This window comes from Mercenaria mercenaria, chromosome 17, assembly GCF_021730395.1.
Source record: "Mercenaria mercenaria strain notata chromosome 17, MADL_Memer_1, whole genome shotgun sequence".
Classification (NCBI taxonomy): Eukaryota; Metazoa; Mollusca; class Bivalvia; order Venerida; family Veneridae; genus Mercenaria; species Mercenaria mercenaria.
In genome coordinates, this window is record NC_069377.1 from 69,277,411 (window position 1) to 69,402,928 (window position 125,518).

Sequence of the window (125,518 nt, forward strand, 5' to 3'; positions counted from 1 at the left end):
AACCACACAGGCCGAAATGTTCATGCTGAGAAACTAAACAGTACCAGTAACACGACATAAAAGTCGTGCTGAACGATCTGAGAAGATCGAAATATAACAGCCCTCATTTTGTTGGCTTCTATAGAACATGAGTGTTGACAGCTTTTATTGTTGAAAATTTGGGTTTAACGTCTTTTTCAACAATTTTTCAGTCATATAAACGAGCGTGTTGAAAAAGTCCTTGTGCAGTTGTCCTACAGACACTAGCATACTTTTGTTGATAACTCTGCAACTGCTCCTGAAAATCAAATAAAATTACATATAATTTATAAAAGGGAAACAATAGGTTTCCTAATTCCATTACATATACCACTTGAAGTTAATTTATCACAATAGTTTCGGAGGACATAGTATTACGCGGAATGTATCAATTATAACACAGGGCTAGGGTGCCTTATCAAAGGTGATCCTGGAAGTACTGGCCTGAGAGCTTTAGCCTAGAGCAATTATCTATTGGTCTAGTATGCCAATATCGCCTTAAAATGCTTAAGGTACACCAGCGCCATTTTATAACCTTTTTATTGCATATGTTACACTCTAATGTATGAAATAATTTTATTGTGTTCATCAGTCTTTTGAAGGTTTATGTAATACACAAGAACATTTGGTATAAATGTATGCATTCTAGGGCCACAGTTTCTTGTGTTGACCTTATTTAACCACACTTACAGGTGAGTTTGTCAAACTATGTTAATTTTCCAAGTTACCTTTTAGACATCCACATAAACTTCAGCATTAACTACTAGAAGATGCTTTCGTAGAAAAGCACAAGTCTTCCCCCATGCATAGTCATATAGGCAAGAAGTCAATAAGGGACAGGAGCGTTAGTCAACAGACACTGATGGTTGGCTGCAAAAGGGATCATCTGCTTGGCATGTCAAGTCATCCCACCAAGTTTCAACATTCTGGGCTAAGTGGTTTCTCAAGTTATGAATTGGAAATGGTTTTCCATGTTCAGGCCCCTATGACCTTGTCCTTTGATCAATTAAACCAAAAATCAACAGGGGTCATCTACTTCGCATGTCCAGTCATCCTATTAAATTTAAACATTCTGGGTCAAGTGGTTCTCAAGTTGTTAACTAGGTGAACAATTTTTCTGTGGCAGAATGCAGACAAGTAAGACTTTTGATAATGCTTTTTTCAAAATTACCTCTTGGGTTTCCTTTACCCGGAACTGGATGTATGTCATTTGTCTGACCTACTGATGTATGCTCACTTGACACAATGGTTGATGACTGAAAAATAATTTTTGAAATATATATTTCAAAACTCTGACAGATGATGCAACAACAATCAAATAGAACAAGAGGGCCATGATGACGGCCCTATTTCGCTAACGTGAGTAGAGTTGTTTGCTTTAAGAAATTTCTTAGCTTAAGCTTTAAAACCAAGAAAATCAGACGGGCGGGTCATGCCATGCCTTTTTGTTTCCATTACGTGTGTTAGAGATTCACCTGGAGGGGATTACTTTTATTTACACTGTCCCATGTCTTTGATACATGGTGGGGGTAAGAGTGAGGTTGGGTGCGCATCATAAACCGGTTTAATCTTCCCAGTGGTGTTTTTGCCACTGACCGTTCCAAGGCGGTGCCCCACTGTGTTCCTTTGTTTGTTCGTTTTGTCCTTGTGTGTTGACTTTGTGTGCGCGCGTGTGTGTATGCTTATTGTTCGTCTTGTCCTTATGTGTTGGCTTTGAGTGTGTGTGTTTGTGTTGTTCGTTTTGTCCTGATGTGTAAGCTTTGAGTGTGTGTGTGTGGTGCACGCGTTTGCGTGCTGGGGGTTCGTTTTGAGGAGGCTGCGCTTTTGGTGCGTGGCATTCCCTGTTTGATATTTTTCTTTGTTTCAAGGTAAAAGTTATGCAAAATTACTTTTTAAATCTGTAAAAAAAATATTACAGGTGGTCCAAATCCTTTTGCTGCATCTTAGAAAACAAGAAAGTAGGTCAGTGGGTCACATTGATGGTCACTGAAAATCTGTTTAAAGATCTGCATGCAAAACTGTACATATCCAAATTTAAAAGATGTATCTTAATTAACATTCAAGGTCACTGAAAATTAGTTTTAAGATCGGTGTGCAAAACTGAACATCGTCATCAAAATTTCAACACTGTGTCTTAAAAAAACAAAAAAGTAGGTCAGTAGGTCAAGATTACAGTCAGGTGACCCCTAATTACTTGGGGTCATAAGGTAATTTTAATTTAACAGTCTAGGAAATATAATCAGATAATTTTTGAAGTACTTTTTCCTCTATAACTCATAAAACACTAAGCGACCCTTGGAGCGGGGCCTCTTCACTCAAGGGGAATAATTTGAACAATCTTGTTAGAGAGCAATGCCAGTGAAGTTTCATCAAATTTGGCTTGATGGTTTGGGAGGAGATGTTGTTTAAAGAAAAGTGTGGATGGACGGACAACGGACGGACGGATGCCGGATGGTGAGCGATCACAAAAGCTCATCCGAGCTAACAAGAACTGGTAAAAGGCAGTGCTTTCAACTGTTATCAATCCTTCCACACAATATCTGCTTTCATTGTGTAAGTTTAAAAATGGGCAAACTTTGGTAAACGGTAAGTCAGAGATGTGAAATCTAGTTCTAAATGGTCAATTCAAGGTGGCAAAAACTTATAAATGAAGAGTATGAATGCGTTAAGTACATCAGTTCCTGAGAAACCTGCTTACATGGAAAACTTTCCACAATATTTATACTAATTGAAACCCGGGCGTTGACAAAATGTCAGCTTAAATTATAAAACATGCTCTGCGAGTCATCAGAAGATAACATATTGTAACGATGACCCTTAAAGCAGACTTGATCAAACAGTTTCTTAGAAAACTGGTAACATGAAATTTCTGCAGAATTTTATGTTAAAACTGAACACTGAAAGGGGCATAATAGAATACTAAGGTACAATAAACAAAATGATATGGTGTTTGGGATAATGATAAAGACAAAATTAAAGCCATGAAATTGTTGTTACACATGAGCATATACTAGTATTGTATATAAATTTACCTTCCAATATACCCGGTACTGTAGTCTGTCATATGCAGAATCTCTATCAAAATTCTCCTATGGTTCGGGGAAATGCCTGGAAAAAAATGTTTTAAAGTTACTGTCATTGATGTATGTCATGTGTTTTATTAACATCATCATATCTTGGACACAGATTTCTGTCATTTGAGATGTATACTTCTGTGCATGCACATCAAGTCATATAACACAGTAACACAGGAAATCTATAACTTACAGTATTGACTAATACCAGTAGACATGCGAGTAATTTAGCATACTGCGAATGTGAGTACACAGTGAAATACCGGTACTTTATTTTTTAAATGATTATGATCATGAAAATATTGTAGTAAACCTTCAGTAACTTAACTAGAGCTGCGTGAGAAAAATGCATGTCTCCCACATCTGCCTAATCATCTGAATAGTAGAATATGAGTCAAATATTTGCCAAGACCTCAACTCTGTCTCATGATTGTTTAACAAATGTGCATGAAGAAGATATGATCCAGACAAAGTCTCTAGACGCCATCCGCACGGACACCCACCGGACAGCCCGCAAGCGCGACCTTGACATTAACCCTACATACCTGGTTTTTGTGCGTGTCACTCTGTCTCATGATGGTGACGCCCCTTGCCGGCGGGGGGGGGGGGGGGTAGAAAATGCTGGCTGTATCTCCATGCAGAGGGGTACGACTCCCCCGAAAATGGAGCCACCTGTTTGCCGTGGGTTGCGGCCCGTAAGCCAGAGAGGAGGGTCCTGGATGTTGAGGTGCCCCATGGCATCCCGGGGAGATGATGCGTACTTGTTTGCATGTGCGCATCTTCTTCCCGGGATGTGGGTGCCAATACACATCTTTGGCCTCTTATTCGGTGTAGACGTTCTGGCGGTCGTATTGGCCCGATACGATCAATCGGCTAGTCATGCCAAGCCCTAGGAAATCTCACCTTTACGTTTACATTTTCTATTGCTTATTTCAAACTGCATCTTTATGTGATAATTTTTATATTTTCACAAACACAACTTTGGAACAAAATACGTTACAGAAAACCTGTCTTTACTCTGCTGTATTGTCACATTTTACTGTGCTCAATAAACTTCATATTACGTTCACATAAATGTATTTAACATATAATTTTCATATGTACTTCAATCTATGTTTCCTAGAAGGCGGGTTTGGGCTTAGGGGCCCAATGGGTTTTGGGGAAAGGTAAAAATCCCTTAAAACCCCGTTTTTTGTTTTTCCCTGCATTACAACTGGTGATATAAAACAAGATTGAAAAATCCTGGCCGATTATACCCATTTCAGTATCCCTAAACATGTATGACTGGATTTTCCGGGCTCTGTTTTCATGTTCCCTTTTTGGGAAATCCACGGGCGTGGGGGTTTTGCGAGGGGAACGAATTTTTTAAAAACTTTTAAAAATAGGGGAAAAACCCAAAATTAAAAAACGCCCGGCATACCAAAAACAGATTCTGACGGCAGGGGAAGGTGAAAAAATCCTAAACCGACCATACACTTCCCCCATGGTTTTTCCCATTCCCCCTTTTTTATTCCAGTCAACAGCCCGAAATTTTTAAAAAAGTCAACCCTTTTCGCCATTTTTTTTGAAAAAAAAAACCAAAAGGATTGGGGTTGGTTAACCGAAAAATTAAAAAAAAACTGCAAACGGTTAAATTCGTTTGGGTTGAAGTTTGGGGGGAAAACCCTCACATTCCAAATTTTTCCCTTTCCTTAACTTCTTTTTTTAAACCGGCCATTTTAAGTGGAAATTCACACCGTACTTTGAACCCCTTTAAGGGGGGTCATTCTTTGTCCTGACCTTTGGGGGGGGTTTGGGGGAACGGGGGAATTGTCCCAAAGGCCCAACGTGTCACTGTGCTGGGGACGTATAAAAAATAACCCGATTAGGAAAAAAGAAAATTCAACCCCAAAATTCAAAATTATTTTTAAACATTTGGCACCCCTTTTTTTCCCTTTTTTGGGCCCGAAAAAAAAGTTGGGATACCTATTCCCAAAAGTTAAAAACTTAAATTCCTAATCCTTTCAATCTTTTATTGTTTTTAAGTTTGGGCACAATGAAAAAAAAAAACTGAAAAGGCGTTTTTCCCCTTGCCCAAAATGGGGGGAAACAGGAATGGAAATTCTCAGGGCCACGAAACATTTTGTGTCGCCCAAATTTGCGTTGTGTAAAATGCAAGACCCACATTCAAAAAAAGCCCGTTTTGCAAGACAGGGAAAAAAAAAAAAAAGGGAGGTTCTTCATGTAAAAATTCACACAGAAATTGGTTTACCAGGGGCAAGAAAAATTTTGCCAATGCCAAATTTACATCTCCCCAAAAAAACTCGCACAAACTTATTCACCCAAAAAACCTTAAACGGTCTCAAGCAAATCAAAAAAAGTGCTTTGATGCCTGAAATAAACAGTTTTTCATTAAATTTGCCCCCAACTAAAACTTCTGTACCAAATAAAAAAGCCAAAAAGTACCAGCAAAACCTTCAGGGGGCTTTAAAAATTAAAGGGCAGCCAAAAAAAAACCCCCTGCCCCCCAAAAACCCAAAAATTTTCCCTAAGTATTAGGTTACGCCGTGTCAAAAATAAATGGTTTCATAAACCCACTAATCAACGAAGGGGGGGAGGTAAAACCCAACAAAAAAAAACTTGATTTGGGAGAACTGAGGGGTTTTGGAAAAGGGGATCAAATGATCCCTTTAAAAACCCCCTTTGGGTTTTCCCTAAATTTTTTGGGAACCCGGTTTAACAGGGGGGGATGATAAAACTATGACATGAAACAATCAAAGTAACATGCTGAGACTTTTTCTAGACTTTGTTAAGATATAGTTCCAGACAACATTTTCAGCTACAGAATCATCTTATCCTATCTGCTGCAGGAACTGTCCAGGAATACTGAATTTTTGATGATATACAGTGAATCACTATGATATGGAACTTTACTACAATGCACCTTTAACGTTACATGTAATACAATGTGTTAGTATTATAGGTTTTAATGGGATAGCCCTGTACTCCAGTCTTACCCTTGCTCCAGTCATGCCAAGCTTCAATATAAGAATACGTTCATAAAATTTCACACAAATACTCTACATTGATCCCTGATTGTTTCAACTTCTTTAACAAGTGCTGTCCGAGGACAGCAACACTCAACTATTCAACAACCTTGTCATTAAAAAGGCTACCTGAATGAACAATTAAGCCAAAACAGGGGCATAATCTTTAAAACATGCAAAATAGAGTTATGGAACCTGACCAATGTGTGTCAGATCATCACAGTGGACAAGTGTGTGAAGTTTCAATCCGTTTCCATTAGTGAGTAGTATCTTAGATATAAAAAACTTAACCAAAATTTGCTAAGTCGATAAAGGGGCATAATCTTGTGAAAAAGCGAAATGGGACATGTGCAGTACATGTCATATCATCACAATGGACAAGTTTGTAAATTTCCAATCAATTCTAACTTATGGGTACTAATATATAAGCTTAACTAATAAAACTTAACCAAATCTGGATGCTGATGCAAACAGTTTTAACGGGCAATTAAGTGCAACAGCTCTATCTATCCTTCACATAGTCAAGCTAAAGAATGGTAGCTGCTCTCTAATGGATATGGTGAAGCCATGCAACCAGTTGCAGGTCACATTACTGTTGGGGTCAAAACTGCACCACCTCACATAACTTCAGACTCTACGGTTACAAAACTGAATTTGAAGATCAGTCTCAGAATCCTGTCCTGGCTTGCCATTGGCCAGTTTAAACTGTAAGCTCATAAATAACCAATCAAATGCAGGAGAACAAAATGGTCACCAAACTAAGTTTTGTATCCTTGGACTAAATAAGGATTTATCCAACCAGCTAACTTGGAGGTGAATTAAGTAAGTTTACAGATTTCTTCACAATGGAGCTAAATAATTATCAAACAGAGCATGGCATTCAGTTCCATGTGAAACTTAACAGACTGAGAATTCTAAGTAGAAATATTACATGGACTGAAGTGCAGCTGAAGTCCATATTGTTTTTGTTTAATGTAATTTCTATATATCATACACGTATTTCACAGCACTTTCACCAAATTGTTATCACAGACAACATTAAAATGTAATTTGAAGTATCACTGAAAATCTTTTTCTTGAAGTTAAGATGCTTCAATTTCATTTCTGATATGATATAACTGGGATCATACACTGTAGTCATTAAATATAATCAAACTTTTCCAGGCAAAAGGTGTACCAGACGTCACTGACTAGATACTCTTCAGCTATGGAGGAAAAAAAGATAATAATAAGTCATTGTATAAAAATCAAATACTTCTAGAAAAAACCCATCATCCACATTTAAGCCATTATATCCACGTAAATAAATAAATTATAGAGGCCCTACCAGGTGTAATTGGGTCCTCAAATTCCTCCACATCCTCTACTTTTTCTTCTTCCTCCTCCTTGGCCTCCTCCTCTGGTGGGGCCTCACCCTTCATCTGACGCAACATTGCCATCAGATCCTGAAGTCAGATAGTATTTTGTTTACACTTCATCTACCTTATTCTGAGTACCTGATTTTCTTAAAACTTGACACTTATATTAGAAATTAATCAAGATATTTTTAACTTGATACCAGCAATGTTATCAATTTTCTATTTTTTTTCAAAAGTTGTAACAAAATGCTTCAAGTAAGAACATTTTTATAAAATTTAGTCTGTTTCTAAATTTTGCAAAATAGGAATATGCTTATGGTATCACTTTATAGTTCCTATCATTTCTTACTTTGCTTCAGTAAAACAAAGCCAACTCAATGATATATCAAAGTATTTTTAACTGAGGCAACAAATCATTGTAACAGGACACCACTGATATTACAGTAACTCACGGATTGTTACACACAGCAAATATCATTATCTTAGTACAGCAAATCAGCTGGGCCTGTGTTTGTCTGGAATTTAGACTAGACTGCCAAAATGTTAAATTTTCAATTTTCAACATTCTATGAATAATTTTTCAATATGTAATACTTAAAATTATGAAAAGACTTCAGCTTTTTTCACAAAACTTGGCAAAGATATATAATAACAGAAAGACCTTCAAAGTTTCAGTGGAATGTAAACTGTGGAAGCATAAAAAAACTGGAGTTCTTACACATTGGTTGTTTGAGTCTAAATTTTAGACTGTAACACTCAACTGAATTTGTGACATTACGTTTTGGAGGTTTACATTGTGACTTTAAGGAGAAGATTCAGAACAAAGCATCTGAACACTTAGCTTTATCTTTTACTGAATTATTCATAGAAAAAAAATCTTATTCAAAATTAATGAACTGTCTTGTTTTCACACACAATATATACAGCAAATTCTATAGTCATAGAACTGACTACCCTAAGACAATGCTGTTTAATCAACATGGTTTTATTTATTTCATTTTTCTTCAAATGCAAAAATTAAAGCTAAATCAGTCAATAGAATCAAACAATATCACAGATGCAGACTCACTGGACATTTCAAATGAACAAGCCGATACAAAAGATCATGCATAAAGTTTGTAGCAGGACTTCTTGAAAATTGTTCCATGTGTTATAATGATATTCTGTTTCTCTTCTAAACATGTCAAAATTATCACACTCCTTCACATATTCATACCAGTAAACATTTGAAATGCAGTTCATTTTATTAAAGACAGCTAAATCCCCCGCCACTGTTATGGATAGTGAAAGGGTAAACCTCTGACCTTGACCTTGAACTTACATGACTGACTCATGAATTCTGTACATCATCTTGAAGAGGTGATCATTTGACCAAAGTTTCATGAAAATCCTTCAAGGGGTTTAGGAGATACAGAGCTCAAACCTTTGACCTTGAGTTGTGACCTTGACCTTGTGTTGATATAGCTGAATCATCAGTTCTTGACGAGGTGATCATTTGACCCAAGTTAAAAGAAAATCCTTCAAGGGGTTTAGGAGATACAGAGTGGACACAAAATGGAAGGCTCAAACTTTTGTGACCTTGACCTTGACCTTGAGCTGGCATGGCTGACTCAAGAGTTCTGCACATCATCTTGATGAGGTGATCATTTGATCTAGGTTTCATATGAATCCTTCAAGGGGATTAGGAGATACAGAGCAGACACAAAATGGAAGGCTCAAACCTTTGACCCTGAGTTTTGACCTTGACCTTGAGCCGAAATGGGTGACTCATGAGTTCTGCACATAGTCTTGACGAGGTGATCATTTGACACAAGTTTCATGAAAATCCTTCAAGGGGTTTAGGAGATACAGAGTGGACACAAAATGGAAGGCTCAAACTTTTGTGACCTTGACCTTGACCTTGAGCTGGCATGGCTGACTCAAGAGTTCTGCACATCATCTTGATGAGGTGATCATTTGACCTAGGTTTCATATGAATCCTTCAAGGGGATTAGGAGATACAGCGCAGACACAAAATGGAAGGCTCAAACCTTTAACCCTAAGTTGTGACCTTGACCTTGAGCCAGCATGGCTGACTCATAAGTTCTGCACATAATCTTGATGAGGTGATCATTTGACTAAAGTTTTATAAAATTCCTTCAAGGGGTTTAGGAGATACAGAGCGGACACGAAATGGAAGGCTAAAACCTTTGACCTTGAGTTGTGACCATGACCTTGAGCTGACATGGCTGACTCATGAATTCAGCAAATAGTCTTGACCAGGTGATCATTTGACCCAAGTTTCATGAAAATCCTTCAAGGGGTTTAGGAGATATGAAGCGGACACTACAGTGTTACAGAAGGACAGAAGGACGGACAGAGACCATTCCTATAACCCCCCACTACTCGTGGTGGGGGATTAAAAAAGGAGTCAATCCTGAACACCTACCAATTTCTTAGTTAAATGTGAAGGCAGTTAACTGAGTTGGACTTTCAAAAAATAGGAAATAGCAGAACAATATAAAAATATTGCAAATCTGTTTAAAAAAAAAATTATATGGTCAAACTTTGTGCATTAACTTTAGTATCACCCTATATAATATTACCTAGTCTAGTACATAATTTGCAACATTTATTTTCAAGGCAAATGTCTGTTTTTATGCAGATTACAGCATGCATGTGCATTCATGCAGTATATAAATGCAGCAGTACAAGAGTTTCAAAACTTGTCAGTTTCAAAAATGCTGCAGTACAAAAACAGCATGATCAGTGTTTCAAATGTGAAAAAAAAATTGCACAAAAGAATATTTCCTATGAAAAAAAATATTGCTGTGGTTTGCATCACACTAAAAATCTGTATCAGCAAAATTTATTCATCATCTAATGGAAGTAATTATTCGATCTTTCTATTTAGCCTCAGCTTATTGTCAAACATGCAATATTATTAGTGCCTGTTTGTCATGTTAGACATCAGCAAAACAGCAAACATTATTTGTGTAACTAAAATTATCAATATATACAAAAGAAAACAAGTGATAACAAATCTTTTAATGAAAGCATCAAACATTTTATAATACACATTATATTAGGTAAAACAGCACATTCCAAAACACTGGAATATATTAGATTATAAAAAGAACATATTTTAACTAAAACTAGCATTTTGTATACCATACCCCTTTGTCTTCCTGTAAGAAAACACATGGTAATATCATTACAAAGTTAAGACGAAAGTATATTTATCTGAAAGTTTATTAAAATGTGAGAATATCTCCTGTTTTTAAAGGATCAATGTCTGACATGTGTTAGGGGCAAATCCGATTCTTGTTTTGATCTTAGAACTTCAAAATCTTTTAAATTCTACTTCTAGAAAAGATTTACTGGAGCCTCATAGATACAATGTATATCTGGCCATTTGAACTGTTCATCACTGGTATGTATTCAAGAGTATTATTTGTTATTGTATGACTTATGTAAATCACAAGTCCGTAGTTTGTACTTTTGACCGATCTATAGATAATCTCTAAACTTTACTGAGCTAAAATAAAAACTTTAAGAAAAAAAGAAAAGAAAGTTTATATCTAATGTCATGTTATAATGATCTTACTGCATGTCTTGCCAATCAATAATCAAAACATTGGACCTTGAGCAATGGTTCTGACCACTGACCAGCAAGGCATCCAATAAGGATTTATATGCAATCCAATCATACTCTATTGCCATTTTAGTATGAAATAACTTGTTGACTTATCCTTATTTCGTTTAGACATTCCTGAATTTTGTAAATATAACCAGTAATCATAACATGTGCCATAGCTGATTATTCTCATACCCAATAATCATCTTATCTTTGCAAGAAAGGCCAATTAACACCATGTCTAATGGTTTTTAACCTTTGCAAGAAAGGCCAATTACCACTGTATCAACTGTTTCGTATACTTTGCAAGAAAGGCCAATTACCACTGTAGCAAATGGTTTGTAACCTTTGCCAGAAAGGCCAATTACCACTTTACCAATGCCAGAAAGGTCAATTACCACTGTAGCAAATGATTTGTAATCTTTGCCAGAAAGGCCAATTATAACTGTAGCAAATGGTTTGTAACCTTTGCCAGAAAGGTCAGTTACTACAAAAGCCAATTATCACTGTATCGAATGGTTTGTAACCTTTGCCAGAAAGGCCAATTACCAGAAAGGCTAATTACCACTGTATCAAATGGTCTGTAACCTATGCCAGAACCTTTGCCAAAAAGGCCAGTTACCACTGTATCAAATGGTTTGTAACCTTTGCCAGAAAGGCCACTTACCACTTTACCAACTGGTTTGTAACCTTTGCCAGAAAGGCCAATTACCATTGTATCAAATGGTTTGTAACCTTTGCCAGAAAGGCCAGTTACCACTGTATCAACTGGTTTGCAACCTTTGCCAGAAAGGCCAATTACCACTGTATCAACTAATTTTGAAACATACCATAAAACCTTTGTCTAAAATGTCTCCAGGTTTATACTGAACTGTGGCACCCATTTCTAAATTTTAGGTTTAGAAACCTTGAACCTGTAATTTTTTAATTTGAGTTTTTATCATATCTGATACAGTATGATAAGGCTATGAAAATCATATGCAAAGGATAACTGAACCCAACTGAAAAATGAAAAGTGACATATACAATCTAGCACAGATGGCATACACACCAACTTTCATGTGAATCACAACAGATGTAGGAAGGGTGAAAGAAAGACAGGTGGCAGAAACAGAAAGATTCTGACCTTATCATACTAAAAATCACCTTCAATATCAAACAATGCCAAAAACCACACCTAAACTAGAATGTGTCTGTAGGACACAGAGTGTGCCCCCACTGGTACATTAGTCACAAATAAGGGGAAATAATTCAACTGTTTGCAGTCTTAATGGGGTATAGCCTCAAAAAAAAATTATGAAAAGGATTCATTATTCCATACCATATACTTTTTGAGCTATGAGCATCACAAACAAAAAATCCACTATTTTGGCTATTTCAAGGGCCATAACTGTAATAAATACTAAGATTCACAAGAAGAATGCCAAGTCACATTATGATAAAGACTCAAGCAAGGTTTCATGAATTTACATTAAATACTTTTTGAGTTAGGCACATAATTAGGTGAAAATGTGCTTTTTTTTACTTTTCATGGGCCATAACTTTAAAAATAGGGGGAGGAACACAAAAACTAGACTTACATATACATGTTATCTCTTTCCCGTCAAACTTAGAATTTGTCATAAAATCTTGCCATGGCAGGCATTTATGAAATGTGAGAGGACCATAATGTCTTGAAAAAAAATCTTTTATTAGGTTTTGAAATTTTGATGACCAGAAAAGAAATTTGAATGCCAAAGGAAAATTACTGGTCACTTAATCAAATAATTATATATGACTTATATTCATTTTTTTACTAAGAACTGGTTAAAATTCAAAAGTCTATATCAGTGAACAGTAATTTGAAAGAGAAATCATCCAATGCTAATTTTTAAAATATGAATCTGAATATGCAAAATATAACCCTTAGAGAAATAAAAGATTTTGATGAGAGACTTTGTTAAATTCAAAATACCTTAATCTAAAGTCAACAACTTTTCTACAAGGTATGGAGTTACCAACATTCCTTTTTTCCTTTGCAAATTGTAAGTGTTATGTCTTGAGAAAGTATACCATATTTACTGGACCATAAGATAGACCACTTACAAGACAGTCAAATTTTGCTAATTAGCAATAATACTAATACAATGAGAATAGAAATTGTCAAGTTGGTAAACTGAGAGTGGTCAACACAATAAACTAGAAAGGTCAAGCTGGTAATGGTGAGGCAAGTGAACTAAACAACACCTTCATTCTATATCAATTCCTACTTTATATTCTTTATCCTGCAAAAATAAATTTAAACATAAAACTAATCATATGTTGAGTAGAAAGCATCAAATCCTACACACTGAAAATCATCTCCACATTTTAATGACATATACTTCAGCTGAGAAAAAAAGGAATTCAGTAACAGAAGCCTCCCCTGCTCACTTCCAAGCCCTCTGTTATTCCTTCTGGACCCTCTTCCAACTTTACCCATTGCTATACCCTCTGTTACCATCTTTCAGGAATTCTGCTACTCCCTTGCAGACCCTCTGCTACCCACTTCTATACCCTCTGCTGTCCTGCCAGACCTGTAACCACTCCCATACCCTCTACTATCCTTTTCCAGACCCTCTACTCCCCTCTTTCAGGCCTCTGCTAACTCCCTTGCAGACCCTCTGCTACCTCCTTCTATACCCCTTGCTGTCCTGCCAGACCTGCACCCGCTCCCATACTCGCTACTACCCTTTTCCAGACCCTCTACTCCCCTCTTTTAGACCTCTGCTAACTCCCTTGCAGACCCTCAGCTACCTCCTTCTATACCCCCTGCTGTCCTGCCAGACCTGCACCCACTCCCATACTCTCTACTATCCTTTTCCAGACCCTCTACTCCCCTCTTTCAGACCTCTGCTAACTCCCTTGCAGACCCTCTGCTACCTCCTTCTATACCCCCTGCTGTCCTGCCAGACCTGCACCTGCTCCCATACTCTCTACTACCCTTTTCCAGACCCTCTACTCCCCTCTTTTAGACCTCTGCTAACTCCCTTGCAGACCCTCTGCTACCTCCTTCTATACCCCCTGCTGTCCTGCCAGACCTGCACCCATTCCCATACTCTCTACTACGCTTTTCCAGGCCCTTTACTCCCCTCTTTCAGACCTCTGCTAACTCCCTTGCAGACCCTCTGCTACCTCCTTCTATACCCTCTGCTGTCCTGCCAGACCTGCATCCACTCCCATACCCTCTGCTACCCCACACTTTTTGCTACTCATTTCCAGACCCTATGCTACCCCCTCCAGAACCTCTGAAAAGCCCTTCAGATCATCTGCTACCAGTTTCAAGACCTCTGCTTCACCATTCAGTCTTTAAAGTTGGGTGGAAAAAAAAACACACAAAAACAAATGAAGAAAGGCTGAGGGTATTTTGAAGGTCTCTTTATACTAGCAGTTCATGAGAAGCAGTTGTTTAAAGGTACTGGTATTTCTGTATTTAAGTGGCCCCTAAAAGGTGGCCGAGAGCTCCCAGTTGAACAAATTTGGGAGAGAACCTTACAATAATGCTACAGACTAAGTCTGGTGAACATCTATCAAGCAGTTCATGAGAAGGTGTTTAAAGTTTTTCCATTTTTAGCTCAAGCAGCCCATAAAAGGAGTTGGGTGCCACCGACTGAATAAATCTGGGAGGGGAATTTACAATGATGCTACAAACCAAGTTTGATTAAGATCCATCAAGCAGCTTGCAAGAAGGAGCCCTCCACATAAATTAAAATGTTTTAAGTAGTATTCAAAGAGAAACTGATATATTGTCCAGAAAAGAAAAACAAGCAAGAAAGACACCAGTGAATATAATACAAATGTATCTACTGTGTACAGTAAATTATGATTATTGTATTCTTTTTCACATCAACCAACGTAACTATACCTCTTCCTGTGTCAAAAATAAAATAAAATTACTTTTTAAGCAATTAAATTTGTACATGCAAAAGATTTTTCAGAAAACCTGTTAGAAATATGCATAGATTCAATATCACAGAACGACAGATCTAAACAATGTCATTCTCTTTTTTTGATTATGTTTATAACAAATGTTTGAGTTTCCTAATCAGAACTAAATGTCATTAAAATTGTCAAAAAGTTGCATGTTTTTCAGTGCAATCTATTTTAAAGGTAGTCTAGAGCATTTAAGCAACATTGTATGACATTTATATAACATTCTGTATATTCGTTAAGAGATTTATTTAAGGAAGAAGACCATTTACTTAGATTCCTATTAGAAATTGTATGTTTATCAATTTTTGTACAATTTTTGTAATTACACCCCTATAAAATGAAAGTATTAAAAAATCGGCATATTCTAAAGTGTTTAAACTGCATGTAGCTTCTGAAATCATTTATTTTCAATCCATCTTGCCAAGATAGATAAAAGGAGATAACTATAATTTCAGCCTATTTGTTTCATATGAGAATAAACCCTATCTTACCAGAAATCTCAGGGGAGAATAAATATGGGTGACTATCTAAACATAAATCTATACTGTAAACTAATCATTGTTAACTAGGAAGTGAGTTCCCAGAGTTCCCAGCCTCCCAACTACTGGGTCTGAGCTCTACCTGCAGAGCTAACTGGGTGTGTTGTGCTTTAAAGTTATGCTTATGGAAAAAGTAATACCCAAAAGACCAGCAACCAGAGTTCCAGAAAGCTGGGTCTGTATTCATCAATATTTTGAGTGCCTGAAGTCTAGACTTAAGACTTGAAAATGCTTACTTTTTTGTTTTCATCTGTAATAATTATTTACACAAATTGTGATGAAACTTTTCATGAATGAGCCATATATAGCTAAAGACGATTACTATGAGTAAATAAATATTTCATGTTCCAAAGTCTAGTCTTAATTTCTAACTGCAAATATTGATGAATACTGAGTCAGAGATCTCTGTCACCCAGTATGTGGTCCCAGCAATGTCTGCACAACTTTACCTCAGTATCCTCCTTGTTGTCACCCTCCTCCCCTTCTTCCTCTCCCTCTTTTTCTTTCTCTCCCTCTTCATCCTTCTTTTCTTCTTCCTCCTTTGGTTCCTCCTCTATGGCAATTGGCTCTAAAACACAACAGGGTACCAGTCAGCAATTATCATATTATTGCAACAAGAATCACTAACAATTTTGGTGGTATGAGCATTCCTAAAGGATGCTTATTGAAAAATGTACATGACTGCATGAAGAAAAACATCAAGTATAAGATGTTTTATGAGGTTCAGTTGTTATAGCACTGCAAGACTTGAGGAAAGGAGAGAGAGCAGTTCTGTCACCCACCAGAGAACCACCCTTTTAGATAGTTACTTTTAAATGTCTGTAAGCTTGGAGATGATCTTATATTTAAAGGGAGAGAGTTCCAAATTGTTGATCCTAAGTATGCCAAAGACTTTCTGCAAAGTTCAAGTCTTGGTTTTGGAACTGAACATAGTCCTTGTTTGTACGATCTTAATGATCTATTTCTGGTATTCATGAAATTTTTCCATATAATTTGGGAGAAGATTGTTGAGGGATTTATATATGAAAATTGCTTTTTTTATAATCAATCCTATCAGAAAATTTCATTCAATTCAGCAGTAAGAATAAGAAATCACTGGGGGTGTCAAAGTCTTTATCTAGTATTATTCTAGCTGTATGTTTCTGAAATTTCATGTCATTCAGAAGCTCTTTACTGCAATTCCCCAAATGTACAACAGTAGTGAGGAAGAATATATGCATTAAAAATCATTTTTTAACGTGAAGAGAAAGAGAATATTTTAATCTCATAAGTAAGTAAAGCAAGGCATTGCATTTATTCAATGTAGCATGTACGTGTTTTCCAACTAAGTGTATGATCACCATGGGCACCTAAAAGCTTTTTCTTTGTAGCATGTACGTGTTTTCCAACTAAGTGTATGATCACCATGGGCACCTAAAAGCTTTTTCTTTGTAGCATGTACGTGTTTTCCAACTAAGTGTATGATCACCATGGGCACCTAAAAGCTTTTCTGTTTTTGATAACTGTATAGTATTATCTTGCAGAGAAAAGTTAACAGCGTATGAAATACGAATTTTGTTACAAATTATGTTTTAGGGTGAAATGAACACAGCTTTTAAATCTTCATCAACATCATTAATAATGAATGACAATACCAGCTAAATATATCTACTCTTCCATTTGATAATATTAGTTTTAGTTTATACTAATTTGTTTTAGCTCGATTTTGGTGAAAGTTTCAAGCTTATTGGAATCACTCTCGAGTCCGCTTCCTGGAAACACCAGAACTGGTGTCATATGAGAAGTCATGGTCATGACCCCAGTAGGGCTAAAACCCTTGACCATTGGATAATATTAAACATAATTATAGGCAATAATAAAAACTGACAAGACAGGTAACAGTAAAGATTAAACTTCCTTAAGGGCAAGATCCACAAAAAGTTTGATAAAACCCTGAACTTTTAGTAATACATAAACTACAAAGAAGTTTATACCTTCCTTTTTCTTCCTCCTTGGGTAGAAAGATTTACAGGTACTAGAGTAATGGTCATACTTTGTGAAGAGAATTCTGATAGCACAGTCTGACAATGTCAATATACGTGGAATCTCAAACTGGAAGCCTTTCTCTGCGAATTCAAAGGACTTAATTCTGAAAAACGTATAAATATAATATTAATTTTATAATCAAACCTGTGTATAAAAAGACCAAAAACTTCAGACAGTCAGCAAGTGGTCTGCCAACAAGCGGACTGCATTTGCAGGCAATTTTTATTCATTGGATGGAAATACACATCCAGTTTAGAAACTGGACATTATACTTGTACTTGTGGTAGTAAGGTGCGGTCTCTAGCAGTGGTAACAGGGTGGGTATGATTTATGCAAACTTCACTAAGATTCAAAGCTGACAAACCATCCATACACTGTAAATAAATGAATGTCACATTCACAATATAAAACTAAAGGTTAAACACTCAAGCAGTGTTTCTCAGGTTTATGGAGTTTCATATTTAAGACATTATAAACTTATTCTTGCAGACATTATAATGAAAAATATTCTACCTTTTTCTTTCTTTTAAATAAGCATACTTGAGTTTATTGTTTTATATGGAATTCCCAGTTACACCTTATTAAAACAGTATTTCAGTTACATGATTACAGTCACTTAACCTAATCTGTTCTTGGATTTTGTACCTGAACTGACTTCAACTGATGATGTTGTTCCCATGCTCTGGATTTAACATTTTGATGAAGGAATTCCGTACTCAGAGCAAACATTTACCTAGTGTAATTTTCGGCAGTGTCTTACTGCCTTCTTCAGCACTGACTGACCGGTTATGGTAGGTCACGTGCCGTAGGAAGTGCCTCCGATCACGTGACCTTCCTACGTCACGTGACCTACCATAACCGGTCAGTCAGTGCTGAAGAAGGCAGTAAGACACTGCCAAAAATTACACTAGGTAAATGTTTGCTCTGAGTATGGAATTTCTTCATCAAAACTGAACTGACTTGTCATCTGCCAGAAACTGATAACTTGTGCACATGAATGCGAGGTAGTCAAATTACCCAGAGACATACTATTTTAAGTTGTGAAGACAATCAAGCATCATGGAGAAAACATGCTGCCTGACTTGAAGTGACTTCAGGGATTGTGACTTACACTCTCCTGACTGGCAGTCTTGAACTCTGCAAATGTAGCTAAGCTGGTGGGCTGTACCCTTTCTAACAAAATTATGAAAAGCTGTCTTTCCAAGCATAAAACTAACATAAATCTTGTGCCCTCTTGCAGTATCTGAAAGGGCAGTATCTGTAAGGGCAATATCTGTACAGGCATTATCTGTAAGGGCAATATCTGTACAGGCATTATCTGTAAGGGCAATATCTGTACAGGCATAATCTGTAAGGGCAGTATCTGTACAGGCATTATCTGTAAGGGCAGTATCTGTACAGGCAGTATATGTAAGGGCATTATCTGTAAGGGCATAATCTGTAAGGGCAGTATCTGTACAGGCATTATCTGTAAGGGCAGTATCTGTAAGGGCAATATCTGTACAGGCATTATCTGTAAGGGCAGTATCTGTACAGGCACTATCTGTAAGGGCATTATCTGTACAGGCAGTATCTTTAAGGGCAATATCTGTAAGGGCAGTATCAGTAAGGCAGTATCTGTTCAGGCAGTATCTGTAATGGCAGTATCTGTACAGGCATTATCTGTAAGGGCAGTACCTGTACAGGCAGTATCTGTAAGGGCAGTATCTGTACAGGCATTATCTGTAAGGGCAGTATCTGTAAGGGCCATATCTGTACAGGCAGTATCTGTAAGGGCAGTATCTGTACAGGCATTATCTGTAAGGGCAGTATCTGTAAGGGCCATATCTGTACAGGCAGTATCTGTAATGGCAGTATCTGTACAGGCATTATCTGTAAGGGCAGTATCTGTACAGGCAGTATCTGTAAGGGCCATATCTGTACAGGCAGTATCTGTAAGGGCATTATCTGTACAGGCAGTATCTGTACAGGCAGTATCTGTAAGGGACGTATCTGTACAGGCAGTATCTGTAAGGGTTGTGTCTGTAAGGGCAGTACCTGTAAGGGCAATATCTGTAAGGGCAGTATCTGTACAGGCAGTATCGTTAAGGGCAGTATCTGTACAGGCAGTATCTGTAAGGGCAGTACCTGTAAGGGCAATATCTGTAAGGGCAGTATCTGTACAGGCAGTATCTGTAAGGGCAGTACCTGTAAGGGCAATATCTGTAAGGGCAGTATCTGTACAGGCAGTATCCTTAAGGGCAGTATCTGTACAGGCAGTATCCTTAAGGGCAGTATCTGTACAGGCAGTATCTGTAAGGGCAGTATCTGTACAGGCAGTGTATCCTTAAGGGCAGTATCTACAGGCAGTATCTGAGGACATACCTTGGGTTTTTACTAAGATTTCCCCAGATGCAAAGACATATGTCTTGATTCCGTTTCGTGTAGTGCAAGTTGAAAGTTTCTGTATCACAGAGATCTGTGGCTTGTTGCAGGAGTTTTACTGTGGCAGCATCCAGCTTGGACTGCATCAAAGTCTGCAGATCCTCACGGGTCTATAGATACAGACAAAGAAAACTAAACAAATAAATTGGCACTTCAATTGCTTATTTACAAACAATATTCCACAATAATGTAATTATTTCTGTTTTATATCAAATACTGTTACATCAGTACAAAAATATGGTCCTGTTATGGTCATTCCTGTAAAGTGTAAATTCTTAACAATAGAAATTTTGCATTCTCTATGAAACTGCAAATAAGAAGGACAAAACAAAACCAAACATATAGTGATAATATTGAAGATAGTTAATGAAAGGAATTAAAAGTAACTTGTCATATAGAAAAAAACTCAGAAAAAAACCAATTTACAGGCATTTTTAATCAGCCAAATTAAAATTGTCAGAGAAAACCGTCACACATTTTTTTCTCTCTTTTTTTAGAAGTAAATAAAATTTCTATTGCAACTTCAGGTAAAATCATACAGCTTCTGATATCTAAAATCTCAGCAAAAACTGTTAGCACACAAAAACTTCTAATAGGCTTAAAACTTGTATGATGATTTGTTCCACATATATAGAAAGAGTAAACAAGAGGGTCATGATGGCCCTAGATTGCTCACTTGAGTTGCACAGCTGTACTGAACAAATTAGCAGAGTGTCACTTGGACAACACTGTTGTGAAATTATTTGCAAATCAGGCCAGCTATTTCTGAGGAGAATATTTTGAAAGTTTTCCATATAGCCATATAGAGAAGCTCCACCCCCTGGCGACCATGTTTTTAAGGGGAAAAAATTTGAAATGAGTTTGGTGGAGGGTGACCTAAGGAACATTGTGGTGAAAGTTTTTTGAAATTTGGCCGGTGGTTCCGCAGGAGGAAATTTCTAAGTTTTCCACAAAACCATAATTGTGAAAACTAGCACCACCCTCTGGCTGCCATGTTTTTAAAAGAAAAATAAATTATCTAAAGGGTTTTCATAGCATGTCATCTAAACAATATTGCTTTGAAGTTATTTTAAAACAGGGCCAGCAGTTTCTGAAAATATTTTTTTTAAAGTTTTTCTTTTGGTTGCCATGGCAACCAGATTTCTGCATAGATGACCTACATTAAAAGGACTCTAAAGATAGATCATCAAAGGAACATTTCTATGAAGTTTGGATGAAATTCACTGGTATGCTAGTTTAGGAGCAGATGTTCTTTAAAGAAAGTGCGGACAATGGATATTCAATGATTCTAAAAGCTCAACATGACTACTACTCACGTCATGCTCATATCCATGTAGACTAGCATTACAGTGTACATCTTTTAATAGGGGAAAGACAAAAAATGAAAATTTAACCCTTTTATCTTTCCAAAACAAGTTCCAATCTTTGAAAATGACTGCATAAAGTCCCTTGCCAGTACATAATTTTATAATTTTCCATATATGTGAAGAACAAATCATACACTATTAAAGCCGTAATGAGCATCAAAGCATATTATAATAAAAGCTGTCAACTCAAAATTCAATCATCATCTTACACTCCTTGCATGCTGGATCATTTTCTTTTTTCCTTTCTATATCATGATAAAACTTTGAATTCTATAACAGTGTTTACTCTGAGTTCAGTATTTTAATAACTAAGATTTTAAATGACTTTTGATGCATAAATTAGCATCTGCACCTTATACTATAGTTATGTTTTGTAAAAATAGTATATTAATCTGTTATATTCCATTTCATAAAATATCATGTGTTACAGTCTTCTAAGGCTAATTGTTACAATTGTAAACCTATGGAGGTAGTTAAAATACAAAGTCTTAATTTTCATTCCTTTTCTTGTCCATCAACAGCATAAAGTTTTCTTTTACTTTACTACATACTTAACGCATATGCTAGATAAAAATGGCGGCTTAAGAACATTGTCTTTGAAAGAATTTAATTAAGTGAGTTGTATTTAATGAAGCATAACTTCCTTACATTAAAGCTAACACACCTTTTTCTTTATTAGCTCACCTGTCACATAGTGACAAGATGAGCTTTTGTGATCACCCTTCGTCCGTCGTCAGTCCGTGCGTCCGTCAACAATTTCTTGTCTGCATGATAGTGGTTTCATTTATGATTTGATTTTAACCAAACTTGCACACAACTTGTATCACCATAAGATCTCGGTTCTTTTCTTGCACTGGCCAGATCCCATTATGGGTTCCAGGGTTATGGCCCCAGAAAGGGCCAAAATTAGCTATTTTGAGCTTGTCTGCACAATAGCAGCTTTATTTATGATTTGATTTTTACCAAACTTGCACACAACTTGTATCACCATAAAATCTTGGTTCCTTTCCGGAACTGGCCAGATTCCATTATGGGTTACAGAGTAATGGCCCCTGAAAGGGAGAAGTTGAGAAATTTAAGGAGAAGAATCGGCATAGCATTCAGTTTCTTGCCTATATATATCCACTTTCTGTGGGTCTAGCTGTAACTTATAAACAGTAATTATTTATGGAAATTGATTCTTGCATTATCATTTTCATGAATTTCTAAATAAAGTATAAACTTAGCTATGAAAAAGTCGCCTTTAAATTTTTATCCGAAATTTACATGTCCGAAATTCGTAAATTTAACAGGTGCACGATGAAAACAGCGTGAAAATTTTCATTAATGTTTCGATTCTCGTACTTTTATAATGCCCGATTTTTGCACCAACTTGTTTAGATTTATACATTTAATTTATTTATTATTTTTTTTTTCGAAAATAATACCAAACTCGTAGTTACCCTTACAGAAGCAAGCCTCTGTGGCGTACATGCTGCGTATTTGCTGTGTATATGCCGCGAACACAGTAGTACGCCAGAGGAGTACATTTTACATACACCGCATGCCGCGTACATGCCATGTACTATTTCGACGAGTACACAGCATGTATGCAGGAGGTCACTAGTACGCAGCACAGACTCTGAAAATTTAAGGAGTACACTGCATGTACGCAGGAGGGACTTGTACAAGAAAATAGTACACTGCATGTACACCGCAGATACTTTGAAATTTGTGTAGTACACTTCATATACGCGGGAAAGACTTGTACAATTTCTTTTGGCATTTATACTTAGTTATTCTTTTTTATAAGTTAAAGTCTGAAGTAAACTTCATATATGCGGGAGGGACTTGTTCATTTTCTTTTGGTGTTTATACTTTGAATTTTTTTAGGTAAAGTCTGAAGTACACTTCATGCAGGAAGGATTTGTACATTTTTTTTTTTTTGGAAGCAAGAACTTGATTTCCGAGTAACTTTTATCTTAAAGGTCCAATACTAAGGAAAGTGAACATTTTAATTTCTTTTAAAAAGCACAGAAACTATTTCATTTTATTGGAAAATGAAAGTTGGTATGTAGAAATTCGAAATAAATCGCAGTATATGTACAATTATTTTTCTGTGAAGTATGAAGAAAGTTAAAAAGACCTGGGGGGTCATTCTGTCGATTCATTGAAATTTCAACATAATACACATACATTTCTTTGAGTTCCAAAGACCTTCTGTAAATTTTGACCTGCCAATCTTCATTATTTAGTGTCTTGCAGAAGTCTATGCACTGGCTATGAAAAAAATTGCCAACTCACTTTCCCTTAGTAATGGACCTTTAATAGCATAGAATAGTTCAGATTACCGGTATTCTGAACAATGAAAATTTGCCAAACTATTTGCAATGTTCATTTGTGAAGCTTACATCTTAGTGATTTCTGAGCTGCACCTTGCATGCAGTGTAAAAATATATTCTTTTTCATTCTGAATTAATCCTGGAGCTTTCTAACTTGGATAATTGAAAAGCCTTATTTGAACTTCATTGCATTACATTTTGTAATACATGAAATAATTACCAAGATAATGCCTCAACAGCGCCCGAATGAGAAGAATTAATAGCTCTCACTGTTATTTGAATACTCTTAAGCAAAACACCATTCTATCATGTTTTATAAAGGCTTTAATGCTCATTATGTTAACTCATTAAGGCCCCACCAAATTAAAAAGATGTTCATCGGATTTGCCGCTCGTATATTTTCAGAACGTTTTTGGCTAATTGCGCTCGCCCCATTGGAAAAAACAATCCAAAATTTTTTGGTTCGCTACTTTTTACAGACGTAAAAGTGTATAAATGCTTATATAATTCCAGTCCTAGAATGTTCTCAGACGGATTTTAATCAAAATAAATACATACTACACACACATCGTCTATAATAAATCATAACACTTATATTTAGTTGCATTAAAGTTGTTTCCCCTTGATGCAGTTACGCCATTTTCTTCTAATGTTTACCAAGTAACATGCTACAAAAATTGATTTATTTCACTGAAAAGTGGATGAAGAAAAGCATAAGGGTAAATACTTATTGATGCATGTCACTTATCTTTTTTCTGTTTTTTTTTTCTGTCAAAATGATCAGCATTTGCTTACGAAAGTTGGTGGGGTAAGGAATTTACATTATCACAGCAGTTTCGCCACAAGAGTACACAGCATGTATGCAGCAGGAGTACACAGCATGTACGCCACAGGACTCGGGCCAGGAGTACACAGCATGTACGCCGCAGGGGTAGTACACCGCAGGCTCATTTGCATGTGAAAAGTGTATGTGCCGCGTACATGCTGCGTACTATTTCCCGCATACTAAATTCCTCCAGCGTACATCCTGTGTACTATGTAGTCCACAGCATGTACGCAGCAGAGCTCATTTGCATGTCAAAAGTGTACTACAAACGTACTATCGGTGTATGTGCGGTGTATATCCTGCGTACTATTTAAAGCCCTTGATTTCAGTACACATCATGTATGCATCATATATGCTGTATGTACACAGCAAGAGTACGCAGCAGGCCTTTTTCTTCTGTACGGGTAATGGCGATCTTTTTACAATATTTTGTACGGCAGTTCTGACGTCCGCGAAATCATTTTTTATCCATAGTACCCGAGCCGTTCATTTACAGAAATTGACCGTAATTATGGTAATTGAAATAATTTTTGAAGTAATCTTTAATAAAATGAAAGAATAATATACAATTGTTGCATAAAATCATGCTTTCGTTAAGTTTATCGGCTTTTTACACGCCGATTGAAAATTTTCAAAATGGCGGCGGCTTACAATATTATTGATTGACACTGTTAGATATTAACGCTACGATTGGCTGAAGTTTGACAGGCGAGTAGGCGGGGTTGACTATGGATTTATCGATAATTTTATCTAGAATATGCATCAAGTTTTGCAACTTTAAGTAAACAGATAATAACTCGCTGAAAAACTCGGCGATTTGGATTTCGCCCGGAGGCGATAATTAGGCGAAGTGGCCGACTTTAAAGCGACGATATCACTCAAATCGCCTTGTAGGATGATCCCTGACCATAAGATCTTTGTTCCTTTCTTGAACCGGCCAGATCCCATAATGGGTTCCAGAGTTTTGGCCCCTGATAGGGCCGGAATTAGCTATTTTGACCTTGTCTGCATAATAGCAGCTTCATTTATGATTTGAATTTAATCAAACTTGCATAAAACTTGTGTCACCATAAGATCTTGGTTCCTTTCTTGAACCGGCCAGATCCAATAATGGGTTCCAGAGTTATGGCCCCTGAAAGGGCCAAAATTGGCTATTTTGACCTTGTCTGCACAATAGCAGCTTCATTTATGATTTGATTTTAACCAAACTTGCACACAACTTGTATCACCAAAAGATCTTGGTTCCTTTGTTGAACTGGCCAGATTCCTTCATGGGTTCCAGAGTTATGGCCCCTTAAAGGTCCAAAATTGGCTATTTTGGCTTTTGCAGCCATATAGAGACTTCATTTTTTTTCAGTTTTATTTGATACAAACTTCCAAAATATCTTCAGCAACAATAAATTTTGGATTCCATGATAAATCAGATCCGATCGTAGGTTCCAGAGTTATTTTGTATCTGATTACCTCCTCTGATTGTAATAAATATGGATTTATATCAGTAAATACTTACAGGACTTATTTGAAATTACATTATTGTTATTAGTTGGACTGAGACATCAGGGTAGATAACTATGTACTGATTTTATGTCAAATTACCTCCCTTTATTTCAAATTAAAATGGGTATATCTCTGTAACTAATGAAGATACTGATCTGAAATTTCATTTATGTCAACAGATTTATTTGGCAGATCCTTCTTTTGTTCACTTACAATAATTTTTTTTTAATTACTTCCCTTTTATGTTACTATAAATAGCTTATTTTTAGTAACTTTTTTATTATTGGCCGTAGGGAAAAACCGAGACCACTTTTCTGTGGTACAACATAGATGGTACCTCCAATTTTTAGGTATATTTTGACATATCTATACCTTGTAAGAATTTTTTTTCTTTTTGGTTAAATTTCTTCCCTTTGTTGTTCCTGTCCTTTGGACTTAGATATTTTTTTCTGAGGACCTTCTTGTCCTCAAGTGCAATGATAACAGGTGAGCGATATAGGGCCATCATGGCCCTCTTGTTTAAAAGAAGGGACATAGTTTTAACAGGACTATAAGTCAGCAAAAACCAGATATTCTAGAAATTGGAGTTTATATGAAATAATGAATATGCTGATTAAGTGGTGTTCAACCTAGCTATAATTCAAATAAGACTTGAATGCCATCTCAATGAATAGAAACAAGACCTGTTTGTAAAACATGAATGCCTCCCATATATGGCTTGTCAGAAATAAATGGGTGTGTAACTTTCAGTCTGAAGTATACTTTGGCCTTGACCCCTGACCTAATGACCCTAAAAATAGGGGTCATCTACTGACTGCAGACAACTATCCTATCAAGTCTGATGGTCACCGGCCAACAATTTCTCAAGTTTTATATCCAAAACATTATTTCAGTAGGTAACTGACACCTTGACCTCTTGACTAGAACAATAGGAGTCATAACCTGACTATAGATAATCATGCAATTAAGTTTTTAGGTATGTTTTAAATATAAGCCAAAGCATTTTCCTGCTATTCAAAAAGACACCATTTTAGTCTCAATGTTGCTGTGACTTTGTTCTCGTGAGACAATGACCCTTTAGAGAGTAGGTGTCATCTACTGGCCAAAGGCAATCAATATTTAGTCAAAGTATTCATTTGTTATTGACTGTATATTGTTCTCAGTTTTGAGATGATTGTGACCTTGATCTTTGACTTACTGACCCTAAAAAGTAGGGGTCGTCTAGCATTGACAGGCAATCTTCATATAAAGTTTGACTGCAATATGCCCAAGCATTCTCCAGTTACTGATTTGAACCATTATCAGTCCCCAGCTCAAAAAAATAATCCCTTTACCAAAGACAACCAATTTGTGAAGTTAGACCAATACAGGCTTAAGCATTTTCAAGATGTTGATCATAAATCAAATTGTCTACTGACAGACTAAATAACTGGAAGGCAGACAGACATAAGCAAAGCAATACATGTATACCCACTCTTCTTTAAATGGGGAGGGGTAGGGATTGATACCCCCAAGAATTGTCTAGGCAGTTCATAGAGATAAAATTGGATATGCATCTTTCATTTTACCCTGATTTGACATGAATATCATAATCAGGTTAATCTTTGGTGCAATTATTAGGTAGCCTAAAATACAAATAATCAACTTCAACAGAAAATCATAACAAGAGGACCATGATAGCCCTTAATTTCTCACCCGAGTTTCACAGCTCAAACAAGTAAGAATTTTGATAAAGAGTCATATAAAAACATTGAACATTCTAACAAATCAGTTTTGAAAACAGACCTGCAGATTCCGAGGAGATGTTTTCTATACAGCCATACTGGGCAAAACTATCCTCACCCCTTGCAGCCATGCACAGTTTTTCTTTCAGATAAATCAAGATGAATTCCACAATTTTAATAGAAGTTCACCCAAGGAATATTTCTGTGAAATTATTTCAAAACAAGACCAGTGGTTAAGGAGAAAATAGTTTTGAAGGTTTTACTATTTTTAGATCGGTCATCCAAGTAGTATTTCTGTGAAATTATTTCAGTTTGGGAGAAGTTATATTCTAAGCTCTTGCAGCCATTTCATTGTCAAATCAGAATAAAAGGAGCATCTTGGTAGTTTGGTTACCAAAAGAACATATGTGTTATTTCAAAATCAGGCCAGCAGCTTCTGAAAAAAAGAGTTCCTAACATTTACAAGTACTTATAAGTATTATTAATACATATAACTGATATTCTAGTTTTTTTACCAATTTGGGCAATGATTTTTTTTTTTAATCAGACCAGAAATTCCTGGTGAGAAAACTTTTATAGTTTTTACAACATACAGAAAGTTTAGAATGCCTTCTAATAAACATGTTTTTGACATATCAAAATAATCTGAACACATTTGGAAGCATGTCATATTTTTTACAGGCCATTATTTTAGATGTTGTTTGAACATCTTTCAAATTTTCAGCTCTGACCATTACATTTTTTGACAAATTGCTATAATTTAAACAGTCACAGTCAAGGGTTACAGAAGGAACATTTCTTTGATATTATTTTGAAGTCTTGCAAGTAACACAACATACATATATTTCATTGACAGATGGTGAGCAATCCACCACAGCTCATCCCAAGCACTTTGTGCTCAGGTGAACTAATAAAAGCTGAAAACAACTCAAAACTCCACAGCTTACATTTCTTGCATCTTGGATCATTTTCCTTTTTCCTTTCTGTATCATAAAAAAACTTAATAAATTATAATGTGTTCACATAAAGATGAAGAAGAATGCTGAAAACTCAAAGATATTCATGTTTAGAAACTAGATAGTAGAAGACTGTTCTCACAGGTAAGGTAATATTAAAGCACTAAAACTGAAATAAACAAGTATAGAAAGAAGTGATTTGCCTTTACTAACACACATATTTTATGCTCTCCTACTAATTTACACAAGTTCAATTTTTCAAAACCCCTCATGAAAATGCTTCTCACTGCTCATGTGACTGGCATATGCTTGATCCCATACAACTTGATGCATATAGAGAAAGATTCTAAAGACAGACCAAAAGCCAAAATTTCTGTTCTCATTTCTGAAGCAAAACATTAAAATAATGACTTACAATTCTGTATCTGCTTAGCTCCTCTGCAGTCAACTCAGCTTCAGGTGTGTCTTCCAAAAGGAAGTCAAGCTCATTGATTAACTGTAAATATAGCATTTATTATAAAAATACATACCTGTACATACACATTTTAAAGAAATATTGGTTGTCTGTTCAGTGGAATATTGTGTTTTTTATTTCTGAGCCCCATATTGTAAGTTGAAATCATGAAACTATGATGATGGAAGTCGAAATTACGATGGTGGAAATTACAATGGTGAAAATGTGATGTACCAGTAATTTTGTGTTTCAACATGATGGTTTCATGTTTTCATCATTGTGATTTTGTTCCAACTTTCATCATCATCATGGTTTTGACTTTCATCATAGTAGTTCTGGTTTTCACCATCATAGTTTCAATTTGCATCATTTGGTTTGGACTTTCACCATTGCTCTTTCAACTTTCTACTTCCTATTGTGCATGAATACCCATTGATACATTAACCATCAGCATAATTTCTGTGTAGGGGTATCCCCTGTCAAAAAATCTTAAGATACAGTCTTCCATGGTTGTATTTAGACTGCACTGCACATGCACAACAGGAAGTCAAAACTATGTTTAGGAAAGTCAAAACTAAGATGGTGAAAGTTAAAACCACTAGGCTCTAAGTCCTAATCACAACGGTGTAAGTTGAAACTACAATGACGAAAGTCGAATTCAGGATGGTGAAAGTGGAAATCATTATGGTGAAAGTAAAAACTACACTGGTGAAAGTTGAAACAATGATGATGAAAGTATAAACCATAACGATGAAAACAGAAATCACAATGGTGAAAGTCAAAACTACGATGATGAAAATTGACATCAGAATGGTGGAAGTCCAAACTGGGATGATGAAAATTTAAATTATGATGGCAAAAGTCAAAATTATGATGATGAAAGTTGAAAATAATATGATGAAAGTTGAAATTAGATGGTGAAAGTCGAAACCATGATGATGAAAGTCTAAACCATAATGATGAAAGTCGTAACCATGATGATGAAAGTCGAAACCATAATGATGAAAGTTGAAATCACAAAGATTAAAGTCGAAACTATGATCACGAAAATTAAAATAACAATGGGGAAAGTCAAAAATATGATGATTGTAGTTAAAAGTATGATGATGAAATCACAATGGTGAAAGTTGAGACCATGATGAGAAAAGATGAAATCACAATGGTGAAAGTTGAAACCATGATGATGAAAGTCTAAACTAAGATGGTGAAAAAATGCATGTTGAAACTATGACAATGAAAGTTGAAATCATGATTTCAGATGAAAGTTGAAACCATGATGTTGAAAATGTGAAATTATATGATGTTTTCATCATTGTAGATTCTTGCTTTGAGGTTTCGTATTTTCACCATTCTGATTTCAACTTTCACCCTCATGGTTTTGACTTCCGACTTTCATGATGATCACAGAACCAACTTTTGTTATCAGGAGCATCTTGGTTTGGGGAGGAAAATAAAGATGCCATGGTCCATATGAGACACTGTTGTTCAGTTACTTAATAGATAAATATGGTCTCAGGGTAATCAAAATTAAATTCACAAAAAATTTGGTACATACAAACTGTGAAATCATTCATTTTCATTGGGGACCTATCATTATGGATTTCATGGTTGTGCCAATCCATGAAATTAAGCCTCAACAAGATGAGAAATCAGAACAGATTTATCTGTTTTCTCCAGTACTTTGCAATCCACAAAATTAAGCCTCATACTAAAATAAGTTTTTTAGGACTAAAATTTGGTTCTGTCTCCCATTAAATCTGAGCTCCCCCATCCAGCTATCATAGAAAAAGTTAATGTCATTCTTAAATGAAGATTAGGATTTCAGGGTTAGAGTAAAGGGTCATATTCAAAGGGTAGCTCCCCATGATGTGTTTACAGACAAACTCTGGCTGAGAACATGGTCTATGTCACCCTTTTACTAAGAAAATAGCTGTGACAAACTCTAGTTGAGAACAAGGTCAATGGCACACAATAAGACTTAACTCTCCCTGATCTGTTTACGAACAAACTCTGACTGAGCACAAGGTCTATGTCACACTTAAACTAGGACTTAGTTCTCCCTGATCTGTTTAAATGCACAAAGTCAATGTCATACTTGAATCTTTCCCTGGTTAAGAATGGAGTCAATATCCTATACTTACATTAAGATCTAGCTCTCCCTGTTTGAGGACTGTTTCAATGTCATTATGATCCATGTCTTCCAGTTTCAGGTTGATGTACGTGTTTATCTCCCCTGGTATTGTTGGATTTGGTGATCCATCACATCTCATGTATCGTGCCCACTTAAAATATACATACAGTATACAGATGCTGACAATTACATTCCACTTTTACCAAAAATATATTTTCATCAGTTGTTACACAGAGAATGCTAAATCAGAAAATGGTGAGAGATTAATTTATCTCATATCGCAAGAAATTTTTCTGTCTTCTAGTTTGAATGCATTTTCATGCCTTATTTATTTGCTAATTTTCATTAAATCTATCATAAACAATTGCCAAGGTATTTACAAAAAAAAAATCAACCAGTAAAACTTTGAATACTAGATATAAACAGAGATTTTTCACCTTAGCTTTTTTCCTCCTGTCATCATGCAGCTGTTCTAGTCTAGACTTGTTTTTCTCCTGTATCTCGAGAAGTTCCAACATCTCCTGCCTCCGGTTCTCCTTTTCCTTGATACAATAAAAATAGCTTTGGTTTAAAGACCCACTGTAACCTACTTTTTATATACTTAAACTTGATCTATTTGTACTGATATAATACAGCTATATCACAAAATGACAGCTGGACAATTTCAGGCCCTCCCTGAGATATATTTAAAAACTTTATGTACAAATTATTTTTAGTTCAGGGAATCTTATTCCAGTTTAAAAATAGTTGGATAAATCTCTTTTTTATAATGAACAAAATATGATCTTCAAATAAAGTAATACACATGTTGCTATATACTGAAATACAGACAGAATCCCTCCCCGGACAAATCCCTCAGTTCGATTTGACCAAGGTGGACAATTACCCCTTTTTTCAACTATATCATAATTTTCACTTTGTTCGTCATGGTCAAACTGAGCAAGGGGAGGGGTGGGGTGGGGTTGATGAGTAGAAGGATCTCATTCAACTTTTATATTTATTTGATAAAACTGTCAAATTTTAATAAAAGATACTTAAACTCTTGATTAAAGGTATATCAAGAATATATAGACAGGCAAACCAACATCAGTTATATGAAATGTGAAATTTAGATTTATATCTGCTTTCTTTGAATCTTGTGGTTATAATATTTTGTCCTAGTTTTAAAGTTGTTTGTATCACTAACTTTTGAATCTTATTGGATTATTATGCAATTTCACCTTTAAAGTATCCAAGATGTCAATCACCAGGAAAAGTCACCATTAATTTTTGATAATTGAAAAATATGTATATAACATACTGCATTTTCAAGTTTCCTTTTCTCTAAACCTTCAAGTTTCTCTCTTTCCTTTCTCTGTTTTTCTTCTTCTTCTTGCTTCAACCGCAATTCCTCTGTAACCATAGTAACAGAACTTTTATTTCAAACAATGAATCAAAATAAATTATGTAGTAAATAAATTTAACTAGATTATCTCCTGCAGTTTCAAATACTCAATATCTCTTTCAATCAAGTGTATTTTCCAAGATAAATGGGTATTAAACGGCATTCCTTAGGGAGGATGTAAAATTGTATAAAATTACAAGGCTATATGCAAGAATAACAGATCCAAACAAACACAGCCATACCATATAACAAGTATTTTTTATCTGCTGATATTTTTTACGACTAAATCAGATTCGTAAATATTGGCCTCATATAATTTGCCACATAAAGTCAAGTAAACTGGTAGACCTTGTGATTTCGCAAATTTTTAAATCGTATTTATAAAATGAAATCATGTGCTATTTACCCCAAATTTTACAGCAGTAAAAATAACCCTTTATATGGTAATCTATACATTACGAAACAAAACACTGGGTTCTCCTTCCAAGTTCCAATTCAGAAACAAGAGTTTCAACAGACTTCAAGAGCCATAGATTTGAAAAAAAGAGAAAAAGCACAAATCTCATAAAGTCAGTCTGATGGGGTTAGTATTGTATTGATTATAATATCAGAAAGTGTGTGTGTGTGTGTGTGTGTGTTCGGGTTTAACGTCTTTTTCAACAATTTTTCAGTCATATAAACGACGCTGTCTACTTGTAGCACAATGCCCAACTTTATAGTGCTGCCTCACTGGAATATCACGCCATAGACACGTGGCATGATACCCCACCCAGTCACATTATACTGACACCAGGCTGACAAGTCCTAGCACTATCCTCTTAATGCTGAGCGCCAAGCAAGGAAGCTGCTAGTACCATTTTTTACGTCTTTGGTATGACGCGGCCGGGGATCGAACCCACGACCTCCCGCACTTGAAGCGGATGCTCTACCACTAGGCTACCGAGGCGGTTAATATCAGAAAGAGTGACTAACAAAGTTGCACATATGTATAGAACATCGGCTATCAATAAATCCCTTTTATCAACAACTTTAATTTTAATCATTTGTATATGCTTGGTAAATGTAATGAATACAACATTAAGCGACATTTTGACCTTGCATCACCATTTTTCTTAATTAAGCATATACTGTTATGATTCTTATCATTTTACACTTTAATATAATTATATAACTAGAGATGCTTTTGAGAAAAGCGCATGTCTCCCACAACTGCCCCTATAAAAAATGTTATTTCTCTAGATGTTTTAGACGAGTGGATCCAATTAGATGGTCTGGATGAGTGGATCCAATCAGTAATTCAAGGGCCATAACTCTAAAATGCCTGGACCGTTTTGGCTAGTTATCGAACTTGGCCGAGGTCTCATGGTCAAACACATTTTGTTCAAGTTTGGTGAAGATCGGATGAGAAATGTTTGACTTACAGTGCGGACAAGAGTAAAAAGGCCGATTTTTCGATAATTCAAGGGCCGTAACTCCAAAATGCCTGGACTGATTTGGCTAGTTATCAAACTTGGCCAAGGTCACATGGTCAAACACATTTTGTTCAAGTTTGGTGAAAATCGGATGAGAAATGTTTGATTAAGAGTGCGGACATGAGTAAAAAGGCCAATTTTTCGATAATTCAAGGGCCGTAACTCCAAAATGCCTGGACCGATTTGGCAAATTATCGTACTTGGCGGAGGTCTCATGGTCAAACACATTTTGTTAAAGTTTGGTGAAGATTGGATGAGAAATATTCGAATTAGAGTGCGGACAAGAGTAAAAAGACCGATTTATGGTAATTCAAGGGCCAGAACTCCAAGACGCCTGGACCGATTTGGCTAGTTATCAAACCTGGCCGAGGTCTTATGGTCAAACACATTTTGTTCAAGTTTGGTGAAAATCGGATGAGAAATACATGTTCGACTTAGAGTGCGGACAAGCTTTGTGACAGACACACACACAGACACATACACACACACAGACTGGAGTAAATCAATATGTCTCCCACACCACTGTGCGGTGGGAGACATAATAAGTATCTTAAAAAAAGTTGTAAATAATATACACAATAAAACTTCTACCTTCTTCTTGCGCTCTTCTTTCCTCCTCCTCTGCCTTCAGCTTCTCTTTCTCTGCCTTTGACAACTTCTTCTTTCCTGCCGACCCCTGCTTTGGTGGCTGAAATGTTAATCAATATGTTCAAATGTATGTCTATGTCTTTGTTTATCTGCTATGAAATAATTGTTTGGCATGTGTAATGTATATGTTAGGCATGTATAATGTATATATGTTTGGCACATGTTATGTATATGTTAGGCATGTATAATGTATATATGTTTGGCACATATAATGTATATGTTAGGCATGTGTAATGTATATGTTAGGCATGTGTAAGGCATATGTTAGGCATGTGTAATGCATTAACTCATGTGTCTTCCTCTGATAATTATAAAACGTTAAACCATATATATTCATGATTGTTGGACCACTATTTGTGAAGATGAATGCTTGGCCATTACCAGTACAGAATCACCTGAATTTTAATGGTAAACAGTTTACATGAGAAAACCGAAGGTTTTTCATCTACAGTTAATGTATATGTATGTGTATATCAAAGTAAACATATATATTGTGTACTGTTGGACTTGAAAATATTTCATACTTAGGCACCATTTTGTTGATGATCTTTTCCAGAACTGCATGCTGCTTTGCAATAAAGATCTCGAACTTTCAGGACATTGATGATGATTTGATATGATAAAATTGCTTAAAGGCCTAGATTTTGGCAGTGGGCCAAGGGATTTTTGTCTTCACCAGCACAGTTGGGGGTTAATGACCATCACAGTATGGCTCCAATAAACAAGGGTAATTGTTTATTGGAGAGTCAGTCTACCTTACAAGTGTATCTATTAGTGAGAAGGGGAAACAATGTAATTTATTTTAAATTAAAGAATAATTGATAACTTTTAAAGTTATACCAGTTTTTCCTTTGGCATTTCTATGTAAAGAAAAATATTTCTTGATCAAACACACTAATAAGAAATCAGAAACTTATTTTCTCAATATTGAAATAATGAGAAACTTACTTAAAGAAACATGCAAGTTTTTATTTTTTCAAATTCTGTCTGGAGAATTGTGATATTTCTGAAAAATGTGACTTTCACTCATCTAAAGCTTGCAGAATACTGTAAATAACATTTGTCTAAATTAAAAACAGAATGTGCATTTCAAAGTTACAAAGCAAATCATGAAAAATGTCCCTTTTGGCGGCATACTGAAAATGAAAATTGAGTATAGATGGAACACAATAATTCTATATTCAAATAATGTTGATTACATGAATAAATGAAAATCAATTTCCAAATAAAAAATATTGTTTTTCAGCACAAAGAACTCAGGAAGTTTTACTATACTTGTGTTTTATTATCATTAGTTTCATTATTACTGTATCTATTATTATCCTATATGTAATATAATCATAATTATTATTATTATATTACCATTATTATTATTATTATTATATTACCATTATTATTATTATATCATAATTATTAATATTATTATTATATTACATATAGGATGATAATAGATACAGTAATAATGAAACTAATGACAGGTTATCCTGTGTTTTTATATATGTCATAATTGTGCACTATAGTCACCAATAATATCTGTACGTGATATCAAAGCTGTGTTAATATATTATGTGCTGTTTAAATTCTGGACTTCAGATGAACACTTACAAGTGGGACATACACTTTGATCTTTGGCTTCAGTCATAGCTTGATTTCTAGGCTCCAGTTTAAGTTTAACAAATTCTTCTACGGCTTCCTTTCCTGCCTTGAGGGCCTTTACTTTATCCGTTGGATTTTCTTCTCTGAATCCTTCTGCTGGGAATAGCTTTTCCATGGTAATTACATTTTGTGAGAGAGGGTAAATTCCAGTTTTCCTGAAGCCAGCTTGGATATTTAGTGGTGACATTGACTTTAGATATGCTTTACATGCAAGTCTGGCCATTTCAAATCTGGTTATGGTCTTACCAACGTTCTCCTGCATGAATGATGCGCACTCTGAGTAATAAAATGACTTGAAGGGCCCAAAAAGCGAGACGTCTAATGGTTGGAGTATATGTGATGTATGTGCTGGCAAAACGAAAAGTATGATGTTCTGTGACCTTGCCCATTTGATTAAAGATGGTGAAATGTGTGATGAATGACCATCAAAGATAATCAGTATTGGCTGTGAGGTGTCTGCTTCTGCTCTTGCATATGGTAGAAAGTGTTCTGTGAGATATTTCTTAAAAATGTCACCATTTGTCCAGCCAGACTCTGACATTTCTCCCCTTGCTCCGGATGATGTACCCTCCATTAAGTCTGGATTAAATCGTTTTCCCTTGAAAACAAAGAAAGGTGGGACATAATTCCCAATAGCATTCACACAACCAATTAGTGTAGTTGTCGTTGAGCGTGGAGATGTTATTGCCTGAGGTTTGCTGTTAAGTTTTGCTATGATGTTAAGGTGGTCTATGGTCAGGCTGTAATCCTGTTTCATCCAGGTTATAAATATTCTGTGGCTTATCTAGGAGATCGTATCTTTTTAAAGTGTCCGGAAGATTACGGAAGTAGGACGACACTGCTTCTGGTGTTGAACATTTTGCCCTGTAGCTGTCCAAACTTCTTGGGGACAATGAAACCAACCTTTTCTGCCATCTATTCATGAAACCATACCACCAGTTATTGCTCATTGCTTTGTTCGTTTTCTTCTTTCCCATTTCATATGCCAACTCTCCTGCGTTCTGCTGTAACTTTGTGTTTGTGTAACCATATCCCAGCTGTCCCATAACTTCTACATGTTCCACTAAAACCTCCTCTTCTTCTCTGCTAAGAGTAGTTACTCCCCCGATACAGAAATTCTTTGCATCAATCCGACCCTTAACACAATCTCTTAAGGTATTTTCAGGAACAACAAACTGTCTAGCAGCTCTCTTTACAGGCACTTTCTTCTGTTTCACAGCTTCAAAAGCCTTTAGCAGTGATTCAGGGGAATGTCTTCGATAGTGTCCCTCAACTTTAGTTGGTTTCAGTGTTCCTTTGTTTGTTCGTTTTGTCCTTGTGTGTTGACTTTGTGTGCGCGCGTGTGTGTGTATGCTTATTGTTCGTCTTGTCCTTATGTGTTGGCTTTGAGTGTGTGTGTGTGTGTGTTGTTCATTTTGTCCTGATGTGTAAGCTTTGAGTGTGTGTGGTGCACGCGTTTGCGTGCTGGGGGGTTCGTTTTTAAGGAGGCTGCGCTTTTGGTGCGTGGCATTCCCTGTTTGATATTTCTCTTTGTTTTTTTTTTCACCTGGGTTAATACAAAAAGGACGTGAAAAGCATGGGTCAATACTATTTTTTGCAACCATTTTAATTGGATTTTAATTGGACATGCTAAAAACTGAAATGGAAATGAATTTTTGGACATACACTTTACCAATACTGCTTTAGTGACTCGGATCGAAGGGGGACAACTTCCGCACTACTGAGCATCCAGACAGCAGAACACTGGTAATTTTTGGTAAAAAAAAACAATTTTTTATGAGTAATTTACTACAATTTTTTGGGGAAAAAAGATATTTAAGTTTGCCAAGGTTCTATTTTTACCTTTCTTTTAGGCATGGTTGTTGCTCATGTGGTATAAAAATGTCCGGTGTTAAAATTTATATTTCGGACAAGAACAGTAGTCGCACGAGCGCTAATTCGGCAGCGATTATTACGTCACGAATCGATGAGAAGGCTCGAATCGATGAGAAAAGGGCATTATGTGATAATTGTGTCAATGTGATGTATATATTTACACGAATAAATCTATTTATCTATCTTGAATATTGGATACTTATATACTGGCCTCTTTTAAGGTAGAACTGGAAAATGATTAAATACTACTGGTACTGATGATAAACCCGGACAGACGATAAAGTCGACCACCTTGGAAATATTCGATTGCAATCGGTTATTTATAAAATGGAACACACCGTCTAATAGTTTCCACTTACAACACCAACTGGTGTAAACAACAACAAAACTGGTAAATATTCTGTATAAATAAATGACTTACATTTATTTGTGTAAAAAAATATTTATCCAAAATTGGGGAAGAGGGTGTTTTTTTGCGCATGCTCACTATCGACACATGAAGGCCTGACATTTGATCACTTCTCAATACTGGATCAGGAATGACTGGTGCAGCTTTTTGGGGAGTTTCAATATAATACTACAAAGAAAATTTTGTAAATGACAAAGTGGTTGAATTTATCATCAGTCAACGTTCATAATTATAGTCCCCATCTTACAAACCCCTTTCAGGGCCTTACTTTGTTTTAGTTTGCTTACTAAATATAAATTTGAATTATGTAAAGTTTTCAGCAAATGTTAAGCTTTATTTTGATACCGACCATTGATTACAATTTGTAGAAATTAAAAACTTACAGGTAAAAAACCTCATTTTCTGTTCGGGTTTATCATCAGTACCAGTATTTCTTTAATTGCATATTGATAAAATATAAATTTCAAATAATTTGCATCATTCGTATGATGTTGATAAAACAAATTTAAGCTCATGATCTGGCAAGAAAATAAAGGGGAGCAGTAAAATATAAATGTTCCATTTGAACTATTTACACACTGAGGTTTTATGATATTTATACTTTTGTGTACTAATTGTTCATTGACATTTATTCGATTATTGACTGCATCTTTAATCTGTGTTTACTTCGTCGTTTCCTGTTAAATACCGCCATATTTTTGTTTCACCAGGAATAAAGTTAATTTATGCTCCGACTCCGAATTCTTCAGCGACTTTATACGCTGGTTTTCCATAATCGAGCAATTCCAGTGCCTTAACACGCTGTTCTAATGTCAAAACAGTTCTTTTTTATGTTTTTCATCAGTCATTTTTTTGTAAACAAATAAGTTCTCGTCTCAAACAACTTCACGCGAGATAAAGAACGGTAACTCTATCGTGTAAAATCTTGCGAGGGAGCGTCTCAAAGTCGCTGAAAAAGGTCTAAATATCGATTCAGGAGCCTGATTTCAGTCGCTTGTCGCGTAAGGCAGGGGTTTGCTTAATTCAGACTCTTTTAATAGTAAATTGCGTCCGGAGCATAAAATAGGGTCGCTAAATTCAGGGGGTCGTTAAGGCAGTCTCAACTGTAGCTGGCTTCAGCCCCTTTTTTTGTAGAAAAATGTCTGACTTCAGGCTATTAGCATCACTTTTGAATTAAATCATAAAAATGCTTTTGCAGGTTTATAGGAAACTCCAAAGTGTCTTAGTGATTTGAAGCTTCTGGTTGACCAGAAGCCTAGTTAGCTCAGTTGGCAGAACACTTGACTTGCAAGTAGGGGGTCATAGGTTCGAGTCCTACATTGGGTAAATGTTTTTTCACACACCATACTGACAAAGTAAAAGTGTAGGCTTCAGCGGCCAGGTTATGTAGATCATGTGGTTTGCAGGGGCTATACTCTGCTGGAAGCTGAACAGTTGATGCCTCACTGTGATAAAGGAGTTATATAGAGCATGCAGTATTTGCAGAGGCTATAAGAGATATAAGCTAACACTAAGTAGCTATCAGCTTGGTGGGCTCGTAATTCTAAAGTTTAAAGGCCCAGCCTGAAATTAAGAGGCCAAACTATATATGACAAACAACATTACACTATTCCTAAAACGTACTTTATGTTTGAATAAAGCATAAAATTTTTGTACTGTAATCAATAAAAGCATACTAAAATCTATAAGTCTTTTTAATGACGCTTTTATATCATCAAACAGATTATTTTCATCAGGTGCCATTGCTTGTCTGTATGTGCTGGACAATATACAAGAAGAGTCATAGTTCTTTCTTGGCCTTCTTTTTCATCCTTGTTGATGAAAAAAAGTGAACTTAAACAAATCAAAGCCTTGAGATGTCTGGTGGTTGTGGGTTTTGCTAGAATTATTTTCAATTAAAATGCAAATCTATAAATATACAAGTATAAGAAACAAATACTAATATGCCTCATATCTAAGACAAACTCTGCCTGACCTTATATGAACAGCTGGAAGTCAGTGATGTAACCATGGACTGGAATTCCTAATCATTGGCAGATCTTATATAATCTAAATAGCCAGTGTGAATGGATTGAGGATGAATAAGAACTACTTGATTATTGATAATTCATCCGCATTGTTTTTGAATGGGACTACGTTGTGTAGCACAGGAACGTCCTTCCTTTGGATGTGATTTGGAATCAAATAAAGATACTACATGATTGTCAGAAATACACTTAACTTTGGCAGCGGGATAAACCCGCAACTAAAAACATCCAAAAAATACTGATTTTCTAAGTAAAAAGGCCCATAATTCTAACAACATGCAACAAAGTTATGGTCCTTAGCCTACTTACTAATCAAATGTACAAAGTTTCAAAGTTGTAGCACTTACAGAATTCAAGACTAATACATAAAGGGCCATAATTCAGACAAAATGCACATCAGACTCATCTCATAATGATTTTTAACAAGTCTGCAATATTTCAATGCTAGTATCAAGTAAAATGGACCTAAGCAAAAATTTGAACCAACAAAGTCAAATTTCCTAAGTACATAAAGGGCCATAATTTTGACAAAATGCTTTTCAGCAGGGTTCAAATTTAGACAAGCATACAAGCTAAATGCTAGTGGAATTTTAAAATAGCTAGTGGGTTTGAAATGTACTAGCTAATTTCAGCTAGTCAATAATATAACAAGCAAATGTCTTCTGTTCAGAGCTTTAATATTTACTTTAATTGTTTTGAAGGTACACATTTTTATGCCCCCGAAGGGAGGCATATAGTTTTTGAACCGTCTGTTAGTCTGTCAGTCTGTCCGCAATTTTCGTGTCCGGTACGTATCTTTGTCATCGATGGATGGATTTTCAAATAACTTGGCACGAATGTGTACCACAGTAAGACGACGTGTCGCACGCAAGACCCAGGTTCGTAGCTCAAAGGTCAAGGTCACACTTAGACGTTAAAGGTCATTTTTCATATAGTGCATTCGTGTCCGGTCCATATCTTTGTCATCCATGGATGGATTTTCAAATAACTTGGCATGAATGTGTACCACAGTAAGACGACGTGTCGCACACAAGACCCAGGTCCGTAGCTCAAAGGTCAAGGTCACACTTAGACGTTAAAGGTCATTTTTCATGATAGTGCATTCGTGTCTGGTCCATATCTTTGTCATCCATGGATGGATTTTCAAATAACTTGGCATGAATGTGTACCACAGTAAGACGACGTGTCGCACGCAAGACCCAGGTCCGTAGCTCAAAGGTTAAGGACACACTTAGACGTTAAAGGTCATATTTCATGATAGTGCATTGATGGGCGTGTCCGGTCCATATCTTTGTCATTCATGCATGGATTTTAAAATTACCGGGCATGAATGTGTACCACAGTAAGACGACGTGTCGCGCGCAAGACCCAGGTCCGTAGGTTAAAGGTCCTAAACTCTAACATCGGCCATAACTATTCATTCAAAGTGCCATCGGGGGCATGTGTCATCCTATGGAGACAGCTCTTGTTCTTCATGAAACGAATGTTATAATTTATGTTTATGATATTTTATTGTTCAACAAAAATAGCACAAGCTAAGCTTAAGTTTTGGCCAGTAAAATACTAATAGAGTAATTAAATATTATTAACTTTAGCCGGTAGCTTTTCATTTTAGCTAGTGATCAAAAAGGGCAGTTATCCCCGGTGATTTCATTCTGGATAGCGGACGTGTTCCTGGTTTTTATCACTTCGTTTGGCAGCTGAAATCGCCGGGGATATTTGAAATATTTCGCTCCTAGAAACTTGTACTGTGTATTTCAAAGCAATTTATGGGGTCAGTTTAGTATTTATGGATGGACGGATAGCTCAGTGGTTTGCACACTGGCCTTCCAATCCTGAGGTCGGGGGTTCGATCCCCGGCAGCTACTCGGGAATTTTCAGAAACGCTTTTCAGTGTTTCCCACTCAACTAGAGGTGTACTGGTCAGGAACCCAGGCAATCCTTGCGTGTATCAGTGCTATACACTGGGCACATTAAAGAACCAGGCTGTCTATTCGCAACGAGCTAGGCTAAGTTAGCCGGACAAGCCTGTATCTGATCTCTCTGTCATGGGGGCTTTGTCTCACTCTGTCCCTCTGGTCAGATCGCTCTGTGTCTGTACTTGTAGAGGATGAATTATGCGCCCTGTGTGGCTGCATCCGAACTATGTAAAGCGCCTTTGAACGTGAAATTGATCATGAAAAGGGCGCTATATAAATCTGGTATAATAATAATAATAATGGAAGGCTTACAATGTTTCGAAGGTGCAATCATGCTGGTAGCGGCTGCATGTGTATAAACTCTGATTTTGAAATGTTCTACAAGTTTGCCAAGTAGCCAGTGTACGAAATTCAGATTTGAATCCAATAGCCTGTTCGGGCTACCAGATTAAAAATTTTCCAAGCCTGACATCAATTTCACTAGCCCGAACTTTAACACCTTAAAATACATAATTTTTGCACCATATAACATTTTGTTTTACAGACATCTCTATGCATGTTTGAAGTAATAAAAAAGACATACAGTACATGTTTGCCATGTTTTTGAAAAATTTTAACTCGAAATACTCCAGTCCAGATCAGCATCGTCAGAGTGCAAAAGCATCGGACATGACACTCCTTGCCAAAACGAAATCTAAACTGTTATGCCCGATTTTTTAGGATCCGCACTCGCCAATTACTGCAACTCGGACTGTTGACAATTTGTAAGATGTAATACCGAGTGCTGAATACACATTACACACACGCTGATAGCATAATTTAAGCTCCACCTACTGCAGGTACTTGTGAGATTTTCGCGAGAAGTGTGAAAGCTAATCAAATTATCCGTTACGCTAGAGGTGATTGTATTCAGCCAATTAGAGCTGCGGTTACGTCTTGGCACTGTGTTTGATTGTCAACAAGTAGGAGTGCAAATAAGCGTTTCTCAGTCTGGAAAATCACGATGCAGTACTCGTTTAATTAGCATGTTTTTTTTAAACAAATGAGGAAAATTCGGTAGCCCAGTCGGGCTTGTACCTGTGGAAAATCGGTAGCCCGAGCTGAAATTTGGTAGCCACGGGCTGTCGGACTACCGTGAATTTCGAACACTGAGTAGCTTCCCATAGCGTTATGCTCGCATAGTTCATCTTTTCCATGTATGTGATACTGTGACCGGATTTTTTGTCATCGATTTTTTTTTCATTTGACTAACATATATAAAGTATATTTGTGTGGAAAAAAAAGAAGAAAAAAAAACCCAGATTTTTTTATATTAAACAAAAAAATATACACTGGACCCGTGCCTGTGAGCCATCTGGGCAATTGTCATGGAAGATTGCCCTGTCCAGCTTCAGCTGTCGTGGGCAACTGGGTAAGTGTTAATTTATATCCCTAGCCATGCCACATTAAGATTTAAGCCTTTAAAATTGAAGTGTTGAGAAGTATAGTGATTCAAGGCTTCTGAATAACCAGAAGCCTGGTTAGCTCTTAAGGATGTATGTAGCACAAAAGTCCTGCAAGCACAAGGTTGTAGGTTTGAGTCCTACACTGGGTAGTTGTTTTTCTCATCAAATATACCAAAATGTCTGCCTAAGAATGAAGAGATCCAGAGTTTAATCCTTGGTAGGGATCTTCTTTCTTCTCCTCAGGTTTACTTTACTTTCAAAGAATGCCAGCCGCCAGGTGCCCTCCAACGATTCCGTGGAACATTTTTCTCATTTTATTTATTATGATATCATAGATCTACGTGACCACGCAAATTTGAAAATTCAAAAGATAATATCAGGAACAAAAGCTGCATTACCATTTTTGTTAAATTGTGCCCCTGATCGTCGTTAAAAACTTGTTTGAAACAATTTTCAGTAATTTATTGTGTATTAGCAACCAAAATGGCGGACTACCGTACGGCGGATGGTATGGTGTTTATGTTTACGACAAAATTATTTTTTTAAACATATGAATTTGTGGAAAAAAGAATGTTAAAACAAAAAGGTTAATGACTGTATTTTAGAAAAATGAAGAAATGTGTATTTTCGTATTGTAGTAAACATTTTACGACGACCGTGTGACGTCTGCTAACCAACTTGTAAAAGAATTTTACTGTTTTAAGTTATTTAGAATTATCCATGTAACTTTACATGCTTAAAATTGTAGGTTTCATACATCTGTAATATATAAAATTACTTACAAATACTGTCAATTATTTATTTTTTCTACATATTACAATTAGCACTAAGTCGCGAAAACTGATGACAGGATGCTGTGATTTTTTTTGTTTATAGGCAGTAGCTGAGTGTCAGGTCTAGAGTCCTGGGTACCAGATCTGTAGACAACCCTGATACGAGTGTCAACCAGTTATCATAGTCTCCCCACTCGCCTCTAAAATAGTTTAAGCAACTTCCGATGAAATATTCATTGCTGCCGACGCTTTAAATGCTATGTCGATTATTTCACGAATTGACCATATATATAAATTCAAATATAACTAACATGTATCGAAATGGGAATTCAATTCCTCATTAATCTACATCTACATCTACATGATACTTCCAACAATCATTAACGATTATGACTGGAAGGCGCTTGTCTGGGCAGTGTTAAAAATGAGAAAACTCATTAGGTGCAAAGAATAAAAATTGCTACAGGTGCTAAGTTAAAAAACATAGTGAAGGAAGTTACTGCAGATGTACAGTGGCCAGCCGCTCAGCAAATATGTTGAGGCTGGGGCTGGACTGTACATATTGGGGAAGGCCATTCCATAGTCTGATTGTACGGGGGAAGAAGGAATTCATGCGGTATTGAGTACGGGACTGTGGAATTAGGTAGTTCAGGTTTCTGGTCGGAGTTAGATGGTTATGGTCGACGCATACATGATTTGTTCGGATTTTGTAAAAATAGATGAGAGAAGATTGTATGCGCCGATGTTCTAAAGTTTGCCAGTTTAGGGTGTTAATCATCTGGGTTACACTGCTTGTATAGTTATAGTCGTTAAAGATAAACCGTGCAGCTGATCTTTGCACTTTTTCGACTTTGTATGAGAGGGACTTTTGCCAGGGGTGCCAGATGGATGAGCAATACTCGAGTTGTGGACGGACATAGGTGTTATAGGCTTTCTCTTTGACCTTTTTGTTTGTTGTCTGAACATTTCTTTTGATGAATTTAAGAGAGTTGTTTGCTTTAGAGGAAATAGTATTAATATGTTCAGACCAGTTTAAGTCTTTAGTTAGTGTAACACCTAAGTATTTAGCGGTATCGGTAGATTTCAGTTCCTTGTCATGCAGGGTGTAAGGAAACATGACAGGGTTTCGTTTGCGAGTAATTCTCAGCACCTCACACTTGTCTGGATTGAATTCCATTGACCAGTCCTGTTCCCACTTTTCAAGGGCGTACAAATCTTTTTGTAGTGTTTGGGCATCAGATGAGGACTTGACTGTAAGGTATACTATGGTATCGTCTGCAAACAGTCTTGCCTATGTGAAAGTTATCAAATAATATCCAAAATTACGAATTTTCTGGAGATTTAAACCTTTGTATGTACTGTACATGATCAACGAGTACCGTGTGTTTACACACCATATAAAACCAATAACTTTACATGAATGTGTACTGTGATTTAACTTCCTTTATTTTGATCCTTCAAAATTTTGACGTTTAGATTGCCTGTCACAAATATAAAACAATCTGAACGTCGCATTATTTTGACTACCAGTTATCAATATGATAGTCAAAATAATACAACATTCAGATTGTTTTGTATTTGATGGGCAATCCAAACGTTAAAACTTTGAAGGACCAAAATTGTAATGGCAATGTACGGATTTTAGCGTCACAATACCTTAAGAATTTGTGCGTAATGCGTAATTACTCCCCTTTGAGAATGTGCCGGCATTAATTTGTATTGCATTAGGCGGAAAGAGAAAATCTCCATATTGAAATTCTTTTTTATCGAGTTAAATAGGCCCAAAGAGGTATAATATTGTTTCAATATTATGAGTCTTAATATGTATTTGTAATTTTTTAGTGTAAGATTGTCCATAAACAAAACGTTTTTGAGAATTATAGCTAGAAACCTGAAATTTATCATGCGGATACCCTTTGACTTTTACTACTTCGTAACATAGGAGTAAATGAATGTACTTTACTATTTTCAGTTCGACGTGAACTCGGGAATAAAGAATTATATAAGAATATTCTTGGTTCTCTGTGCGGCCTTTTGGTTATATACTCGTTTAATTACGGCATGCGTGTGCGGCTGTCACAAAAATAATGGAGGATAAATCACAGTACATAGTCATGTATATATATAAAGCTATTGGTTTTATCGCTTGTGCATATTTGCATGTAGACACAGTAAATGTTAATTGTGTAAAGTACATACATATAGGTTAAGATCACCAGAAAATTGATAATTAAGGATATTTTAAGAAATAATGATTACAGGGTTTAATATTAGCTTTGTATCGGGAAATATGCACAAGTTCGTCAGCGGAAATATTGCGCAACTTTAGGAGCGCAGTATTCTTCCGCTGAAGAACGAGTGCATATTTTCCAATGCAAAGATAATAACCTTTTTATTACATACGCATCTACACATATAAATATCATAAATATGTTCAATAGCCTGAATAGGATTGACAATACTGAACTAATTAGAAAAAAATAGTGCAACAACACACACTGAATTACGTCACGCACCCGATATGAAATTCAGGCGTCAGTGTATGGAATTATATTAACGTTTCCGGTACCAGTATAACTGAACGGGGAATAGAAACGAGTATGTAATAAGTTCTCAAAGGTGGTTTATCGTAGAATAACCCGTGTTTTGAGTTCTTATGCATAAGAATATATCACGAAGGCTGTAGGCCTGAGTAATATATTGTTTCGCATAAGAACAAAAAACTCAGTACATCACACTTGGTAACTTGTTATTTCGATTCTTACACAACATACTAGTATCAACAGTGTTAGAAAAAATGGTAACTACTTTTTACAACCGTGCTACGCACCTGGATCGGATAGTGCTAGGCACCTGGATTGGATGACGTCATTGTACGCGAGTGGTTTATTGCAGAATAACCCAAGATAGATTTTGCTCTACGTGTATTTTTATACGCCCGTTTGAAAAACGGGACGTATTATGGGAACGCCCCTGGCGGGCGGGCGGGTGGGTGGGTGGGCGGGTTGGCGGGCGGGCGGGCGGCGTCCACAGACCTTGTCCGGAGCATATCTTCTACATGCATGAAGGGATTTTGATGAAACTTGGCACAGTTGTTCACCATCATGAGACGGAGTGTCATGCGCAAGAACCAGGTCCCTAGGTCTAAGGTCAAGGTCACACTTAGAGGTCAAAGGTCAAATTCAAGAATGACTTTGTCCGGAGCATATCTTCTTCATGCATAGAGGGATTTTGATGAAAGTTGGCACAATTGTTCATCATCATGAGAAGGAGTGTCATGCGCAAGAACCAGGTCCCTAGGTCTAAGGTCAAGGTCACACTTAGAGGTCAAAGGATACAAGAATGAAAACTTTGTCCGGAGCATTTCTTCTTCATGCATAGAGGGATTTTGATATAACTTGGCACAAATGTTCACCACCATGAGGCGGAGTGTCATGCGCAAGAACCAGTCTCTAGGTCTAAGGTCAAGGTCACACTTAGAGGTCAAAGGATACAAGAATGAAAACCTTGTCCGGAGCATTTCTTCTTCATGCATAGAGGGATTTTGATATAACTTGGCACAAATGTTCACCACCACGAGACGTAGTGTCATGCGCAAGAACCAGGTCCCTAGGTCTAAGGTCAAGGTCACATTTAGAGGCCAAAGGTCAGATACAAGAATGACTTTGTCCGAAGCATTTCTTCTTCATGCATGGAGGGATTTTGATGTAACTTGACACAATTATACATCATCATGAGACGAAGTGTCATGTGCAGTTTCCTTCTTTAGAATTACTTCCCTTTGTTGTTACTATAAATAGCTTATATTGTAAGTTTTTCATTACTAGTCGTAGGGAAAAATGGAGACCACTTTTCTGTAGTACAACATGCATGCTACATCCAATTTTGAGGTGTATTTTGACCAGTCTCTACCTGGTAAAGATTTTTGTGAGGACTTACATTTTTTTTTTTTTTTTTTTTAAGATTAACTTCCCTTAGTTACTACTATAAATAACTTATATTGTAACTTTTTTATAACTGAGCGTAGGGAAAAACCAAGACCACTTTTCTGTGGTACAACATAGATGTTACTTTCAAATTTTAGGTGTATTTTAAGGTATCTCTACCTGGTAAGGAGATTTTTTGTGGACTAAGAAAAACAAAACACTTAGTTATTACAAAAATTACCACAAAATTAAAATTCCATTTGCAAATACAGGTGCTAGAGTAAAGAAATTTGCTGTGAGGGGCGTATATTGTGACATTCTTGCACTCTTGTTGTTATTTGCTGGTCATGTTAGACTATTTGATAATTTTTAAAATCAATGAGAAATTGAATCGCCTTTCGATTTATGTAAGTTTTATTTGAATTTATGGCCAATTCGTGCAGTAATCTGCATTTAAACCTATAGCAAGTAAAGCTTCAGCAGTGATGAAAATTTCATTGGAAATGGCTTCAACTATTTTGGTCTTTCGAGTGTTTGACGCAGTTGGGGATATAGGAGAGATAGTGTTTGTATACAAGTCCATTGTATATTTTCTAATTTTAGAACTGAGACAGTAATCAGGTGGGCAGACGACGAATACGAACAATACAAATCACAATTGACCTATAATAAATTATTACAAACAAATGTCGGTAATAAGATGACACGTCATTTGATATTTTAGATATTCTTTAAACACAAATATAGCTGAGCTATTGTGTTTTAAAAAATGGTTGTATAGGGATTTTATCTTTTATTCATAAAATAAAATATTTCACATTGTAAATGACATATCAGTGACATTAATTGACTCCACATACTCTTATTTATTAAACTTCATACGAGTATTATAAAATTGATCAGAAAATACTGAGTTGTTGACTTACTATTTTTCATGTCAGAAAAAAAAGAAGTATAAAAACACATGTTTATAACTTTATCACAGACATATAGTAAAAGAGTAATTGACTAATTATAGAAATAACGCTGTTAGATTTAAATTGTTTAAAATATTTGAACTTGCGGCTAAAAATATAAAATCTAAATATGGTTTGCAACTCACCATTGAAGATGTTTATGATCAAAATAGTACTTTCTGTCGTTATTGACAGAAAAAAGTTCTACGGGATTTGTTGGGGATCGATCTCGCATACTACTGACACCAGGCATAAAATTTCATTTCAGTCATCGTGCATACCGATTGCATCACAGAGACTTACACAAACTACGTCATAATTTTTACATAAATGAACTATCTACATGTGTCTACTAGTTGCAGTGCGCTTGAGTTATTTCTCTTGTCTCTAGACTCTATAACATTTATGTAAACAATTTAACAGTAACTGTTGTCTTTTTCAAAAGCTTTAATTACACTTTATTCTTTCTTTAAAAATGCCGCTTAAACAAAATCAACTTGAATATTATTCCGAAATACAGTTCATGTAAAACATGTTTAACTGATCATCAAAATATATAGAGCTAGATCTACTTTCAGTTAAACTTGGTTCTAAACATTTAATTTTCTTATAAAACAACTTTTGGTTATCAGTTTCATTTATTAATAAGAACAAAACTCCCGCGTATCTGTCTGATGCTCAGTTGCTTAGAGATGAGCTCGTTATCCTGTTTCTTTCAAAGAAAAGTGAGGCTAAAAATTGCAAAAATGTGGAAATCTAATATGAGCCAGACCGAGTGTCAAGCTGATTTTTTCTGAACATGTATATTTTAGTAACCTTATTTTCTCAGCAAAACTTCAACTTGACACCAGGTCCAGCTCACAATGAAAATCGTGCATGTATTGTGTAAATCACATGTAAAAACGGTAAAAGTCACGGACCTCGAGTATTTTAAAGGTCTGAGTTGTAAAAATAACTTGGTTTTGAAGTTTTTTAAAGTCATAGTTTTAATGATTATGATCTTCTTTCTTGTTTTAGACAGTTAAAATTTCAATTATGGAGTTTTCATATTCTACTTATTTAGGGGGCCATTTCGCATATCTTATCATATCTTGGCTTTGGAAAGTTATTATTAGCTCACCTGAGCAATGCTCAGGTGAGTTTTTGTGATCGCTCAATGTCCGGCGTCTGTCTGTTGTCTGTCTGTCTTCTGTCAACATTTAGCTTGTGTATGCGATAGAGGTTGTATTTTTCAACTGATCTTAATGAAATTTGGTCAGAATGATTACCTTGATGAAATCTAGGCCGAGTTCGAAAATGGGTCATCTGGGGTCAAAAACTAGGTCATTAGGTCATATCAAAGAAAAACCTTGTGTATGCGATAGAGGCTGTATTTTTCAATTAATCTTCATGAATTTTGGTCAGAATGATAACCTTGATGAAATCTAGGCCAAGTTCGAAAATGGGTCATCTGGGTTCAAAAACTAGGTCACTAGGTCAAATCAAAGAAAAACCTTGTGTATGCAATAGAGGCTGTATTTTTTAATTAAGCTTCATGAATTTTGGTCAGAATGATTATCTTGATGAAATCTAGGCCAAGTTTAAATATGGGTCATCTGTGGTCAAAAACTAGGTCACTAGGTCAAATAAAAGAAAAACCTTGTGTATGCGATAGAGGCTGTATTTTTCAATTAATCTTCATGAATTTTGGTCAGAATGATAACCTTGATGAAATCTAGGCCAAGTTCGAAAATGGGTCATCTGGGTTCAAAAACTAGGTCACTAGGTCAAATCAAAGAAAAACCTTGTGTATGCAATAGAGGCTGTATTTTTCAATTAAGCTTCATGAATTTTGGTCAGAATGATTATCTTGATGAAATCTAGGCCAAGTTTAAATATGGGTCATCTGTGGTCAAAAACTAGGTCGCTAGGTCAAATAAAAGAAAAACCTTGTGTATGCGATAGAGGCTGTATTTTTCAATTAATCTTCATGAATTTTGGTCAGAATGATTACCTTGATGAAATCAAGGCCGAGTTTGAAAATGGGTCATCTTGGGTCAAAAACTAGGTCACTAGGTCAAATCAAAGAAAAACATTGTGTATGCGATAGAGGCTGTATTTTTCAATTAATCTTAATGAATTTTGGTCAGAATGATTGCCTTGATGAAATCTAGGTCAAGTTTGAATATGGGTCATCTGGGGTCAAAAACTAGGTCACTAGGTAAAATCAAAGAAAATACTTACTTATACTCTAGATTTTTGCTCCAATTTTAATGATAATTGGTCAGAATATTTTTTTCCATGAAATCACTAGGTCAAACATGTTTACTCTGTTTAATATGTTGTGTTTCTCAGGTGAGCGACCTAGGGCCATCTTGGCCCTCTTGTTTTGTACATGTAACAGGAAGAGTTTGGTATGTTGGGTTAAAAGTTAAGCCTATTATTTCCTCCACCCGTTTTAGCTCGACTATCTGAAGAATAGGGGAGCTATCCTACTCGCCCCGGCGTCGGCGTTAGCGTGAGCGAGAGCGTCACACAAATGTTAAAGTTTGCGTACCACCCCAAATATTATCAAAGTCCATTGAGATATTGCTTTGATATTTTGCATACTTGTTTACCATCATGATCCCAGTCTGTAAAAAGAAGGAGGCAACTCTATCAAGCATTTTGACTGAATTATGGCCCCTTTTCGACTTAGAATAAATGTTAAAGTTTGCTTATGACCCCAAATATTTTCAAAGTCCATCGAGATATTGCTTTGATATTTTGCAAACTTGTTTACCATCATGACCCCAGTCTGTAAAAAGGAGGAGGCAACTCTATCAAGCATTTTGACTGAATTATGGCCCCTTTTCGACTTAGAATATGCTTATTGTAATGTTAAAGTTTTACTCATTGCCTATATTATACTATCAAGCACTGAGAATAGTGGAGCGCGCTGTCCACTGACAGCTCTTGTTATACACATCTATTTCAGCTAGATTTTTACTGGGAAAATGTGCATAATTCGTGACTTTAAACATTGTTTAGTGATTATAAAGATGGCATATACAGCAATTTTTCTTTACTTTCAAACTTTACTTGGAATCTTTACAATAGAGTACACATGTAGCAGTCTGTATTAAATATGTCTTTGATTAGCGAACACATAAAGTAGCATGCATTAAATAAGTCTTTGATTATTGGACATATATAAATTTAGAAGTTTGTACCAAATATGTCTTCGATTATTGAACACAAATATACAGTTATGTATCAAATATGCCTTCGATTATTGGACATATAAATATAGTTAAAAAAAAGTCTGTGTGATAATCAAATGCATTAAATTTTTATATGCCTGTCTCTGAAAGACCGGGGCGTATTATGTGAACACCTGTGGCGGGCGGCAGTGGCCAGGGGTGGGCTGTCAGTGTCCAAAAGAATGTCCGCGCTCTACGTCAAACAGTTTTCATCCAATTTTCACCAAACTTGGTGACAATGTTTGTGGGCATAATATCTCGGCCAAGTTCGCTAACCAGCAAAATCCCCTCAGGCACTTTTGAGTTATGGCCCTTGAATTACTCAAAATCTGAAAATTTAGCCTTGTCTGCCCTCTAAGTCAAATTGTTTTCATCCAATTTTCACCAAACTTGCTGACAATTTTTGTGGGCATAATATCTAGGCCAAGTTTGATAACCAGCAAAATCCATGCAGCCACTCTTGAATTATGGCCCTTGAGTTACTCGAAAATCTGCAAATTTAGCCTTGTGCGCATTTTAAGTTCGAACAGTTTTCATCTGATCTTCATCAAATTTGGTGACAGTGCTGTGGACATAATATCTTGGCCATGCAGCAAAATCGCCACAGGCAGTCTTAGATTATTGCCCTTGAATTACTTAAAATATTGCGAAGTTAGTCTTGCCCGCTCTCTAATTCAAACAATTTCCATCTGATCTTCCACAAACTTGCAGATAATGTTTGACGGCATAATATCTCAGCCAAGTTTGATAACCAGCCAAATCGCCTCAGGCACTCTTAGATTATTATGTCTACCACCACACAGTGGTTTGGGAGACATATTAATTTACTCCAGTCTGTGTGTCTGTCTGTGTGAGTGTGTGTCTGTCACAAAGCTTGTCTGCACTCTAAGTCAAACATTTCTCTCCGATCTTCACCAAACTTGAACAAAATGTGTTTGACCATAAGACCTCGGCCAAGTTAAATAACTAGCCAAATTGGTCCAGGCAAATTGGAGTTACGGCCCTTGAATTACCAAAAATCAGCCTTTTTACTCTTGTCCGCACGTCGAACATTTCTCATCCGATCTTCACCAAATTTGAACAAAATGTGTTTGACCATAAGACCTCGGACAAGTTTGATAATGAGCCAAATGGGTCCAGGCATTTTGGAGTTCTGGCCCTTGAATTGTAGTGAGTTAACAGTATATAAAGACTGACATGCTATTTAGATGATTAGGCAGTTGTGGGAGACATTCGCTTATCTCAAAAGCAGCTCTAGTTGCCCTTGAATTAAGCCAGATTCGATGACGAGTGTATTTTGTGACAGTCTGCCACTCTTGTTGTTTTTACCATCAAACAAACGTATGCGATAATTAAACAGAAATATAAACAACTAAACGCATTATGTGTCCGATTATTGAACATAATATAAAAGTCGAACATAAACATAAATCTACTGCCATATTTTGCACCAACTATAGAGTATAGTAATTTTAAAATGTAATAATAAATCAGTATTTAAATAATTAAATTTCCTTTAAAGTTGAAAAAAGGTGCTATACATTCCTTCAGAATGTACCAGTTTTAGGTACTATTTTTCTTTCTCTTAAAGATACCAGTTCTCTTTCAAAAATTAGTAGAAGTTACCAAGGATACTAAATATGTTTTTGAAAAAAGTCAGCTGTAAATGCAAATAATTAATAATAGAGCTAGAGGGCATGGACGGTAGCATGCATTTCCACTACAGTCCATGAACAGGCTCGGTCAAACTGAGCATGCAACGTTTTTGTTTATGTTATGCTGGGCGCCCTGTGGTTTTCCACTTTTTAGCTCACCGGAGCAATGCTCAGGTGAGTTTTTGTGATTGCTCGATGTCCGGCGTCCGGCTTCTGTCTGTCGTTTGTCAACATTTAGCTTGTGTATGCAATAGAGGCTGTATTTTTCAACTGATCTTCATGAAATTTCGTCAGAATGATTACCTTGATGAAATCTAGGCCAACTTTGAAAATGGGTCATCTGGGGTCAAAAACTAGGTCACTAGGTCAAATCAGAGAAAAACCTTGTGTATGCGATAGAGGCTGTATTTTTTCAATTGATCTTCATGAATGATTGCCTTGATGAATTCTAGGTCAGATTAAAATATGGGTCATCTGGGATCAAAAACTAGGTAAATAGGTCAAATCAAAGAAAAACTTGTGTATGCAATCAGGGCTACATTTTATACCGGATCTTCATGAAATTGGATCAGAATGTTTGTCAGGATGAAATCTAGGTCGAATCTGAATGTGGGTCATCTAGGGTAAAAAACTAGGTCAGCCGGTCAAATTAAAGAAAAACCTTGTGTATGCAATAGGGGCTGCATTTTACACTGGATATTCATAAAATTTAGTCAGAATGATAGCCTTGATGAATTCTAGGTCAAATTAGAATATGAGTGATCTGTAGTAAAAAACTAGGTCGCTAGGACAAATCAATTTAAAACGTTTTGTATGTGATAGAGGTTGTATTTTTAGCTCGACTATTCGAAGAATAGTCTAGCTATTCTACTCACCCTGGCGTCGGCGTCGGCGTCACACCTTGGTTAAGTTTTTGCATGCAAGTACATACAGCCATCAATGAAAGGCATATAGCTTTGAAACTTATTTCTTCTTTTTCTAGGTCAATTACCAACCTCTCTGGGTCAAGTCCCATAACTCTGACATGTATTTTGAGCAAATTATGCCCCCTTTTGGACTTAGAAAATTTTGGTTAAAGTTTTACATGCAAGTTACTATCTCCAAAACTAATGCAGATATTGGTTTGAAACTTCACATGTGTCTTCGGGGTTATAAAACTAGTTGATAGCAGCAAGTCCCATAACTCTTACTTTCATTTTGGCCAAATTATGCCCCCTTTTGGACTTACAAAATTCTGGTTAAAGTTTTGCGTGCAAGTACATACAGCTATTACTAAAAGGCATATAGATTTGAAACTTATTTTTTCTTTTTCTAGATCAATTACCAACCTCTCTGGGTCAAGACCCATAACTCTGACATGTATTTTGACTATTTTGAGCAAATTATGCCCCCTTTTAGACTTAGAAAGTTTTGGTTAAAGTTTTACATGCAAGTTACTAACTCCAAAACTAATGCAGATATTGATTTGAAACTTCACATTTGTTTTCGGGGTTATAAAACTAGTTGATAGCAGCAAGTCCCATAACTCTTACTTTCATTTTGGCCAAATTATGCCCCCTTTTGGACTTACAAAATTCTGGTTAAAGTTTTGCGTGCAAGTACATACAACTATTTCTAAAAGGCATATAGATTTGAAACTTATTTTTTCTTTTCCTAGATCAATTACCAACCTCACTGGGTCAAGTCCCATAACTCTGACATGTTTTTTGGGCAAATTATGCCCCCTTTTAGACTAAGAAAATTTTGGTTAAAGTTTTACATGCAAGTTATTATCTCCAAAACTAATGCAGATATTGATTTGAAACTTCACATGTGTCTTCGGGGTTATAAAACTAGTTGATAGGATCAAATCCCATAACTCTGACCTTCATTTTGGCCAAATTATGCCCCCTTTTGGACTTAGCAAATTCTGGTTAGTTTTACGTGCAAGTACATACAGCTATTACTAAAAGGCATATAGATTTGAAACTTATTTTTTCTTTTTCTAGATCAATTACTAACCTCACTGGATCAAGTCCCATAACTCTGGCATGTATTTTTGGCAAATTATGCCCCCTTTTGGACTTTGAAAAGTCTGGTTAAAGTTTTACATGCAAGTTTCTATCTCCAAAACTAATGCAGATATTGAATTGAAACTTCTCATGTGCCTTCGGGGTTATAAAACTAGTTGATAACAGCAAGTCCCATAACTGATATGCATTTTGGTCAAATTATTCCCCCTTTTGTACTTAAAACTCTTTTGATATTTAACTTTTTTGGGTAATATTTTCCTGCTTCTGGGTCAATATTTCGAATAGTCGAGCTTGGCTGTCTTACGGACAGGTCTTGTTCAATTGAGGTTCATATAATTCAGGCCTCTTAGTGAAATCTTTAAAAACCTTTAATTTCAGAGCAAACCTTTAAAACCTTTAAATCTGAAAAAACCTTTAAAACGGCCAAATAGCCTGTAATTTTCACTCAAAACCTATATTTTTGTTCAGACTGCTTGCCGTGCCAGTTTAAAGCAAGTAATGGTTATACTACTGTATTTCTTCCCCACTTTTAAATGTTGTTATTAGGATACTGCTTGTGTATCTTTCATCTTGAGTTTTTCAGAATGCTGTTGTGTTCACCAGACCACATACATGTAGATGTTTGCAGTAGTGTTTACCAGACCATGGGTGTTCCATGTATTCAGCACATGGTACCATGGAGCTGAATGCTTGAAATGGTCTGGTGACATGATGTTTACACTATGGTAACAGTGGACAAGGTCTGGTGAAGATACAGCATTCTGAGCAAAGTTGATGTAGACACTACAATGTATAAAACAGGAACCATATACAAAAATAGGTGATATAAATGTGCAGTGAAAGTAGGTATGCCCATTAAGTTAGGTATTTATATCAATCATAATGTATAATTCAAACAGTATGAGATAATATCAAACATGCCTATTTGATATCTGTTGTTTTAGAGTGTGGGTTTCCATATAAATTTTATTATAAATTAACTTTTTTTTAGTAAATACCTATATATATTATGTGTTTTCAACGAGAATTCCGACAAAAATAGCCTTTATTTACTCTTTAAGATTCCCTTGTGTTTTTAATGTCGTAATTGTCCTCAGAAACTAAGACGAAGTTATACTGACTCAAAACATAAAAAAATATCTCTGTGGGATAGAAATGTCCTTTTAATATTTTACACTAAAAGGCCTTTATTTCCATAGATTGGAGCCTTTATAAAAACCTTTGTTTTTGTTCAGGCCTGCTAGGAGGCCTGTATAATTTGATCAGAATGATTGCCTTGATCAAATCTAGGTCAAGTTCAAATGTAGGTCATCTTGGCTGAAAAATTAGGTCACTAGGTCAAATTGAAGAAAATACTTGTTTACACTTAAGAAACCACATTTTTGGTCCATTATCTTAATGAAAATTGGTCAGAATATTTGTTTCCATGAAATCACTAGGTCAAACGTGTTTACACTGTTATGCTGTGTTTCTCAGGTGAGCGACCTAGGGCCATCTTGGCCCTCTTGTTTATATGCCCGTCTCTAAAAGAGCTGGGCATATGCGAACACCCATGGTGGGCGGCGGCAGGCAGTTGGCATCCAAAAGCATGTCCGCTCTCTAAGTAAAACAGTTTTCATCCACTCTTCACCAAACTTGCTGATAATGTATGTGGGCATAATATCTTGGCCAAGTTATATAACCAGCCAAATCGCCCCAGGTCCTCTTGGATTATGGCCCTTGAATTACTCGAAATCTGCAAATTTAGCCTTGTCAGCTGTCTAAGTCAAACAGTTTTTATCTGATCTTCACCAAACTTGATGAAAACGTTTTGGGCATAATATCTGGGCCAAGGTAGATAATCAGACAAATGGCCTCAAGCACACTTGGGTTATGGCCTTTGAATTACTTGAAAAACTGCAAAATTAGCCTTTTGCGCTCTCTAAATCAAACAGTTTTCATCTGATCTTCACCAAACTGGCTGACAATGTTTGTGGGCATAATATTTTGGCCAAGTTCCATAACTAGCCAAATCGCCCCAGGCACTCTTGGATTATAGCTCTTGAATTACTAGAAATCTACTACCATATATTTTCACTTATAAGACGCACTCGCTTATAAGATGTCATACATACAATCTGGGGTTTCTTTTTTTTTTTTAATTTCCCTGTACATAGTACACTTTTATGAGATGCTCCCCACTTTCTGACCTGGAAATATGACTCAAAACAATGCGTCTTATAAGCGAAAATATACGGTAATTTAACTTTGTCAGCCCTCTAAGTCAAACAGTTTTCATCCAATCTTCACCAAACATTGTAATAAAGTTTATGGGCATAATATATCAGCAAAGTTCGAAAACCACCCAAATCACCACAGGCACTGTTAGACCCTTGAACTACTCAAAATCTTTTTATGATACATAACTGAATATTATTTAGACGGGCATATTTTATGACAGTATGGCACTCTTTGTCTATGTTTTTCAGAAATGCAAAGGAAGCCATGGCAAGTAATCCACTGAGACCAAAGGTCATTGAACTGTACAAAACAGTAAGTACTTGTAAATCAACTTAGACCAAAGGTCATTGAACTGTACAAAACAATAAGTACTTGTAAATCAACTTAGACCAAAATTCATTGAACTGTATAAAACAATAAGTACTTGTAAATCAACTTAGACCAAAGGTCATTGAACTGTACAAAACAATAAGTACTTGTAAATCAACTTAGACCAAAATTCATTGAACTGTACAAAACAATAAGTACTTGTAAATCAACTTAGACCAAAGGTCATTGAACTACATAACAGTAAGTACTTGTTATCCGCTCAGACCAAAGGTCATTGAACTACATAACAGTAAGTACTTGTTATCCGCTCAGACCAAAGGTCATTGAACTACAAAACAGTAAGTACTTGTTATCCGCTTAGACCAAAGGTCATTGAACTACAAAACAGTAAGTACTTGTAATCTGCTCAGACCAAAGGTCGTTGAACTGCACAATACAGTAAGTGCTTGTAATCCGCTCAGACCAAAGGTCATTGAGCTGTACAAAATAGTAAACACTAAGTCTTGTAAATCAACTTAGACCAAAATTCATTGAACTACAAAACAGTAAGTACTTGTAATCTGCTCAGACCAAAGGTCGTTGAACTACAAAACAGTAAGTACTTGTTATCCGCTCAGACCAAAGGTCGTTGAACTGCACAATACAGTAAGTACTTGTAATCCGCTCAGACCAAAGGTCGTTAAACTACAAAACAGTAAGTACTTGTTATCCGCTCAGACCAAAGGTCGTTGAACTGCACAATACAGTAAGTACTTGTAATCCGCTCAGACCAAAGGTCATTGAACTACAAAACAGTAAGTACTTGTTATCTGCTCAGACCAAAGGACGTTGAACTGCACAATACAGTAAGTGCTTGTAATCTGCTCAGACCAAAGGTCGTTGAACTGCACAATACAGTAAGTGCTTGTAATCCGCTCAGACCAAAGGTCGTTGAACTGCACAATACAGTAAGTACTTGTAATCTGCTCAGACCAAAGGTCGTTGAACTGCACAATACAGTAAGTACTTGTAATCCGCTAAGACCAAAGGTCGTTGAATTGTTCAAAATAGTAAACAGTAAGTACTTGTAATCCGCTCAGACCAGAGGTCGTTGAACTAGAAAACAGTAAGTACTTGTTATCCGCTCAGACCAAAGGTCGTTGAACTGCACAATTCAGTAAGTCCTTGTAATCTGCTCAGACCAAAGGACGTTGAACTGCACAATACAGTAAGTGCTTGTAATCCGCTCAGACCAAAGGTCGTTGAACTGCACAATACAGTAAGTGCTTGTAATCCGCTCAGACCAAAGGTCGTTGAACTGCACAATACAGTAAGTGCTTGTAATCCGCTCAGACCAAAGGTCGTTGAACTGCACAATACAGTAAGTGCTTGTAATCCGCTCAGACCAAAGGTCGTTGCACTGCACAATACAGTAAGTACTTGTAATCCGCTCAGACCAAAGGTCGTTGAACTGCACAATACAGTAAGTGCTTGTAATCTGCTCTTGAACTTTACAATACAGTAAGTACTTGTAATCCGCTCAGACCAAAGGTCGCTGAACTGCAAAGTACAGTAAGTGCTTGTAATCCGCTCAGACCAAAGGTCGTTGAACTGCACAATACAGTAAGTGCTTGTAATCCGCTCTTGAACTGCACAATACAGTAAGTACTTGTAATCCGCTCAGACCAAAGGTCGTTGAACTGCACAATACAGTAAGTGCTTGTAATCCGCTCTTGAACTGCACAATACAGTAAGTACTTGTAATCCGCTCAGACCAAAGGTCGTTGAACTGCACAAAACAGTAAGTACTTGTAATCCGCTCTTGAACTGCACAATACAGTAAGTACTTGTAATCTGCTCAGACCAAAGGTCTTTGAACTGCACAATACAGTTAGTGCTTGTAATCCGCTCAGACCAAAGGTCGTTGAACTGCACAATACAGTAAGTGCATGTAATCCGCTCAGACCAAAGGTCGTTGAACTGCACAATACAGTAAGTGCTTGTAATCCGCTCAGACCAAAGGTCGTTGAACTGCACAATACAGTAAGTGCTTGTAATCCGCTCAGACCAAAGGTCGTTGAACTGCACAATACAGTAAGTGCTTGTAATCCGCTCAGACCAAAGGTCGTTGAACTGCACAATACAGTAAGTGCTTGTAATCCGCTCAGACCAAAGGTCGTTGAACTGTACAATACAGTAAGTGCTTGTAATCTGCTCTTGAACTGCACAATACAGTAAGTACTTGTAATCCGCTCAGACCAAAGGTCGTTGAACTGCACAGTACAGTAAGTGCTTGTAATCCGCTCAGACCAAAGGTCGTTGAACTGCACAAAACAGTAAGTGCTTGTAATCCGCTCTTGAACTGCTCAATACAGTAAGTACTTGTAATCCGCTCTTGAACTGCACAATACAGTAAGTACTTGTAATCCGCTCAGACCAAAGGTCGTTGAACTGCACAAAACAGTAAGTACTTGTAATCCGTTCTTGAACTGCACAATACATTAAGTACTTGTAATCTGCTCAGACCAAAGGTCTTTGGACTGCACAATACAGTAAGTGCTTGTAATCCGCTCAGACCAAAGGTCGTTGAACTGCACAATACAGTAAGTGCTTGTAATCCGCTCAGACCAAAGGTCGTTGAACTGCACAATACAGTAAGTGCTTGTAATCCGCTCAGACCAAAGGTCGTTGAACTGCACAATACAGTAAGTGCTTGTAATCCGCTCAGACCAAAGGTCGTTGAACTGCACAATACAGTAAGTGCTTGTAATCCGCTCAGACCAAAGGTTATTTAACTGTACAAAACAGTAAGTGCTTGTAATCCGCTCAGACCAAAGGTTATTTAACTGTACAAAACAGTAAGTGCTTGTAATCCGCTCAGACCAAAGGTTATTTAACTGTACAAAACAGTAAGTGCTTGTAATCCGCTCAGACCAAAGGTTATTTAACTGCACAATACAGTAAGTGCTTGTAATCCGCTCAGACCAAAGGTTATAAAACTGTATAAAACATTGAGTACTTGTAATCCACTCAGACCAAAGGTTATTTAACTACAAAACAGTAAGTGCTTGTAATCCGCTGAGACCAAAGGTTGTTTAACTGCACAATACAGTAAGTACTTGTAATCCACTCAGACCAAAGCTTATAAAACTGTACAAAACAGTAAGTGCTTGTAATCCGCTCAGACCAAAGGTTATAAAACTGTACAAAACAGTAAGTGCTTGTAATCCGCTCAGACCAAAGGTTATAAAACTGTACAAAACAGTAAGCAAAGTTTCGGTGTGAGCTATCAGTGTATGAGGATTCTGTCTTGTGTTGATTGTTCTTCACAATTATTTAGCTTACCTGAGCACAAAGTGCTCATTGTGAGCTATTATGGTCATGCTGTGTCCATTGTGCATTAATGTCCTTCACTGAGTCCTTCTGTCAGTAGTCAACACTTTATATAAACAACAGCTCCAAAAGCACTGAATGTACATGTATTTTGATGAAACTTGGCTTGGATGTATTAATTGGGTGGTTCTCTACCAAAGTTGTTTTAATTGTTTTGCTTAGTTGCACATATGGGCAGCCAGAGCTAAAAATAGAAAAATCCCCTCCTAAAGCACTGGTCCTATTTTAAAATATTTTACACAAATAGTCCTCATAAGATTGTTCAGATTATTCAGATTCATAAAAATATATGGCCACCAAGGAGCGTGGTCCCTTTACCTATAAATTGACCTTACGCCAGTGTTGATTGACAGGTTCCAACTGACCAATCAGATAACAGAACTGATAAGCCTTGTTGTTAACCGCCATTTTGTCCGTCAAACTTAGTGCCGGACTCGCCAGTCAAAGAATATAAATACCACCGAAAAATCGTCCAAAATGGTAAAAAGGTGACGTTACGACATCAGACACAGGGAAGAGAGTGTAATACTAGAGCGCTTCCCTTTTCCAAATCCACTCTCAGACCTCGAATATTGTCAACGATGTATCAGGCTCTGTGGACGTCCTCAAGAATAGTTGATCTTAAAAATCTTATAAGAGTGTTTAAAAGCAAAGCAGTTCGACTTAGCACTCATTGTGTTATAACGTTTTAATTATTTCATTTAAATCAGTGTAAAATTCTATGAAAATTAACTTTCTTATTTAACAAAAGTGCCTAGTATTCTTTATTCAATAGTAAAAATATTCCATCAGTTACCAGAGTAACTGGTATGTACTGATGAAACACAAGTATTTGATGTTCTATATTATTTGAATGGTAACGTGTAAATATTATGCCTTAATGTACCGGAAACATGATTTATGCATTTTTTAAGGTTTACATCAATCTCCCACTGGTGTATGTTAAGTCATACCTGGGTGATAATACAACAAATAATAAACATGATAAAAAACTATGATTAATATAAGATTATTTTTAATGAGTCTAATCAACAATTTTCCAGGCGCTCAAAGTTTTGACTTAGCACTCGGTGAGTGCTTTCGTTCTAAATTTCATTTTAATAGACAGCGTAAACTTCGTCTAAAATTCCAGAAAAAATAGCATATTTCGTATAAAGAAGATATGTTCTTAAACAAAAAATTATACATTCATTCTGTATACTTTATAAAGAAATTTGGTAGGCTCAAACATTGTTTTAAGCTGCGATGCGCCGGTATATGTCTTGAATATATGAGTATGGACTATATCATCACCTTGGACTATCTCTTATTTATTTATCATTTACACGTTTTAATTCTAATAAGAGAACTTTCTTTACTTATACTTAAAACACATCATGTCTAAGTATTAGACATTAAATGCTATGTATCTGAATAATGTTGAACAATGATATGAGCATCTTAAATGAGTTCCGGTATTTCGAAATCAGACGTTTCTTAAATGACACAAGTGACAATTTTTACATGTAAATTACCTTATTTAATTTATCTAATTATTTTGAAATAGGATTCAGAATCCACAGTCTGATTTCAACCTTAATTAATAAAAATCAATGTTCTAGTTTGCTTAATATAGTCATACCCTACATGATTTCCGGAGATCGAAATTTGACGTTTCTATAATGAAATAGAAACGGACAATTAAAAAATCCCCACAAAATCAGCTATAATGGTTTCAGAGATTTCCGTCTTTTTTACGTGTTTTCCGCTCGGCCCCCTGCCTTGTTTAGTTTTCCTCATACTCGGGTGCAGTTCCCGGCTTTTAACAACAACGTATCGTTGTTTTTTTTTTGTAGAATTTATGTTTCGCTACAGAACATCCACTTATTAACAATTGTGTTTTGCCTTTTCACTTTAGAATACGTGTGAATTGAGGTAGCGTACGCCGAAATCAACTAGAATGTCCGGCAAAACATTTCTGCCGTCGCCATTTGATTCTTTTGTTTGTCGGGCCTAGCATGAATTGTTCCCCCTGAAAACTGGTAGGCGTGGCTACAGGCTATCTGGCGTAAGGTCAATTATGTAGGTAATGGAAACTTATAAAATCTTTTTCAAGTTCTTGTGTTAAATTAGCCCAATTTTAAAATAGTTTTATGCAAATGGTCCTTGTATGACCCTCTACATGTATGACCCTCTACAAAATTCAGTTTATTCCAATTCATTTAAAAACATGGCCACCAGAGGGCATGGTCACCTTCCCTATATGTATATAGTGGAAACTTTAAAATCTTCTTATGTGAAACTGCTGGCCCAATTCTAAAATAATTTCACACAAATGGTCCCTGTGTCTTTGATTTGTCAAAAAACATGGCCGCCAGAGGGCATGGTCACTTTTTCCTATATGTATATAATAAACATTTAAAAAATCCTGTGTGAAACTGCTGATAATTTCACACAAATTAGATATATATATATATTGGAAAAATGTTCTTGTTAGAAACAGCAGGCCAAATTTTAAAACTAATATAACACAAATGTTTTTTGGGTGACTAAGATTGTACAAATTATTCTGTTCATGGCAGAAACCTCCACTGGGTTGTATGGTCTCTTTTCCCTATATGTATGAAGTGAAAAGGTCATCTTGTTTGATATATAGTGGGAAGGTCAATTGTTTGATATGTAGTGGAATGGTCATCTTGTTAATCCCTCGCCACAAGTGGTGGGGGCGGGGTTATAGGAATGGTCGCCATCTGTCTTTCTGTCCATCCTTCTGTCCGTCTGTCATTCCGTCAGTCTGTCCGTAACACTTTCGTGTCCACTTCATATCTCCTAAACCCCTTGAAGGATTTTCATGAAACTTGTGCCTCATCAAGACGATGTGCAGAACTCATGAGTCACCCATGTTGGCTTAAGGTCAAGGTCATAACTCAAGGTCAAAGGTTTGAGCCTTCCATTTTGTGTCCGCTCTGTATCTCCTAAACCCCTTGAAGGAATTTTATAAAACTTTGGTCAAATGATCATCTCATCAAGACGATGTGCAGAACTCATGAGGCAGCCATACTGACTCAAGGTCAAGGTCACAACTTAGGGTCAAAGATTTGAGCCTTCCATTTTGTGTCCGCTCTGTATCTCCTAAAGCCCTTGAAAGATTTTCATGAAACTTACGTCAAATGATCACCTCATCGAGACAATGTGCAGAACTCATGAGTTAGCCATACTGACTCAAGGTCAAGGTCACAACTTAGGGTCAAAGGTTTAAGCCTTTTATTTTGTGTCTGCTCTGTATCTCCTAAACCCCTTGAAAAGAATTTTATAAAACTTGGGGTCAAGTGATCACCTCATCAAGATGATGTGCAGAACTCATGAGTAAGCCGTGCCCAATCAATGTCAAGGTCACAACTCCGGGTCAAAGTTTTGAGCCTTCCATTTTGTGTCCGCTTTGTATCTCCTAAACCCCTTGAAAGATTTTCATGAAACTTGGGTCAAATAATCACCTCATCAAGAGTATGTGCAGAACTTATGAGTCAGCTATGTTGGGTCAAGGTCAAGGTCACAACTCTAGGTCAAAGGTTTGAGTCTTCCATTTTGTGTCCACTCTGTATCTCCTAATCCCCTTGAAGGATTCATATGAAACCTGGGTCAAGTGATCACCTCATCAAGATGATGTGCAGAACTCATGAGTCAGCCATGCAGGCTTAAGGTCAAGGTCACACCTTAGTGTCTAAGGTTTGAGCCTTCAGTTTTGTGTCCACTCTGTATCCCCTAAAACTCTTCAAGGATTTTCATCAAACTTAGGTCTCATGATTACCTCATCAAGAACCCATGAGTCAGCCATGTCAACTGAAGGTCAAGGTCACAACTCAAGGTCAAAGGTTTGAGCTCTGTATCTTCTTAATCCCTTGACAGATTTTCATGAGTCAGCCATGTCAGTTCAAGGTCAAGGTAACAGCTGAGGGTCAAATGTTTACCCTTTCACGATCTATAGCAGTGGCAGGGGATTAAGCTGTCTTTCAGACTGCCTTGTTTGATATGTAGTGGAAAGGTCATTTTGTAGTCATCTTGTTTGATATGTAGTGGAAAGGTTATCTTGTTTGATATGTAGTGGAAAAGTCGTCTTGTTTGATATTGTCATATTGTCATTTCACATTATTCCCCCAACTTCTTACTCCAGCTCCCATCACACACATGCACATTGCCTGCCCCTTATTTATTTAGTAGAAACTTTAAAATATTCCTGGCACTACTAGCATATACTTTCACAGACATTTTCCTTAGTAATACAAAACCATCTACTAAAAACTGTCTATGCAAGCAGCGTAACTCAGACGAACGATCTATAAACATATAAAGAATGTGTCTATTTTAATCATTTTAGTGCTTAAAAATAAATTCAGCTTTGTTAACCAACATCATCATTAGAACTGCATTTCATCCTGCAAGTCTGCGTCATATAGGTAACCATTTGTTTTGCTTTGGTATGTGTCTATTGATATCCATGATTGAGGACTTCAGTGGCCAAATGGTTAAGATCACTGTCTTCAAATCACTTGCCTCTCACCAGTATGGGTTCGAGCCTCACTCGGGACGTTGAATTCTTCATGTGAGGAAGCCATCCAGCTGGCTTAAAGATGGTCGATGGTTGTATCCAGGTGTGGGCCCATGATGAAATAATGCACAGAGGGGCACCTGGGGTCTTCCTCCACCATTAGAGCTGGATAGTCACCATACTACATATAATTGTGTCAGTGTGACATATGATTGTTAAGTTTGAAAAAGAACCTTTTCTCTTGAATTCATAATTGTTTGTATAAATTTTCAAATGGTTTCTATGAAGCAACTTTTAACATGTAGAAAATTGCCCTATTAAATGTGGTATAATGGTAATAAAGCATGAAAGGTGATGCTGTTAGTACATTTTAAGTGTGCTTTCTTTTTTTAAAATGCTAGTGGCATTGGAAATTTAATATGAAAACTTTGTTGATTTAAAATGCAAGCTTGTAAGTTTAATGTATCAAAAATATAATTTTTCTTTTGATTTCTTCAGACTAGATCATAAAATGTAATACATTATGTTAGCTTTGTTAATTCCATTTATTACTTTCTTACTTTCAGCTGCTGTATTTAGGAAAAGAGTATCCAATGGGTGCAGACTATTTTCGTACCAAGTTGAAAGGAGCATTTATGAAAAACAAGGATGTAAGTGACCCTAAAGAAATAGAGATGTTGATAGAGAGAGGGAACTATGTTGTGAAGGAACTTGAGGCCTTGTACATGCTGAGGAAATACAGAACTTTGAAGAAGAGATATTATGATAAGAAAGAACCTTCTTGAAGGAAATTTTCTCTAGATGAATAATTTAATTGATCAATCCAAATGATTTCTGTGATATTGAGAAAGCTGATTGTATTCAGTGGAATGTAATACATTTATTGCTAGTCAGGGATATTACCATAAAATAGTTACTTTTGTTGCAGCGAAAGTTTATTGATTTGGAATAAATACAGATATTATTGTATATGATTTTTATAGTTAAAAACTCTTGCAGACATGTAAAAAGAAATAAACTGATAATTAAAATAACATAAGTCATATTTTTACCAGTCTGATATGGTTGTAACTGAAAGTAAAAATAAAAATACTGTGCGTATAAATGCCCATTGAACATATGCTACAAATTCTATCTTTAAGGAACAGAATACTTGCTGTTGGTTAATTTCAGAATTATAGTTTAAACTGGTGTAAAAAAAGTTGGACTTTGGGCTGTACCTGAAACAAAGTATTTTGGATCATGTTTCACATTTCTTGTCTCAAACCAATCAAAAACTTCTTTACCCTATCTTGATAATTTGACTGCATTATTTTTACCTTATTTATACATAAGTCTGCTTAATCTATAATACAGAGTCTGATAGCTATATAACTTTGAAATGTAAGCTGTTTACAATTGATGATGTCATTGCTACATGATACTGCTGTAAGGGTCTTGTTTATCAACAATAATTTAGTGAAATCAAAATAGAATTGTTCAATCAGAAAGAAAATAGATCTGTTTTGCTAATTAAGTTGTGGTAACAAGGAAATCCTACCCTAGGTTTGAGATATGTCCAAAAAACTGAGGAAGAATCTCTGTCTTTTACAGACTCTCAACAGTTTTTTGCGTATCCTTATCTCATGGACATGGCAGACTTTATACATAATTATATCTATATTAGTCATGTTATTTGTTATTTTCTAGTCTGAATTATAAACTTTTTGGTTAGTTGTACATTTTCAGAATTTCATCAAAATCTCCTTGTTTTAGTCTGTTAATATGCTTACCAGGGGTGATATTCATAAAGCTTCCAGGTCTAGTTATGTCTCCAACCACACAGTGGTGTGGGAGACATACTGATTTACTCCTGTGTGTCGGTCACAAATCTTCTTTGCACTCTTAGTCAAACATTTCTCATCCGATCTTCACCAAATTTGAACAAAATGTGTTTGCCAATAAGTCCTTAGCCAGGCTAGATAACTAGCTGAATGTGCAAAGGCACTTTGGAATTATGGCCCTTAAATTAGCAAAAATCAGCCTTTTTACTCTTGTCCCCACTCTTAGTTGAACATTTTTCATCCGATCTTTACCAAACTTGAACAGAATGTGTTTGACCATAGTCCTCGGCCAAGTTCGATAACTGACCAAATCCACCTTTTAGGCTCATAACTAGCCAAATCCAATAAGGCACTTCAGAATTATGGCCCTTGAATAACCGAAAATCAGCCTCTTTACTCTTGTCCACGCTCAAAGTTGAACGATTGCCGTCTTATCTACATCAAACTTGAACCAAATGCCTTTGACCATAATTCCTCAGCCAAGTTCATTAACTTGCCATATCGCCCAAGGCACATGAGAATTATGGCCCTTAGATTACCCCAAATCAGCCTTTTTATTCTCCAAAGGTATATTTGTAGTGAGTTAACAGTATATAAAGACTGACTCACTATTTAGATGATAAGGCAGTTGTGGGATACATGCGCTTTTTTCAAAAGCAGCTCTAGTTTCTACATAATTTTCATAAAGGGTTGCTAGTGGAGTTTGAAGAAATAATGTATTGGAAGGAAAAGCAAGTTTTAAACTTTGTAATTTCAAGATTCATTGCCAATTCCTGTATATTTTGAATAATTACAATCTTTTATTTAATTGTCTTTATTCTCTAACATACAACCTTAGGTGAGAAAAATATGTTGTAACCTCACAATATCATTGTGTGATTGAGTGCCAACAGCGAATTTATAATTTAGCATATATTTTAACTCTTAAACATCTAATTAAATGCTATAAACTACTGTAACATGAAAGCACATTGTGATAATAGGTAATTGGTTTTGAGTTTTTATGACAAAGGATAATCATCTGAATTCCAAGTTTTTCCAACTGAAGTGATTCAGAAGAATTAACCACAAATTCTGTTTTGAACAGAAAAAAAAAAAATAAGAATTAAGATAATAACAGATCAATATCAAATCATTTATCAATGTAAATCATAATGTAAGTTCAACTTTATTTTTATAACAGCAATTAAACACAACAACAATGAGTCAGACTCAGATCGCAGGTTTAACTGACCAGTTTGCTAAATAGATGTTCATTATACAGTTCATTACCAGTAAACTGTGTTCTCTGTATGGATATAGCATACCACAGATATACTGAAACTGTGTTCTCTGTATGGATATAGCATACCACAGATATACTGAAAACCTTGTGAATTTTGAGTGTAGTATATGTGCATTAGAGATTATATTTAATCACCATGCATTTCAAACAGAAGTATTTCAGAAATATACATAGGGTTGTTTCACACAGATGTGTGATAAAAAAAAATGAGTAAGAAATGTAACATATTATAGTGAAACAATGCTTGCAGGAATAATTGTTTTCTATATATGTTCTATGTTTGGACCACTCGAAACCCTTAATAACTGGAGCATTTTCCACATCCAATTATGACCTTGAGCAGCTTGTGTTTTACTTTATATCAGTTATTACCTTTGCTTTTCCATTTGTTTTTCTCTCAAACTCTGCATAATGTAAGACATCTGTTTTCTTGCTGGCCATGTTCTGAAATATACATCATTTTCAAAAACCATATTTTCTACCTGCTTTCTGTGAAAAACTTTATAAACAAGGATAAAGTAACTGGCTTACCTGGGTAACACACAAGTAGCTATGTCAGATCATTAAAAAACTTGGTTTATGGGCTACCTGGTTTACATAAAAAAATATCAGAATATAGGAATTATACATTCTTTTTTGTTTATTAACATGTCTGAGCAGAAACGAAAGATCCAGGTTGCCAACCTATCCCAAAGGCTTCTGTAGACATAGCCCATTTCATAGGAACTTCGGAATCTGTCGGAAATTTTCATAAAGTCATATCACGTGGAGGCTTATCAGCTGATGGGCTTGACCAATGAAATACTGGTTTTTAATTGTACATGACTGTTTTGTAATGGCGAGCGTTTCAGCAGCAGACGAGCGTCCTTTTATTGAATTGAAAGACGCTTATTCTACTGGAAAACTGCCATAGACTTTAAGAAAATTCAATATTTCTACTATTTTTACGTGTTTCCTTCACAAGCATTCAGATTTTCGCTCTATCAGGAAAGTTTCTTTCGAGCTGTACATGATTGGACACGTCCGAGTAATGTATATTGGTACTGTAACGTATGTAGGTCAAGTTCCAAGACAAAAGGTAGAAATTTTTCCTGCTGGACTTCTGTCCTTGTATTTTCATGTCACTGCTCTCTGGTTAAATGTACTGAATGATAAAATATAGATAAAGAGGTTTTAGATGACATTCATGTTTTAAAAACAGAATCACACGCCATTGTTTACAAGTTTCGTACCCACACTGTTTAGATTAATGTTACTATTTATAGCATATTGCGACTGTATTTTGTACATGTATCCTCCAGCATTTGATTGGTCAGACGATTATGTGTTCGGATCATAATCGTTGATTTCCGTGGAATCTCGTTCAAAGCCCTAGTGAAATGGGCTATTATGCACAAACATAATCAAACTGACCTGCTCCCAAAATTTATATTGCATTTAAGATTTTGTGAAAAATGAATTTTTAAACATAACATTGAATATTTCCCAGCAGTACAGTTGAAAAGATTCATTAAAGGTAACAGTTACACAAGTCATGTGATTCAAATTATATTTACAGTTACTGACCAATACTCTTTCTTTCTGATTCCAAACATGAGAGTAAACAGTGAAATAAATAATACATAGCAGGAGTATAGTGAGGAGGCATGGATTGTTACACATATACTACAAAAAAGAGACTGAAACAATACGGTATATACCAGATGTTTATTTATCAATATTCAGCCATAGCACAGCATTTGAAAAAAAGAAAAGATGTATTAACAGTACCTGGATCCAGTGAAAAATGAAGTTTTTTTAGCTTGACTTTCCAAAGAAAAAATAGAGTTTTTAAATATTACACTCGCTATGGTGTCGCCGATGTCATTAAAGTTTTTGATAAAGTCAAATATCTCTGTTACTATCAAAGCTTTTGACTTGAAACTTAAAATAGTTATTTACTATCAAAGTCTGCATTAGGAGAAACAATCACCATAACTCTGATTTAATTTTGACATAGTTATCCCAAAGCCCGCCCGCTTAGCTCAGTAGGTAGAGCGTCGTTCTACGGATCGCGGGGTCGATCCTCGGGTGGGGTGTATGTTCTTCGTGACTATTTGGTAAACGACATTGTGTCTGAAATCATTAGTCCTCCACCTCTGATTCATGTGGGGAAGTTGGCAGTTACTTGCGGAGAACAGGTTTGTACTGGTACAGAATCCAGGAACACTGGTTAGGTTAACTGCCCGCCATTACATAACTGAAATACTGTTGAAAAACGGCGTTAAACCCAAAACAAAACCAAAAAAACATAGTTATGCCCCTTTTTAACTTAGAAATTATTTTTTAGTTTTATATAACGTTCAATATCACTGTGACTGTTACTTTCAAAGCTATTGACTTGAAACTTAAGTTATTTACCATCAATGATTACAACTGAAGAAACAATCACCAGATCTCTAATTTGTATACTTATATTTATAGTCAAAAATTATACTGGTGACAAGTTTTGTACATATAGCTAGTGTTAGATTTTTAAGACATTAGCACTGAGAATAGTCCAGCACTGAGAAACACAAGAAGAAACTATCCCCATAACTCTGATTATATAATTATTTGATTTAGTTAAGCCCCTTTTACTGGCAAAGCTCTAATTTAGAGTCAAGCACTGAGAAAAGTCTAGCATGTTGTCTTACTGACAGCTCTTGTTTATGCAAGAAGGTTTATTTTAATGAAATCTAGGTCAGATTAGATACTAGGTGCAATCTGTGGGAAGTACTGTACAGGGTCATCCTGACCTTTGTGTTTGAATATATTTGTTAATGTGATTTGTATCACGAGGAATTTTTCTGTGTGATGGAGTAATATCTACCATGTTACTTATTGGGCTTTAACTCCTGTATCAAAACATAATCATAGAGGCCATTGGGACAAAGTGCAGTGTCAAAGAATCATAACTCTACCTTACCTAGTTTTTGAATCATCTCCCTTTATTATACAAAATAATGTCTGGAGCATTACTTGAAAAGTATTAATGGCATTTCATTGAAACTTTACAAAATGACAGGAAGTGCAGTGTCAAAAAACCATAACTCTACATTACCTAGTTTTTGTATTATCTCCCTTTATTTTACAAAGTAAGGCTTGTCCGGAGCATTACTTGGAAAGTATTAATGTATTTCAAATGATAGAGTCCATTGACCGGAAGTGCAGTGTCAGAGAACCATAAGTCTACCATACCTAGTTTTCTAATTGTCTCCCTTTATTATAAGAAATAAGGCTTGTCCAGAGCATTACTTGAAAAGTATTAATGGCATTTCATTGAAACATCACAAAATGATAGCGGCCATTAATGGGAAGTGTCAAGTGAATGATCTCCCTTTATTCAGTTTTATTCTTTTTATGATCTCATTTCATTTTTTAGCTTATCTGATTTTTTGAAGAAAAAATGATGAGTTATTGTCATCATAAATTTTGATCGGCGTCGGTGTTGCCTGGTTAAGTTTTATGTTTAGGTCAGCTTTTCTCCTAAACTATCAAAGATATTGCTTTAAAACTTGCAGCATTTGTTCATCATCAATAGCTGACTCTGTACAGCAGGAAACTTAACTCCATCCTGCTTTTTGCAAGAATTATGGCCCCTTTTGAACTTGGAAAATATCAGATTTCTTGGTTAAGTTTTGCGTTTTACCAATTGCTTGTATTGCATGGCAATACTTCATTCACTTGTTAGTTTGGAACCTGAGTTCATCGGAATCTAATTTTTATATTTTCATTTTCTAAATGTTGATTTTGCTCTGTCTTCATTGAATTAGCAGTTTCAGTGAAATGTGCATTCTCAGGTTGCAGACAGTTCAACAAAATTTTAACAGCTTAGATTCTTTATTTCTGAGACCATCATGAAATTTTAATGTATATGGGCACAGGGTCCAAAATTATAAAACCGACCAGTTGCAGAATGTAGTTTTGACATTAAATAATTTAAATTTCATGTTCAGAAACAGCCACTTTAACTTGGACTCTGCTAGTGCTAGTTTTAAGATTGTACTCTAAAATGAATTATAAGTTTTTAGACCGCAATAAATTATCTAAAGAAAGTTTTTCTTACCCTTGGCTGTTTCTTTTTTCTGCTCTGTTGTTGTTGTTGTTTTTAATCCAAAGAAATTTAGGAATAAGTTAGTACTGAAGAACTTTATTTCTAGAACTTTATTTCACATTTTACTAAAATATGTTTAGTTAAGTTGAGAAAGATATGTTCTACAAGAAACACTCACTTCCTACTACACAGTAAGAAACTTCCTACTATACAATAAGAAAATAATTTGATTTTAGGATGCAAGTTTGCACTGAACTTTTCATATTTCACATGTTGCAGGAATTGAGCTAATGTAGTAACATTTTGTTAAACACTAGACAGGACCCATACAGTCTACCAGTCCCTTTGTCATGAATCATAAGATACCTTTACTGTATCTTTATCACATTCACAGATAGTTAAACTGTAGTTTATTTATTCATTTAAAGATTCCTGCAAGGTATTGTATTTTGTTATATCTTAATATGTGAGAGAAAGAGCATTTGATGGTCACTTGTAAGCTACATCACTGTAGGTGCTAAATTACATCTTCTGAATAATTGAAAATAAAGCTTTGTTCCAGTGATACCACTGTTTGATCACTTAATCATGCAAGTGTAACATCTATACATTTTTAATCATTTGGTCAATAGATTTTGTAGCAATTTAATTTGTTGCTTCAATAAAGTTCTATTGATTTACTGTTCAATCAATGTTCTATGTAACAAGGGTTTTTCCTTGCTTCAAGATCAGCCATCCATGTTTCAAATCCTTCTATAGAACTTCTTGATTAAATCTACTTCTTAATCTTTAAAATTATATTGATAGGATTAAAAGTTTCAATATTATTGTTTTTATTTATTTGTGAATTTTCAAGATATCTTTGTTAGTATAAAGTAACATATTTCAATAAAAAAGTAAAACTTGTAAAAACATATTTTTGTGCCCCCACATGAGTGGTGGGGGCATATATATTTGGTCTTGTCCGTCCGTCCGTGCGTCCGTCCCGGTCAACGATTCAGACTAGTGGTTAAGTGGTGTGTAAGGATTAGGGTTAGGTGGTTATGTATTTAATTTTCCTTCATTCCGTATATGAATAATGTTGGTTAAGGAAAAAACCGCTTATGCTGGCTACTGTCCGTCCGTCCGAAGTTCATGACGCGCCTAGCTCAAAAAGTATTTGATATAAATTGATGAAACCTTGCATGAGTCTTTATCGTGACAGGAACTTGGGCACCTCCTATTTTTTGTCTGGCTCCACCCCCTATTTCAAGAGTTATGGGCCCTGAAATAATCAAAAATGCACATTTTCACCTTGTGAAGTGCCTAGCTCAAAAAGTATTACACATAAATTGATTAAACCTTGCATGAATCTTTATCATGATATGAACTTGCCCACCTCCTATTTTTCATCTGGCTTCGCCACCTATATCCAGAGTTATGGCCCCTGAAATAGTCAAAAATGCACATACAGCTATACAGGTGTCAATATGGCAAGACTGACATACTGGTGGCAATGAGGGTAGACTGAGATATTGGTGTCAATAAGGCTAGACTGACATACTCCTACCAGTCAGGGTAGACTAACAAACTGGTGTCAAGAAGCTTGTGATGCGCCTAACTCAAAAAGTATTATATATTAATTGATTAAACCTTGCACAAGTCTTTATTATGATATGAACTTGCGCACCTCCTTTTTTTTGTCTGCCTCCGCCCCTTATTTTAAGAGTTATGGCCCCTGAAAATAGTCCAAAATGCATATTTTCACCTTGTGACGCGCCTAGCTCAAAAAGTATATGATATAAATGGATGATAACTTGCTTGAGTCTTTATCATGATATAAACTTGCACACCTCTTGTTTTTTGGCTGGCTCCACCCCCTATTTTTAAAGTTGTGGCCCCTGAAATAGTAAAAAAATGCACATTTTCACCTATTTATGTGCCTAGCTCAAAAAGTATTTGATGTAAATTCATGAGACCTTGCTTGAGTCTTTATCATAATGTGACCTTGCACACTTGGCATTCTTCTTGAAAATCTTAGCAGCTCTTATAACAGAGTTTTGGCCCTTGAAATAGCCAAAATGGTGGATTTTTGTTTGTGATGCTCATAGCTCAAAAAGTATATGGTCTAGAATAATGAATCCTTTTCATAAAATGATTGTTGAGGATATACCCCATTAAGACTGCAAACATTTGAATTATTTCCCCTTATTTGTGACAAATGTACCAGTGGGGGGGCACATCCTGTGTCCTACAGACACATTCTAGTTTTATCAAAATTGGTCAAAATAATTGGGAAAATACAAAATTGACAATAGAAAAGAAATCATTGCAAATCTACAATTTCTGGAAACCTTTAGAGTGATGTATTAGTTATTTCCTGATCTTTAAAAAGAGATTCACAAACAAGCCTGTTCAGGAATTCGTGAATCAAACTTTAGAGATCAATATCTAGTGCATACTTTACCTTTGCTTACACCGATTTCAATAACTAGGTACGTTTCAGAAGAATAAAACAAAGCTCTTTATGTTTTGGTAAAATGTTAAAATTTATATTTTTACTTATGATTCCCTCTCATACAAAGTATATGGGGGCTATTAGGAGTCACATATGTTTGTTAATCCATCCATAAGTTATGTACCATCCATATCTTCCTAAGGTCATGGGCACACTTGGAAGTCAAAGGTCAAATTGCTAAACTTCAAGTCAGGTTGTGGTGTATGAAACTGCTTAGAAGATTTTTCATAAACAAACATTAGTTGTTGACCTCATAAAAACAAACTGCAGAGGTCAAGGTTACACTTTGCGGTCAAAGGTCAAATTACTGAACTGTTTGTCTGCTCCAGATCTTCTTAACTGCTGGGAAGATTTCCCCTGAAAATAGCAACTAATGTTTACCTTATCAAGACAACAAGCAGAGGGCAAAACCTGGGTCACTAGGTCCAATGTCAGGGTCAATAAGTCAGGTCAAGGTCGCTTTTAGCAGTCAAAGATCAAATAGCTTAACTTCAGGTGCTTTCCTTATCTTCTCAAACCACATGAATGAATTTTCATAAACTTAGCATCATGATGGTGTGAAGAGTGCATAGTCGAGGTCACTGTGTCCAGGGTCAAGGTTACACCTATAGGTCAAAGATCATACAGCTCAAATTTATGTCTGCCACATGTCTTCTTAACTACTGGATGAATTTTCTTAAAACCAGCATCAGTGCAGTGCAGTGCACTGCAGTACAGTACAGTACAGTACGCAATACAAATACAATATACAATACAATACAAAAAGTTTTATTTTGAACAGTACAGTACAGTACAGTATGCAATACAAATATAATACAATATGCAATACAAATACAATACAATATGCAATACAAATACAAATACAAAAAGTTTTATTTTGAGTCAGCAAGAAGACAACATTACATAACATATAAGCCCTGAGGAACTTTTGAATCGACTATAAAATAACTGAAACAAATTTAACAGAGTTAGAAAAGCACTAAAAAAAGAAAGAACATATTTAACACATAATATTAAATGGTTGAGCATGTACTAGACTGCAAGTGTTAAAATTTGCGTTGAAGCTGCTGATCTAGACACTGCTGCTTAAAAAAGCCGTAAGGAAAATAAAATCTGCAATACAAAAACACACATGAAAGTGTATGCTTAAGAAATGGTTGTGAAAAACATGTATCCCTCCATATCAAATTTGGAAAGAACTGATCAGCAACTTCCTTTGACCCACTAATCTCAAAATCAACAGGGTTCTTCTGCTGGTCATGATCAACTATCCAATCAAGTTTCGTGTTTCTAGGCACAAGCATTCTCAAGTTATCGTCCGGAAACCGTTTAACTGTTCTGGGTCACTGTGACCTTGACCTTTGACCTACTGATCTCAAAAGCAATAGGGATCATCTGCTGGTTATGACCAACCTCCCAACTAACATCCAAGCATTTTTAAGTTATCATCTGAAAACCTGAGCCCTGCTCTTTGTCAATGCGACCTTGACCATTGACCTACTGACCTCAAAAGGCGCTATTTCAGCTTTGATGGTGGAGGAAAACCCCAGGTGCCTTCCATGTATTATTTCTTCACGGAAATGCACCTGGGTAGAACCACTGACCTCCCGTAGAGCCAGCTGGATGAAGACTCGAACTACATCGATGAGGGCAAGTGATTTGGAAGCAGGACCCTTAACCACTCGGTTACGGAGGTCCCTTAATTGATCAGTGGTCAGTCACATTTTATGTTCACTGTATCTAAAGCAGCCTCAGGGGTTATTAATGGCCTTTAGTGGTAGCACTAGTTACAAGTATCTGTTGATCTGCTTTGATTGGAAACCAGGTTTAGGGACTATAGGATTTCGCTTAAACTAGTTCCCAGACTATATATATATATACCTAAACGCAAAAGAAACTGCAAATTTATGGTTTTGATAACTTTTATTCTACAAAGTTATAAAATTTGGCAATAAGGCGCTTAGAAATGTAATCAAACAAAACATCAGCATAAATCTATTTCAATACACTACTACAAACCGTAATTCCTCGTTGGCCGAGCGGTAACGGTGTCCGTATTATAATTTTTCGTCGGGAGTTCGATTCCCAGACCCGTACAAAATACTTTCAAAACTGTATTTAATTTCTTCTTTTTTTTCAATACGAGTCAACGGACACAACACGTTAATCTAGTATTAGCACCTTTTCACTCTTTGAGAGTACTTACTCTTCCAGTTTTTTTTCTTCAATAAATGTTAATGTACAACATAAAGATAGCACAGACATAGCCTTCACATTCATATTTCAGTAAGCCTTTTTGGCATTGACATATTTTTGCATTTAAGCCATTTCTTTCAGCAAAACGTAAATTTGTAAACTACTGACATGTTTACGTGTTCAATAAATACGAGTGAATCATGCTGTCAGTTCTATATTTCTAGTTCTATTTTGCTGAAATTTGAAAATTTGACGAATATAAACATAATGAATGTAAATATTAAAACCTCAGATATTGGAATATGCTTTAAATTTATTTATCGTCTCCTAGGCAACGTCATTTCCTAAATGCGGCCCAACGTCATTAAGCCGCTGTCATATCACAAATAATTATTTGATACAACTCGTGATTACCAGGGTTTCAATGTTTATCACAATTAAATGCATTTTCTACCCCTTCATACCAGTAAATAAATATTATCCACGATATTCCTGTCGTATTGATGAAATGGGACAATGAACTGTGATGCCTTATCAAGCTCTGCAAGGACGCATAGAGCTTACGGCACATAGAGCTTACACGTGAGCTCTATGCGTCAAGCCGTGACGCATAGAGCTAACATAAGCTCTGTCAAAAAATGGCGCATAGAGCTCTATGAGTCAGAGATGTGCCTTTCTCGTGCATAGAGCTTAAACATTAATTGTCTGTTAAATCTAACTTAAGTCTAATTTACTTTATGGATAGACGAGGGATGGGCTTGTGGTGTTGTATCACATTTATATGTGGGGATGTATAAGAGTAATTTGTACATTCTGAACAGTTTACATGTAGATAGTTACTTTAAACACTTCTATCATTTTACATTTTCGGTTTCAAAAATTGTCGACTTATTAATAATACAATCAATTTTAATTTGAGAATAAATAAACATAAATCTCAGTGATCGTATACTTTTTGTCTTTCGGGGTCTTGGGCACACAGCTCTAATATCGGACGATGGAGTCTGTTATCGTGACATGAACACCCATAACATTAGGCCATTTCCCCGAAAGTGCTGGAATGCAATATGTTAGTCTTACCGTGGATGACGTGGACTTTGAAATGTATATTCGAGCCGTGATCAATAACTCAGAAGATTGTATTGAAAATGACACTGTAAGATCGAGTTGCTGAAAGAGCAGAAGATAACGGCGCTCAGTCACAGGATGGAATGTCGCAGCGAAGTGCTGATTATTATTATCAGCTTCTGAAAGCCCGAGTGGAGGAACAAAGAAACAAACCCAGAAAAACTAGTATAACAGATTTACCGACAGAGATTCTATGCTATATATTCGAACTGTGCATAGAAAAATTTCCGCATATAAGTTACATGTATATATATATATATATATATATATATATATATATATATATACTCGCAAAAATTAATTCACGTTTTAAGACTTTCGTGCACTCCCTTGTAGGTTTATTGCCAGAAATTCACAAAGCTTCACATTTGATGGATACTGTACCTAGATACATTTGCGTCCGCAGGTTAGTGAGAAGGGCTGGAGGTGGTAGTGGTTAAGTGATTGCTATCAAAAGAATAATAAAAGACCCCCGTTGGATCAACGCTAACGTTGAACCAGGCGAATAGCCGGAATAGGATGGTACAAAATAATGAACATCCGTCTTTGAATATGCAAGGACTTCCTGTGAAACAGTTATAAATCATAAAACATTTTTGCATATGTTTCATTTGTCATTGCTATTGAAATCCATGTGTGTTGAAGCAAAATATTTGCAGTAAAAGTATAACAAACAGATTTTTTATGTATCCATGGTTATTAATGTTAATGTTCGACGTTTTTTTTTTCTTTTACCTATGAAAAGCACAGAACAAGTTTCAGTCACCGAGACACGAATAACTGACCTACATAGTACATGTACATAGGCCCGGGTGGCGTTTCATAAGTTCCAGGAATGTTACTTATAAAATTATGTATGAATAAAAATATTCGTTCAAATTTGCATTATAATGACTGTTCTTATGAATTAAGTTCCCCTTGTCGATTGGCAATATGAAATACAATGCCATGTCGGTAAAAATCGTCTGATCTCAACACTTTCCGGAATTTCTTCGAAGAGTAAAAATATGTTTTATTTTCAAATATTTTTGGCGCTGTTTGTTTCCGCTTTCAGTAAAACAATGAAAGCATATAAAGAATATAATTTTTATTTCTGTTGTTGAAAACATAACAATTTTTTGTCAGTTTCTGTAATAATGCTAGTATTGTTCGTTCGGGTAATTTCGGATGACGTCGAAGTGTGACGTTTTGCAACGAGACGATGTCATTTGTTGGTCGTTTACCTTAATATACATTGAACAACAGTTATCAGATTCCCAATTTGTTGTTTTAAATAAGTCTGACCATATACATTTTAAAACCAATAAATACTGTGTAACGTGACACATTTTCATAAATGAACTGTTATACTGAGCCGGATGGCCAACTATAGAGTTGTCGATGCGCACCCCAACATGTTCAATAATAGTTATTCGACACGTCGAATAATGATTCGATACGTCGAATAATGATGATGATGATGGTGATGACGATGATGGTAAAAAAAGTCATTGTCCTTCATTCACAGATAGCATGAAGTCACTATTTTCACAGTATTACAAAATGTAGCTGGATGCATTTTTAAGCTGAAATCAGCAGGGGGCTAAATAGTGGCGTCGGAGGCGTACTGATCAGCAAATCTGGCCAGATCGGTCCGGAAACTTGAAGAGGCAGACCTTTCGAGTATTCAGTTTGATGAAGCTTCTTAGCTGCTGCTGTAACGATGATGAGGAAGAGAGTAGGATTGCATCCATGTGAAGTGGGATTATCTGGTGGGGTGGGATAGGAGTCAGTGGATGTTGCCAGTGTAGGAGGGGTAAGTTCCGGGGGAGGACAGTAGTTGTCGAAGTATCAAAGGATAAATAAACTTCAGTTAAAATATACGGAGCAATATTCAGGTGAAGTTTCTTGCCTCTAAGTGATATACCTTTTTGTTCAATGTTTCACACAAGCTCCAACAGAGCTATTCTCAATACATAAAGGGCCATAACTCTGCATTCTCTGAGAAGTCGGGCATGTCAAAGCCCACGTGCGTAGACTTTTTTGTAATGTTTCATGAACTTATAACAGGTGGAACAGTTTTTACAAAGTTTTTGCACATCACAAGCCAAAATATAGCTATTTTCAATAAATCATGGGACATAATTCTGCTTTCATTGAGTGGCCTGGGACGTAATACCCCATGTGCGCAACTTCACATGCTGATAAATATTTCTGTAATGTTTCATGACCGAAGATGGAATAGGTTTTGCTGAGCATAAATATAGCTTTTTTTTTAATAAATCAAGGGATACAACTCTGCTTTCATTGAGTGATCTGGGATGTAAAACCCCAGTTGCCCAACTTCGCATGCTGAAAATATTTCTATAATGTTTAATACCTTAGGTGGAATAGTCAAGGGCCATAACTCTGCTTTCCCTGGGCGAGCCGGACGATAAACCCCAGGTGCACAAATTTACATGCTGATGTATATGCATGCCCGTAGGTGGAATACTCTTTGCTGAGCGCGTGTAACAAACTTTCTAGACATACGGACGTCCGTGCGGACGTACGGGCGGATGGACGGACCGACAAGAGCAAATCTAAGTGTCTCCAACTGGGGGCACAAAAAAGATCTAAGACTTTCTCAGGAGAGATACTAGTACTCATTCCAAACACCACCTAAGCCGGAAGTGGACGACCATGCCAAGTTAACTTCTCCCGAATGTGGATGCATAAAGGCACCAATTTAGCGTGATGTGAATTGTATTTTAGCTTCACGCCTTATATTATCACCATCGCTATCATTTATATTATTCTTTAGTCATGATCTTGGAGGTATTTGTTACCGTTAGGGTTGACACAGCATGTATGGCGTCTGAATCTCATGGGTTTGAACCATATCCGCCAGTCCTTTTAAATAAAAATAGGACAGAAAACTCACTAAGACACTGAATTTATGAAGACATCACTTTTACAATATGATATTCACACTGGCACAATTAATTCTATATCTTTTACTGATCGAACTGACAATTATCTTCGCGGGGGATCGAAGTTGTGTCCCCTTGAATGAAAGTCCAGTGTGTTAACGACTGGACCACAGATCCGCTCTTTATTAGTTCGATGTAACGGTAATTTCCTTAGTCATCTTGTATGTAGCAAACTTTGGGTTGGCAGTGGGGCAGGGCAATGGTGTGCCTAGTCCCTCGTTCCTGCAATAATCGCATATACTTGTGAACACGCCTATAAAAAGCTCCGGACATACAGACGGGCGGACGTAGCTATGCCCCCGGATTCTTTTCAATGAGATCATGCCGTATTACCTAGGCATAATTTCACATAGCGCATCATCATCCATAAGTAAGCTCTATACGTGACGATCATGCCTTTTCGACGCATAGAGCTTATCTTGCTTGTAAGCTCTGTGCGTCACGGCTTGCTGCATAAAGCTCACATGTAAGTTCTATACGCTGTAAGCTCTGTGCGTCCCTACAGAGCTCTTTAATTGATAAAACGTAACTGAACGTCATTTTTCATGTCTGTACCACGAGTCGTCAGCGATATTCTACTGAACACTTTTAAACGTCCCGTTCCACTAATAATATTTTGTTTTCTTCAGGGCACCGTCCATTAAACCTTTAGCAGTATAGCAATATAGCATTTGTCTCTTTCTACAAACTAGAAGTGACAGAAAACAAGGATGCGGCATCATGGGTATTAGGCCTACCGATAATGATATTGCACTTACTCGCTGGTTTCTCGCTAGACCCATAACTGCAAAGTATGCCGTGGCTTATTAATAGAGTAAATCGCCATGTTCAAACAGACACCACACTGACACAACTTTCCAAAAACAATCTTACAATACAGCTGTGAAAAATGTAGTGTCTATTTGAAAGTGGCACTTTCATTGATTCATTTTCCCTGTAATTCCTTCCATCTAGGCTTTTTATCTCCCGACGAAGTCAGAGGGATATAGTTTTGGCGTTGTCAGTCCGTCCGTCTTTCCGTCCGGAGCCATATCTAGGAAGTGATTGGGAATACTTAAATTAATCTTCATAGTTTCAGTTATATTGAATCTGGTGATTGTGCATACACAATTTCGTCCGGACTTCTATAGTAAATTCAGAGTTATTGCCCTTTGATATTTTAAAACTTACCATATTTGTACATAACAAACTTACCATCTGGTAGAATTTCATTAAACTTCTTTTATTCTTTTCCACGAACATCTATTATAAACATGTGAAGTTGTGTACCCACACCTGCTCATACCCTCTCCCCCTCTCCCGTCCCAGGAAACTGATTTTGAATTTGATGACATAAAAGAAAACTTAGTTCTGAATACACCACCATGGACTCTCCAACAGTTATTTTTTATACGAAAACCGCCTTGAAAAAGTCTGAAACAAACCCTGAAATATTCAAGTCCAAATATAACGAAATCAAGTCGACTTACAAAGATCATTTTCCAATTTATACAGCTGGTTCAAAAGATGATTCAAAGGTTGGATGTGCCGCTGTTAGCCATCTGCATCAATCAAAATTACGTTTGCCAAATAACGCTACAATTTTTTCAGCCGAGGCAAAAGCTATTGATTTGGCCCTTAATTTTATTTCAGAATATAATGAAGTAAACTTTATCATCTTTTCCGACTCACTTTCTGTATTACAATCAATACACAACCGTAATACTGAAAATCCTCTCATTTAAAATATTCTTCTCAGGGTTCATGAACTATCTTTTAAAAAGTCCATCATATTCTGTTGGATTCCTAGCCATGTTGGTATTCATGGAAATGAAGATGCTGATACCGCAGCAAAGAAATCACTTTCATTAAATCAATCTAAATTGAAATTACCATATACTGATTTTAGGTCAAATATGAACATTTCAACTAAAAGCATGGAACAATGCTTCGTTCAATAAAGTTTGTGAGATTAAACCTACTTTAGGTGAATGGCCCCAAGGAAATAGATCTGTTCGCAGGGAGGAGGTTATTCTTTCTCGTTGTCGAATAGGTCATACTCGGTTGACTCATTCATATCTTCTTAACAATGAAGATCAACCTGAATGTGTACCCTGTCAAACACCGCTCACAGCGCAATTTATACTATAATGTTGAATCGTTAAAAGAATTGTTTGAGCAAATTCCTGCCGACAACATTTTACAATTTTTGAAACAAATCGGCTTATATCATAAAATCTGAATCTTATTTGATTTTTATTCACAACTTTTACACTTTTTTATGTTGCAAATGATTTTTACAATATATATGTATATACATTTTTACTTTTATTGTTTTATATATGCTTTACAATTAACGTAATCCATTTAACTTTTATATTACCTTTTTGTGTCGATTCGCCGTAAAACCCAACTCATTCATTCATTCTTTCAATAAAAGTCTCAATAATTTGACCTCTAGTGTTGCTGTCAGAACAGCCCAAAAATTCATGATGACCATTAAAATCTCCCATAAGCAAAAATGGTTGTGGTAATTGTTTTATAAGATCATCAAGATCTTCAAGATTTAGTTTAACTTTGGGAAGTATATAAATCGAACAGATAGTAATTGGTCGATGCAATGTAACGTTAATTGCAACTGACTGAATACTTATATTTAGAACAATTTGTCTGTGCAGACAGGCATTATTAATGATAATACATGTGCCACCAGACGCTCTGTCATGTGTCGGTGCGACGTTAAATCCAACACACACAAAAAAAGAAGCTCTGTCAGTGTTAGTATTAATGAAGTTATACACTAATAGTTTTTGAAATCTATTTTGTCCGTTTCTTTTAAAAATGTTTCACTAAGGCACATAAGTGTAGGATTATATTTTGATAAGAGAAGGAGAATTTCATTATAATTTGCTCTAAGTCCACGGCAAATCGACTGGATAATTCTACTTGCCATTTACAATGGTAAACAAAAATTGAACGACTGGAAATTTAAAGAAGTATAAGTGTTGCACTCGGGAGGGAACTTTTTGATCTTCCCCTACTTTGTGCTAGTTAAACAGGACGGAGCAGATAATGGCGGATCGTCATCATCCTCCCCCGTCAACCGGTTCATATCAAGAGGGTACCGGTTATGGGTTTGTATGGGATCATTTGATCCCTTTCCAAACCCATCAGTTTTCAAGTCAATTTTTTGTCTGGGTGTTTGACTAATCCCACGTTGATTAGAATTTAAATTAACATTTTGCTTTGACGATTGCGAATTTGCGTAGTTTGGAACATTTTGTACAGCTGGTGGCAGTCTTGGTTTAGCAGCTGCATTTTGTACTACTGGTTTCTGGACAGGTTTTGCAGCAACATTTGGCTTTTCGGTTTGAACATCTGGGACACGCACAGAATTAGTTTGCGTAGACGCATCAATACATTGAGTTGATTTGTTTGAGTTAATTTTTGTTATGGAAGAATATGTCGATGTCAGTGATGGAGATACGAATTTAGCATTGGCAATTTGTCTAGCTTCAGGAAATCTAATGCCCTGTGTGAATTTGACATGGAGAACTTCCTTTTCAATCTTCTATGTCTTGCAGTCTTAAGACCTGGCTGAATGCGGCTCGCCGCAATTCACACATCGCATTGGATACTTGCAGGTGTCATGTTCGTGAGAATATCCATCTTGGCAGCACTTTGGACAAATATGGTCAGCTTTACAGATGTTTTCGTTGTGGCCAAACTTGAAACAATTGTAACACTGAAGAGGATTTGGTATGTAAATAGTAACCTTTGTACGTAGATAGCCAATGTTTATTACAGAAGTTAGGAACGGAATGCCAAATGTTAGAATAATAGTGTTGATGTGGTTTCTTTGCCTATTTTTTTATTTTGATGCGTCTCCCAGCTGTCACGTGTTGAGCAGTACGTTCTTCTACAGTCTCCGTTTCTGATACCCCAGCAAGATCAGGACATCGAATGACCTCCCTTGAGGAGTTCCAAGTACGGTGCGGTATACATTTACATGGATGGTTAAAGAAGGATGTAATGCCAAGCAGAATTTTAGCATGTGCTGCTCTGTCAACTTCAACGAGAAGTTTACCAGTACGCAACTTTTTAACTGATTTAGGAACACCAGCTATACTTCCTATAGTTTTCTCAATTGCAAACGGTGAGATACTTGTTATTTTGAAGTCTTCGATATTTGATTGAATGGGAAGAAATCTTGGAAAAGCCGTATATGATGTGAGAGGTTGATGAGAATTTTCACCTTCCATGCCGTCAGAATGCGTTTCGGTATGCGGTCGTTTTTTATTTTGATTTTCCATACTGAAATATTAAAATTCGGCACTCGCAGCCCCCACCCGCCGCGGAGTCCAACAAGGGAACATGAAAACAGAGCGGATATCCAGCTCATACATGTTAGGGATACTGTAGTGATATACTCGGCCAGGTATTTTACAGACTTGTTTATATCACCAGCTGTATTGCAGAAAAGCAAACATGGGATTCAGGGGATTGTTACTCTACCCACCCGATTGGCCCTAAGCCACCGCCTTCCAGGAAACATAGATTGAAGTATATATGAAAATATATTGTTAAATAAATTTGTGTGAACGTAATATGAAGTTTGTTGAACGCAGTAAAATGTGACAGTAGAGCAGAGTAAAGACATATTTTGTGTAACGTATTTTGTTTCACAATTATGTTTGTGAAAATATAAAAATGATCACATTAAGAACCAGTTTGAAATAAACAATAGAAAATGTAAACGTAAATGTGAGATTTCCTAGGGCTTGGCATGACTAGCTGATTGATCGTATCGGGCCACTAGACATTTGCGAATTAAGTCTACGTGGACTGTGGACACCTAAGACGATAGATTTTTCAAGGGGACCATCTCAACATAATTTGATTATATTATGCGCGGTAGGGAAAAGATTTTATAACGGCAATAGGGTTTGGGTCATTATATCATCACTATGCGGTAGATGATATAAATTTGGATGTGTCTGTTTTTAGCTCGAATTATGACAGAGTTATGTCCCGTTTTAACTTGGAATTGTTATACTGGCAAAGCTCTAATTCAGAGTCAAGTACTGAGAAAAGTCGAGCACGTTGTCTTACGGACAGCTCTTCGCTGTCTTACGGACAACTCTTGTTCCGTGTTTCTGTCCGCCAGAGAGAAGTTATGCTACACATATCGCCAAAAGTTTTAAAGCGAGCCATGCGCTCTGCACGTCGTAATAATGTGGTGAACATTTGTGCCAAGTTTCTTTATAATCCTTCAAGCAGTTCAAGAGTTACACATCGCACTCGAAACCAAGTTATATTACCGTTGACCCCACCCCTAAGTGTGACATTGACCTTATCTCGATGTGGTGGACATTTGTGCAAGGTTTCTTTAAAATCCCTCAAACAGGTCAAGAGTTACAGACCGAACACAAAACAAAGTCATATGACCTTGACCTTAAAGCGAGCCACCTGATACAGGCGCTCTGCACGTCGTCTTGATTTGTCAAGTTTGTTTAAAATCCTTTAAGGGATTCACGAGTTCCAGAGCGGAGTCGACAAGAAATTGCTAACGGACAGACGGACACACACAAACAGACAAACAGACGGCCAGATGAACACCTGTGGTATCCCAAAATACGTCCCCTCGGGCGTATAATAACATGAAAGGAATGGAGACGCAAGCTATATTACGTTTTCCACAATGATCTACCTACTGACCTACATTTTGATCCCAGCTGACCTAGTTTAGATTTTTTCATGTCGGACGACGACGACGATAGAATACGGATCAGACTAGCTCATCTTTTCAAATTTGACGCAGATGCGCAACTTATAATATTAAAGAACATTTCAGGAAAGTGATATGACGCTAGATCAAGTACTTTTTGCGATATGTATAACAAAACATTTCTCTGGTGAACAGACGGACGGAAAGACAAGTCCAAATCTTATCCTGTTCGGTGACAGAATAAGCCAGACCTTGCCATCATTATAGGAATGTTTTCCTACCAAACATAGATTAAAATTACCATGTTGAGACGGTCCCCTTGAAAAATCGATCGTCTTAGGTGTTCACAGTCCATGTAGACTTAATTCGCAAATGTCTACTTACTCGTTGTGGAAACAGACACAATGCTGCATACATGAAATAGCATTTTTTTTCAGTTTTAAGCAGAAAAATACGCTGGTGGGGGAGCTAATCAGATGCGGAATGTTCTTTATTATGCAACAAATGCCCTAACTCAATTTTGACCAAAAATGGAGACAGGTACCTTTTTGCACGGACCCCTTCATTATTCAGGAAAATAGCTGACAAAGTTATGCATGCTTGGAATTACACACAAGTGTAGCATTGAAGGTTCCATGTGCACCGCCGTATGAACACATCTGCGGATGTCTCCAAATTGTTTTTGTACTTCTAATAATGCACGGAGACCTGGGATCTTCCTCCACCGTTAAAGCTGGAAAGACGCCATATGACCTATCATGTGTCGGTGCGACGTTAAATAATAATAAAAAAACAAAAAAAAAAAAAAAAAAAAACAACAAAAAACGTGTAAATGCTGAGTTCTGTACAACTCGGGGCTAGAGGGCGTGGACGTTAGCATGCATTTCCACTACCGTCCACGCAACATTTCCGTTTTTGTTGTGTCAACTTTTTCTATTTTATTATCACAGCAGCGTTGTTTGTGCCGTGTGGCGGCCGTAAAAAGTCGTCCCGTAGATTCAATCAGGGCTGTTATATTTCGATCTTCTCAGATCGTTCAGCACAACTTTTTGTTGTGTTATTGGTATTGCTTAGTTTCTCAGCATGAACATTTCGGACAGGGTGGTTCCAATACTCCCGCTTTAATAGCTTTGGGTATTGTATAATCGCCTTTGGATATGGTGCTTGCTTTTTAATTTTGTCCTTTGGCAGTTCCTGTGATATGCAGGCCCCATAACCTCAGATCCCCGTTCTAAATTCCAGTTTGTTTAGTTCTGCCCATTGTTTTCTCGTTTATGGCAAACACATTATTTTAACTGGGGACCATACGCCGCTTTTCATGGAATTACACACAACTGGAGCATTGAAGGTTCCAACCCGCCCGCTTAGCTCAGTAGGTAGAGCGTCGGTCTACGGATGGCGAGGTCATGAGTTCGATCCTCGGGCTGGGCGTATGTTCTCTGTGACTACTTGATAAACGACATTGTATCTGAAATCATTAGTCCTCCACCTTTGATTCATGTGGGGAAGTTGGCAGTTACTTGCGGAGAACAGGTTAGTACTTGTACAGAATCCAGGAACACTGGTTAGGTTAACTGCCCGCCGTTACATGACTGTACTGTTGAAAAAAGGCGTTAAACCCAAAACAAACAAAATTGAAGGGTTCCATGTGCACCGCCGTATGAACACATCTGTGGATGTCTCAACTGTTTCTTGTACTCCTAACATGTGATTGTTTTGGGTTTAACGCCGTTTTTCAACAGTGTTCTGCTCAACCCGGGGCTAGACGGCGTGGACGGTAGCATACATTTCCACTACCGTCTATGAACAGGCTCAATCAAACCAAGCCTGCAACATTTTCGTATTTGTTGTGTTGAGCGACCAGTGGAGTTTCCACTTTTTCAATTTTATTATCACAGCAGCGTTGTTTGTGCCGTGTGGCGGTCGTAAAGTCTCCCCGCGCATTCAATCAGGGCTGTTATATTTCGATCTTCTCAGATCGTTAAGCACAACTTTTATGTTGTGTTATTGGTACTGCTTAGTTTCTCAGCATGAACATTTCGGACAGGGTGGTTCCAATACTCCCGCTTTCATAGCTTTGAGTATTGTATAATCACCCCTTGGATATATGGTACTTGCTTTTATATTTTGTCTTTTGGCAGTTCCTGTGATATTCAGGCTCCATAACCTCAGATCCCCGTTCTAAATTCCAGTTTGATTAGTTCTGCCCATTGTTTCTCGTTTAGGGCAAACACATTATTATAACTGGGGACCATATGCCGCGTTTCATGGAATTACACACAAGTGTAGCATTGAAGGTTCCATGTTCACCGCCGTATGAACACATCTGCGGATGTCTCTAAATTGCTTTTTGTAACAGGACAGCGTCAGATTCATTGGACGGCTTAATTGGTAGTTACATAGCTTTACAAATGGTCATAATTACATTGGGCCGCTTAATTGGTAGAAACATAGCTTTACAAATGGTAAAAAATAAAGTAATGTTCACAGTTTAAAAACTGTAGTCTATCATATTTTCATTTCAGCGAAAACGTCCGAATTAGACATTATAGCAAATTTCTTGGTAGAACTGATAGATAAAGCTTCTAACTTAGTGAATGTACATTATATGCTAATGACATAAAACTAAAACTAAAGTTATGACAATATGTTCAAACTGAACAAAAACAAAATATAAAAGGAACATACAAATGTAAATTTAACAAAGATGATCAAACGGCAATGACTTTTCTTCGCATATAGATATTGTCTGACGTGGATGTTCAGATGTACAGTATGGCATGCTCTGTCGCACGAACATAGTTATATCTTTTTCAAAGTATCATCAATTCTCTTAGCTTAAATAGATTTAAATGAACATAGCAATGCTGACAAAGTTCTATATCGCAAACACAAATGACAAAGTAAAACACACGTCATGTATTCACTAATAGGGCCTACACACTTTTTAACATATTTTACAATTCTTAGGACTGTTGTCATTTTATAAATTCTTGATATGTCAGATAATATAATTTACTTTATTTTAGCTCACATTGCATTCTGATTTTTCTTCTGCTGAAAAGCAAACTTGCAGTATGGGAGACATTTTTATCACTTGTGTTAGAAGTAAAGAATTTTTGATAATACCATATGTTTATGTTCATAGTTGCAATCTTGGATTTTTCGGCCATATTGTTTGTTTGGACTGGGTCTAATGATCTTTTTTTTGCCCTAGAGTCGTCAGGTACCAAATTTTGTATTTTCCCCATTTTCTGAAGTACTTTACACGATTTAACTGGACTATTACCGAATCCAGTATGAAAGTTTTTTATGCGTATAAAACATAGTGATGTCAAAATCTCCCTCCATTTCTTTCAATTCACGAAAAATCAGGTTACAAGTAATGCTTCGAAAATCTAAAAATTAGAAATAAACAAGTCATAATTTCATCAACATGGTAGTAATTGATAGTTATGAAACTGTTTAACCAGTGCGAAATGCAGTGCAATCCGAGTGCGTATGTGAAGAATCTTTTGGGGGTAAACGGATTTGTTAAATGTGCACACTGCTAAGCGCTTTGTCGTAATTGATCTGGTACACATATTTCTTTAAAGAAACATTCATAGTTCAACAAATAATCATTTATCTGACGTCACTGACCTCATCTGCTTTCTGGACTCCTTAAGTTCTTTAAGGAATGTCTTTTTGGCCATCCTTAATACTGAAAAAGCACAATTTCATGAACATAACATTAACAAAGCAACTAAATTGAGAAATGATAAGAAACCCATTGAATATGTACAATACATGTGGATAATAAATATTATGGAACAATAGAAGAAGTGCAATAACATTCTACCAACTGGTTAGTTCGTTTTGTACAAAATTCTAATGTTCGGTTATTTAAACAACTAAATCTGGAGTTACTATACAGATCATGACGAAACTAAATGTGCACTACCGCATTACTGTGATCTAAAGATAGTTTAAGTTTCAAAGTTCTAGGTCAAATACGTAACAAGTTATAAAGCAGAAATTGCCATAGTCACTGTTCCCTATATAGTAAATACTAGAAACTACAAATGGTCGTAACTCTTGCATAAGTCGTGCAATCTGTCTGTGATTTGAAAGGCAGTTTTTTCTATCGTTGTAAACGGCTATATGCAGTTTTATTTAAATATTCTTAGTAGTGGAGGACGTCTCTATAGATCAAATTTCCCCCTTCTTTGTCTATGTAAAGCCGCCATCTTGGATTGGGAGCGGCTTTATATAGACAAAGAAGGGGAAAATGCGAAAAAAAGACGTCCTCCACTACTATTCTTAACCGGACGGACGGACGGAAAGGTGGACAGACGGACTACTCCAAAACTATATTCCTTCACTATCGGTGGGGTAAGATAATTAGACTCATCGAATATGTACAACTAGGTTGAATACTGGTAATTCCGATAAAAGCTAATTAAATTTTTGTCAATATTATTAAAGAAGTAGTCATTTGAAATTACATTTGAAACTGAGAAAATATTTCACTATTTAGAAGACCTTCGCTCTAAATGCGTTGTGTAATGATTCTTCCACGTATCCATTGACTATTTTTCGCAGGTAGAGGATCATTTTATATATCCACACTTCATGATGATAATATAAATCAATTTGCACTGGGATCTTTTTCAAAATTAAAAGCAGTACCTTCAGAGGAACATCATGGTCTGTATCGCCCATCTTTTTCAAATGGGCGTATATTGCCTATACACCATTTTCAAATGAACACTGACATTGACGCTACAAATGCACGCTTTTTAAAAAAACTATTTAGATCAATTTTGTAAATGTAGTACTAGAAATTAATCTATAAACCATATAATAATTTTATCACCATCATGACACCAGTTAACAGGAACATAAACTAACAATATGTTTACAAAAATACGGTGATAAGTCATTTCAATTTAAGTTGATCTGCTTTTCGTTGTAAAACTAAAGCACTAAGTTTTTTAAAATATTTCTCATAGTTTACATGTACCATCTTTAGATAGTGTGACTATCTAATATTTTAATGTTATGCTATACGTCTATGTAGAACAAGTGCAAAACAGGCTCTGCCGCCTTTTATCCCAGAGCTATGAACAAACTTTGTTTTGAAACACGTCTTGATGCTACATTTTGTTGGGTTTAACAACGTTTTTCCACAGCAGTTCAATTATGTAACGGCCTGCAATTAACCTAACCACTGTTTCTGGCTTCTGTACCGGTACAAACCTATTCTCTTTAAGTAATTGCCAACTTCCCAACATGAATCAGAAGTGGAGGCCGAATGATTACAGACACAATGGTTTTTACCATTGTCACGGAGAACATACGGACCTATCGAACTGTTGATAGGCGTTATCTCTACTAAGCTTCGATTCTACACGTTAAACATCTAAGCAAAGCACATTTTGTTTTATGACTAGAAGAGTTTTCAACTCTTTCCTTTAAAATTATATGTAAAGCAAGCGAAACCAAGGGTGCGGCCAGTTGTAACCTAAGGGAGGATAATTTGAACAAATATGGTACCTTTATGTCTTCAGGTTTAAGAAATGTTTATAAATTTTTTCCTTTATACGACTCTGTAAAACCTGTACATCCCAGGGTGGAGTCAATGTTGTTTCATGACGTCCCTGAATCGCTTATATAATACTTATATTACTTATATACGTTATCTTAAACCCCTAATAACAAACAGGTTAACAAGAATACTATGCAGGATCAACTTTGATTTTAAAACAAGTCTGCTACAGGACTATAATGAAATGCTACAAGCAAATATGTAAGCTATAGGCCATGACAATTTGACATGAAGATAAAACAAGAGCTGTCCGTAAGACAGCGTACTCCACTATTCGGAGATTTGACAGTAAAAGGAATATATGTCTCAATAAGAGACCTCTACTTTTAAAGGAAGATAATCAAGGGGCATAATTCTGTCCAGAACACAAATTAGAGTTATTGGGATTGTTACCACACATGCAAATGATGATGGTAAATATATATACTGGGCGTCATTGAAAAGTTACTACTTAATATATACCTCTTTACTTTTTTTATACAATATCGACGTCACTTTTTTATGGCCTGTGCGCGGTCTATTACTCACATACCCTGTCTGATCATGTCTCCTAACCCATTTCATGACTGTCAGGTGAGAACAACACATACGACGTGCAATTTCACGACATGAAAGTTCGGCGTCAACCATGCCAATGGCCTGATGGCGTTGATCGTGCCTTAAACGTGGCATTCTTAGTAAGGGTATTCCGGTATTTTTAACGTATTCCTTTTAGTCTGTCGACTAACTTTCAAGTGCGATGAATGATTTGCGATGGAATTTTCATACATGTCGACATTGCTGGAAAAAGTCATTTTGCACGTGCAGCCCGTGCCTCAAATGGAGTTAATCGAATTTGACAAATCTTTACACCAGTGACGTCTCAGTTGCGTCAAAAATGTGTGTGTTCGGGTTTAACGTCTTTTTCAACAATTTTTCAGTCATATAAACGACGGTGTCTACTTGTAGCAGTGAGCACAATGCCCAACTTTATAGTGCTGCCTCACTGGAATATCACGCCGTAGACACGTGACATGATACCCCACCCAGTCACATTATACTGACACCGGGCTGACCAGTCCTAGCACTACCCTCTTAATGCTGAGCGCCAAGCGAGGAAGCTACTAGTACCATTTTTTACATCTTTGGTATGACGCGGCCGGAGATCGAACCCACGACCTCCCGCACTCGAAGCGGATGCAAATGTAGTCGTATTATGCTTTTAATACAGTCCCATGCGATTTTAAAAATATAATGGCCATTAGGGTGGTAACCTTTCAGTGACGCTGAGTATATATTAACTTTCAAGTCATTATCTTATATAGTACCAAAGTTATGTCCAGAAAACGAAGTTTGTTAAAAGAAATAAGTATGAAAGGGGCATAATTTGGTCAAAAATACAAATCAGAGTTCTGGAGATTGTTACCACACATGCATATGATGATGATAAAGATACATTTTAAGTTTCAAGTGTTTCTCTTAAATTGCATTAAAGTTATATCCAGAAAGCAAAGATTGCAAAACAACTTTAAGTACAAAAGGGGGATTATTCTGTCAAAAATACAGTTAGAGTTATGGGTTTGTAAACACACATTAAGATGACGATTATAATAAATATTTTTAATTTCAAGCCATCATCTATTAAATACCAAAGATATGTCTATAAACGAAGCTTTCGAAAAAAAATTAGCATGAAAATAATTCAAAGTATAACACCTTAGTGACCTTCACCAATGTTAATGTGAACTTACATTAATTAAGATATAAGCAATAGTAATAAAAATATGACAGAAAAACAAAGATTGCCGAAAAAGATTAAATAACCTAAGTATAACACCTTAGTTAGCTTGACCTTAGGTATAATCGGCCCAGTCCGTGCACATACTTTGTTTGTATGCTGGACAATGTTTATGTGAACTTACAGTAAGATATAAGCAATAGTAACAAAGATATGACAGAAAAACAAAGACTACCGACAAACTTTAACCTTAAAAATAGCCTAAAGTATAACACCTTGGTGATCTTGACCTTGTGTATAATAGGCTTAGCTCCTATATATACTTTGTTTGTATACTGGACAATGTTATGTGAAGTTACAGTAAGCTATAAGCAATAGTAACAAAGATATGACAGAAAAACAAATGTTGCCACAAAAACTTTAACCTTAAAAATAACCTCAATATAATACCTTGGTGACCTTTACCTTGGGTATAATGGGCTCAGCCCCTACACATGCTTTGTTTGCTTACTGTACAATGTTTATGTGAAGTTACAGTAAGATATTAGCAATAGTATCAAAGAAATGACAGAAAAACAAAGGTTGCCGTAAACCTTTTTCAAAAATAACCCAAGTATAGCACCTTGGTGACCTTGACCTTGGGTATAATGGACTCAGCCCCTACACATACTTCGTTTGTATACTGGACAATATAAATATGAAGTTACAGTAAGATCTAAGAAATAGTAACAAAGATATGATAGAAAAACAAAGGTTGTCGAAAAACTTTAACCAAGAAGGGTCACGCCGGCGCCGGGGCGAGTAGAACAGCCCCCCCCCCCACCCTATTCTCTGAATCACCCGGTTCGTGTACACTGTACATAGTCTTACTGCTATCTTTCTACATGCCAAGTTTAAATCAAAATATTGAATAGTTATCAAGACGGACGGACTAAAAATTTTGACTAAGACCTATCTTATCGGAAATCACTACCCCTTTACAAAATCAAAATCATCAGGATTTACATAACACTATGCTATTAAAAAGTCTATTGTGCTGCCACTGGCCACTTTAGCTCAAATAAATTTACACATCCTGCTTTTACAACAAAAGATAAAACATTAAACAAACCTTGCACGTTTCCTTTATTTTCTAAAGTGGCTATGAGCTCTTTCAGGCATTCGTCTTTTTAAAAAAACACAAATGCCTGATCCGTCTCCACCTTTTTGTTGTAAACACGTATGATGGATGGATTTAATCCTGTAATTGGAAAGAGATAAGGCATCCTAACAAAGCTATACATGGTATTAGGGAATGTAATTCTATTCATTCCATAATGTACCGTTATATTTATTTACCTGAGATCTTGACACATTCTTTTGTTGGGATCTTAAAACGACCATAGATCAACAACAAAAGAATATTCCAACAAACCAGGAAACGAGATTATAGCGGGCTTATATATATATTCTCTTAAATATATAAACCCTGAATAACCTGGTTTGTTGAAACATTCTTTTGTTGATGATCTATGATCGTGCCAAGATCTAAACAAAAGAATGTTCCAAGATCCCAGGTACATATAACGGCACATTACGGAATGAATAGAATTACGTTCCAACATACCAGGTATTCTAATGATATATATATATATATATATATATATATATATATATATATATATATAGTTTTGTGTGAATATTTCTTCACCCCGATAAATAATAGATATGTGAGGATGTCACAAAATATTTTCTTTCAATTTCTAGATCAAGCGGTCCTTACAAGAGACTAAGTATGATCCTGTACCAAATCAGGTAAAGATCCATCGAGTGGTTCATTCGGATGTTTTTTTTTCTAGCCTTAGCTCTGATAGTTCTAAGGTCCTACTACCAATTTCAGTTTTGCTTGTCAATTTCTTTTGCTGCTGCTACTGCCGCTGCTACTACTACAAATTTCATATTTTGTTCAATTGCTACTGCTGTTATTTAATATTTCCGCCAAATTTCCAGTTTCCCAGCTTTGCTACTATGCAACTGTGACTGTTGCTACCTTTTCGACCAAATTCAGTTGAATATAAATTAATGATCATACTTTCAAGTACATGTTGCAATTTGTTGAGGTCCGTGCAGCCTTTTACATGCAAGTATATGTTGTAATTTGTTGAGGTCCGTGCAGCCTTTTACATGCAAGTACATGTTGTAATTTGTTGAGGTCCGTGCAGCCTTTTACATGCAAGTACATGTTGTAATTTGTTGAGGTCCGTGCAGCCTTTTACATGCAAGTACATGTTGTAATTTGTTGAGGTCCGTGCAGCCTTTTACATGCAAGTATGTGTACTTCTCTTAAAAATATAAGAAAGTCTGTATACTATGCTACCATGCAACTGTGACTGTTGCTACCTTTTCGACCAAGCCCGCCCGCTTAGCTCAGTAGGGAGAGCGTCCGTCTACGGATCGAGGGGTCGTGAGTTCGATCCCAAGGCGGGGCGTATGTTCTCCGTGACGATTTGTTAAAAGACATCGTGTCTGAAATCATTCGTCTTCCACCTCTGATAAGTCATGTGGGGAAGTTGGTAGTTACTTGCGGAGAACAGGTTTGTACTGGTACAGAATCCAGGAACACTGGTTAGGTTAACTGCCCGCCGTTACATGACTAAAATACTGTTGAAAACCGGCGTTAAACCCGAAACAAACAAACAAACAAAACCTTTTCGACCAAATTCAGTTGAATATAAATTAATGATCATACCTTCAAGTACATGTTGTAATTTGTTGAGGTCCGTGCAGCCTTTTACATGCAAGTATGTGTACTTCTCTTATAAATATAAGAAAGTCTGTATAATATATTAATAACAAGATAATCAGTGAAACAAAAAAGTCAGAAAGATTGTGCTTTATCAAGCGATGATAATAATGCAAAGTTAACTGAGATAAAGACACTGGCTCCAGACCAGAAAGAAAATGCCACTGTACATGTTATGTCCTACATTTAGATATACAATTAGAACCATGGACATCAAATCAGAGATATGGGGGTCGTTTCTCCCGGTGCAGGCTAAAGCAAATAACATTTTTAAGTTTCAAGTTAATGGCTTTGATAGTAATAGAAATACTTTACTTTTAACAAAACCTTTTACAAATCGCCGGTGCCGGAGAGAGTGCCTTTTCTCCAAAACCCTCGAGCTGAAAAGCGTCCTATCGGATTACCAAGATTATAAGCACACCTCCTTTAGAGACAGAAAAAAGAAGCACCTTATATTTTACTAAATTTTAGAAACAGTTCTCACTAGGAAGGTGCTATAATTGACTTATGTTGTGTAATCAAATATACGATAGTAAACTACATTATGAACTAAAGGGCAATAACTTTCGATCAAAAAATGGAGATAATATCCGCATCAACTTTACACTACAAGGATTCTATGACGTATGGCTAAATTCTGACAAGAATTGTTCAATAGTATACTAATGTTGAAAAATCAAAAGGCCTAACCCGTGGTTACTGAGAAATACAGTGGACAAGAATTGTGAGTATACAAACGTTGAACAATCAAAGGTCCTTAAGAGTGAATGATGGGAAAAAGCTCCGGACAAGAATTGTTCTCTACAGTTTACTTATGTTGAACAATTAAAGGACCAAACCTGTGGTTGCTTTAAATACTCCGGCCAAATATTTTTACTGAAAACCTTTGATAACAATTAAAGGACCAAACGAGTGGGTACTGAAAAGTATACGACAAGTTTTCACAAAAACTGTTCTACGGGACATTAAAGATAACTATTAAAAGGTCATCCCTGTGGTTGCTTTAAATACTCCGGCCAAATTTTTTTCACTGAAAACCTTTGATAACAATTAAAGGACCAAACGAGTGGGTACTGAAAAGTATACGAACAAGGACTGCTCTACAGTTTACTAATGCTGAACAATTAAATAGCCCAGGCTGTGATTATTGCAAAATAATACGGACAAACAATGTACTTCAATATTTTTATGTATTGTCCAAGGTTGGGGTGTAAGATCATGCAAGGTCGAACTCGTATGGGAAGAGGGAAAACAACACATTTTAGTTTTGAATGAAAAATGGGCATTTATTCAAAATGCCATAAAAATACGTAATATAACAATTATATACATAACCTAACATTGTAATATAAAATGACCCGAATAAACATAACTGGGTGGCAAAAAACCGCCACCCACACAACTACATGTAATACATAAAATACAAAATAATAGTAAAAATTGTAGAATAGGTACTGGCCTTTGGGTTTAATCATGAAAAAATGAAAAAAAAATATATTGAGCGAGAAACACTTTGTGACTGTTGATAATGACTTAGAATAATACATCAAAGTTTTTTAAAACGACCCTGATCTTGGACTATAAACTTCGGGTAGGCGGAGTTGGAGGAGGTGGTTTAAAATTTAGAAATGGCGAGGGGACTGCCCACGCCAAATAAATTAGCAATAATGGCCGGACATCTCACGATTGGTCCAGAGACATCACGTGATGAAACTATTGACGATGATTGGTTAACGTCATAATTTATGTTGGCAGATAAAAACCCGTTGTGTACCGGACAAAAGTACTGAAGAAGATTGTGTCCAATGACATAAAATACTTTATGTGCGCATAAAATTTAATTTATGTATTGTCCAAGGTTGGGGTGTAAGATCAAGCTAGGTCGAACTCGTATGGGAAGAGGGAAAACAACACATATTAGTTTTGAATGAAAAATGGGCATTTATTCAAAATGCTATAAAAATACGTAATATAACAATTATATACATAACCTAACATTGTAATATAAAATGACCCGAATAAACATAACTGGGTGGCAAAAAAACGCCAAAAGGAGAAACCGCCGCCCAGTGAGACCAGATTGTGTTACGAGCTCGACTTAACCCTTGAACTAAGAAAAGACTAGAGCTGAGTAAATATATAGAACAATTTTTAGAAAATTTCTTACATTGCAATAAATCATAAACATTAGCATGAACCTATAAAAATGTGCAAGGTAGCTTAAAACAAAATAAATGAAGTGACAAGCATATCCATGTCTGCGGCCTTGAACCGTCAGCAATTAACACGTGACCTTCGTATAAATGTGATTACATACAACAATATCTGCGGCCTTAAACAGTCAGCAATTCAAAAATGTAACATCATTATAAATACAAGGCAAAAAACACTAACTGCGGCTTAAACCGACAGCAATTCCAAATTATGGTATCAAATATGAATGTAACGTCATCAAACATAATTGCGGCTTTGAACCGTCAGCAATTTAAACACATGTCTTTCATATAACTGGATGTCAAAACAACCATGTCTGCGGCCTTGAACCGTCAGCCATTCACGCACGTGACTTCCGTATAAATGTACTGTCATAAAACAATATCAGCAAGTTGACCATTACCCGATGGATCTGCTTTTAAGTATCTAATAAGGGCATGAACTGGACATAAACTTTTTCTTGGTTGGCGCGCAATAGCAATTATTGATGACTGCCCTTGTGAATGTGTGTAGCTGCGTGTGGTAACCGAAACTGAAGAAACCTTTGACTTGTGGTGTTTGAAAGAAATGTCTTCTCGTTTAATAACATTCTGAGAACCTTTAGATGAATGTGCTATTTCGCCCACACGAAATTGACCAAAAAATGCCAGGAGAAACATAGCACGCATAAGCAAACGTGTATAACGATCAGCAACAATGTACTTGAGAGTTTTCGCTATGTTCTGGACATGAGCGATGGTAAATGGACGTCGTTTGTCAGACACTTTATGAAGTCTAATACTATGCAAGATTTTTTTGACAACAAAGGAATCCAAAGGGGTGACCATCCCATGGAGTTTATGTATGTAGTTATAGCCGAGTTGTATGAGGTGACATTGGATGCCTTGAGATTGCGACTGTGACAGACTGCAATAAACTGAGCGAGCTGTTCTGAGGAAACCGGTAACAATGGTGTATTAGGATAGTATGTATCGTGAAAATTCTTGTAATGTCTCATAGCATTTTTGTAACTGCATTTGGTAGAAGGAGCTAGGGCTGTGTCAAGAAGATTGTAAACTGCCCGGTTCAATGAAGTGTGAGCAAGTCTTCTGGAACCAACATTGGTGCTTTGTCCATATGTAAAGCCAGAGCCTGAAATTTCCTGACCTGTAAACGAGAAAGAAGGTCCGGTAAAAGGTTGTATTTACCCGGGATATGTTCCGCCCGTAAGTATATATTATACTTCATACTAGCTAAGACTAAACGGCGAACCAGAGCCATAATTACAGTTACTTTGCATGTCTGTCTATTGATAATATGCTTCACTGCTGCATTATCAGTGTGAATAACAATGCACTGATTTTTCAATTCTGTACCCCATATCTCAAGGGACAAGACAATAGGAAGAAGTTCTTTGAATGTAATGTCGTAGGCTGACCAAGGCTAAGGCCATGTGCCATAAAACCAATGTTACTGCAATATTGCACCATAGCTAATAGACCCTGATGCATCAGTGTGTAGGTGTAAGTTGTCAGAAGTAAGCCACCGTTTGTTAAGTAGTAAACATTTTCCATTGAAATGTTCTGTAAACAGTTGCCAAGCCCGAATATCTTTCCGACTTTCTTTATTTAAAGTGAACCTGTGGTGTGACTGCGACACTTTCTTAGTAAGGTCTGTAAGACGGTGCAGAAAACAACGCCCTGGTGTTACAACTTGCAAAAATACAGCAAAAATTTAGCAATCCTAGAAGAGATTGTATCTCTTTAAGGGTGACCTTTCGACACTTTGCAATTGAAGCAAGTTGTGTCCTTAGTTTAATTAACTTGTCTTGGGGAAGGCGTGCCTCCATTTTGTTAGAATCTAACTCGAGTCCCATAAAGGTGATTACTGTAGTAGCGTTCACCGTCTTTTCTTCCTTGATAGGCACACCTATCTGTGCACAGAAAGCTAGAAACTTGTTAAGGTCGTTCTGACAGCTACGTGAACCAGGCGGACCTAGTATGAGAAAATCACCAAGAATGTGAACCATTTGGCTGATATTTAGATTAGTTTCTGAAATATGGTGCAAAGCTGTGCTGAAACGTTCAAAAATTGCACATGATGATGATGCACCCATAGGTAGACAAGAGTCAAAATAATATTGGCCTTTAAATCTGAAACCTTATAAATGGTGGTCATCCGGGTGAATGGAAATTAACCGGAAGGCAGAGTCAATGTCAGTTTTGCTGAAAAATGAACCAGGCCCGAGGTTAAGCAGCTTGTTAACTGCATCATCAAAAGAACAATAAGTAACACTGGACAGATTGGGGTCTATGAAATCATTTACAGAATTTCCCCGTGGATAACTGAGGTGATGAATTAAGCGAAACTGACCTTTCGATTTCTGAGGGACCAAACCAATAGGACTGATGCGGAAAGTTGGAAAAGGTGGAGTATCGAAAGGGCCCTAAAGTTTTAGTCCAAAATGAAATATGTATTTTAAGCCACAATATGTCGTAAATGATTAACCTTGAAATTATGTATCTTTCGGATACTTCCAATTTAAAATTTAGAAATGGCGAGGGGACTGCCAACGCCAAATAAATTAACCATAATGGCTGGACATCTCACGATTGGTCCAGAGACATCACGTGATGAAACTATTGACGATGATTGGTTAACGTCATAATTTATGTTGGCAGATAATAACCCGTTGTGTACCGGACAAAAGTACTGAAGAAGATTGTGTCCAATGACATAAAATATTTTATGTGCGTATAAAATTTAATAAATGTAAATAGGAAAATTAGTGAAAATTCATTCAGAACATGTACATAATTGTAGTTTGGCGCATTGTAAAGCTTAATAGTAAAACTTCAAAAACGCTGTTTAAAGACGCGCCATAAAATAACAGTATTCTTTTGCATTTCCATGTGGTTAATGTCTTAATGTATAATTGAACTAGAGCTGAATTTGGTAAAACGCATGTTTCCAACAACTGCCTAATCATCTGAATAGTAGTATATGAGTCAAACCATTCGACAAGACCTCAACTTTCTAATGATCTGACATGATTAGGTCTTGGCGCAAAATGCCTTTATCTACTTACTACTAATGATTACTTTATGTTAGCCAAGACCTGAACGATTTTCGGTAATTCAAGGCCCATAATTATAATGCGCCTGGGCCGATTTGGCCAGTTATAAAACTTGGGCCGTAGAATTATTGGCAAACACATTTTGTTCAAGTTTGGTGAATCGGATGAGAAATGTTTGAGGTTTAGCTCGGTCAACTGGGGCTAACAGGACAACAAAAGGACCACTAAACTACTTATAATTACTGGTACAGGGTTCCCTTTTGTTTTGTTTCCAAGCCCTAAGCATTTTTCGATAATTCAGGGGCGATGATTCCGAAGTGCCTGGGCAAGTTTGGATAGTTATCGAACTTGACTGAGGACGTATTTACAAAGACATTTTGTTCCGGTTTGGTGAAGATCGGATGAAAAATGTTAATAACTAAGAGTGCGAACAAGCTGCGTTTTTGGAACGTGGGTTTCCCTTTTGGATATTCCTCCTTGCTTTTGTGACAGGCGGACACAGAGACAGACTGAAAGACACACAGGAGTAAATCAATGTCTCCCACCACACGGTGGTGTGAGAGATATAATCAATGTAGTAGCATGCACAGCACTTGATGTATAAAGGTAGTTTTAGACCTCACTTTGTTTCTACATTGAACGATAATTATTATTCTATGTTTATTAAACTATACTAAAGAAGAATGACATACTTTCAAGATGAAGTTTTAAAAACACATAAATTCATGGAGGGTCTAAGTTGCCCACATTTCATCTTGCATATTAGCTGTATTATACCAGTATTATTAGAACGATTTGCACGAAGTTCATGTAGGCGGAAAATGTAGATAACTAGGTCGGTATAGGTCATTAATAACAAACATCTAGACCACAAATCAACATAAATTCCACGATAAGCAACTTAACGCGTTTACTATTTCTAGCCTGATGTTTAAAATGTCATAGGCCTAAAATTATCAGTCTATATTGTCATAACGTCATTCTGCGCTATTTTAGCTACCTTTGTTTGTTGTAGGTTTTATCAACATTGTTTAAGCTTTTACTATCACTCTTTGCGAGAACATCTCGGCCCAGGACCTTTATGAAAGTCACGTGCATTTGCGACAACATTTCGATCTACGGCCTTTATCAAGTCACATGCATTTGCGACAACATTTCGGCTCAGGGCCTTTATCAAGTCACATGCATGCGAGTACTGAGAAAAAAGTCACATGCATTCGATAACCAAAGGTCCTGGGCCGAAACGTTGTCGCAAAGAGTGATGATAAAAGCTATGATAAACAATCCCTATATACGGACATTAATTAAATAAGATTGTTTTACATTTTCATTTAACTTGCTAAAGAGTGACCATGTTAATGGTAAACAATCGAAGTGCAATACCTTTGTACGAAGCAACCTTGTCGAAACACGGTGTTATGCGCATCTCCTCTGGAAAGTGAAACTGCCTATAAAGTTTCGCTTAATTCAGTTATTGGTTTCTGGAAAATACTCCTGACAAAATTTGAAAACGACGAGCGGGCAAACGGACAGACAAATCCGAATACATTTGCTACCTTTTTCCGGCAGCATAAATTACTTACCGCTTGATAAATATTTATAGTATTCATTTATCAGACTGTGCTATTATGATTGAAATTCGAAAGTTGATTTCCGTTCATGGCCATGGTTCTTATAGTAAACCAAGGAGCATGTACAGTGGCATTTTCTTTCTGATCTTGTCATTTGCGTTAGTTCTAAATCATCATTTTCTCTATTACCCATATCTATATCTTATACATCTTAATATACATCAGTTAAAGTCCGTATTTTTTAAAATCGCTATATTTTAAACTTTACATTTTCATCAAAACAAACAGTTATCATAATATTTTAGTTTCTCCCATACAGAAAAAAATCAACACTTATTATTTCAATAAAGCTGTTTAAAGTGGTAGATTTACTTACTGTCAACCGCATGGCCAACTGCAATTTATACGTTCATGTGCTTTATTAAAATATTATTTACATTATAAACTTCATCATATCGGGACGCTATCAGTGCAATAGATCTACATATTTATCAAATACACTAGCTAAAATGGAGTCAATGTTTTTTGAAATAGGCCCAATGAAAATAATTTATGAAATAACAACATGTCTGTGACTACAGAAAAAAAATGACAGGAAATCGATTATAGCCGCGTTTATTATGATTTCGGTATGTGGTGGCGGTTAATCATCATAGAATGTTTGAAAGCTCTAGCTGTTTTACCTTCTGAATTAGAGCACGAAAACGCATAAATAAGGAATTAAGTAAGGCCCCTGAGACCTTGGCCTTTGACCTACTAATCCCAAACAGAAAAGGGATTTTTCTCAGGTAGTGCTAAGCCATTCGGTTAAGTTTGTAATCTTTAGTTATTCTCCATGTGAATTTGTAAACTGATTACACAACACATTAAAAACAGGCGCTCCAGATCGTAATTCTTGACCTACTGATCTAAAATCAAAAGTGCTCTTGATCAAGTGATTCTAAGTCAGTAAATCAAATTTAACAAGAAGAGGCATCCAATAAACGATTAATGTCCCCGGTGGCACCCTTGTCGATACAAATGCCCCTTGCCGGCGGGGGGATAGAAAATGCCGGCTGTATCTCCATGCAGAGGGGTACGACTCCCCCGAAAATGGAGCCGCCCGTTTGCCGTGGGTGGCGGCCCGGAAGCCGGAGAGGAGGGTCCTGGATGTTGAGGTGCCCCAGAGCATCCCGGGGAGGTGATGCGTACTTGTTTACATGTGTGCATCCTCTTTTCGGGATGTGGGTGCCAATACACTTCTTTGGCCTCTTATTCGGTCAAGACGTATTGGCCCGATACGATCAATCGGCTAGTCATGCCAAGCCCTAGGAAATCTCACTTTAATTACACTTACATCTTCTATTCTTCATTTAGAATTGCATTTATGTGTTTTCATCTTTATATTGCACAATATTCTTGGTTTTTGGCAAGTTTACATTATACGAAACCCAATGTCTTCCTTTACTGCTTTCAGCAAACTTCATAGTACGTTCACCAGTTATGAACACTTCATTGTAATATGTATTTAAATTTTCTATTTCTAGAAGGCGGTGGCTTATGGTCAATTGGTTGGAATAAAGCAGCAATCCTGGAGTCCCCTTATTGCATTTTTTGAAATACAGCTGGAGACATAAACAAGACTGCAAAATACCTGGCCGAGTTATCACTACAGTTCCCTACAGTATGAGCTGGATATCTGCTCTGTTTTCATGTTCCCTTGTTGGACTCCGCGGCGGATGGGGGCTGCGAGTGACGAATTTTAAACATTTAATATGGAAAACCAAAATAAAAAAACGACCGCATACCGAAACAGGTTCTGACGGCACGGAAGGTGAGAATCCTCCCCGACCATACACATCCAACTGGCATTTCCACGATTTCTTTTAGCCCAATCAACAGACGAAACTTTCAAAATGTCAAATTCTCCCCATTTATAATTGAAAAAACGATCGAAGGTATTGCTGGTGTACCGAAGTAAAGTCAAGAAACTGCGCAAGGTGATCTGCTTGTTGAAATTGAGAAAGCCTCACATGCTCGAAATTTACTTTCTTAACTTCTTTTTACAACCGGCCATGTAAGTGCATTGCACACCGTATTTTGAACCCCTCAAGGGGGTCATTCGTTGTCCTGACCTTGCTGGAGTTTCGGAGACGGAGATTGTGCAAGGCCTTTCAGATCAGCATGTCATGCTGCTAGACGTATAAAAAATCAAGCGTTAGGAAAAGAAATTCACACAAACACTATTATTTTTTACCTTTGGCACTCCGTTTCTTCCTTCAGTCGTAAAAGTTGGATATCTCATTACATAAGTTACAACAAATATTCCTAATCCTCTTCAATGTATAATTGCTTTAAGTTCGGGCACATGAGAAAACTGCAAAGGCGATTCACTTGCCCAAAATGGGGGCAGGATGGACATTCTCATGACCACGACACCTGTAGTCGTCCATTGCGTTGTGTGAACTGCAGCGAGCCACATTCAGCCAAGTCTCGTGATTGCAAGACATGGAAAATCAAAAAGGAGGTTTTTCATGTTAAATTCACACAAGGCATTGGATTTCCAGAAGCAAGACAAATTGCCAATGCCAAATTTACATCTCCAACACTCGCACAAACTTATTCATCAATAACTAAATCTGGTCTCTAGCAAAACAACACAATGCATTGATGCTTTTACTCAGACAGATTCAGGGGACTGTTCAACAGAATCCAGCTCAAACTTCGGTACCCAGTAACAACCAACACATGTACAGAAACCTCTCCAAGTAAAAACCCCCAGCCGCAATACAAAACATTCCCAACTACAAGCCACAACCACAACGTATAAACAATGTATCAAACAATTCAACTCGGCAAAGGTGAATAAAACACCTAAACAAAAAATTGAACTGAATCCCGGGTGGAGTGGGGAAGGGATTAATGATCCCATTAACCGCTAAAACCCGGTTTGAACATCTAGCAATAGATTTTAGACATGGAGGGGGAGGAGGATGCCCGCTCACCCAAACCTCCAGACATCCCTCCCAAACCTTCGACGGAGAAAAGGTTTACTAAGATCCCGTCCCCTGAGAAGACGGATTAATATAAAACCCCAAATATTTCCAGATTAAAACATTTTAAGAAAATCCAATGGAACTGTCGTGGTCTTAAACAAATTATAACGAAATTCTCCTTCTTCTGTCAAAATATAATCCCTCTTTGTTTTTTTAGTGAAACCTTTTTGAAAGAAAATGACAACACTTTCCCTTTAAAAAAATTTTTCAATGTATAACTTTATAAATAAAAATCAGAAAGGACTTTGGTGGAGCATCAATTTTAATAAATAATGCATGTCCGCATAGAGAATTGTTTTGGTACTAATATTCAGTCAGTTGCATGACATGTTACAATGCATCGACCAATTACATTTTGTTCAATATATAGTTACCTCCAAAATACAAACTGAATCTTGAAGAGCTTGACCACCTTATCAATCAACTACCGCAACCTTTTATTCTGTTGGGAGATTTCAATGGTCATCATGAATTTTGGGGCTGTTCTGATTTGCAATACAATAGGTCAAAATTTTTGAAACCTTCATAGAGAGAAATTCTCTCTGTTTACTAAATGATAAATCCAAAACATACCTTCATCCTGCAACAGGACACTACTCGTCTTCAATTTATCAATTGCCAACCAAGCCTTTTTTTGACTTTGAATGGAGAGTACTGGATGACTTACATGGAAGTGATCATTTTCCTATATCTTATCAAGTATCGTTCAACAAACGTCAGATGATCCCCCTTACTTTTAATTTAAAACTGACTGGCAACATTATCAGTCTTTATGTAAAAATGATTTGATTTGGAGAATTTCACAAATTTTTATGATCCTGTTGATCGGTTTTCTGTTCTTCTGTCTGATTATTGCTGACAAGTGGGATTCCTAAACTTCAAGAAATGGTAAACATAAAAGTAAGCCATGGTATAATGATGAATGTAAGACCGCTGTTCGAAAACGTAGGGCAGCCATTAAAAATTCAATATACGGCCCACAAAAGACAATTTATAATCAGTTAAGATTTGAGAGCAAAAGCTCGCAGAACTATAAAACAAGCTAAGAAAATTTTCCCGGCATTCTTTCGTTTCCAAACTTAATTTATAGGTCATCGGTTAAAAAATTCTGGTAATTGATTCGTAAAATAAGTGGAAAAAGAAATACTTCGAATGTTTCCCCTCTAAAAAAAACAGACCAGTCTATTGCATTCTACCAGGAGGGGCATTGCCAATGCACTTGGTGAAACTTTTCGAACAATTCTTCATCAAAAAATTATGTTAAAAGGTTTCAAAAAATTAAATCGACTAAAGAAAGTAAACCTTTAAATTTTTTATTCAAATAATGATGAAGATTATAATAAACCCTTTTCGCTCACAGAATGCTTGACTCTTTAGAAAATGTCATGATACTGCAGCTGGTCCAGACCAAATTCATTATCAACTTTTAAAACATTTACCACAAGAATCATTTGACCTCCTCCTTGAAATTTATAATATTAATGGAAAAATGGCATTTTTCCAGATTCCTGGGGAGAAGCTTTTGTTTCCCAATACCAAAACCCGGAAAAGATAGTACAAACCCCAGTAATTATAGAACGATTGCCCTTTCTAGTTGTTTATGTAAAACTAGAACGTATGATCATTCTAGGCTAGTTTGGTATCTTGAATCTCAAGGCCTAATTACTAACTTTCAAAGCGGTTTTCGCAAGCAGCGCAGCACAACTAATATCTTATTCGACTGGAAAATTTTATTCGTGATGCATTTGTTAAAAAAAAGGGATCTAGTGTCTGTCTTTTTCGATTTAGAAAAGGCTTAGACAATACATGGAAATATGGGATTTTTGAATGATCTTTAAAGACTTAGGTTTTTAAAAGGGCGTCTGCCAACCATTTATATCACAAATTTTATTTTGATCGCAATTTTAAAGTACGTGTTGGGGATACCATTTCTGACTCTTTTGAGCAAGAAACAGGGGTTCCACAAGGTTTTTATTTATCTGTTACCCTTTTTAGCATCAAAATTAATAATATTGTGAAATGTTTGTTACCAGGGACAGATTGTTCATTATATGTTGATGATTTTCTGATCTGTTATCGTTCAAAAAATATGCGTACGATTGAACGCCAACTACAACAGTGTTTGAATAAAGTTCAAACTTGGGCCACAGAAAATGGTTTTAAATTTTCCCAATCAAAAACTCACTGTGTCCACTTTTGTCAATTACGGAAACATCATTGTGATCCTGAGCTTTTTCTAAACGGTAAAAAAATACCCGTTGTTGACGAAGCAAAATTTCTTGGTGTTAGTTTTGATAAAAAAACTTTCTTTTATAGCATAAAATACCTGAAAGCCAAATGTTTGAAATCATTGAATCTTTTAAAAGTAATTTCAAATACTGATTGGGGAGCAGATCGCAAGGTTTGTTAAGACTTTATAGAGCTTTGATTACATCCAAGCTAGATTAAACCTAAATACCACGATTCGTATGACAGAAAACCAAAACAAATTAAACCTTTTGGATTTCGCATCAACAATTCTATGTTCTCAATTCTTCCTACAGTTTCATTTCAATCAATATTTAACCTGGTACACATCATACACATAAAGGGGACATGCGGATATAATCGATTTCCGATCAGTTTTTCTGTAGTCACAGACATGTTGTTATTTCATAAATTTTTTTTATGGGGCCTATTTAATAAAACATTGACTCCATTTTAGCTAGCCTCTTGCCGGCGGGGGGATAGAAAATGCTGGCTGTATCTCCATGCAGAGGGGTACGACTCCCCCGAAAATGGAGCCACCTGTTTGCCGTGGGTGGCGGCCCGTAAGCCGGAGAGGAGGGTCCTGGATGTTGAGGTGCCCCATGGCATCACGGTGAGATGATGCGTACTTGTATGCATGTGCGCATCTTCTTCCCGTGATGTGGGTGCCAATACACATCTTTGGCCTCTAATTCGGTGTAGACGTTTTGGTGGTCGTATTGGCCCGGTACAATCAATCGGCTAGTCATGCCAAGCCCTATGAAATCTCACATTTACGTTTACATTTTATATTGTCGCCCCTTGCCGGCGGGGGGATAGAAAATGCTGGCTGTATCTCCATGCAGAGCGATACGACTTCCCCGAAAATGGAGCCACCTGTTTGCCGTGGGTGGCGGCCCGTAAGCCGGAGAGGAGGGTCCTGGATGTTGAGGTGCCCCATGGCATCCCGGGGAGATGATGCGTACTTGTTTGCATGTGCGCATCTTCTTCCCGGGATGTGGGTGCCAATACACATCTTTGGCCTCTAATTCGGTGTAGACGTTCTGGCGGTCGTATTGGCCCGATACGATCAATCGGCTAGTCATGCCAAGCCCTAGGAAATCTCACCTTTACGTTTACATTTTCTGTTGCTTATTTCAAACTGCATCTTTATGTGATAATTTTTATATTTTCACAAACACAACTTTGGAACAAAATACGTTACACAAAACTTGTTTTTACTCTGCTGTATTGTCACATTTTACTGCGCTCAATAAACTTCATGTTACGTTCACACAAATGCATTTAACAATATATTTTCATATGTACTTTAATCTAGGTTTCCTAGAAGGCGGTGGCTTAGGGCTAATCGGTTGGGTAGAGTAACAATCCCTTGAGTCCCATGTTTGCTTTTCTGCATTACAGCTGGTGATATGAACAAGATTGAAAAATACCTGGCCGAGTATATCACTACAGTATCCCTAACATGTATGAGCTGGATATCCGCTCTGTTTTCATGTTCCCTTGTTGGACTCCGCGGCGGGTGGGGGCTGCGAGTGACGAATTTTAAACACTGAATATGGAAAACCAAAATAAAAAACGACCGCATACCGAAACAGATTCTGACGGCACGGAAGGTGAGAATCCTCACCGACCATACACTTCCAACATGGCATTTTCACGATTACTTTTAATCCAGTCAACAGACGAAACATTCAAAATGTCAAGCCTCTCTCCATTTATAATTGAAAAACCATCGGAGGTATTGCTGGTGTACCGAAATCAGTCAAAAACTGCGAACTGGTGGATCTGCTTGTTGAAGTTGAGAAGCTCACATCACGAATTTACTTTCCTTAACTTCATTTTACAACCGGCCATGTAAGTGCATTGCACACCGTACTTTGAACACCTCAAGGGGGGTCATTCGTTGTCCTGACCTTGCAGGGGTTTCGGAGACGGAGATTGTGCAAGGCCTTTCAGATCAACATGTCACTGCTGCTAGACGTATAAAAATCAAGCGATTAGGAAAAGAAATTCACACAATACTATTATTCTTACATTTGGCACTCCGTTTTCTTCCTTCTCAGTCGTAAAAGTTGGATACCTCATTACAAAAGTTACAACATATATTCCTAATCCTCTTCAATGCTATTATTGCTTTAAGTTTGGGCACAATGAGAAAAACTGCAAGGCGATTACACTTGCCCAAAATGCGGACAGGATGGACTTCTCATGACCACGACACTTGTAGTCGTCCATTGCGTTGTGTGAACTGCAACGAGCCACATTCAGCCAAGTCTCGTGATTGCTAAGACATGGAAATCGAAAAGGAGGTTCTTCATGTCAAATTCACACAGGGCATTGGATTTCCAGAAGCAAGACAAATTGCCAATGCCAAATTTACATCTCCAACACTCGCACAAACTTATTCATCAATAACTAAATCTGTCTCTAGCAAATCAACACAGTGCATTGATGCCTGTACTCAAACAGATTCAGTGACTGCTCAACAAAATCCAACTCACACTTCTGTACGAAATGAAAAGCCTAAAGTACCAGCAAAACCTTCAGAGGCATCTCAACTTCAAAGGGCAGCTGCTAAACCAACACTGCCACCAGCTATACAAAATGTTCCTAAGTATTCAGGTACGCCGTCGTCACGACAAAACGTTTCATCAAACACTAATCAACGTGGGGTGAGTCAAACACCCAAACAAAAAATTGACTTGAGAACTGATGGGTTTGGAAAGGGATCAAATGATCCCATACAAACCCATAACCGGTTCCCTCATGATATGAACCGGTTAACAGGGGAGGATGATGACGATCCGCCATTATCTGCTCCGCCCAGTTTAACCAGCACAAAGGAGGGGAAAATCAAAAGGTTCCCTCCTGAGTCAATGCAACACTAATATATATCAAAATATAATCCTTCACTTATGTGCCTTAGTGAAACATTTTTAAAGGAAACGGACAAAATAGCTTTCAAATATTATTCAGTGTATAACTTCATAAACACTAACACTGATAGAGCGTCTGGTGGTACATCTATTATTATTAATAATGCATGTCCGCACAGACAAATTGTTCTAAATACAAGTATCCAATCAGTTGCAATAAACGTAACATTACATCGACCGATTACTATCTGTTCGATTTACATACCTCCCAAATTTAAACTAAATCTTGAAGATCTTGATGATCTTATAAAACAATTACCACAACCATTTTTGCTTATGGGAGATTTTAATGGTCATCATGAATTCTGGGGCTGTTCTGACAGCAACACTAGAGGTAAAATTATTGAAACTTTTATTGAAAGAAATGCCCTCTGTTTATTAAATGATAAATCCAAAACTTATCTTCATCCTGCAACAGGTAACCTTTCTTTGCTTGATTTGACAATTTGTCAACCAAACATCTTTCTTGATTTTGAATGGAAAGTACTGGATGACTTGCATGGTAGTGACCATTTTCCAATTATTATTTCAAATACTTCTAATCTGCCATCAGACCACCCTGCATATTTCAAATTTAATAAAGCTGACTGGAAGCAATTTGAAACGCTATGTAAAAATGATTTGACTTTGGAGAATTTTACTGATTTTTATGATCCTATTGATCGGTTTTCAGTTCTTCTGTCCGATATTGCTGACAAGTCCATTCTTAAAACTTCAAGAAATGGTAAACATAAAAATAAGCCTTGGTATAATGATGATTGTAAGACTGCTGTTCGAAAACGTAGAGCGGCCATTAAAAAGTTCAATATACGGCCGACGAAAAAAACCTACAATCAGTTAAGATTCTGAGAGCAAAAGCTCACAGAACTATAAAACAAACAAAGAAAAATCATGGCATTCATACGTTTCAAAACTTAATTCTAGGTCATCGGTTAAAAAAGTCTGGGAAATGATTCGCAAAATAAGTGGAAAAGGAAAATCTTCAAATGTTTCCCATCTTACAAAGTCAGACCAGTCTATTGCATCTAGCAAGGAGGACATTGCCAATACACTTGGTAAAACTTTTTCAAAAAACTCTTCATCAAACAATTATGATAAAAGGTTTCAAAACATAAAATCGACTAAAGAAAGCAAACCTTTAAATTTTGATTCAAATAATGATGAAGATTATAATAAACCTTTTTCACTCACAGAATTGCTTGACGCTTTAGATAAATCTCACGATACCGCAGCTGGTCCGGACCAAATTAATTATCAACTTTTAAAACATTTACCACAAGAATCATTAGACCTCCTACTTGAAATTTATAATATTACATGGAAAACTGGCATTTTTCCAGATTCCTGGAGAGAAGCTATAGTTATTCCAATACCAAAACCCGGGAGAGATAGCACTAACCCCAGTATTTATAGACCGATTGCACTTATCAGTTGTTTATGTAAAACGCTAGAACGTATGATCAATTTTAGACTAGTTTGGTATCTTGAATCTCAAGGCCTAATTACAAACTTTCAAAGCGGTTTTCGCAAGCAGCGCAGCACAACTGATCATCTTATTCGACTGGAAAATTTTATTCGTGATGCATTTGTTAAAAAAGAGCATTTAATGTCTGTCTTTTTCGATTTAGAAAAAGCCTATGCCACTACATGGAAATATGGTATTATGAATGATCTTAACGACTTAGGTTTAAAAGGTCGTCTTCCAACATTTATATCGCAATTTTTATCTGATCGCAATTTTAAAGTACGTGTTGGTTCTACCCTTTCTGACTCTTTTGAGCAAGAACAGGGAGTTCCACAAGGTTCTATTTTATCTGTCACACTTTTTAGCATCAAAATTAATAATATTGTGAAATGTTTGTCACCAGGGATAGATTGTTCATTATATGTTGATGACTTTCTAATATGTTATCGTTCAAAAAAATATGCGTACGATTGAACGCCAATTACAGCAGTGTTTGAATAAAGTTCAAACTTGGGCCATGGAAAATGGTTTAAATTTTCCCAATCAAAAACTCAGTGTGTCACTTTTGTCAATTACAGAAACAAGATTGTGACCTGAGCTTTTCTAAATGGTACAAAAATACCGTTGTTGACGAAGCAAAATTTCTTGTGTTATTTTTGATAAAAAGCTTTCTTTTATACCACACTAAAAACTATGAAAGCCAAATGTTTGAAATCGTTGAATCTTTTAAAGGTAATTTCAAATACTGATTGAGGAGCAGATAGCAAGGTTTTGTTAAGACTTTATAGAGCTTTGATTAGGTCAAGCTAGATTACGGTGTGTTGTATATGGTTCGACCAGAAAATCGTATTTACAATGTTGGATTCTATCCATAATCAAGGTCTTCGTATTGCTCTTGGCGCATTTAGACATCGCCTGTTGAAAGCTTGTATGTTGAAGCAAACGAACCCTCCCTTTACACGAGACGTGAAAAACTGTCATTGCAATATGCTCTGAGGGTAGCTGCCAACAAATCCAACCCTGCTCATAAAATCATATTTAAACCCAAATACCACGATTCGTAAGACAGAAAACCAAAACAAATTAAACCTTTTGGATTTCGCATTGATAATTCAAACCCTGAAATATTAAAGTCCAAATATAACGAAATCAAGTCGGCTTACAAAGATCGTTTTCCTATTTATACAGATGGTTCAAAAGATGATTCAAAGGTTGGATGTGCCGTCGTTAGCCATCTGCATCAATCAAAATTACGTTTACCAAATAACGCTACAATTTTTTTCAGCAAAAGCAAAGGCTATTGATTTGGCCCTTAATTTTATTTCAGAATTTAATGAAGAAAAGTTTATCATCTTTTCCGACTCACTTTCTGTATTACAATCAATACACAACCGTAATACAGAAAATCCTCTCATTCAAAACATTCTTCTCAGAGTTCATGAACTATCTTTTAAAAAGTCCATCATATTCTGTTGGATTCCTAGTCATGTTGGTATTTATGGAAATGAAGATGCTGATACTGCTGCAAAGAAATCACTTTCATTAAATCAATCTAAATTGAAATTACCATATACTGATTTTAGGTCAAATATCAACAAATACATTTTAACTAAATGGCAGTCCTCATGGAACAATGCTTCGTTCAATAAACTTCGTGAAATTAAACCTACTTTAGGTGAATGGCACCAAGGAAATAGATCTGTTCGTAGGGAGGAAGTTGTTCTTTCTCGTTGTCGAATAGGTCATACTCGGTTGACTCATTCGTATCTTCTGAACAATGAAGATCAACCTGAATGTATACCATGTCAAACACCACTTACTATTAAACATATTTTAATCGACTGTATAGACTTCGATCCACAGCGCAACTCGTACTATAATGCTGAAACTTTAAAAGAGCTGTACGAGCAAATTTCAGCCGACAAAATTTTGCAGTTTTTGAAACAAATAGATATATATCATAAAATCTGAACCTTATTTGATTTTTATTCACCACTTTTATACTTTTTAATGTTTGCATTTGATTTTTTACACTATTTATGTATATACGCTTTTACTTTAATAGTTTTATTTATGCTTTGCAATTAACGTAATCCATTTAACTTTTTCTCGGCGATATATGACCTTTTGTGTCGATTCGCCGTAAAACCCAACTCATTCATTCATTCATTCCATTTTAGCTAGTCTATTTGACAAATATGTAGATCTATTGCACTGATAGCGTCCCGATGTGATGAAGTTTATAATGTAACTGATATCTTAATAAAGCACATGAACGAATAAATTGTACTTGGCCATGTGGTTTGACAGTAAGTAAATCTACCAATATTAATCGCTTTATTGATATAAACAGTGTTGATTTTTTTCTATATGGGAAAAACTAAAATACTGTGATTACTGTTTGTTTTTATTGATGAAACACAATGACATCTTATTTTGAGCGATCAGCACCTAATCTCGTGCGCACGACATCTTATCTCGAGCGATCGACATCTTATTTCGAGCGCACGACATCTTATCAATATATATTAAGGACCTTAGCGTGAATTCAGGGTATAAGTAAAAAACATACAACTGCCAAAGTTTTTGCTTTTGCTTCGATTATACTTATAACCGTTCACGTGTTTGCAGGGGTATAATTTAAATATGTAAGCTGATAAAAAGGGCAGCAAAAAATCAGTGATGACACAAAGAAAAAAGTCAAATCCTTCACAAAAAAAAAACAAAAAAAAAAACAAAACAAACAAAAACATTTAGTACTTAGGCTTCGCCAATATAGTAAAGAATTTTCTTTGTTTTCCCTGAATTTACGCATGCAATTTTATAACTTTTCTGCGCGAATTTATCAGTCAAACTGTGATTTGTTGCTATTCTAACATGAAGAAAGCATCATTGATTATGTTCATTTAATTTTGAATATAGAATGACCAATTATGTGCACTACTTTCCCAAATGATGTGATAAACTTGTACATGTACTTGATGGAAGTTTGAACAACTTGGAATTATCAACTTGTCCTATGTTTTACTGATGACCTAAATACACACAAAGGTCCTTAATGTATACAGATAAGATGTCGCGCGCTCGAAATAAGATGTCGATCGCCCGAGATTAGATTTCGTGCGCACGAGATAATATTTTCATCACTCTAGATAAGTTGCCGACCGCTTGAGATAAGATGTCGTGCGCACAGGCATGTTAGGTATATAGGCATTTTCTCCAATAATTTAGGGGTCCAGCCCAAAATTTAGGGACCATTGGCTACTAGGCCCCTCCTTATTTATATCCCTGCAAACATTAAAAATATCCAATCATATTTAACGGGGTTACCCCGCACGGGGCCTCAACCATTAAAAAAAAGATATATCCAATGGCTATCTTTCTATTTAGATATTAAGCTCAGATGTAAAAAATTACCATCAAGTATATTTATTATAATAACTTTACCTAATATATAAATTAATCCTTTTGTATATGTACATGTAGAACTACATTCATAAATGAATGTCAAGCAGTAACAATCATATCTTAAAAAATACTTCCAGTTTTTAGTGGTAGTACACATTTATACTGTCTTTAGCTATACATACGTTTGCAGTGGGTATTAATTATTGTTAAGTTCTGCATAAAGACTGTATTGCACAACCTAATTTATACAATGTAATAACTTACAAAAAAAAGACATTTATAACAAACAAGAGGGCCATGACGGCCCTGTATCGCTCACCTGGCCTATTGACCTAAAGATCATCAAGATTAACATTCTGACCAAATTTCATTAAGATATGGTCATAAATGTGGCCTCTAAAGCGTTAAATAACATTTCCTTTGATTTGACCCGGTGACCTAGTTTTTGACCCTACATGACCCAAATTCGACCTAAAGATCATCAGGATTAACATTCTGACTAAGTTTCATGAAGATAGTCATAAATGTGGCATCTAGGGTGTTAACAAGCTTTTCCTCTGATTTGACCTAGTGATCTAATTTTTGACCCCACCTGACACAGATTTGAACTTGACCTATAAATAATCAAGATTAAAATACATACCAAGTTTCATCTGCTGGTCATGATGAACCTCTCTATCATGATCTTTCATGACCCTTGGCCCAAGCGTTCTCAAGTTATCGTTCAGAAACCATGTAACTGTTCCTGGCTAATGTGAACTTGAACTTTGACCTAATTACCTCAAAATCAATAGGCGTCATCTGCTATCATGAACAATCTCCCAATTAATTTTCCTGATCCTAGGCCCAAAGATTCTCAAGTTATCGCCTGGAATCCGTTTAACTGTTCCTGGTAACTGTGACCTTGACCTTTGACCTACTAATCTCAAAATCAGTAAGGGTCATCTGCTGATGATGACCAACCTCCCTATCAACTTTCACGATGCTAGGCCCAAGCAATCTTGAGTTATCATCCGGAAACTACTTAACTGTTCTGGGTCACTGTCACCTTGATCTTTGACGTGTGTGTGTGTGTGTGCGTGTGCGTGTGCGTGTGCGCGCGTGTGTGTGTGTGTGTGTGTTCGGGTTTAACGTCTTTTTCAACTATTTTTCAGTCATAAACGACGGTGTCTACTTGTAGCAGTGAGCACAATGCCAAACTTTATAGTGCTGCCTCACTGGAATATCACGTCGTAGACATGTGGCATGATACCCCACCTAGTCACATTATACTGACACCGGGCTGACCAGTCCTAGCACTATCCCCTTAATGTTGAGCGCCAAGCGAGGAAGCTGCTAGTACCATTTATTACGTTTTTGGTATGACGCGGCCGGGTGATCTTTGACGTACTGACCTCAACATCAATAGGGATCATCTGCTGGTCATGACAAACCTCCCTATTGACTTTCATGATCCTAGGCCCAAGCGTTTTTTTGTTATCATTTGGAAACCGTTGAATTGTTCAGGGTCACTGTGACCTTGACATTTGACATACTTATCTCAAAATTAATAGGGGTCATTTTCTGGTGATAACCAAACATTCTATCAACTTTCATGATCCTAAGCAAAAGCATTCTTGAGTTATCATCCGGAGACGGATTGGTCTACATACCAACCGACAGACCGACATCTGCAATACAATATACCCCTCCTTCTTCGGAGGGGGGCATAATTAGTTGCAGTAACTATTCAAATCCCAATAGGTAAAATTTTGATCTTGATTTTCAAAACTTACCACGTGCTCCGAGCGGTTGCATGACGTCATCAGTTTCTCACGAGAGACAGTGCGAGATGTTGCGGTTTGATACTGGTTAGTTAACCAAATGGGGTTTCGCTTAATGGAAGCGACCATCATTAAACAAAAACAGTGTCATTTAAGTAATGGTAGCCAGAACTAATTCTTCCAAATATTTTCGTCACGCAACAACTGACACTTCTATAGATACCAATTTTAGTGCGACATTCATAATTTTACGCGAGATTCCCGCGATATCATGGCCTCGACAGAACCCTGTGATCTTTATTAAATCTCGATACAAATTCTACAATGACCAACTTACCTTGCACACTTCTATCTCACAGTTCCTTCTTCTTCCTATTTTATTTAACTTTTCCGCCTGTATCTCCACGTTTTCTTTGTTTAACCAGTGAGGCTTTCCGAAACAGGCGATGTGCTCTCTGCAGTCATCTGTTAAAAGTAAAAATACAGATGGAATTTGAAAACTACATATCATAGGTGTTTCTATAAGAAAATTACTTAAATATTTATTAAATCAAAACTAAAATTCTTCAATCAAAGTAGTATAAGAATTGTTTGTTCTGAGCCAATCTGACCCCATTTGACCTTTTGACCCTTGGTCAGGACTGGTCAATGCCGGACAATTTAAAATCCACAGGTTTTAAACCCAGTAAAAATCTCTGATTTAACTAAAGATGATTTAATTAAAGATGATTTAAAATGAAGAAAACATATGTCTTTATTTAAAAATAGTTTCCACTTAAAAACTTTTAAATAATCTTTAAACACTACACCGGGAAGGTTATTTACAAATCTATCCCCCTTTAATAATTGAAATTAAAAAAACAAGTAATATCTCCCTTTGATAACTGAAATTCATACAAATAATTTTAATTAATATTGGAAGAATAAAATATACTTTAGGAGTTGTTATTATTTAAAAACAAAAAGTAATTGAATAAATTATAAAACATGAAAAATAAAATTATGATAATTTCAAAACCATAAACACTATTATAATAAAGAATATACACTATATAAAACCGGTTTCAACTTTTATATCATTGAGCCGTGCTGTGTTACGCTTAGTTCCTAATAATAGGCGTTTACATTGTAAACGTTTCTAAAAATAAATGTTACTAAAAATAGGCGTTTACATTGTAAACGTTACTAAAAATAGACGTTTACATTGTAAACGTTACTAAAAATAAATGTTACTAAAAATAGACGTTTACACTGTAAACGTTACTAAAAATAAATGTTACTAAAAATAGGCGTTTACATTGTAAACGTTACTAAAAATGAATGTTACTAAAAATAGGCGTTTACATTGTAAACGTTACTAAAAATAGACGTTTACATTGTAAACGTTACTAAAAATAAATGTTACTAAAAATAGACGTTTACATTGTAAACGTTACTAAAAATAAATGTTACTAAAAATAGGTGTTTACAGTGTAAACGTTACTAAAAATGAATGTTACTAAAAATAGGCGTTTACATTGTAAACGTTACTAAAAATAGACGTTTACATTGTAAACGTTACTAAAAATAAATGTTACTAAAAATAGACGTTTACATTGTAAACGTTACTAAAAATAAATGTTACTAAAAATAGGTGTTTACAGTGTAAACGTTACTAAACATAAATGTAACTAAAAATAGGCGTTTACATTGTAAACGTTACTAAAAATAAATGTTACTAAAAATAGACGTTTACATTGTAAACTTTACTAAAAATAAATGTTACTAAAATAGGCGTTTACATTGTAAACGTTACTAAAAATAGACGTATACATTGTAAACGTTACTAAAAATAGACGTTTACATTGTAAACGTTACTAAAAAATAAATGTTACTAAAAATAGGCGTTTACATTGTAAACGTTACTAAAAATAGACGTTTACATTGTAAACGTTACTAAAAATAGATTTACTTTATTTACACAGTAATTAATTAAAGTTTTAATTAAAGTTTTTAACTTAAAAGTTTGTTTACAAATTCAGGTTCATTAAATATATGTTCATCCGATATGTAGAATCTGATGTAACTATCCTTCATAAGCGTAAATGTTACTTCTGTAGATGCTGAATCGTTATAAGGATGAATATCAAACATTGTCCTTGTGTTAAATAAATCTTAATTTTTTTCTTATAAATAGATACTAACTGATCAGTGTCATAGTCCTCAGCTGCTATATTTACAGTATTGATAATTGTACTAAAAATTAGATCATCATCATTATTCCACCACCTAAATATAAAATGTGATATTGGGCTTTTAGTCGGTTTATACGGTTCGCCTATAGGGCTCGAACCCGTTAATAAAATCTTAATATTTATTATATAAATTCCGGTTTTTTCGACCACAAACACACCTCTCAAAAGCACATCTGGTACAGCCATTTTATGTTTTTGCTTTATTTGTATAAAATCTTTATAATCTACAATAATTCCAGGTTTTAATTCAAATATATTTATATAGTTCAGACCGATCAGATTTTCATATGTTGAATATATCCAGGCACCATGACGGTTAAAATACTTTTTCATTTTTATGTAATCAATAAAACTGTTATAGTATTCGAAGAGAAACACTTCATGTCCCACTTCCTCTAACCTTTCTTCTATTTTCCTGTCTTTCTTTTTAAGTTGAAGAATTATTTCAGCTAAATCATCAAGTCGTTTGTTGTAGCAACTTCAGAAGCAGATAAATTGTCACAGTATTCTTTGTTCTAGCTAATTGTGTTTCTTGTTTAAGAAAACATTTTTTACTTTTGTAATTTCTTGGGTATTAGTAGAAATTTCTTCAACATTAGCAGTTATTGCTTTAGTATTAGCAGTAATTACTTGGGTATTAGCAGTGATTGATTCTCCTTGTTTATCTGATATTTTAACTACAGAGCCAAGATCAGTTATTATTTTTTTAATTTCATCATTAATTTTATCATTAAATTTATCTTTAAATTCATTAATATCTTTTTGTAATAAACCTGTAAGTGTACTTAATTCCGCGTACTTTAAATTGTGGCGTGTGTCAACAGTACTAATCAAGTTCCGAAGTTGTTTCTTATAATTTTCTAGCTGATCATTAATTGTGTTAATTGCTTTAGTATTAGCAGTGATTGATTCTCCTTGTTTAACTGATTTTTTAACTACAAAGTCCAGTTCACTTTTATGTTTTCAACTTTAGCATTAAATTCATTAATATCTTCTTGTAATTTTTTTGTAATATTACTTAAGTCTGCATACTTTAAATTATGACGGTTGTCAACAATACTAATCCAATTTCGAATTTGTTTTTTAAAGTCATCTATTTTAGAATTTCTTTTTTAAGGTTATCTAATGCTGCGTCATGATCATCACCTCTTTTTGAAGCTGCCTTTTCCAGTTCAGATTTATATTCTGCAAGTTTATTTGAAATTAATTCTAATAAATCTTTATGCTTATTTTCAGTTTCAGTATTTAGTTTATTTATTTCTGTTCTGATTTCTAACTGATACATATTTTGTAACTTTTTCTCAGCTTCAATAATCTTTTCTTTTAGTTCTTCATGTTTAATCATACTATCTTTTAATTCTTGAACTTGATTGTATAACTTTTCAAAATTGGTTCTAAATACTTTTTTTATGTTATCATCTGTCAAATCAGATTTCTCTTCAAGTTCTTTAATAGAATCAACCATAGCTTTCATTTCTTCTTCAATTTTACCTTGTAATTGAACTATTAATAATGAATTCTTTTTAAAATCTTTTGTTAATTCTTCAATATTCTTTACTTCTTCTTCTAATGTCTGTTTTATAGATTTGATGTCTTCAAGATTATAGTCATCTATTACACTTTGAACTTTTTTAAACACAAATCGTCTTGAAACTGCATCGTTGGGTTTATCTGGATCTCCTAGGTTTATAAGGTTATTACCTCCCATATCTAATGCTCTGTTCATTGTGTTATCAAGTTCCTTATTTCTATGAAGATACGATTCCATGTCCTTTTTAAGCTTTTTGTATTGTTTTTTAGTAGCATAATCACTTAAATCAATATCAAAATTTAACTTTACTTATACTGCCAGGTTCACTTATTTGTTCTATATTATTAAAAACTCCCATTATTAATTATTATATAATTATCCAGTAAAGTTTTTTCTAAAAAACTTCCTTGGTTTGTCAATATATAAGAAATCATATTTTTGATTTGTTGCATTAGCAAAGATTTAGGGTTAATATTTTGTTCATTACAAATCATATCATTTTCTCGTTTACCTGGACTTTCAAATAAAATATAATGTGAACAGTTAATTCGGATATCTTTTGGTGTTTTATAGTAAGACTGGCTTAAATAAATAACACAACAGTTTTTGTGACGTCCTTGAATAAAGTATTTTGTTATTTCATTTTGAACTTTTTTATCTTCACATACAAAATCATCAAATATTACTACTTTTTGTTTTTCTGATTAAAGATTCTCACAAGGTTCAATTTGGTAAGGATCAGCTGAATATTCAAGTATTTCATTTGGATCTACTTTAATTTTTTTGCAATTTGACTTAATTGGTTAATTAAATCTTGATATTTAGATTGTTCTAGGTTTTTAGCATATAAGTATAATTTATCATAATATATAAGAGGTTTTCGAAGTATATGCATTAATGTATTTGTTTTTCCAGATCCAGAAGATCCACATATTAACATTCTAAAACATGAATCTGGCATAAAAGGATAACGTTGTTTAAAGTTATTGGATTTATCACTTTTTGTATCATAATTTGGAATTTCCATTTATATAATATTACATTATTTTACATTATTTTACAATATCTTACATTATCTTACATTATTTTACATTATACTTACATTATTTTACATTATCTTATGTTATTATATAAATGCAATCAAACTTAATGAAATAAGAATAAGAAAAAAAT

The 125,518-nt window shown here is 36.1% G+C and overlaps 2 protein-coding genes across 5 annotated transcripts; one reads left to right on the forward strand and one right to left on the reverse strand.

Annotated features, from left to right (window-relative positions):
- Positions 1-242: 242 nt before the first annotated feature.
- LOC123537166 (dynein axonemal intermediate chain 7-like) lies at positions 243-38,427 on the reverse strand. The gene is made up of 14 exons (XM_053527896.1): positions 38,310-38,427; positions 34,755-34,851; positions 32,608-32,699; positions 31,745-31,849; positions 31,318-31,458; positions 29,138-29,218; positions 28,714-28,749; positions 21,608-21,643; positions 19,972-20,141; positions 17,556-17,710; positions 16,032-16,150; positions 7,446-7,563; positions 6,089-6,109; positions 243-277 (listed from the first exon to the last, which is right to left on the reverse strand). The coding sequence occupies exons 1-14, from the start codon at positions 38,322-38,324 to the stop codon at positions 243-245; spliced, it is 1,221 nt and encodes a 406-aa protein (XP_053383871.1). The 5' UTR covers positions 38,325-38,427.
- On the forward strand, positions 38,324-69,763 carry LOC123537168 (electron transfer flavoprotein regulatory factor 1-like). Of its 4 annotated transcripts, none has more exons than XM_045320779.2 (3): positions 38,324-38,491; positions 59,154-59,217; positions 67,699-69,763. In XM_045320779.2, exons 1-3 carry the CDS (start codon positions 38,349-38,351, stop codon positions 67,915-67,917), a joined length of 426 nt encoding a protein of 141 aa, XP_045176714.2. In that variant the 5' UTR covers positions 38,324-38,348; the 3' UTR covers positions 67,918-69,763. The 4 variants fall into 4 exon arrangements, with proteins under 4 accessions (XP_045176714.2, XP_045176710.2, XP_045176708.2 ...); XM_045320775.2 differs by having other exon boundaries at positions 38,418-38,486; XM_045320773.2 differs by having other exon boundaries at positions 38,431-38,563.
- The last annotated feature ends 55,755 nt before the right edge of the window (positions 69,764-125,518 follow it).

What these genes read in the sequence shown, in the direction of transcription:
- LOC123537168 (XM_045320779.2), top strand. Translation starts at nt 38,349, where the DNA reads ATGTCCGGTGTTAAAATTTATATTTCGGACAAGAACAGTAGTCGCACG. An exon ending in GATAATTGTGTCAATGTGAT is followed by an intron (nt 38,492 to 59,153) that starts GTATATATTTAC and finishes TATGTTTTTCAG; the next exon opens with AAATGCAAAGGAAGCCATGG. An exon ending in TCATTGAACTGTACAAAACA is followed by an intron (nt 59,218 to 67,698) that starts GTAAGTACTTGT and finishes TCTTACTTTCAG; the next exon opens with CTGCTGTATTTAGGAAAAGA.
- LOC123537166 (XM_053527896.1), bottom strand. An exon ending in TGAGGACCCAATTACACCTG is followed by an intron (nt 6,110 to 7,445) that starts GTAGGGCCTCTA and finishes CTTATATTGAAG; the next exon opens with CTTGGCATGACTGGAGCAAG. An exon ending in TTGGCATGACTGGAGCAAGG is followed by an intron (nt 278 to 6,088) that starts GTAAGACTGGAG and finishes TTTGATTTTCAG; the next exon opens with GAGCAGTTGCAGAGTTATCA.